The sequence below is a fragment of the Anarhichas minor genome, unplaced genomic scaffold (assembly GCF_050575085.1).
Source record: "Anarhichas minor isolate MPS153535 unplaced genomic scaffold, ASM5057508v1 ptg000062l, whole genome shotgun sequence".
NCBI lineage: Eukaryota > Metazoa > Chordata > Actinopteri > Perciformes > Anarhichadidae > Anarhichas > Anarhichas minor.
The window spans coordinates 5,437,970-5,567,979 of record NW_027466508.1 but is presented as its reverse complement, the minus strand read 5'-3'; the positions used below and the strand labels follow the sequence as shown (position 1 = coordinate 5,567,979).

Sequence of the window (130,010 nt, the reverse complement as noted above, 5' to 3'; positions counted from 1 at the left end):
AACTTACAATGTAAAAGTCTACCTTGCAAGACTGGCACAGTCCCCTCCCCCAGTTGAAGACATGCAGGTGACTGGAATCTATATTATAAAGAAAGATGTTAATATTGTATTAAGGGGGCTAAAAAACTATTTAAAACATCTGTTCTGCTCTAGCACACCTCGCTTCTTGGCTGACGTGCCTAAGCAATCCCTCCAAGTTTTAGTCCCACACCAAACATGAAGAATCTAACAAATACCACATTTTCAACAATTATCGCACAAACCTTTAATTTAATACTCTGAACTAAAAGGAATATATCGTGGTTCTACACCTTCACTATCAGAATCATGCTTTTAAACAGATTTATAAAAAGAGCCTACAAACTCAGTCACCAAACGAACGCTGGCCTCAGCTGCTCTCTCTCTCAGGTGTGTCTCAGTTCAGGAGGAAAGGCCCAGGTGAGCTTCCCACCCCCTTTTATAGACTCTCCCCCTTTGCCTGGGTCCTGATGGTAGGCTGCCTGTTACCTGCCTTCCCACACAAGGATTTACTTATTGTAATGTCGGCACTTCCGTAAGGTAAGTAAGGTTCGACTGAGCTTCAGAGTTGTAATAACAGTAATGAATGTCGAAGAAGGGCGTCAACGTTTTGCTGAAAGACTGTAAATACTAGATAAAGAACTCAAAAAATAAATAGCATAAACATAGCGTTTGTGTCAGTTTCTTGCCATCCCCTGCCATTTGCTTTTTAATAGCATGAGATTGCAAAATCACGGTTATTGCCAAAGCCCAAATTTGTAACATGTTTGGAATAAATCTCATGATTTTGAAAAGAATTTAGATGTTTATTTAGACTCGTTATTTCTTCCCATCTTTGTAATATTGTCACCGTCAGTAATTACCAATATCTGCAACAACTAGGAGGCCAACCACAGTCTGAGTAGTATTGCTCAACTAGCATGGAATAATGCATGAGCACTTAAATTGAGTTTTCCCCTGTTCCATTGTGCCAACATGTTGTGAACGCTCATGTTGTTTTTTTGTATGCTGGTGTATTAGCAACCATCTGCCTCTCCTTTTCTGATGCCATTTCCAGTTCAGGTTGGTCCCAGTCAGTGCATAAAAGCTGGTTTAACATCTCACCCACACGGTGAAGCATTATGGGCACGTTTAAGCTCCTCTAGCATTATCAGTGTTGTCATTTGTCGCAAGCTAGTCATCTTGTTACGTCTGAGTATCTGTACAATACACCCGAGGATGGCCTTGAATAGGCCGGGGGGCTATAAAGCAGCTGCCACAGCGTCCGTATGGATGAAAGAGAAAGGCAGAAAAACAGGAATGTCAGAGCATGAGCAGCTCCGTTTCAAAATGAGGATTGAAATTGAACAGCAATTTACATTTAGAGTCCCTTGCTGTGTTTTTTTTTCTGTTTTGTTTAATAAAGCTTCCTCACAGCAACACCCAGGCTCAGACGGCCTCAAAATGAGATTCGGGTAACTCTTCAGTTCATATCGCTCAGACAAGAATGACAGAGACACAGGGCAGAGGGACGGGGCTCTTAGAAAAGCTCCCCTGTGTTTTAGTATTGGAAATATTTGCTTTGGGAAGGTCTCTTTTAACGGGGAGGGAGCAGCATCAGCCTCGGGGGAACACAGCATGATGACAAACAGATGGTCTGCTGCGATTTGTGTCTCTCTGGTCGGTGTGGAGATACCACAGCTTGGTTTTAGATAGCAGGGGATGTTAGTCTGTTGTGGGTTTTATCTTGTTGCGCCTGACTTTTTAACATTCATTTTTACCAGGTTTGATTAAAGCCCCGAAAACACTTTTCACACCGGGATCCTACTTGAACACTATTTTCTGCCAACAGTTTTGGTTATTTCACATCTCATCTCGCATGTCTGAGCACCTTTGCGCGGTTTTTCCGTGGCCTACAATCAAATGCTTCCTCTGTTTTTTTTGGCCGTTTACACTGTTCCCTGCGGTCTCTTTTTTGTTTGTCTGAGATTCAAATCCGTGTTACCATTTGCTCTTGCATCAGATCTTTTTTTTAAAAGAAATCTCAAGAAATCACACCTCACACGTAATCGAAGCCGAATCACCTCCAGGAATGTCATCGTCTCCCCAAAGGTGGCACGTGGCCGCGGAGGAATCGGAGGGATGGACACATTGCACAAGCGTCCGGACACGGTTAGGATTCCTCTCAGGGAACGGGATATGAAATATTAACCTTGTTGGCTGAAGCTAATTGGCTGAAGCTTCTGAGAAGGTGAGAGGTGAGGTTGAGAAAGCACTTTGAACACGGCAAGGAGGAAAATAAGCGGGCAACATTCCTCAGAGGGTGTGCTTACGCCAGGACGCTCCGCCTGTGAATACGAGAGGTCACATTTAATGACATTTTGTTTCCGGGTTTTTTCTAGCAGTTCCCGCTCTTCATTCAGTAGGCTGCTGCAGATACGTCAGCGTCACTATACCTGTACCTCCTGTGTCTGGTAGCGGGCCTGCTAACCTACAGAAAAATACACAATAATAAGGTAAAGATACTGGATGTGAAACAGAACACGCTCACACCTGTACTTTCTCTCTGTGAACACAAACCCACACACGGCCAAAGGTTGACGGTAAACACGACGCCCACTCGCGCTCGGTTCATTAATTGAATTCCTTGCTCCGCAGCCACATTTTACTTTTTGTACTCCTCTCTTTTGGTGCGTCATCTTCATTTTGATTCTGTGGAGGTTTATCTGCCTCTCAGGGTTTTCTGTCTAACTGAGGAGTTTGAACGTCTTCACTTTTCTCTCCTAAGGTTTTTTTGTCATTTTGAAAGACAAGAAAATAAATAAATAGCTGTCTTAAAGTTTCTCTTTTAAATGTTTAGACGCCGTGTTTTTGTAACAGTATAGCAGGAAACTCTATTGCCTCACGGCAAACACCTTGACTTTAAGCCACAGTTTAATTGACATAGATGGAAGAACCTTAGGTAAATATAGGCTCAAAGCCTTACATTTAATTGAATCCTTTTTTTCTCGAGACAAAAAACCCTCGGCAGCACCATTTATTTATTCTCCTTCACCGTGAATTATTACGGGGGGGAAGAAGGGAGCCATTAATTAGACAGGGATGTAAGATGTCTCAATGCCAGCCATTTGTCTTGCAAGTGATTACTTAGAGAAAAGCTTTTTTTCTTTTGACATGTGGCTGAAAGCCACCGTATTCTCAGGTAGATGTACAGGAACGAAGATAAAGGGAGCGCGGCGCATCATTCAAAGACACAGAGACACAAGGCCGAGATTCAGCTTAGCCACAGTGGCCATTTACATTACATTTTCACTCACAAAAGCTCTGTTACAGGGAGCACATCATTGGGTCGGCATTGTGTATTGATTCAGGTGAAATGTGAACTCTTTTGAGTTGCACTTTTCTCCACATTGTTTGTAGAAGACCCACCAGGAATCCTTCTTGAAAACCACTTGTCTCCCAGACTTTTAAAATAAAAAACACTACTCGACTGTATTTGAAGTCATCACAATGCGGAAATGCAACATACATACGATAAATAATATCGTCATCTTCTAGTGCAGCATATGATCATGAAAGGACAATTATGATGAATTAGTGGCTTCATGCGTTCACAGGAGAAAAACAAGAATCTTGACTCTAAATAAGTAAATACATCTCCTGTTTTATATAATTCAACAGGAACGACTGGATTTTAAAATAGGAACGATCAGATAAAATAAAATGTTTACAAACTCACTTATTTTAGACAGTTTGGCATCCACGTCTCTTGGAAGACTGCCAGGCTGTAGTATGATTACAAAAACAAAAGAACAAAAAATAACATAATGCAATGGAGCAATCATGACCTTTTAAAAAAGAAGTTGCTAGGGAAGCAACAATACCAATATCGGATACTGGGCCGATACTGTATCGGGTATCACTGATAATGGGGCCAATCTACTCAATTAAATTCTATGTTTACCAACAAATGTTATTTCTCAGATCACGTGCATAATACCATCAACAGTGCGGCAGCACAATGACAGAGCCAGGACGTCTGGGTGTCAAAACCTAGAACCTCAACTCATGGGTGGAAGTCAGCACTTTCAGCTGGAGATGATGGTTTCATATCAAATGTTCCTGAGTCTGTGTCTCTGACTTTGTGTGTTCATGAATAAACCCCTTTGCTGGCCTGGAATTGGCTTTTCAGCAATGATTAGAGCGCGGGCATGGCTACAGAGCGGGGTCGTTCTAAACATACTAATCCATTGGGCTCTCACACACAAGCGCGATGTGTAGTACACAACAAGGCTGAGAAGCAATGCAGAGTTGGCTGCGTGATGTGCTAGATATTTAGGATTCCAGCCGAGCTGAATGCGCTCGATTCCTCTACAGTAAAATTCCTTTTTACTAATAAATCACCGATTCACTAATAGATGCCATTATTATCTCCCCTCATATGTCTATGTCGGTCTCTACCTTGGTTTTTTTGCCCTCTCTATCCTCTTTTTCACTCTGTCTGCATCTCTCTCCCTCTGGTTGCTGTATTGCTATCAGCACCAAGTCAGAAATGCTCCCGTTATTGATGCACACCAATGCACAGCCTCTGACAGGAGCAGACAGCATGAAAAGAGAAGCTGCTGAAATAAATACATATGTAATGAGGGGAAAAGGGTCCGCCAAATGGGTTGCCAATTTGTGTTTGTCAAAGGCTGAGCTGGGGTCGCATTGACTTACAGATCCATAATGGAGCCACTTCGTATGTCATTTAGAGCGGTCTACACAAGCCGTCACACGCTCCCCACTGGCGCAGTCTCTTTGGAGAGGTACTAGATTAGAGGGGCGCCCAGTTTTCTTCATTATAGAAAATTGTTTTGTCCAAACGGAGACTCGAAGTCACTCCGGCTGTCTTCGTGGGGGGAAATTGCTTGCCATCTCTGCCGACGGCTTTGCAAAGTTAAAAGATACAAGCAGGAACTGCCGAGTCGAGCGTCTCAACAGCAATTTCTGCTCCGTGCAAAAGTAGAGTAACTGCACTCACACTAAGCCATTAGTGTGTGCCATTTCCAGGTGGATTGCAGTGCATTGCAGACACAAATGTCCAGCCGTGTAGTTCTATCTTTATCTCCTAATGTCTTGGTCACAGTGTGGTTGCACCCAAGAGTGGAAAAAAAAAGTTATTTAATTAATCTTTCACACCCTCACATTAGTTAAAAGTCGTGCATCTCCACAGCGCGGTGTCAGCTCTAAAGAAAGGTCAGGCTCCAAACATTATCATCCTGGTATAGGATAATTAAAAAAACACTGGGGCTTGTTTCTTGCGTCTTTGGCGGAGCTAAGCTCAGGATACAGTGATAATGCTTTGGCTAAATAGACAGCGGAAGGAGAGGAGAATGCTGGCCAAAGTAGCCGGCCAAAGGCAGGCTGAATCACACAGTCTACAACCGAAGAGTCAGACTAGTCAAACTATCCGTTTCATTATGTCCGTGCTTGTTAGCTAATATAGCTACATCATTACAGCATTTAAATCTACCTATGCCCCATGGTCATAGGTAGACACATGGTGTCTGTGCCGCTGTGTGTGCCAACGTAAAACTATCATGTGGCGGCCGCAAAATGGGGCCGGCAGGTGTTTTGCCACACTTTTGAGTGTCGCCATTTGTAATTTTACATCCATTCTTGAGGCCAGATGACACATGTTACAACCTAGTTCAATGCTAGCACCGTTTGGGACCTGCCATAAAGCATAAATCTTGTTTTTGAGTGTAGAATGGGCTCATTGCTGCCCCTTGTAGGTATAAACACCCACTGCAACTGCGGTTCTCACCAAGCGTCAGCAGTGGGTGTTTTCTGCCCTCCAGGCCATTTGTTCAGTGTTTCCTTGTTGAGAATGTAGTATATCGCCAGCACTTACATGTAGTGTATATTCAAGGTCGTGTTAAAGTGCTTTGAGTGGTCGGAAGACTACAAAAGCGCTTTACAAGCACAAGACAATTTACCATTCATGCTGCTTTACCATTTAGCCCTGATAAAGCGCCGAAGGTTTTTTTGGCTTTACATTCCACAGACTCAGATCTGAGGGAAAAGACACGGAAAAATGCTGCGATCGTGTTTACCGCTGAGCTGCATTCAGCTGTGGAAATTGTTGCATGACTGTTTCCTCCACACTATTTCCTCACTGATTCCATTCATTCAGCGTTATCATGGAGAGGTCGTCGTCCCCTTTTGAGCCTTTACAATTACTTATTTTTTACACAGCTCAATCGGATTATTCACAAGCAACTAGTTGAGCTGAGAAAACAGAGACGTTTTTTTTTTACCGTTTCACTTGAGAATTAAGCCATGGTGCAGCCTTTGCAAAAAGACAATGTGAATACGACAATAGCTACATCTGCACATGATCAAATACTTATGTTGATGCATGGATTTATTAGAGTGGACAGTGATACACACATTGAACCTTTTGAGATTGCCCATTAGCTTCCTCGACCACAATAATCACCAGCATATTTCACAGTTGTTTCTCTTTCCCTGAATTCATTCAGCAGCGGTGAGCCAAGACGAGGAAGCAAATTACCAACACTACCAGAGGAAATTAACATAAAACTGTAAGTCTGCCTAATTTCCCTCTAAAACAAAAATAACTAACTGAAATGCAAAAATATATTGCTTTTATTATGATAAATTACCCAAAGAAAAGTGGTTTTCGGATTTGTGCTACTGTTGTAGTCAGATCACAACTGAGACAGATGTGGAACGAGAGCTTAAATTACCTGAAAGTGCTTTTCCATAACCAAAAATACAAGACAAAGTGGATCAAACTGTGTTGGTCTGCTTGTAATACAGCGTAGCTGGTAACATTAACAAAAGTATTAGCAGCCCAGCTAACTGGCTTACAGTAAGTAACTAAGTGTTGAAAGGAGTATTTCTTACTTTGTTACATTACAGGTCACAACAAGCACACCTATTGTGTAGTATTACCCCACTGTGTGTGGAAGCTGCCCCTGGATGCTACAATATCAGAGTTTAAGCTAACGTTAGCAACTCTGTTCTGCTTTTTATTCGATTTGGAAAAAGTTGCAATTCAGACAGTGTCATGTTCACCAAACATTAGTAGGCCTATCCACCCTAAAAGCCTTTCTTTTGTAAAAATTTAAAGTGAAACAAATCTAACCTGTCTTGCGTGTCTGTCAAATGTAAGTCTGGACACTTTTAAAAACAAAATAATAGTCGAGTGTTTTACTATAAGTGTTTAGAATGCAGACTTTTGGGACGTGCAGCTAGCCTCTTATCGGGCCGATACTGACTGAAATAGCTGCATCGGGTATCTGTGACAATGGGACTGATCTATTCAATTCAATTCTATGTTTAAGTCTTCCAACGCCATTTGTCAGCAGCATGCCGGTAGGCTGCATAGCTGAGGAAGCTAACAAAAAACAACTCATCTGTTTGGAAGTATTTCACTCTTGCTACACCGACAAGGTCTGCAGCTACTTGCAACATCTGCAAATCCAATGTTTCGAGGGGTGGCAGTAGCACTGCCAAATATGACACAACCAACTTAATCAAGCAGCTCCAGAGGCTTCTTGCCGAAGATTTTCAACAAATTCTGAAAATGTTTTTGCAATTCTGTTTAACAAAGTTGGGAAGGCCGTGTTTAAGTCAAGCCAATATGTTCCCTAACACATGAAAGAATGATCCCAGTCTCCTCCACACAGTGAGGCATACAGCTTTTTGATTTAACACTGGTATCGGATCGGCACTTGGTTTCGGTCGATACCCAAAGCCCAGATAACGTGACTGGGAAAATCTAAACGGAGCATAGCTAGTCTTATGCAGCCATCAAGTGCATATTCTCGTTTAAAAGCAAGTCAACTTGAATGATTAAAGCGTCGGATGGCTTTTTCCACCATCTCATCACGCTAACATTAGCCTAATTAGGTAGCTAGCTAGCGTTAAATCTGTTAAAAACTGCCCGGTAACCAGATGGCTGTCAGCTATAAATGAGAAGCTGCTTTTGTTCTCTTCTGTTGGACATCAGAGAGCTATTGCTTCAAAAGTTACTAATATAAAGTGGTAAATCTGCCACTTTTATTATTGTAACCTGCATGTTGTGTGAAAGGGCAAAGCCTGACAGGCGTTGCAATGGTAACTGCTTAGCGATGGGTCGACCGACGTCACTCGAGACAGGTTTGGGTGGTCTTCCTGTGTCGTCAGCCTGGCTATTGTGACAAGAAGGTATTAATTTATTAATTTTGCAACAGTGACCTACACATTCCCACTCAAAGCCTATTTTTGTTCAAGCTGTCAATATTCACAGCTGATGGAAAGGGCCTCTCAGAAACGCCTCTCACAGACTTGGTGCAAATGAGCCGACCGTTGAGTTGCCAGGGCAACAAGCACCATGATTCCTGATTGACGAACCACAAATCGCAACCCAAACATCAGGAAGTAGCTGGTGCTGGATGCACGCGCACTCGCCAAAGAATCCACGCACCCCCACCTATCTGCCCACGGCTGCTGCGCATCCCGAGCATCCGAATTGCGTGTTGTTTGTGGAGCAAATGGTAATTTCTCAGAGTAAATACAGTGAGCGACGGTGGGTATTTTTAGCTCGTAGATAATCAGTCAGTCAGAGATACATTATACAGTTTTATACTGCAGCACAGTCCGTCTGGAGATTTGACTGTGCTTGGTTTACAAACAGCCTGCACTTTGCTTCAGTGGAGAGCGAATCAGATCCCTGTGGACAGAGCCAAAGAAATATCACGCACACATCCAAGTTCATATTTTAGGCTGTGCAAGAGTACCTTACATGATGTCCCCCCCCCCCCCCCCCCCCCTTTCCACTAGCTGTTAGGCAAGAAAAATAGAAAACCCCCAGTAACATTTCCTGCTGACAGTATTACTACTCCCCCCTATTCTCTCCTTCTCTCTCTCTCTCTCTCTCTCTCTCTCTGGCTGTCTGTGTATCTCTCACTCTTCCTCTCTTTTCTGCCTCCCCCGTTCTCTGTCTCCTCTGACATCAGAGAAACGTTGCAGCTTCACCAGCAAGCCATGCGATAATGTACGATCTCACGCCCGTGCCCCCACCACTCGAAGAGACCTTGTCGACTCACACACACACACACACACACACACACACACACACACACGTTAGCACACACACTCCCTGAGAAGTGTACACCTGCTTCATACCGCCTCCCTTTCACCCCAGCGTTGTCATGCTATTCATCTTGTACAGGAGCACACGGAGTGCAGTAGAAGAGGGGGGTGGGGGTGCATTACAGGAGATCTGGGACCAAACTGTCTTCATTCAGCCTGGATGTAAAGCCCCGGATGCTGGTTAGAGTCCCTGCCTTCCTCTTTGCATGTCTTCCTCCTCGTCTATCTTTGTCTTCCACATCTATCTCTCCCTTTCCTGCCAAAACCGCAAAACTAATGGCAGCAGAGGCCTTTATCTGGCAGGGGAACAGGATCTCATCTACAGAGCTGCCCCAGGCTACAGAAGCCTACAACCACACACGGACATACATTAAGCCTCGCCAATACACTCAAAGAGGAAGGCAAATAGGAATTAAATTCCAAAGTAGCTTTGCAGAGAGACAACAGGGGGGGGGAGGGTTTGTTTGTTGTCCTCTCCCCCTGCCTTGTTATGCAGCACCTTGGATATCAAAATTAATAAGGAAACATGATTTGCATTACGGTGGTCAGTCAGTGCAAAACAACAAAATAAGTTTGTTGATGATGAGCAGAGACACAGCCTAGCGTCAGCATGTACAACTCGCAGCAATGTGACACAAGTTCCATTCAAATTTAGACATGCCGGGGCTAAAATGATTGGCTCTTTAATTAATTGCATTATCATCAGCAAACACAGTGATTTTCTCCCAGCCGTGAAAGCTCCTGAGAGAAGGCAGATATAATGCAGCCGAGGCCACTCCACTCAGCCACTGCAGGAGGAAATCAACAGGCGCGGGGCTGCCACATAGTCACATTGCCCCCTACTGGCCGAGACAGCGTCGACACCCTGAAAGAGCATTACCCTTGGCACCACATCCAGCAGCAAGAAGCCAAGGGCTGGGCATTTGTGCACACAGCCATGGGACACTCATAGCAGAAGGATTTTCTACCAAGTGGTTGGCAGTCCGTGCAGTGCTCATGCATACTCAATTTCAGGGTTGCATTTGATATAAAACAGCTTTGCATGACAGTGGGATGCGAATGTGTACCATTGAGATGGAAAATATTCAGGCTGCCATGTAAAGCATTAGTGGGCTGTCAGGGGAGGGCTGAGCCGCGGCGGTCCAGAGGTTTACAGTACACGGGCTGATATGGGTTTTGTAAAAGTGTTGTCCAAGACGGAATCTACAGATTTAGGTTTTCCTCGATGACTTAATTAGAACAAAATGCTCTTTTAACTTGACAAGAGCCAAATGATTGCAGTTTAGAGAACAGATTCACAGTTCAACATCAGGACCTGCATGTTATTCTCAGACATACTCTGCTGGCAGGTTTTCTGGAGACGAATGGTGAACTGATCCACAGACACTGAATAATGGAACAACCGCAAGAACACTGTGCGTTAGCAGCTGCCGGATTTCACTGGGATATCGGGACATTTTGAGACTCGTAGCTGGAAGCTACTGCCATATGAAACTTAGCTGGACTGGATGTCTCAAACTAAAAATCTGTGTCAATTACGGAATATATGTTCACCAGCTTTATGCTATGATCTCCAGAAAATAAAATGTCTACGCCTGAGGGTCATGACTGAACTGTTTGTAATCATTAGAATGGAACAATATTAATTCAGATTTAAAGTGAATTTTCCGTTTAACCTCTGCCTCATAGGCTTGGTTTCAAATATAGCGACTGTCCACATTAATGCTTCTCGAAACAGGCATGCCAGACAGACTTGTTCTGCTAAAACGAAGCAGTTTGTTGAGAAACAGCAGCGGCGGAATGGGCATATGGTGGAACTGGGCAGAGCATATGTCCATAGTATTCATGCTCGAGTCTATGTCCACAAACATGGCAGACCCAGGCCAACATCCCCGGGCGAAGAGTCTGCTCCCTGCTTCTTTCAAACAACTCCCAAGTGTTAAGAGCGTGCATTGCAATAACAGCCTTTGGAGTGAGAGTATTGTATATTAGAAATGCTAGAAACACAAAGCTAAAATGCAACGTTAACAATCATGACCACATTGTGCATAAGTTCCATGCAACATTACTCACTAGAATAGCTGCAGAAAAGCTGTTTTACTCTGCTCACAACATCCTCCTGAGATCTAAATACAAACTCGGCCAGTACGGAATATATTTTGTATCGCCGTTAAGGATACGTTAATCTCTACAGGTAAAGAGCAATTTCTGTAAAGTGTCCACTTAAGAGGGATTGGCTCATTTCACCATCTGTTCTCTACAGACAACTAGAAGCATACTGTATGTAACCCTATGAAGATAAATTAGAAAGATGTAGTTGCACTATATTTGCTACAGTGTACATTAGTGATATTAGAAAGTTGTCTTGTGTTTATTAATGTCCTCACTACTAAAGGCTGAAGGAAAGGCAAGGCCCATGGTGGACTTTGTCTTTCTGTACTGACAACTTCTGTTCACATGCAAGGTGTCTTTTATCAATTATAAGAGACCAAAAGAAAGAAAGGAAATTCTAAATCAGTAGCCAGTTTGAGAATAGTAAAACTGGTGTGACATCATTTAAGTGAGAAATCTGGCTCCACCACGTTGTTCTAAATTAAATATATGCTACTCTTTTTATTGTTTGTCTGTTTTTGAGAACACCTGAGTCAGGGTTCAGTAAACATTATGTGACGTTCAAACACAACTGATCGGATTCCACGTAACAATGACAATCTGTGTTGTGTCATGCTTGAAATGCGGCGGGTATATCAAAAGCAGTAATGGCTCAAGTGGTGAACCCTGGGGAACTCCAGAAGTCAAAGAATTTTTTGCCGAACTAGAATAACGACAGAAAAATGTTGGATTTTGAAGATCACTGATTAAAATAACACAAAATAATATACTCATTTAAAATGGAGAGTCTGACATTGTCTTGTCCATTTGGTTGCATTACTTAATCAGGTTGAGTACAATGGATATCTCATCTGTGATGCTGTGGTTGTATAATTTTATTTTTCTGAGTTAAGGATGCCTCAAAATACTAGTAAGATGCTGTAAAAACACAGATTTTCTTGTACATCAAAGGAAATATACTATATACTTCATAAAAGTATTTTTGTCTCTGTTGTAGTGAATTTGGAGTATCTTTCCGCCGAGCATACATCCTAAACATTCCTTAAAGAAGCATTACAATTTCAAATTTTTTTACTTTATGAAGGGAATAATGTCGTACCTACGGATGCACCACTACTGGGCCTCTACTGACTTAAATAGCTGGATCGGATATCGGTGACAATGGGACCGATCTATTCTATTCAGTTCTGCTTACACACTGGAATTGGAATTCCTGTTTAAGTTTTGACCAATTTATTGCTGCATTTAAAAGATTTAATTGCAATTCCTGTTAATTGTGGAGATTTTTTAACAAGTTGCTGTACAATTTATTATTTAAATAATAAATGACAGTTCAGTGATGTATTTATTTGTATTATTAGGAATTTTGTCATGTATAATGCTGCTGTGAAACCAAACCCAGCGTCAAGACCTAAGTCATTGTTACTTGTTGTTACTTATCATTATCTATTCATCATTATCATCTCACATCAGTGAGGTTTAGGGTCTCTGTGTCCTTTCAGTAACCCTGTAACAATGAGTAAAACCCAAATACTGAAATCAAAAGTGAGTAAGGCCTTAAGAAAAAGATAGCTGCTTTGCCATGTCTTTGCACATTGTACGGCACAATGGCTCTTTAAACTAGAGTCGTGTCCTGACAACAGTACTTGTTTTTGTGAAACCAACAAAGCTACCAGGATCCAACACCTCCTCCTCCCCGGCTGAAAGAGGAGCACCACTTCCCCTCTGTAGGTTCGTTCCAGTCAGCAGGTTCACATGGACACCATCCAACTTCCCTGCAGTCTGCGGGGGGGTGGGGGTGGGGGGGGGGGGGGGGGGACCAGAAGGTCTCTGCAGTAATCTGTTACCATTTCCTTTACAATCCAGCAATTAACTTCACCCGGTGACAAAACAAAGATTTTTCTCAATGTAATCTAATTAGGAAGTGATTTTCATTTTGTTAAAAAAAACACCCACAAAGGTCCCCATGGGGATTCAAATGACATGTAATTGAAGTTTAATGGGTCTCTGTGACAAGAACAAGCAGCAATGAATATTAATATTTTAATAAGACAATAGCGGCCTGTATGGGTTTAAAATCCTAAGTGTTGCTACAGTTGAACATACAAAAGGTTGAAAAATAGGCATCTGCTAGCAGCAGTGTGAGCTGCTGAGTGGGAGCAGAAGCACACCAGTTTATTCAGGCTCAGTGTCACAGTTCAGCCAAACTCAATGCAAAAGCAGATGGTGCACTTAGGAGTAGAGGCGACACAAGGAGACACAGATAAGCCACTGCGGCAGCCTTGCACTCTTTTTTAGAGCGGACTGTAATTATACAGCGAGAGTCGGCTGAGCTCCATGCTGTTTGTCAGCTTCACGTTCATACACATCCACACATTTACGCTTGTAGATGCCCAATAACAACCCTGGGCTGCTACTGTCAGCCAGAGAACAGCCTTACTGGAGAATCTGGTGATCAAATGCCTTGAGGGGACACAGAGTGTTTACTTCCCAAGGTTAAAGTTCTCCAAACTTGTGGGATTCACACCAGATAGTCGCAAAGTTCCTTCTCCAATCTCTTGATTAGTGATTCCAAAACAGGGGTACTTGTACTCCAGGGGATACTTCTGGAGTTACACGGAGTATTTAATATTGTGTAGCTAAATTAAATTGACAAAATAGAAATAAGTATTTGATTAAAAAAAAAAAAATCTCATTATGAGTCAGCTGTTACACCCAAACACCCGAAGATGCAATAGAAACTGCGCGTTGTGATTGAGAATGCTTTTTGCTTGCTGTTTAGAATTCTAACAGAAGTTGTAACTGATGGTTGAAATATAGAACTAAACGTATTGGATAAATGGTTGAAATGTCCAATTTCTGCTAAAACATTGACAAATAGCCTTGATTGTAGATAAAATAAATCAAAAAAATCTATTCAAATGAGTACATTTTGACCATAGCAGGTGGTGTTGATGAAGTGGAACTTTAGCTTATCTGACAGGGCTGTGGTGGTGCATCTGACAAAAAGGTCTGGGACCCACTGCTCTAGACTGCTTTGCTCTGCCCAGAATGTACTACTGTATATGTTAACTCAAGACCAGGCTCATTTGAATACCAAGAAGTTTCAAAAGAGCCTTTAAAAAAAAAATAAAAAATAAACATCTCATTCTATATCCCCACCACCTCCTGCCAGGCAGCAGCACTCTCACATGCACTGAACTCAATTAACATGCCGCTGACCCATTTCCCTAGCAATGAGATCAGAGAAGTATCTGACAAATGCATGGCGGGATGTGCCGGGAGGATTGTGGCTTCAAGGAACACACCAAGATCACAGCTCTGACAGGAAGCCTAGTCAGATGCAAATTTCTTACTTTGAGACGGCGAGAAGAAAAAAAAGGTCTTCGACCCTTTGTTTTTCTATGATATACTAAAGTCAAAACTACAGGCCAATCGCTACTTAAATCAATTGGTTAAATCAAACAGTCAGCATGCATACTGATTACCAAGATAATAACTTGCACCGACAGAACCTCTCCTTGTAGAGACAGAAGCAGGCTTCAAAGAGAATCTTTTAGCAGATGAAGCGGTAACGATTTTAGGACGCAAGTCCATTAAAAGCCATTTTCTTTAAAGAGCCGAAGAGAAAGCTCATGGGTCTGAGGAGTCCAGTTCGGCTCCTATCAGCGCCAGTGTGGAAAAACAAGAGCACTGAGCCACTGGGACATTCCTACGAGCATTATCAACCCTCCTTAACTATTCTAAACCAACATCAATTGCTGTGCCGGCTTGATCCCAGCGGGCCTTGTTAGCGCTATTTAATGGCAAAATGAGCCAACTTCTAAGTCCTGCTCTGGCACCGGGAGCTGGGAGTGCTGGCTGCACTGTTTTGTTAGGTAGTGAATGTAAAAAGATATCACACTAATTACTGAAGGGACACCGGTTTGGGAAGGCTAACCATTTGTACATTTGTTAGCGCATGGTGCCAGTTTGTCTTGGCAGTCATAGAAAGACATTTCCATGAAGATGCTATAGCTATTGCATTAAAACATGAGCGGCATCTGATGTCATTTGAGCATGCATCACCCATGGTTATTTCTATGGTGTGTGTCAAAAATCAGCAAGCTATAAAAGTATTCTTGCAGCTGGTAAAAAATACATCTCCCTAGATTCTCTTGAGTGTTTGTCATCGTTGTGATAGCAGCTCAAGCAGAGGACAGTCATTAAGTCAGCAAACTGCCTCAGTGATATCAGTAACACAGCAACATCCATCTACCCAAAGGTTGCCAACATTAGCCACCATAAGCTACTGGTCAGACCAAGTGGGGCTGTCATGGTAAAACCTCTGACTGGTTGTGTTTTATTACTTACACGCATTACATCTAAGAGAAACACTGAGTCATTACCTCTTTCTACAGTTAAATAGTCTTGCTTTCAACACATCTATAAATACATGACGCGATAATGCGGAGTTTTGCTACGGTTGCAAAACTTTTCAATGAATGGTTGGAGGCGATTTGTGAAGGCATAGGACCAACTACCAGGATCCTTTTGACCCAGAGCAGCGTCTGGCAACATTGTTGTATAGCCTAAGCTACTATAAGCTATATTATTATCCACGTAATATTGATGTTCTGCGTGAAAGTATTCATGAAAAAGCATCGTCTTGCAAATGTATGGCACGAGGAAAAAGAAACGCCCCCGGTGTGTAAAGGCCTTTAGGTTGTGATAAAACAGACACATTTGGTCACTCGAGTTGACAGCTACGCTCGTTACTGTAAGGAAGGGAAATAAGACCCTCACAATACATCAATACACCTGTTTAACAAGCATAAACATGATGTAAACATGTATAGCAACATTTTAATCTGCTCTGTCAGCAGTCTCTCCTTTACAGCTGCTCGTCTTACACGAGCACAGTGCGCTAGTGACTTGTTACAAAAGAGTGGAAGCTATTTTGTTAAGTTGCCTCTTAGTGAAGTCTCCGAATGACTTGAAGTTCCCTCTAGCAAGCAGTGTAACAGTGTTTGTGTCCGGGGATTGTATTGTGATGGGTGGAACGGAAAGAGTGAAGCGGTGATGTGCTGATGTTGACAAGGTTGGAGTAATAGTTGTTGCCGTCTCAGAGCGGACTAAAGGGCCTCCGCGTTATTATTTTATTACCTTCACAGAGTGCAGGCGCACCATAACCCTCGGCTACTGAACGTTATCGCACATCACAGGCTTTCCTCATATATCGTGCCGCGTGGGCCACTGGGAAAACAATGACTTTACAAACCTTTGGGCAGTGTTAGTGTGTATACTGTTGTTCCTAAGATTGCAGAACCATGATGAGTAACAAGTTAATATACAATAGTTCACAAACGTTTTCGAGACACTGAGTTCTATATAGCTGTTGCTATCCACCTCTGCTATTACGAGGGAGACAAAGGCGGAGATGGTTGAGAATATAATGAAGATTTAAGGAAGTGAACTCGTTGCTGCCCTTTCCTTTGAGAGGCTGGCTGACATTTCCTCCATTTTGCCAATCGGATCAGCACAAATGTCCTGGGGGTGGAGGCTTCTGCACTTTAGTCAGCTTTAGTTTGAAGGATGCAGCCCCCAAACAGATGCTTTTTTCTTAAATCGGGCAGTTTGTCTTCACAAAGTATGTGTGTGAACTAGGGGGCAAGGGCTATTTATCCTAAAACTCTTATAGACTTGAACTCAAATCACCGTGAACTTTCTCCTCCCTTTGCATCTGCTGTTGACGTCTTTGAGCAAGGCACCTAACCACCAGTTGCACCTGTGCAGCTTCTATAATATTGATTGTACTTGACCGCTCCAAGTTTGACTCGAAATGTAGGAAAAAATAGGGCATTGTGGAAGTGGATCGAAGCAATAATGGCTGTAAAAGAGACTTGAATACTTTTAATAATAAATACATTTAAACATATGTAAACTGTGACTGTTGTCCGTGGCTTGGTAAACTTCAACTGTAAAAATATCAGTGTAGGTTTTTTCATTCCTGCCTCCGTCCCTGGCTTCTCTGTCTGGTGAAACCTGTGGGGAGTCGAGGTGACGCAGGCAAAACGTGTGCCATCACAGCTCAATAAGCAGCGCTGAGGTCATCAGGATCATCTTTAAATAGAGATCAGCCATGAGGAAGTAAAAATCACATTCATGTTCAACACTAACCCATGTCATAACCATCCAAGGTAGACTCAACCACGAGCTATAAGATAGTGAAACGATGTGATATGCTCCTGTGGAGGCCCCAAATCTGTATATCATCAGCCTTGCTTTATGAAAAACACGTTTTATTTTGCGGTGTAATAACTGACTGGTTGAGCTCGGTTTTACCGTGGACATTTTTACAGCCAACGCCGAGTGAAGGTGGTGCTCGTACGCTCTGCTCCACGGTCTGCTCCCGCATATAAAAACGGACTAACAAGGCGGCTAGTTTGGAAACTTTCTATGTAGCTCGAGCGCAAGTTCAGTCAGGAAGACACTCACTCATAATCTCTGTCTCTCCTCTCCTTGTAATTACTCAATCAGCTGATTGGGGGCGTGCACTTTTAAGTAACCAACCAGATTCTGCACACCGGTTCCTGAAGCCAATCATATCGTTGCTGTCAAACTTTAAATAGTGTTCTCCTCTCTGCTGCTGTCAGTTGTCATTTCAGCTTTAAGCAGATGCGACCCTCCTCCACCCCAGTCGCCTCCAGTCAGCATCACAGTCGTGCTCCTGATTCATCATCAGATTGCAGCAACTCCTTTCACCACCACCACCAGTGTCTGGACTCCAGGGGGGACTAGGCCTATTGGACCTCAGTATCCCTACCCTCGGTGATAGTACTTCAGGATGGAGTCCAATCGCCAAAGACTTTGCACTTTTCATATTTGATGCATGTATAGGTAGATTTTTGTAAAATTTGTGAGCAGATATGGTCACAGAAAGATTATCCTATGAAAAGTAACCAAATCAAAGTTAATACGGATGGAAGTCTTTCCATAGCTGTGATTCGCTGAGGCCCAATACCATGACATAATGTGCATTTACAGGAGCAGGTGAGGAGAGACTGAAGTCCTATTTCCACTAGTTCTACTTGGACACATAAAGGGGTTTATAACAATTGTGGAGATTACTTTTCAATCGTTTCTGCCGCACAGAACGTTACCCACCGTACTTTGCAGACGAGCCTTGATGACACTATTTCCATGTAAATTGAACTCTTACAATTTCCGTTCTCTTCTCTCTCCACTCTCTTTTTCAAGTGGTGTTTTTCAAGTCTCCTGCCGTGGTAGGAGGAATTAGGCGGTGGAATCTGGAAAAGGCATTTGACAGGATTCAAAAAACAACATTTTTAAACAAAACTTTAGTTTTCCACTTTTTCCCTTCAAGTCAACGCAACACTTTCTGTCTCTCTGAACCTGCTGGCCCTTCCAGAATTGAAAAGACACTTTACATTAGAACGCTTTGTTGGAGTTTCCTTTTACGAAGTTTCATCAGTGCGTAGTGTGACAACTGAAGAACATCAGGCAAGTCGAACATTACAAGAGGAAGGCCCCACAAGTTTTTCAAATGGGAAGTTGTAATGTCACATTGCAATGAAAAAAATTGTCATTTGCACATTGCAAAAAGTATGAAACTGTTTGTGTTAATAATTAAATTACTGCACTGTTATTATGACTAGTATCAAAAATAAATAGCCCGCTGATGAAGGTCACATGGTTTTTCCACTGCATATCAATGCCTGTTACAGAACACCCACAGGCTGAAATCGGGGAGGGAAAGTACTTTATTACCCACCTCCCCTTGTAGTATCTTGATGTTTCTGTCTGAATGAGGACTACCAATCTACAGCCATGCTAACAGCTCATGCTCAGCATGCTAACATGCTCACAACGCTAATGCTAACATGCTCACAACGCTAATGCTAACATGCTGATATTTAGCTGGCAGAATGTTCACCATGTCAACCATCTTAGTTGAGCGTGTTAGCATGCTAACATTTGCTAATAAGCACAAAACACAAAGTGGGCTACAACGAAGGTTGACGGCAATGTCTTTACTTTTGCAGGTTTTTATTTGGTCATAAACAAACGCATCGGACAAATAGACATGATGATGGCACTAGATGGAAAAGTTAAGAGATCACCATATCATCCTGAGGGGAACATGGACGTCCGCACCAGATTTAATGGCAACCCATCCAATAGATATTATTAAGATCATTTTAGTCCGGTGTGAAGAGTATTCAAGCCTTTATTCTTGTGTTCTGGTTTGTGCGGGCAATTTGCCAGATGGGCTTCGACTACAGTGTGGTCTTTAAGTGTGGTGGTGGCTTCCTGAACACCGCGTGGACCTTCTAGGCACTGAGAAGTGTGTGTGGGTGTGTGTGTGTGTGTGTGTGTGTGTGTGTGTGTGTGTGTGTGTGTGTGTGTGTGTGTGTGAGCGTATTTGTGTGTGAATTAAGGCAGGGTCATCGAGGGGTAATAGGATTGCTCAGCCCCGCTCCCTCTCTCGACACCCTGGCAAAGACAGGCCTCCTAAATCATCCTCACATCTCTGAGCAAGATGGAGGACCTGGCATCGCCTCTCCCCGCCCTCCAACCCGCGCCGCAGCCATGACCGCCTCCCCCCACCGTGGTGCCGATACTGCTCACAGCCGTGATTTCCCTCAAACCTCCAGGAGGACTGGAATAATATCTACTTAGCATTCTGTAAATATCCACTGGGAGAATGTACTCGAGATCATTGAGGCTGTGCCACAGTTACTTTATCCGGGTCCGGCTGCTGATCCTCAACTTCTGCTCTCTGTTCTTGAACATCTTTTCATCTCATGACTCTTAAAAGGGAAGCAATGTGTGAGGCGAGGGAGAATACTCAGCTGACATTATACATGATTCATGACCTGTACTCTCTTGTTCCTATTCAGGGTCATGAAGAGGCGGAAGCTACTTACACCTGTCTAGACATGACACCCTTTTGCAGGTAAAGGTTGTACACTTTGAGAATATTGTATCTAACCAAGTTACTTTTATATTCAGCATATTAAGCTAGTCCAGTAGAATACTTCAGAGAGTTTAATACAGTAAAAACCCCTGACCTAAACTACTAATAGTAAAATATACTCGCTTGCTGCTACCAATAATAAAATAATTTCCCTTTTCTGTTCTATTTCTTTGTTTTTATGACACCTATACAGCGTGTTCAAGTTTTTATATCTGTGTGTCTGCAGTCCCAAACCAGAGCTTGGGGTACAACAGTGTGGTCACAGCCCAGAGCACCAATCCCAGGGCATAGAAATAATGGTCACGTTTTTATTTGTTCTTTTTATCGCAGACGAAAGAGAAAGGTCCCTGAACACCAAAGTTCACCAAGAACAAGATGACCATAACTTGCCATAGCAGATAAAAGGGAATATGGGGTCAGATCAGTCTCATATTAATGAATGCACACAGAAGGACTCACAAATGTATTTTGTGTTTTATCTGGAAATGACTCTTCACAAAAGATATTTTTCCATGCACACAAAAATAGCTACTAGATTAGATTCACAAATATATAACTCGGTTGGCGAAACGAGGGTCGGCCACCGTGGTTTTAGTTTTTAAAGTAATAAAATCACAAACTCCACATCCACTAGCAGCGACGGATCTAATGCAAACACTAAAGGTGGGAGAACGGGTCGTAGAAGTTATCCGTTCTCGCACTACGGGATCCAAAAACAAAAATAGGAAAGAAAAAAAACAGTCTGTTCGACCAGGGAATCTAACTCGTGACCTGATAGGATTTGATGAGGCAAGCGCTTCCTTGTAAACCTCCTTTCACTAGGACGAGTCCAGACGGAAGAGAGAGATTTGAGCTTCGCTCTCGCTTATATACCCAGGTAGTACAACCAGTGGGGGGTCCCTTCTTGGCCAATGAGGGGGGCCCCCAAGTTCTGGCTGGAGCTGGGAGGTGTGGTCATCCTTCTTGGAGCTTGGCCCTATCAGACCCCAGATCAGGCCTTTGTTGAAAGGAAGGAACATGGATGCTTCTTTGTTTGAAAAACACATGTGAGGGTCTTAGCCAGCCCTGAGACCAGTCAGATTCCAACACCTCACAGGTTTCAATGGATCGTGGTTATATCTGGACCCTGGTCCAGCCTCCTGCCGTGGTCCTGCTGACACCCGCTGCGACTATAATTTCTATTATTTGTCACATTACTATTTCTATTACCGATACCAATAACGCACATTACTGACTTCGCTTCTTCACCGGAGTCTTTGTGCTTTCTCGCCTCACAGGTTTCAATGGATCGTGGCTATATCTGGACCCTGGTCCAGCCTCCTGCCGTGGTCCTGCTGACACCTGCTGCTACTATCATTATTATTAGTAGTCGCATTACTTGCTATTGCCGATAGCAATTGTTATTCTACTATATCCACTTCTGCTGTTATTATTAGTAGTCGTAATTTTTCCATCATAATTATAATCACTACACATATGAATCATTTATGTCAAATGCATTGAATGTGTTGTAACTCTGTTATGTTGTTCATTCTGTACACGACATCTATTGCACTTCTGTCCATCTCCCTGTTAATAAATAAAATAAATTGAATTGAATTGAAAAGATATTAGGTATTACTGATACAGTGATGCAAAGACGACTAGAGTGTCACAATCAAATAAAAGTACATTAACAAAAAACAAGTACTTGACACTGCTGGCCACCAACGTTGGGAGACGCTGTAGGACCTGAGCCGAAATGCAGTGGGCAATACATTTATTACGGATTAGAAAAAGGGATTTGCCTTTAACCAAGTCAGACAACAACTTTCAGACATAACATCATGATTGTATACACCTCAGTATCAATGCTGACCGTATCCCACTCTTCAAAAGCAGCAACGTCCAGTTCTGGCCAATACTCATTTTTGTGGGGACAACAAAACATGTCCTCTTGTGGCAGATCTTGATGATTTTTGATGGAGCATAATAACTAGGGACGCACTGACTGTGAAATTATGGGCCGATACCATTACCGATTGTTTGAAATATCAATTTGGCCGATAGTCGATACTGATGTTGTTGTAAGTTTGTTTTTGTTTTTATTTATTTTTTATCTATGAAATAAATAATTAAATGTAGAAATGTTTTTTAATTAGGGTTGTGAAATTCCTGGAACATTCACAGGCGGCAGTTTTCTGAATTAACAGGGAAAATGGAAATAAAAGGGTGATTGTTCCAAGCTACCATGGAAGCGGGTGGAAAAAGAATACTACTGCTTCACTAACAATACTGATTTATTCTGTACATCTCACACATGTAGTCTGACAATTATTGAGAGTTAATGAATTAGAAAATGTCTTTGAGGGCTGAATCCTCAGGCTGAGTCGTTATCATTATTGTAATGACTGATGCTTTCATTTATGCCGAGGTGCCATTGTCCTTTCCTATTCCGCCAACAAAAGGTGTCGACCCACATGGGGTCTCAGGTAGGATCCATCAAATTAATCTATTCATTCGTTACATAATTTGTTACAACATCAGTGTCAACGGACGCTCATTTTCAGACTCTGGTTTTTCCTGCATTTAGCTGTACATTTACTTAATGTTTTGTTTTTTCTCTGGACAATCAGATCCAGCTAGGTCTATAGCCATTTAGAGGGTGCTGAGACTGGTCATCAGTCAGGCCACAGCGACCAGTCTATACCGACATAGCAACCGGTCCAGGGACAGTAAGCGTTCATCGGATGCAATTCGCTGGTGGCAAGAATGCAAATGGTATAGTGCCCGTGTTATGAGGTAGTGAATATTTTGAACCCCTGGTTTCAGGCAGCCTCATGGTTAACCGCTCAAATTTATTGTCCATCAACTGTCATCATGACCAAAATAGATCTCTCTCCACTGATTGAGCTTAACTGACTGCTGAGCACCGCAGAGGCAGGAGCTGCACGTGTTCATCCACACTGATTACATCATACTGGGCACAGAACTTGCTACAAGAACTATATCCACCATTACGAATAAAAGGATATCCATCAATAATGACATTCTACTGCCAGACCGTGGCTCACTGGCTTAAGAGGGTTGTCTGGTAACCGCAGGGTCAACGGTTCGATCCTCGACTGGGACGTGTCAAGTGTCATAGTGTCCCTGAGCAAGACACTGAACCCCCGGCTCCCCGGGCGCCTGTCATTGGCAGCCCACTGCTCCCTATATACAGGGATGGGTCAAATGCAGAAGTCAAATTTTGTGTATATGTATATGACAATAAAAAGGGTTTCTGTTCTATTCATCCGCCCATACAGAGCAGCTGGAGACAACGGAGGAGTTCGAGAGAGAGGAGCAACGCCTCACAATCAAGCAACACAATCAAGCAAACCTTTATATCCCTGCTGTGATTTGCAAGAAACTCTGGAAGTGACTGTAATTGTATGCCCTGCTTCATTTGTCCATATCATTCTGAGGTATGTTGGTGAAAATGGCTGCGGGCCAGTGTTTTTACCAACATTAAGAGGAATAATTACCTCTTTTCATTTAAAGATGTTGCAACTTGCAAGTCACAGTTTGCCAACAGACAGGATGAGAAATATATATCCTCATGCTACACCCTGTAATACCTCCAGAGAACTGCTTTGACTGCCATTTTATATTTCATAAAATATAAATAAAAAAATAAAAAATTATATTTAATTATCTCTTTTCTGTTGCTGCTGTCCGAGGTCAATCTGAAGATAAGCACATTATCGATGGGCAGATGACAAATGTAGGCGCTTCGGTGTCCTACCACCTCATGGTGTCACAGTCAACCAACATGGCCGGCATGTCAAGAAAGCAAATTGGAGGTGTGCTGCCTGCGTAGAAGCTCGACTCGGACGGTAAAGACGCTATAGATGCTGCAGGTTACCACATACCCACGATGTTTCTTAATGGTGCCATTTCTGTGTCGGGAGGCTCTTCACCAACCAGCTGATAGAAACGAAGGGAGAATTAACTATGAAGGGGAAACAACCATTAAACTATGAAGCAGTAAAATGTCGCAACATTTTTGTTCATTTAAGTCTTACACCAACTCTCACTCATATTCACTACTTCAACAATTTCTGAATTATGCAGTACATTTTCTATAAGGTCAATTTCTATAAGAAATGGTACATGTTCAATTGATTTTATTTGATGAAAGTTTAATAAGGTCGCCTGCACGTTGAATGAGAATATTTGAATCAGCGGGTTGTTCAGCAAACTGTATGATGCATTATAATGTTAATCAACCTTGGCCATTTGATATTATAATGTTCTAAAAGAGTTGAGCGTCATGGACTCTCATTCAAATCCATGGAATTATTAATACTAATTAAATGTTTCGTGGAAAAAAAATTATTCAAGCATCTTAAAAGAGGACATTTCACTGCAGTAGAACGAACAAATCAGCAGTTTCTATATAAAGTTACTGAAATTAGTAATTAGATACAATTACTTCTCTCAAAAGTAATTCAATTACTCAACCAATTGCCGCATATAAAAGTAATTAGTTACAAGGCAAAGTAACGTTTGCGTTACTTTTAAATATCTGCAAACACGTTCATGTCTCCATCTAGTGGATGAGTCGTGGCACTGCACTCATCCTTAAAGCATTAGCCGTCAATATAGAACGAGCTGGTAATAGACTGATGGGTTATGGTTTTCTTTGATTGGGAACAAGTATAGAGGTCTTGAAAATATATATTTAGATGTAATCAATACCCTAAGTGATATGCAAATGAAAAAGTTAGCTTAGAACACCTCAAATGGCACAGATGGTATCTTTGCTCTGCTTCACTTTATTAGCATCAGTCTGTGCAGAAGTAATGCTGAGGTGTTGTGATGTTTGCTAGAAGCTCTGGGCTGCAACTGCATCATTCCAAAGGGATATCTACTCTAAAAGTGTACAATGATGTGAGGAGGAAAGGAAATATTTCATGTGTGCTGGGTTTCATATTCATTTACCCTGACCCAGTAACATATACGGATGCTTACACCTCTGCAGAAATGTGAAAAGGGTATAATTATTATCGTATCAAAATTGTTCGAATATACCTTGTATTTGCAGAGTTACACTCTATTCATTTTGGGCATGTCATTTTCGAGCATTCATGAATATCATATTTGATGAGTCAGTTCATCTTAGAAACTCCCTCTCTCTGTATGTGATGTTGGTGTCTCTAAATCAGGGGGCATATGTTGCTTTTGTCTGCTATGATCAAGACAAAAGTAACGAGTCATGAGCCCAAATACATTTGAAAATTAGAATTAGTAACATGACTAGGTACCACCACAAGTAGCAGAACGCGTTACTCCCAACACTGCTGCTGAGCAATTCAATTTGTGTAGTGGCAGAGCCGTGCAGGTTCACGACTGCTATCCATTCATCCAAGGACACAGCGCCTCTCAGTCTCTCTCCGTCCTAACATACAGCGATGCCAGTGAAGTGACGACAGAGACCATCCTCATACCACCATAAGGTCACATGTATGCTGCCGTGTACCCCACCAGTTGCCATGGTTCTGTGCAGTATTGGGACTTGATATTTTGACTGGATGAATAATAATTATGATGTGTATTGAACTTCAAACCTGGATGTTTCCACATAAACAGGTGAGCACGTATATGTATGCCATGTAACTACACTGGTTGTCTTTGCATATTTAATTAAAAACATTTTTCTTGCAGCAGCAGTCATGAGAACTACAGAGGCTGCAATCAGCAGGGAGGTTAGGAGGTAGGGGGCCATTCAGAGCTGGAAAGTAACTAAGTACTTTGTACTTAGTTTTTTTTTTCCCTACATTTCAAAACTTGGCAGTTGTATTGTGTTTTATTTTTTTAAATTGTCAATTTTTTTGCTGAAAAAAATAATATTCTGTTCAGACAAAGTGTCATTTTTAAAAGATCAGATGTCAGGAATCCCCAGTCTTGGGTGCACCTGTATGACATTCTAGATAACAGGTGCATCTAGGGGAGAGTAGATATCCATTTTACAATCTTCAGTCCTGCACACTGCCGAGAATCACTTTTACTGACCACCTGTGAGCATTGACAGGATAGGACTCTGGCCTTATTTGCAACCAAAGAACAAAGTTGGTTTAAATTGAGTGCAATGGAGACTTAATGAATCTGTCCTTCGACCGGATGTAATTGACGTTGAAAGGACTTCTGAAATGACGTTGTAAAAACTTTCCCTTTGAACCTTGAGCGCACGTCACTTGGACGTCCGGATGTTAGCCGCCGCCGTCTTTCCTTATTTCGTCCCCTCCCAAAACTCAAAATCAACTTCAACATTGAGCCACTTTATAATATCCACGATCACCAACCGTACATTAGGCTGCTGTTTGCTGATGCTAGCTACCAAAATTCAATGCGCGCCACGCTTAACCCTTGACCTTTGGTCCTTAGTGTCGGAGTAACGCGCGAGATTTGACGACTCTTCCTCCATTCTCAATTACAGTATGCCCCAAAACCGTTTTTCTCTGTGTAATCTCAAATGAACTTTCTGTTATTTTTATTAGAAAATGTTGTCAGGTGGAGGGGAGTCACTTCTTACTTCCACCTCAGCTGATATTTACCACTTTATTGCGACACAGACCTCTAGATAATTCAGTTACAATTATTTGATATGTTTGACAAATCCTTTCAGTGTAAAGACAAACAGATAGATGCATTGCATTCAAACTAATTTTAATATGAATATAACACAATTACAGGGTGGGAGAATAGGCTACAGGATGTGGAACGTGACTAAGTATACATTTACTTAAGTACTGTGCTAAAGTAAAAACAATTGCACTTCTACTCTACTTGAGTATTTCTCATGTTATAGTATTTTGTATAAAGTTACTATAGTTACTCTACAGATAAAGATTTAACATAAAAATATAGTCACAGCCTGTAAAATATGATGCAAAACTTTTGCTTAAACTACCAAACAGTATATAGTTGAAATTAGCTCCAAAATAAAGTAATATAATATGATTTAACTAGAGGGGCCTCTGCTTAAAGCTGCTGTAATCAATATGTTCATATTAACAATGGATCTAATTATTAATGTGAAAGGGAGCATTTAGCGGCTAAAGAGACGTAAATGTCCCTCGGGAGTTGGTGGAGACCAAAAGCGGAGCTAATATTGTACTTACACGAACCAGGTGGCCAGAGAGACGACTCCAAATAAATGATTGTGTTGCTCCTTGTCTGCTCGATGTCTAAATATCAGCTGAAAAAGGTGATAATATGGCAGCGTTGTGTCTGCAGCTTGTTTCTGCTGCGCTCAAGTAACCAAAATCACTTAATGCAGGTGTAAGAAAACTTCAAATGCAGGACTTTTAGTGATAATTGGGTATTTCTACATTGAGGTATTTCTACTTTTCCTGAAGTGAGGGACCCAAGTTCTTCATCCACCACTGACTTCATGTCAAGGAGACAGATTTTCGCTACGATAAATCAGTGTATTAGAAATTGCATGAGGATTGTGTCAGTGTTCCCGTCCCGGCTCAATACAAAGCTGCTTTAAAGCAATCAATTAGACGGATATTTAGTCAATTATGATATGAGAATAACTAGTTCAACAATGTCAAATGTTTCTTATCTATGCCAGATAGAGAATCAATCTCAGAGTGTGTGTGAACTGATCGTCTTCAGTCATTCAAGCTGCACAGACTTATTTGCAAGTGTTTTATTCTTCTCGGACACGATGGGATTTTTAATTTGGAATAACTGTGTAGTCGTGATTTCATGCGACCCTCTCCCTCTCTCAGTCTCTCTCAGACTTCCCTTCTCGTTTTCCGACAGCAAATCCTCCCCATCCCCATCACCATGACAACCAGAAGCCGATGAGACCGTCTATCTTTCTGCCGTCGTAGCTTAATGCTGCACAACTCTGATGCGGTGGGAATAAGAGATAAGGGATAACTTTCATAGTGTTTTGCCCTGTTAAACAGAATTCAACACACCAAGCTGATGTTTTGTCTCTGGGGTTTATATGTTGAATGGGGAGATAGTATGTAGAGAGGGGCAGTGAAGAGATCACGTGGTCCGATCGTATGTTGAAGAAAAGTAGAGAACTCTTCACAGTTGAGGTTTCCAGAGGCAAAACGCCGTCTGCGGCACGGAGAGATTAAAGCAGCTGGTGCTTTATTTATCAGGAGGGAGGGACGCCGCTGTGTGCCTGCACTGCTGTCAATCCATCAAGATGGCTGTCAGCTTTTTTTTCCCTCCCTCCGGCGCTGGTGCTCAAACAGCAGTGCCACGACTAATGGAAACAGGAAATCAAACCATTAACAGGATTTAGTGATGGCCATTTTAATGGCTTCTGAAACTACAAAAAGTGGATTAATGAGCGGAATTGTTATCAAAGTGTCCAAAAGAAAACAGACACACGGAAACAAAGGTGTTTAATTGCTGCAGTCAGAACGGGATCACAGATCAGATCAGAGGAAAGAGGAGCAACACAGAATTGCACCGATCGAATGCCTCGGGGCCCTGGACCCTCAAGGGGCCAACGTAAACCTCACTGTCTGGCAGTGAGTTTGTGGTAATTGTCATGTTGAAGGTCCTGCTTTGATACCTGATCTTGAAGGGGAGGACTAGCGTTTTCGACTCTAGTTTGAAGACCTTTTCGTGCTTGTGTGGTAAAAATGTTCTTTAAAAAACCCCAGTCAATAGCGGCCGAGTCCAGATCTCAATCGGAGAGAGAATTTGTGGCAGCACTTGACTCACTGACAGAGCTGGAGTGGTTTGATAAAGAAGACTGGGATATCCAGATGTGCAAAGCTTCAAAAGAATCATTCCTGATTAGTCTGCTGATCCTTTTTTGAATCAGCCATCTGGTCTCTAAGATGTGAGGGGAAAAAAACAAGTTTCCATAAAAAAAAAAAAATAGGATGTTGCACTTCAGTGTTTCATTTCTTTTTAGCAATTTGTTCGAGACAAATGATAAAAGCAATTGAAAGACAGAAGACAGAAGATGATTTTTTTTCTTTATTATGAGAGAAATGTGACTTTACATCACCCCATGGGTGAGAATAAAACATAAATAAAACATTCTTACAAAATGTTGCAATAGATCACAAATGAAACTTCTTTTTTTTGTACATTTGATTTGTTTTATACATAAATCATATTTACATATTTGTCTTTGCCCTTTTTTACATTGTTGGGAATGAAACAAATTTGCACCACTTTTACCGTGCAAAACTCTTCCTTTGTCTCAAAGCAGAGGTATAAATGATCTCTCTCTCCTGAGAAGATGCTCGGCTCTACTCTAGTGCATTTTATCGTTTAAGATTTAAGGCTACGCAGGGTTCACCTGGTGGACACAACCGTCTCATGGACAGCCCTATCATCATCATCATCATCATCATCAGAGAGGGAGTTTCCTGACTCGTGTCTGCTGATTGTCCTTTACAGAGAGAGGTTTGTGGTTCTGCCCGGTCGCTCCCACCGACCGCTATGTCTTCGTTTTTTTTGTTTTTTCCCACAATAAAGCTGCCGCTGACTGGTTCCACCGAAAATAACCAATTACAATCTCTGACAACTTATTTGTGTCGGCAGTCAATTACAAACGCAGTGGGGAATATGTCACAGAGCGTGAGAGCCCACTCTCATCACATTATCTCTGTACGGCGATGGATGACCTGTTGAGAAAAATAGGTCCATTTCTCACAGCAGGAAGAATATGAAGAAAAAATTGAAGAAAAACAGAGTTTCATACTTTCTAGTTGTTGTTGTGTGAGGGAGGGAACACATTTAGTCACAGGTGCAGTGCTCCCTAGTGGTCAGACACGTAAAGCAACCGAGAAACAAAACAAGAAGCCCATTCCTCTCTGTTTCTTTGACAGGATTACTTCAAAAAGCCATAAACAAAAGACATGAAGCAACTAATTGGCCGGCCTCGTAAGCCTCTTAGAAGACACACTATAATAAAACCAGGCCCGGACACAAAGTCAAATCCTCGACACAGTTAACAGACGAGCACTTAAACACGAGACAAAAGAGGCAGCCGGAAAGCAGTTCAGTGGCGCTGCTCTGTAATTCACCGGAAAACGGTCCTTTTCTTTTTTTAAAACTTCTTCTGTTTTTTACTTCCTACCTGTCCAGCAGGTAGCATGTGTGTGTGTGTGTGTGTGTGTGTGTGTGTGTGTGTGTGGCCCACAATCTGGGCTTAATGGGGATAAAACACAGGCTTAAAGAAATAAGACAGGTCAGACAGGTCACCGTGGGAACACTACATAAAAGCTACCGTCCCCCGTTTCAACAAAACGCAGCGTCTTTTATGTACTTCAACACGTTATCTCGTTTTGGATCGTCGTTGCTTTTTGTGAGCATCAAATCCCTCGATTTACAAAAAGAAATACAGAATACAAAGATCTCCTTGATTGATATCTCACACTGATTAAAAAAAATAATAATTTGCATGAACATATTTGGACCAAAGTGCTTCACAACACCAATGAGTGTCGGTTAATTTGAAATGATCAGACACTGAGCCGGTTTTCCTGATTAGACGTTCAAACAGAGCGTCATTTGGTGTGTTTACTTCCTCTAACCAGCTGCTTTGTCCCTTGATTAACAGCCTCCTGTATTCTGAAAGCATCAGCCGCGTGCATTCACAGAGTCTATTATCAGAACCGCTGCACTCTCACACACAGGAGCCATTAGTATGCTACCTGCAGAGTTACACGCAATAAAAAAAAAAGAAAAGGAAAAGGAAAGCTCCACTCGTCGGCGCTGGGATGAGAGATGAGTGCCGCGTAACAGCCCATTGACAGGGAGATAAAGCAAGGATCAGGCTAATATCCATCCACGGCTCTGAAACACACTAAAGGATATGAATTGATCTATTAGACGCCGGAATATGTCTCTGTCCTTTCATCACTGTTGAGTCTGGAAAAGGAGACGCACGCATCTGAAGAGTTTCACTCCAAAATGGAGATGCTCATTCTTCAAATAAATTAACACGGAGCCAGGGAACACGATTGATGGCATAAAGTCTTTATAGAAGATTACCGAAGGTATTTCAATTCCACTTTAAGTACTAACAGGAGGCAAAATGAGTGGACCAAACCTGCCTTTCAAGCAGTGAGTAAAGGAATGTTTTCCATACAGTAGCATTTCTTTCTTTTGATTGAGACATGTTCCCAGGACACCTGGTTTCGGCAGATTTTTCTCCGTGGCTTCAGTCTTCTGATTAATTGTCAAGAATAGATGATCAGGAGTGATGAGCTTCCAGTGCCACCCGGAGCTTGTTGGCATTCATTTCTATTTCCACTTTTGGCCTTTTGGGTATCGGCTGTGTGTGTTGGTGTCCAACTCTACACCGGTGACGGACCGCTGAAAGGCCGGGCCGCAACAAACACCGGAAAAACTGGAAAAGGCAGCGGAGCCTGAGACGCACTTGGCAGAGCTTGTGAGGGCGGCCTGCTGTGAAACGCTTTCGATTTGATGCTCACAAATTCATGATTCCTCCAAATGAAGAAATGAATCACGTAACCGTGGTGTCTTTGGAAAAGGAAACCGAATACCCCAAAATGTGCAGCTATTCCACGTTGCCCGTTTTTCATGCAAGTATGCATGTCTACTCGCGCACAGAATCCCTAAAGCATTAGACTTCCAAGAGACTAAAAGCAGTGGATTTTACGATACAAAAAATAAATCTATTTTCCTGTCTTTTTGTTGCATTTAATGTTAAATTGCTCTACCTCATAATGCGGAGAATAAAAGTCTTTTCAAGGTGCCAAAAAGCCTGGTAGTACACTGCAGTATTACGCATGGAGATGAATGTATTACTACTTGGCAGTAACACATTCCTCCTGAATGGCTGTGACTGGTTGAGGAGGAGGAGGAGGAGAGCCACGTCTCTCAGCAGAAGAAGATCTCTCCATCCAGAGGAGGCTCCGGGAGGTGCGAGGGGTCTGAAAGGGGAGGAGAAGAGAGGCGTCAGCGTCACCCTCACAAGAGACCCACCTGTTGTCCCCTATTGTTCTCCAGGGAGAGTTCGTGAGTGAGCAGCATCAGCCTGCTTCGCCATCATTGACATGCAGCCATCATTGACATGCAGCCATCATTGACATGCAGCCATCTTTGACATGCAGCCATCATTGACATGCAGCCATCATTGACATGCAGCCATCATTGACATGCAGCCATCTTTGACATGCAGCCATTATTGACATGCAGCCATCTTTGACATGCAGCCATCTTTGACATGCAGCCATCATTTCCTATCTAGAAAAGGTACTTTCCCCGGGAAATGTATCAATGTGTTTCATTGTATGCATCCTCTACTGTTCATGTATTGTTGCCGTTCTATAAATACAGGGAGACGCACAGAAGAACAATAAAAAGAAGTCGGATCCAAACTAACTTTAGGGTGTTAGAGCTCCCCCCCAAATTATGACAGCCAGCTGGGTATCGTTTAACAAAACATGACGATACCGTCATCAATAACAGAACCCTTAAAGTGATACCGATACCAAGAGTGTTTCATTAGATCCCTTTTTTTCTACTTTATTTGACACCCAGCATGTGAATGCATACCAGTACCCAGCACTAACGACAGCTTCACGATAAACCTTTCTAACTAATTCAATAACGCAAAGAGAAAATCTTAACTGCATCTCAAAGTCTATGCTAAGCAGGTTTTGATGGCAATGACATTTCAAAAATTGCGGTTTGATTGACGTCTGCCTGCTCTCGTTTTGTATAGATCCAAGTACATTGTACATTAAGTACTTTGATTGAACAGCACATGATAGAGTATAGAGATGAGTACATATTGTTAGTATGCAGTACTACGTATTTGAGACGACACAATGAACTCTAGCATCGCAGGACGTAAACCCAGCTGGTGCTAGGACCCAGCAGAGACTGCATCACGCTGACCTGGGGGAAATGGTGAGAGTACGGCACAGTGGACTGTGTGTCTGCTGCACTCACTGCGAGATAAAGGAGCAGCAGAAGATAAAGAGGAAGCCTGATGCAGGCTGACACTTAAAAGCTAAATTTCTTTAAAAATGCATGACCAGACTGTACAGCCATGACAGGCTGAGCAGGCACTGCTGAGTACTTTTTATGGAATTGTTAAAGATGAGGGTCAGTTTTATTGGGTAACAAATGTCTATATATATTTCACACGCTACCACTGTGTCTCGTGGGAATTTAATGCAGACTGTTTATTGATAATGTTCTACTGATTTTATAGGTTTTGTCATTGGCAGTTATTCAGAAATATAATATAGGGAAATGTATTATTCAGTGTGTGTGCTAGGTCTTTACATTTCTACAAGTAGAATTATTGAACATATACAGTATGAGCTACTGCTCTTTAAAAGAAAATGGGATACACAGACCGTTTGTGACTTTTATAGGCAATATCTTCATAACAACAAAGTCAAATTGGAAAGCAAACATCCATTTGTTTTGGGCTGGTAATTGGAAATATTTTCACTGGGAACTCCCGTGGCCTAAAGATGCATCTCTGTCACACCTGATCCCATGTCTACAGTGGAGTAACCTTCCCAGCATGCACTGCATCATCAAGCACAAAGAGAAACCTTGAAATGTTGCGCTGAAACATGGGTTCTGTTTCTCGTACAGGAAAAAAAACAGAAGACTTGACGCGGCTATTCTTGTCGTTGACAACAGTAACGCTTAACTTCCAGCCTGCTGACCCACTGTGAGACGCTTAATAATTAAACTAAATGTAAGTCCATCCACTTCCTCATATTCACCATTCTCTACCTGCTTCCGGCGTGCTCCCCCCTTTGCCCTTCTTCTTCTTCTTCTCCTTCTCCTTCCCCTCTTTGCTCTTGTTCTTGGCCAGCTGCAGCAGGCTTTTTGACATCTGGCTGTTGGCTTCGCCGCCTTTGAGGTTGGTGGAGGACGAGGTGAAGGGATTGAGGCCTTTCCCTTTGGGCTTAGACCTCAGCAGGGAGGAGGAGGAGGAGAGCTCCGCCGGGTCCAGCTCCAGAGACTGGGAGCTGCTGGGGAACTGGGATTCATCCGACGTCGTAGAGGAAGTCCTCTGGAGGTAAAGGTACGAAAGATGCACGGCTGTTATCGACATCTGTGAGCGCATGTGTATGAAAAGTGCATGTTCAAAGCTTATCGTGAATACAAGAGGAGCATGAAAAGGGTTTAATGGTGGAGAATAACAAAGGGTAAGACTTTCTATGACGCCCATGTCTATATACATTAACATACTTTGAATGCATTGTAATTAGTTATTAATTAGTCACTTAAAAACATGCATTGCTTATAATTTTACATGGCTGTAAGCTGATTTTGATGTTATGTTTATAATGAATTACAGAAAGTGTTACCAAAAACACATTTTGGCATAAAAGCCTGGGAAAATACTAATATAATATATGTAGGATTACCATTCAGCACTGTTTACTCGTCAATACGACGCAGAGGACCGAGGTCCACGCCTCCTAATCCTTTACTCCTAATAAAGTATTCGGGCTAAAATCAGAGCTCTGTTTCTTTCAGTTGTAATGTGTAATTTGATGGCTGTGTCAGCAGCATTATGACTAACGTAGCACATCTCTGTCTACCCGTGGTAGACATCTATGGCCCGACCCTGTACCAGCCACATACTGTTGTATTGGTCAGCTTCACTGACTGCTCCTCTACCTGTTTCATATTTTTTTACTTTGTACTTTTTTAAGCTGCTGAAGCGCCATTGAACGAAACCCAGCATCCCACACAGCTCGCCGAGTGTCGGCCCGCGGCCGAGGGGCAAACGGAGAGGCACGCGTCCCGTTAGCGCTTCTAAAAGAGTCCCCGCTCACCTCAGACAGGCGGAGCTCCTCCATGTTGTCGAGCTGCCGCTGCACGGCCTCTCTGTCCCTCTCCAGCTTCCTCTGGGCGTCCCTCAGCCGCTCCAGGTCTTTCTGGTACTCCTCCTTTCTACCCTGCAGGCCCTGCTTCTCCTCCTCCAGCTCCTTTTGCCGCTTCAGGACCTCCTCCTCCTGCAGTGGTTGGAAAAGTGCGTTGACGGATTTATTGAAATGGTACAATTTAAATCGTAGAGCACACCGCATCAGACTAGTGCTGAGCTCCATTACATGAGATTGAATGAATGGGAAGTGTATCTAAAAACCCTTTATTTTAAAGTAATACATTCCTTTTCTACCTGAACTTTCTGTTTCATGTTAAATAAACTAAATAAACTGTCAGCTGATTAACTATTGATGCCCATTCAAGCTCAGGTTTAATCCTGTCTCCACCTGTTCACGTCACCAAGAAATACATTATTTTGCAATTGCTTTGCCTCAATTTGTCTTTCAATATGCTAAACTTACAACATCGTGTCTATTGAGTGAATCTGAATCACTGTTGCATTTCAAATCACTCTCAATTAATGCCGTCAACCAGTAACCAACCCGCCTAAAAACCGTCTCCCCAACATGATACAAACAGCAATCAGTCAGTGACTCAGAAAGGATGTAGAGTGAGAATGCCTTCTTCACTGGATGATCTGTGTTATTGTTATGCATCAATCAAATGTAAAAAGTCTCAAATCTGGCTTTACACAAATTTGTACAAAGCAAAATATGATTGTGATTGTATTCCCTGCATCAGTTCACTTTTTCTGTCCTGTAAAAACCACAAAGTGAGTTTATATTCAAACCGTGATGTAGTTGAAAATACAGAAAGCTCCACTGAACCACAATTGACACTACTGCAAATGTTTGATTACTGTCAACATTTTGAAAGTAATCAAAAGGAAAGAAAGCGCTTTTGTAGTGTAGCGAGTCAGTTCCGCTCTAAGCATTAAAACTGAGCCAAGGCAATTATAAAATACTGCAGGAGGCTCGTGAGAGCGGCAAACACAGTTTGCAGTTATTTATCTGTTAACAGTTGAGAAACTAAATTATGACATTTTGAGGGTGCAGCTGAGAAAGCCTCTACCTGTTGTTGTTTAGCCATTGACAAGTCTAAAACTAAGCTTGTGAGTCATCTGTAGCATGCTAGCTTTAAGCTCATCTCAAGCCATTAGGATGAACCTTTCTACCGCTGCTGCAATGTTTTGTCATCTGCCTCAGTTTGTATTTGAAAAAGACAGTTGAGGGATTTTTTCCATGGTTTTTCAGTCAAAGATGTGTTTGAAGGCAGCCTGCCATCACTGCAGGAAACCCTGCATGTCTTCCACAAACACCACATAGTAATTCATCAAGTAAACTACAGTACAAAGTGAAAACACACTACAGTATGAAACCATGCTACTGTTACAAACATGGTTACATTAAGAACCAAAGCAACCCAGAAACCTAATTAATAGAACACAGAAGCCATAGTCACCTGTACGTGCACCTGCCCCTCCCTTTCCGTCAGCTGCTGCTCCCTCGTCTCCCACTCCTTCTCCCGCTTCCTCTTCTCCTCGGCGTGAGCCGCCTGCTGCCTCTGCAGCGACGCCAGCTCCTGCCGCTGCTTCTCCAGGCTGCGCTGCTTCTCCTGCTCGATCAGCGAGCTGGGCCGCGAGGACGGCCGCGACGACGCGCAGGAGGAGGAGGAGGCGGAGGCGGAGGAGCGCTCGCTCAGGGCCTGCCGCTGGTCCTCGATGAGGCTGTCCTGCTGGACCACCACCGCCTGGGACAGCCACAACCAGAGGAAGATCAGGTCACACACACACACACAAATCACTCCTGTTTTATTGTCTTAAACATATACTTTTATGTTCACATTGCACCAGATATATTTTGTAATCACAGAAGAATGGTTGTTTTTTCGTGGAGGCCGTCTTACCTGCAGGGTGCTGAGCAGGAGATGCAGATTGGAGACACGGTGGAGGACCTGCTGGTGGAGAAGAGAAATCACTGAGCATACTCAACTCAAAACATCTATTTGATGTGGTTGTGCTTATCAGTGCACTTGTCTTTGCTTGTTAATGTGCACGGTACCAGAGCTTCTTTAATCATATTTTTCATTTGAAAATTCTTCTTAAAGCTTAATCTTATTAGACTTATTAAATAACATCTTCCTTTTACAGTTTACTTTGCCTGCCACACGTGTTTTTTTGCCATTTTTGTTTTTCTTTATTATGTATCTATGTTTCTACCAACTAATACCACTAATAATACAAACAACTACTACCACTGCTCCTATTACTACTATCTCACTTGATACATTCATTATGATAGAAACACAGAGTTTGGACGGCTCCCATGTAAGCAGCAGCTCTAATGAAGTTGGAGACAGGAAGTCGGTGTTACCTCACTGTTCCTCTTCAGCAGCAGGTTGGCGTTTCCTCCCTGCACAGAAGCACAAACATACACTTAAGTACTGTGCTGCCAGAGCACAGCGATGCACTCACATACAAACACACACACACACACACACACACACATTATCTAGTGCATCCCACAGTGTGTGTACATTACGTGAACAGTGCATACTGTTCAGCGTATAGGACTGAATGTGATTACAGCTGCACATGTGGGTGTGCTGTAAAAATCGAGTTGTATCAGGGTATGATAATGCACGACACGGCAGTCTTACACTTACTGCGTTTTCAATAGGGAGGGCTTAAACAGCTCGAAGAATTTATTATGTAATTTTCAAAGAAACCCAGGAACTACTGTGAATATAATCGAAAGCGGAATGCTTAGATGAACTCTGCATTGTCTTTAATGATCATTGAGACTTCTGCAAACACTCCCTTCTTTTACTGCTGAGCCCCCTCTGAAGTTTGGCTCTATGCCCAGGACAAAATGTAAATAAGAATCAAGCCCTGCTCTTTTGTTCGGACAGCAGAATGAACAGGGAATGGAAGTACAGTAGCCTGGCTCCACTAAAACATTAAAGACACAATCATGTGCAGTCCAGCTGCTGGATATCTGCAGGATAAACGACTACAGAGGCTAGCATCCAGGGAAGAACAGCAACAGCTGCACCCAAAGGCCGCCCATTCGTTTTCATCCACTATTGAATTCTCATGCAACTGATGGTCGTCATTAGCAATGGGCCCTTTGCAGGAAGAGTCAAGAGGCTAATTCACTGGAGGGAGAGAACTGGCTAAATTCGACTTAATGGCGTTGTTAATGTTGGAGGACAAATGCACCCCCACACACGGCCTGCAGGATTCTCATTGAGGCGCGGGGGCGTAGCGTCTTTCGGAGTCAAGAGTAATTGGCAGCTGAGATGCCGACCTTCTTTAAAACGCTGTCGGACTCCGTCCTGCGCAGATCTCCCGCCGTATCCTCGCTCTCATCACCGTCTCCACCTGGCAGAAAGGGAAACGACAGGAGAGAAGATGAACCAGGCGGCAGATTGATCCACGTTCAGATCTACTGAAGCACAACAATATTATATAATATATATTATACAACAAAATGTATACTCTTTTAACTAAAAAATAATAATTTAGTGCTGATTTTGTTGATAAAAAATATAAAAATCTCATGTTTTTGTGTTCATTTATTAATCATTTTTCTAATACTTGCTCTGTTTGTCATTTCCTGTCTCCTCTACTCAAACAAATCCCTTCATCAAATTTGTAACCAAATTTAAACTACATCTAGTATGTGGTTGAGCTGACGCCACACATCTCTAGCATTAGTTTATATAACGTATCGATTGTTTGACATAATGTTAATATTTTTGTCCATGTCTGGTTTCTAAATAGAGGGTAAAATACGTTTTAAAAGCATCACACTGATGAAAACGTTCTGTAGTTCTGCAGGTGCTGCTACTGATACTGCTACTGAGTCTGGAGCTAGAATGGCTCGATATCTGCCACAGTGCCAGTAGAGTCCCACTCTGAGCCCTCAAGCCACCAGTTCAGAGGGATCGCCCCAGGCACCGGCACTGCTGCCCAAGTCCCCGTCTAAAACTGCACTGAACAGGGGCATTGTGGGAAAAGTGCTGGGTGTGGTGCCCTGCTGCGATAAAATTCAGCGGCGCACTCGTCTGCAGAATCTCAACCAAATAACAAGCACGCAGCGGCGGACTCACTTCTGCTGCTGTGCATCTGGTGGCTGTCGAAGCCTCCGAAGGTCTCGGCCCGACGGGGCAAACACACCGCCCCCGCTACCCCTCCCTCCTGGACGCTGGCTATCGCCCCGCCCAGGCTGCCGTTCACCAGCCCCTGCAGCGTCTCCACTGTCACACACACACACAGAGAGAGAGAGAGAGAGAGAGGGGGGCAAACATCAATGTCAGTAAGTCAATTATCCCGGCTAACTGTGTTACAGCTCTGCACTGATGAATCCTACGAGGCACTTCTGCTTTCAACCTGCTACTGGCTCCTGTTGCTTAGCAACTATTGACAAGCTGTTTGAACCACAGAGCTCTTTTACTGAAAGTTAAAACATCTTAACCATCTGAAATTATTATTATTATTAATCTCTGGCAAGACAGTGTATATGTATAAAGACCAGGCAGCTCTGTGACCTCTGCAGGGGAAATACGGAGAAAGACACGTTGCTGGTGGATGAGAACGTGCAGTAAAACACGACAACCTCAGAAGAAATGACATCACTGCTGCCAATTCACATATCAAACAAGGACAACTACTGCCCCAGGCGTTAGAGGGAGGTGTAGCTAAACCTGCACGGCTAGTTTCAAAAGTGGAGACCATTATAGAAGTTCTCCTATATACATCATACTTCCGTGCATTAGAGCTGCAAACATCCCTTAGTTACACATTTGCCGTAGTTGACAGAGCCTCATGCGCTCATGCGTCTTATGACTGCAAGGACGTTTTCAGCTCTAATCAATTCCCATGAATACACGGGTGGAAAATGGGATGAGGTCTGCATTTTTATTCAGTATAATCATTCTGCGTTATTGTTCAGAACACAGATCAGTACATACATTATACACACGGTCTTACCTTCCTGCAGGGCGTCCGACATGATGGACGCCCCCCTGGGTGGCTCCAGGCTGCAGGCCGACCTGAAGAAAGGCTGGACCTGCCGGTAGACCTCCTCGCCTGGGTTCAGAGGCTCCCACATCCCCCTGAAGAGCTGCACCTTCTCCTCCAGCAGAGACATGATCTCTGTGTCCTTCTGCCTCAACAGATCTGACCAGCAGAGTCAGACGGGAAGGAAAGATAAAGAGAATGATGTTGAAGAGAAATTTTTTGTGGTAATTGTAGCAAAAGTTTCCTCTTTTTCTTTTCCACGAACGCTGTAAACGTGTTTCCCTCACCTCGCATCTCCTTGGCCTTCGTCTCCAGTTGTCTCTTGTCATCTTCCGTCTCACTGGGAATCCCTTCGTCTTCATCCTTCTCCCTGTCCAACCAAGGAAGAGAAAAATATTAGAAATCTGGTAAATAATCATCTACATCTTTCTAAATCACTTACAATATCTATGTATGAATCTACAAGCAGGGATAAAAAACATTTAAGTCAGAAATGAATGACGAAAATTCAGCTATTTCTTTATTTTCTGACGATTTACAGACTAACCAGTTCTTTTAGGAAGGATTACTGGAATAGTCATTCACTTCAGCACTTCAGTGTATATAACACCGACATGACCAACATTGAGAGACTCAAAAATTTGATGTATATGATGTTTATTGGTTGAAAAGAACTGTTTGTTTTTATCTCCTCCATTCCTGCCAGTAGCCTGATCTCGATTTTGTATTTTGACAGAAGTCAGACTGGGAGAGGAAAATAGAGAGAGAGAGACAGAGAGGTAAATCTCTCTCCTTCCCGCTGGCTGCAGTGGAATAATCCTCTGCTTATAGTGAGCTGCCCTTGAAGCCAATCCAGCATTAGACTGTCCCTGAGTACATCCCATCCCCAGGTAGAGTGGCGCTAATCCTCCTGACAGCAAAGTGCTCTGTCGCAGCTTACCGTTTATTACTGGAGAACTGGGCTGGGTCTAACTCCTGGGTTACAACACAGATATGCCGTGGATGAACCCTAAGAGGCCAATAGTGAGTGTGAAGCACGATTTGTGCAGTTGAGGTAATGGGTTGAAGTAAATGGGGCCAGTGTATTCTGAGGTAAAACTCGGAGTACAAAAAGCATTCATTGAAGTATAAGCGAAATGCCCTGAATGTTGTTGTAAGTAAAAACACCTAAGCACATAAATAAATCCCACTTACATGGACTGCATGGCCTCCTGGATGAGCTGCATCCAGGTGTTGCGTTCGTCCTTGGAGCTGGCCAGGACCTCCATCATCTCCGGCTTCTCGATGCCCGCCGTGATGAGGAAGAGGCCGCGCTCTTCGTTGGCCACCTCCCTCACGATCAGCTTCTGGAGGGAGATGACCGTGGAGCGCTGGTCCTACGGGGAGGGAAGGGTCAGAAAACAAGGGGAGGGGATTGATGGAGGCAAGGAGGGAGGAGGAGAATGAAAAAAAAAAAAAGAGAAAAGATGACAGTGGGAGGGTCGACGAGGAGGGACGACAAATGTCGAGGGTGGGGAAGGCAGGAAGAAGAGTGGGTTGAAGCAGGAGGGAGTGAAAAGGAGGGGGAGAGAGGGTAATTATGGGAGGAGGATGATGGGAAAAGGAAATCAGGGGAATAAAAGCATGCCAAAAACAAGTGCAGTGAAGATGGAGGGATAGAAAGATTCAAAATAAAAAGTAGGATTGCAGGGGGAAAGGGGAGGGAAGAAGAGAAAATGAGATTCTGGTTAATGTTGCATCCTTAAGGCTGCAAAACAGAGAAAGCACAGTTAAATAAGCTAACACCACAACCCGCTGTTTCATTTCTACTCTATCCAGTAAAACTCCAACGTTGTAAACCACATCCCAAAGTTTTACCAGTAAAACTTTAAAAGAAGATGGCTTCTTTATACTGTAACTGTGCTGTGGAATAATGGGAACAAAATCCACAGCTCTCGCTCTGTGCAGAGATGAATTTAAAGTTTAAAACAAGGGAAATCGAGCGCGCATCTTTAGTCAGGAGTCTTTTTTTGTACAAACTCCCATCTTTGTTTTACTAACCGTCAACTGCACCTCAACAAAGGAAAGAATTCATACTAAGAAGACCATCTCTGGATGAAACCCACTTGATTCGTCTAACTCCGACTCCCGGAGTCTCACATCAGTTTCACAGAAATACGTTCTATCTTCTGTCCAGGTGACCTTTGACCTGGTTGTTACAAGCGGCTTTGTACGGTTGGTGATCCTCAGAACTGAAGCTTGTGAACCTGGTTCACATGGCCGCCCTCCATTCAAAACCACATGTTGCTCCTCTTTTCAATGTCGACGGCCTCAACTCAAACATTCCAAGCTTTTTTATAATGATGGGTGTGATTGTTATGCCACAGGCCTGCCTCTGTTTTCATTACCCCTACTTTGTGTGTGTGTGTGTGTGTGTGTGTGTGTGTGTGCCATTAAGCTGTGAGTCCTGCAAACATGGAAAAAAACGACTCCAACCTATATGATTCATCACAGTTGGGTTAGATGGCGTGATCCAGAGCAGCTTTATTAGGTGCGGATAGCTCGCTAGCCAGAGGCAGGAAATATTACACAATGGGTACGCTAAGCGGGCCAGCTAATGCTAACAGCAACAACAGTGGGATAGGAAAATATGAAACCAACATCTTTGGCCTTTGGCGGTGATCTTTATTACCGGAGAGATGGAGGGAAAAAGGAGGGAACAGCGGAAGGAAGGAGAGCGAGAAGAGGAAGGCATAAAGAGAGATATGACAGCGGGGATCTTACCAGCATGGCGAAGACATATTTCTGGTCTTTCTCTTGGAGGAAGACGAAGACGTCCGACAGCAGCAGAGCGTGTACATCTGGAGAACAGCCAGGAGAATAGTGGTTGGATAAGTGAAAAGTTAGAAAACATGTTTACAGAGAGAATTTGCGGTCCCCTCACCCTTCAGTCTCCCCTGGTTGTTCTTCAGCTGCAGCACTCCATCGTGGATCAGCCTCCTCCTCAGCAGATCCTCTCTGGCAAAGATCTGGCCACTCTTCGTCATCATGATGGACTTGATGTCCATGCGGCCATGGAAGTCCTTCAAGCGGTGTCTCTTCTCGTGCTCGTTCACCTTGCTATCGACCGCGGCAATCACCTCCTTCACCAGCCGGACAGCGTCCGTCAGGTCCTCGTGGTCTTTCTCGCCTTCTGCGTTCGACACGAGACGAGAGAGAGAGGTCAGACAGGCGACTTGAACAAATGTCTCGGGTTAGATTAGACCCGACACCTGATAACCAGTGGGGCAGCAACCAAAGCCCACTCTTGATACGTTTCATTGTTTTAATGCGAGGAGTTACTTTTTTAAAAGAAGTTGTATTTTCTTGCTGGTGCAAAACCAGTAGAAGCACAAAATGCAGGCAAAAGCCATTACTGTTGGGCAAGTCCATTTTGTAATTTCATGGCTCCGAACTAACACACTTGAACCAGATGTGTGGAGTGGCTAAACTGAGGAGGTGTTTATGCACAGCAGACGGTGCAGTGAAATAATTGTACTGAACCGTGCCTGCATTTCTACTTTCTGAGAAACCTCTTATTGCAGATGCCACTGCAGAGAAAAACAAAAACCTTTGTATTGTTCGAGATGGTTGAGTTGGACGCATAAAGTCCCCATAACTTATTAAGCTATTCAGAATGAGCTGTTCCAAGATTTGTATTGCCACATCCACCTCCGACAACACCTCCTCGCATGCTTGTTGCCTCTAGCGTGATAACTGTACCTCAAATTAAGGCTATACACTGTTCTGCCCATTTTTCTGCCACGTCATTTGTACGCAACATTGGCTACACCGTCTCACCGGACAGTTAAGTTTAATTACAGCAGCCATTCTGAATATATCTTTTCCACAATTGTTCAAAAATTACTTTTCCGCTTTTTTTTTTTTCTTTCTGAAAGGGTCCATTCAACATACCTTAATGGGTTTTTAGGATGTAGAGAGTAGATTTCAGTTTCTGGCGTTTTCCCCTTGATTGCCCCGAGTGCAGCTAATCTGCTTCATCAGGCTGTTTGGGTGTGGTTTGAGCAGTATTGATGGACACCACTGGCAAACAAATGTTGCTTAACTGTGATTGGTGCACAGAAATACATCGCATTTGTCAAACCGAGCCCCGTCTACTTCCAATAAGCGGGAAAACTGCACAGACGGCAACTCTCTCATGTGAAATAATCAAAACTGTTAAACCTGCATGCTTCATTTATGTAGGACCCCATTGTTAAGCGTAAGAAGCTGCTTGAGAAAATACGTTTTCAGAGTCTTTTGGAGAAATTGACCAACATTTTGTGTTTGCTTGTGTGTTTTTCTGTCTTGCCGAGAAGATTGATGCCACTCCTGTAGCCGGTACACCTAAGCTAACACTAGCAGGCAGTTAGCTTAGCTTAGCTCAAAGACTGGAAATGGGGGAAACAGCTATATAGTTATATCTTGTTTGTTTAATGCATGCAAAAAAACTAAAGTATATAAACGAGCTGTTTCCCCCGTTTCCAGTCTTTGTGCTAAGCTAAGCTAAGCTAACCAACTGCTGGCTGTAACTTCAAATTTAGATGAGAAGATCAATGCCACTCTCATGTTTAACTCTCAGCAAGAAAGCAAATAAGTGTGTTTTCATTACGAAATCTCGCAAGGTCACGTTGTTGTTGTACAGAGAGCAAATCTGTTATCTAAAAGATTTTCAATGTTCAATGTGGCTGGATATTTAGATGATTTGGACAACGTTGACATGGTCTTTGAATTCGATGGCCGCCCATGTTTTATTTGAGGCAGAGTATACGGATGAAGAGCTCCTAGAGACGGAGACGGAGAGAGGGAGAGAGAGGGAGAGGGAGCAACTGGCAGAGAAGGGTGAACCAGCATCTGCAAGGCCACGGAGTTCGGGAGACTGGTGGTGTTCTTGTGGGTACTGCGATATTCAGATTTCACAAGGAGACTTCTCCTTGAGCGAGACTTGGACACTGTAATAAACAAGACCGGATCAAGCGAAAGGCTAAGAAAAGCATTTTATTTCTCTGTAGGTGTTTCCATAATGTCATCAGGCACTTAAATAACAAACTGAACCTGTCAGTGGCAAAAACAAGCTCTTTTAGTGAACGCAACGTTACATTGACGCTGCCCAATCGCCCTCACAGCTAGTTTTGCGGCTTATCTCGCTTAATACTGGACCAATTTCAAAGATAAGATAAGAAAAATACCGAAGTTTCCCTTTACTCAAAATAAACATACCGTGATTGTTTTCCACAATTAAGCGAGAGTAATAAAAAGGAGGTCAGAGTCAGGTACACATCAGTAACCTTGGAGTTTTCACAGAGGAACTACTTTTTACATGAATTCATTTAGGATTAAAATCACCAGTGGTCTGTAGCTCTGCACTCTGACAAAAGCCCAAGAGTCAATACTTCTCTGATACACACGTCTTGTTTATATTGTGCACTTGGGTTCCAGACATGACTATGTAACATTATTTCCCTCCTGTGGTTGTTAGCACCTCAGTGCTCCTGAGCACCAAAATACTATCAGTAAATGTGAGTGTGCCGTGTTATTTCCACTCAGTATATATCAGCGTTGGCAGGAGAGAGTCCTCTTAAAGCACCTTGGGGATTAAGGCAGAGCTGCCCCGTCCCACATAGAACTATAAACAGGCTTTTGGGAGGGATTAGAGTGAATGTACACAGAGGGAGGCCAGCCGACGAGAGACACTTTAAATCAGATATAAATAGCGTGTGAAATATATCAGCTCCTCAAAGTATATGTTTGATCTATTATCCTAAAAAACACCCATCCAACATAGGTCTCATTTTTCTCAAAAAATATTTGTGTGAGAAATTCAAATTTTCAGGAGCTTTCCTAGAACAAGTGACACGTTGGCGTGGGTTGTTTCCCAGTACTACGACTGAAGTAGGCTGAACTGTATGGGAAGAAGTGAAATTAAAAATGTTTAGCTCAATGCGTCTGTTCTCAGGATCAACATGATGTGGCAAATATGAAATACCTTCTTCAGAATCGTGTGGATGTTGAAACTGTATTTGATTTTGCTTCATGCAATGTATTTTTATATTTATTATATAAATCATTAATACACCAAGTGATTTAAGTCAAGACAATGCTTTCCATTAGCTTGGCCTTTACACTTTTTTATGGATTCCACAGACACATATTCTGGGCTGTGCAAAAATGTGCTTCTCAACAAGTCTTGAGACTTCACTTCCTTAAAAGAGAACCATCCTGCCTAAATGCTTAGATGTGGTTTGATTTGGTTCTCTGATGATCTATGAGCCAGCAACATTGTTCTTGGTACTCATGCTGTGATTGGCCTTATTCTGTCCGGCTTTCTGCCACTTGTTCATGGGGAAATCCTTCAGATCCAAGTATAATTAACACAACTCCTTTACCGCTTTCAAATCCCTCTTTTGCTTTAGATGGAGGGTTAGAATCTTGATGTAGTATCACAATACATTTTACCCATCTACTGACCTAACTGCTTTGTTAGCCAGGTATTATAGTCTGTGTAGTCGCCAGCGTCGTCCCAATTAAAACCAACTTCCTCCTTCCACTTTCCCCAATCCACATCGTCATGTAAACAGTAAAGGCCGGCAGGAAGCTAACCTTTAGTGTGCTGCAGCATTCTCTGAATTAGCACCGGGTACTTTGTTATCCTCTGGGTCACCAGCAAGATGCATTCTGGGATACCAAGCCTCCGCACAATGCTGCTACTCATCTTTTTCTGGAAAAACAAACAAGTGCTTTAGTGAAACAAGCCCACGCAACAGGTGGCTCTAAACAATCAACATAAACTTAGAACTAATTTGCTGTAGAACAATACAGTAATATTACTGAAGAAGGTGTTTGCTGTGATTATGGATATGACAGTTACACAACCATAGAAGACAATGGAAGAACTAACGCCTCTGAAAAACACAAAACGGTCTCAACGGTTTCGTGGCTTTAATACAAATGGTTACGGTTACGGCACTGATTGAAATGCAAAAGACTAAAAAACAAAAGAAAAGTGAGACAGAACATAAGTGTCACTCTATAGAACAGAGTGTTTCTGAGACATCTATTCAGCAAAAAACAATTATGTCTGGAAAACCAGACTTCTACTCCAACAAATAAAGGCAACTTCTCCGAAAAGTAACACTTTTGTAGGATATATTTGCGATGAACATATGGCTGAAAGAGTCTTACTTTGATAAAGGCCTTGAAGCGTTTGTCTTTGGTCAGGAGGTCCTTGTAGAAGTTCACGGCTTCGTTGTGGCGGCTGCAGAATCTTCCGTAAACCCTCTTCATGCTTTCGCCGTTGCACCCTGAGAACTGGAGCAGAATTTCACAGCCATGAATACACGAAACGAATAATGGTAGAGCAGAGCAAAAAAAAAAGGCTAAGCCAGAAAGCTAACTGTAAGTAGTAGGGCTCTAACTTCTATTCCAAGTTGTTAAGTTTCAAAACTTTAAAGGTAAGCTGGGAGAACAATATTTAAAGAACGTGTAACTTTACATTAGAGGTGTATGTATGCATGCTGCATACTAAAACATGGGCATTAGCTAAGGATTCAACCCATTGATATTATTTTTCCCAGAGCTAAGGACTGCTACCCTTTTCAACGGTGCTGAAACCTGGAAACAGGAGTGTACAGCCAAGCTGTGCGAGGCTGGATGTAGGAACAGAGGTGCTTTGAGCTGAATGGCCAAAATGATCATGCACAGCTGAGGCTGATGGGAATGTTATTTGTTTTGCAGGTATTTGGTCATAAACCAAAATATTGGAAAAACTGAAATGTTGACCGGAAGCAAAAGTTAAGGGATCAAAGTCCAGAGGATTCATCCTCTGGGGACCATGATTGTCTGTACAAAATGTCACGGCAATCCATCCAATAGTAGTTCAGATATTAAAATAAGTAAATTCATGATGCGGTATTACAATTTGGGGACCTGAACCCTCGTCACACCAGCCCCTCCCTCCTCTAACCTGGCTGACCAGGATGTCCCCTATCCTGTCAATGATGAAGCCTCCCTCCGAGCTCCCCCCCTCCAGCTGGCTCTCCCTCTTCCTCTCCAGGAGCCGGAGGAGGTGCTGCGTATGGAGGTCCAGCAGCTCGTCCAGAGCGGGGAACAGCTTCTCCACCGTCTGCAGCTCCAGCTGCACCTCCTTCTGCAGGCCTTTGCTGTAGACCTCGGACATGATGCGCAACGTCCGGATGTGGTGCATCTCCGTCTGCATCAGCTCTGAAGAACACAGAGGGAAAGAATTACCTAAGCAGCACTCTTTATACCATTCCACATATCTGTGCCTCTACATGATTCTACTTCGGAGGTCTTCAGGCAGTTTCGTGGCATGAATGTGTGTGTCACTGAATACCTTGTGTACATATAGAAATATGCTTTTCAGAATCCTCAAATAGATTCTAATCAAAAGCTCGAGACATCTCAAACAGTAAGTAAATCAATGAATATTTTAAACTCTGTAGTCTCAATAGACCACTGAGACTTGTAGATGCAACTAGCTGTAGACTGTATATGCTCAAGCTATTCCTACACTTAGTTAACTAGTTAAGTAATGCCATATACAGATGTTTCAAGTCATTTCCATTCTTTTTGATTAAAAATAGCAGCAGTAGAGACTAAATTGCAGAAACACTTAACAGCTGCACTTTTTTAACTTCCTTATTAACATGTTCCTTTATTTCCCATGAATTTCTTAAGATCTAATTAAAAAGTGTATTCTGGTAAATCAAATGTACCATAGATGACGTCCTGTCTCTTCACCAGCTCTTTGTCCAGCTGCTGCCGGTACTGCTGCTCCGCACATAAACTCCAGGAGTCAGCTTCCAGCTCCTTGGCCTCTGCCTCAAACTCCCCCATCAGCTGGCCGTCCATCATCTCCGTCCCTGCGCCAACAACACAACTTAACTCACAGCTCAAGTAATATTTTCTGTAACATTTTATGAATTTTTGAAATATTTCTTGAAAATTATAACTATGTTCTTTTTTTTTTTTTTTTTTTTTTTTTACATCGCTCTAGTTCCTGTTTAAATTATTTCTTGACAGAATTTGGTAAGTAAAGCTACTTCGTGAACATTTGCTATATCCCGTTCCTATGTGGACTGCATTTATTTTCTTTTATTTATTTTTACTATTCACTCACGCTGACAATACTGTTACTGTAGTATGAAAATTCATTATCTTTAATAATCAGATTTTGTTTGAACTTTGTTAGTTATTCACTCAGTTAATAAAGACTCTTCGATCCCAAGTGACCGGCAGCTGTGTTGGGTAGTCAGATCAATGGTGTGTGTGTGTGTGTGTGTGTGTGTGTGTATTAACCTTCATCAGTGAGTGATTCCATGGACTCTGTGACCTGGTTGGTTCTGTTGAGGGAGTCAGTAGACTGGGAGAGATACCGCAGGCCTTTCATGGGCATTTCGTCGAACACCGGACTGAATATAGAGATAATAATAATGAAAAAACAAACACAAAATTACAACCAAAAACACCCAACGAGCTGATTAAACACATGTGGTGCACTTCAGATGCAGTGGTCAAATAAAATGTCAACAAATCCAAAAAGGCCACAAAGTGGCTAACAGAAAGGTTTTGTTTCATTTAAATAGAAATGTGATTATCCGAGAGCCCTCGCATCATTGCATCCACTGACAAACACACACAGCAGCTCACCCAGCGATGTTGCTTATGGAGAGACTCTTGGAGAGGTTGTTGCCATGGAAAGCCATGATGCTGGTGTGTCTCCGTGATGGGTTCATCAGGGAAGAATGGTCTTCGGGGGACAAGATGGCAGACCAGGGGCGCTCCCTTGTCCCACCAGCTGGACCAGAGACAGATACATTACAGGAGATTAATACTGTACTCATCACTGTGCACTATACCGGGCGACAATGAACGTTAAGTCTATGCACAAGTGCCTTAAACCTGCATTATCTCTAATGGCCAGCAGGGGGCGACTCCTCTGTTTGCAAAAATAACTCAGATTGTTTGGAAGTCTTTGAGGAAATGAGCTCTAGTTAGCCTTCAGAGAATTGGTTTGGGCCTTTGAGGATCCTGTAATTATTTAACTGATCTAAAACAAGAAGACATATACTAAATCTGGAGGTACTGGTGGTGTTGCATAACAGTGGCAATGTTTCTAGATATATCTCCTGTTCACTTTGAAAAAACTAGTGATTTTGACTGATTCCCTTGATGTTACAACAGCCCTTAAACTTGTTGTGAGTGAACAAGAAATAGAAATGGAGTGCAGAAACTTGGTTTAGTTAAGTTATCTGCAAATGATTGCCAAAAAAACACGTAATGTAAAAACATCTTTAATCAATTTTGGGATCAAATCTGCAGATGAGAACTGGAAATGAAGACATGAAAGAGTTTGGCTTGACACTCACATTTGTTCCTCATCGTGACTGCAGGAAAAGTGCTTGAATCTGGTACTGCAAACTGCTGTTTGGGCAACTGATTAGAAAAAAAACAGAGCAAAAGCACAAGCAAGGAGTTCAAATCAATATTGGCTGCAGGACAGCAGAATACTACGGAATCTGTGGTGGAGTTACTCTCGGGGAACTTTTACCTTCATCTTCACCTTGGCACAAACAGGCAGGCTGTCCCTGCAGCTCTTGTGGACGGAGGCATTACAGTCTGGAAAGAAAAAAAGCATCAGAACGCTCAGTGAGTGCTATGAGCACGGTGGTGGGGGTGTCGAGGGTGCGTGGAAAAGGTGGGGGCTAGAAATTCTGACTGGTTTTTCATAGCCGGCCAGGAAACTCCACCAGCCCACTAATGAAAGCCAGACTGGAGCAGAGCATGTGATGCAATCGAGGGGTAATACTGCTCATGGCCGAAGGAGAGAGAAAAAAAAAAAGGAGGGAGAGATCGGCTGAGGAATGACACACACACACACACACACACACACACACACACACACACACATTAACATTGCATGGGAAAATTTCAATTATATAAACATTCCCAAATCACCATTTAGAAACAAAGGTCATCACTTCAGATCGCTAAAATAAGATCTTCTCTGTAATTTGATCCCCTTGAGTCAATGAAAGACTTTAATTCCCCAGTACCATACTTTTTTTTTTAATTCCATACTTTGAAAGCATATCTTACAAGCTCATTTGGAAACAGAGATCGATCAAGAACAGAGGGAGGAACTACCACCTCTGGTTGTGTCAAAATCTAGCTTCAAAACTAGTTTCCACTAACTTTCATGTGTTCCTGTTTCCAACAGATGAAAGTGGTTTAACCTTCATCCTGCCAACATGTTTAACACTAGAGGACAACCGACTGAATGAACTACTGTAAGAAACAACCATCACAGCAAAAAATATGAACATATTTCTTCTTAAACATTAATAGTCATGCGGCTAATGTCATCTAAAGAAAAAAAAAAAAAAAAACAGATAATTGTTACTTTAGCAAAGTAAGAGTTCATTTACATATTGTACAAAACAAAAATAGACTGAAGACTTGAGGAAATGTGTGTCGGCTGCAACTGTGTCTGTCTGAATCAAAATGACTGACAGCGTGCTCCTACCCCCCCCCCCCCCCCCTTGATAGTGTGTGATATTTGATCTATTAGAACAGCAGAGGCTGCAATTTAGGTGCTAAATCAACAAGAAAAGAAAGTAAGCAACCCTTTCAGGTTTACTTCCACCTATCACCTGAGAAGTGTTTACACTTGTGTTCCTGCAAAAGACATGTGTCTAAAAGTATCCGCCTAGTAGATTATGTGATAAATATCTAATTATGACCCGCACGGTAAAACCAGCTTAAATTCCTGCTGTGTGTTTCTCCTCTTAAATACTTTCATTGGGTATTTTACTGCTTTTTGTGGACGTCTTAACCAATTCCAGCTAATCTCAGACAAAGGATAACTGTCTGTTGAATGGACACCAGCCAGACATCTGCGAATACAAAACCTCCCGAAAACACCCTCAGAACCGTCTGTGGCTCCAACAATCCGAACCAGACCAACTGAATACAACAAGAGCTGTGTTTGCCCGTCTGAGGTATCTGAGGCAGATTGTGACCATCGAGAGGATCCGCTGTGATCCATCGCAGAGCGGGTTTCTCCTTTTTAGGCTTTTTCTGTTGTTTAAGGGTTGCGCTAAAGGCTTGTGCAATAAACTACATCCTCTTTAGGGCTGCTGCTGCTGTTTCAGTGGAAAACAATGTCTGTACTGAAAGCCAGACTGGGTGACATTAGAAGTAGCCCTCTAGAGAGGTTCACTTCTTCAAACAAATCATGAAGCTGGCTCAGCCAAGTTAGAGTGATTCAGACTTTCAGTTTTGCTGTATTTGTGTTTTCAGATCCAGCAGATTCAACAATGTTGGTACATTGACCTTTACACTTCATTCATTCATTGTCTGCGGCCATTACTTATGTTGTTATCATCTGCATACAGTTTACATTGACACGTACATTTTGTTTTTGCTCTAACTTAGTGACTAAACTTGGCTTTTACTGACGGTAACACTGACTGGTGTTAACTATCGTGTAGGTAACATATTGTGTATATCGTGTCTTTGTATTGTGTATGTCTCGGGTTTTTTTCGGGGAGCAATAAAGTTCATCCTATACTATCCTAAAAGTGTTTTGCCCATTTAAACTCTTCAATGACATTATGTGGATATATCTATAAATGATATGATACTGACTAAGTTTTTACAGTAAATTGATGTGACCTGCCGCGTAGCACGATTCATGCCCGATGATGTATGTGCAGGGTGCACTGCACAAGGAGCTTTTTTTCCTATATATATTCAGTGTTGTGTGTTCTCAGCAGTGCAGAGAGCTTAGTTACGACATTTCCAAATTCAAAAATGAATCTACAACCAGATAAATCTTTCTAATTATGGATCATAACACTTTAAGGGCTTTAATTAGACTTAACGCAGCAGGAGTCCTGATCCGTCGCAGACGATGAAAGAACACAAACTGGGATGATAGAAAAAAAAAAAAAAAAAAAAAAGAAACACACAGACAAAGGGACTCACGCGTGCACTGGAACGCCTCCTTGCCGTTGAAAGCCTTATTGCACTGGAAGCACTGGGCTGCCTGGCCCGAGCTGACTGGTGTGAATAGATGGCCGTTGATCGCCTTCTTGTCCTTCTCCTTGACCTCCTTGTCCTTCTCCCTTTTATCGCGGTCTTTTTCCTGCACAGGTGGAAGCGTCAGGGTTTAGAAGACAACCACACCAGGAGAGCACGGTAATTACTTTACCTTTTATTCCAGCCGATTAGATGTTGAAAAAACAACAACAACAACAAAGACTGTGCTGAGTTACCTGTAGAGTGACAAACGACACTGACAGAATGTCTCAAGTTTGGCCAGTTGCTCGTGTTAAATTCCAATCTGAATCCAGCAGAGCAACATTATTACCCTGATGTACGACACAGCAGGGGGGCTTTGCATATTAAGTGATGCATTATTTATGCTGACAACAAATTGTCTCATTAGGAGACTATTTTAAATGCAGTGCGTCTTTGTTTCAGAGAGTCTTTGCTTTTTTTTAAATGAAAACAATTGTATGTTAAAACCCATAATTTGATGCGTTTTTCAGAAGGATTACTAGTAGGGGTTTATAACACGGGAGATGATGCTAAGCAGTACATAGCGACTGTGATAAACAGTTACCAACTACAGACATGTTTTTAATATAATAATATTCCATATTGTGTTGTTTACTCAGCTACTGTGAAGCTCTTATTCAAACCAGCAGGGAGGACTTTAGTGTGCTGAAATTCTGCGAGATGCTTGACTGCTGACGGAGACACGCTGTCTGGGAATCAAATCTTTGACCTTTCCATAACAGGGCGGTCTCTCTGCTGCCTCCGCGCTAATGGACGAGGTCATCCTCAGCTTTTGGTCATCTCTGTACACTGAGCTGAATCACAATCCCCATAAAGCGATGGCGAGACGAACAGAGCTCTTATTCTCTTGGACTTGCATCACAGAGCCTCCACCCAAACCCAAAGGAAATGGGGAAAAAAAAAAAAAAATGGAGTTTCCAGCTCGTTTTAATGGCCGGGCCCTGGGCCTCTCGGTTCGAGGGGACCACAAAGCTCCGACACACTGGAGCTCTTTTTTTTTCTTTTTTCAGCCGCTTCAATACGCCGTATGGCTGACTGGAACACACACATGCCTGCATGTTGTATTACAACACTGCGTTCATTGTCACTTCCTGCAACAGCTGTCTAACCGCAGTGAAACACTTCGACAAACTTCTGAAGAACATTACGCACCACAGTAACTTTTCTAAGAATCTCTTTTTTAAAAGACACTTGATGGTATCTTTAAAAAAATAAAAAACAATGCAAAAACAGTTCAACTTATTGGAAAAACACAGCTAAGTTAAAGTTTTAAGCAAAGTTCTTTTGGTTGCAAGCGTTCACAATAAGGGGAAGTGATCACGTCTAAACCACAGATTCAAACAAAAAGACGTGTGAGAGAAACATACTGTAACAGGCAATGACTTCACTGGAAAAAGACATCAGCCCCAGAAGGGATCACCGGGCACTTTTTTTTCACATGACACTGTGACAGCCTCTTTCACTACAATTTAAAAAAAAAAAAAAAAAAAAGAAAAAAAAAAAAAAAAAGAGCCCTCTCTTAGCTTACCTCCAGCCAACCTTTCCATCTCCTTGAGAAGCCATGGCTCCCCGTGAATCTCCTGCATAACATCACTGGCTGCGGCTGAAGCTACTCGCAGCACTGAGGCTTCATCAGGGAAAGCTGCAATGAGGAAGTGACCGGCTCGCTACAGGAGGTGCTATTTCTGCAACGACCCGTGCATCTGGTACAGACGCTATGTCAAAACGCCACTAACTACATCCTCCTTGCAGAACATTCAGACGTTGGTTGTTGTACAGGAACTGTGTGATTGTAACACCTACCTAAATAATTTGGATATTCAGATATTTTTAAAGTAGTAATTTATTAACGGACAATTTATTTTTGAATCTCTAACTTAAAAAGCCTCATCCAGTTGAATTCAATGAAGACATCTTTGAATTCAATGAAGACATCTTTAATGTGGTGTGCAACTGGTCCCAGGTTGCTGAGGTTGCAGTTTTTCGGTTGTCACCAACAATAAACATACAGCATTTCACGGACGCAATCCAATGACCGGGTGCCAATTTGAGCATCAAAGCTTCGCTAATAGTCTTGGAGTCTCCAAAAACCACGGCCAAGAATTTTAACCGTTGACAGGCTCTGGCGATGATCTCCTTCAGAGTCCTGTCCCTTTAAAAGCAAAGCGGGGACTGAGGTTAGAGATGAGATTATAAAACCACAGCCAACCCCGTCTTCCTGTTTTACTTCCTGTTCACCCCTTTGTGTCTCTCTGCAAGGGCTGCACAATGACAGACTGCAAGCAAAAGCTGAAGTTACTCTAAATAGTTGTTATTTCCCCAAATGGGACTAATTATCAGTGTAATTTTAAACTTGAAATATTGACTATTCTATTTGCAAACTGGATTAGTGGATGTCAAAATACAGTATGTCACACCTGCGATTTTGTGTGACTTTGAGTTTCATGATTTCTGAGTTGCACGACTATGACTTCCAAGTCATGTAGAGAGGGGGAGGTGTTCTGTCTCTAAAAGTATTTTACCTATTTTGCATCAGGATTTTCATTGCTCAAAATGAAATAAGAAATGTTCTCACTGGAAAAATATCTTTGGCCGTTAAATAACTTGCTCAGTGCAGGAAAAAAGAGATGACTTTGACCACATCTTTTACACCAGAGTTTCACATCTGGGACGAAGAAAATGTTGCGGGCTGAGATACAAAATGTTCTGGGGGGGAATATGAAAAGAGACACCGACTTGCCCTGAAGCAAGACACGAAAAAAAAAAACTGTTGGACTGGAACTGTTCACAGACCAGCAGAAGGAGATGAACAGCTCCCAGTGTGAGTGTGTGCAAACGTATAAACGCTGAGCGGCGTGAGGCTGAAAAGCAGCGTGCTGCTCAGTCATCCTCGCTTGAAGGAATACACGTTTAAAGAAGGAGGAGAAGCCTGTGAAGGGAGGCCGAATGGGGGAACGCGCCGCACGAATGACAAACAGTAGAGTTGAATACCCATGTTCCCTCACCCTGGTCTTTTTGTACATCTTGTTCTTGAGGTAGCTGAATGTTCGGCTGACTTTCGTCACGTTCTTTCCCTCGGTGTCGCTCCGCAGAGGGCCCGGCTCCTCCTCTGATATACTGTTACACACACACACACACACACACATTTTATCCTCAAAGAGCTGCATTCACAAGGCTTACCTGTTAACACATTCCAAACATGGTTCTTCAAAGCATTGTAAAGCTTTAAAAGCCTTAGGAACTATTTTCTGGTAATGTGTATGTGCAGAGTTGGACTCACCTGTACGCTAGTGACCCAGAGGCGCTAGACAACGACCTCATTCCTAGAAGAAAAAACAGAGCGGAAGTCAGTGGTAGGACAAAGAATCAGGAGGGTTTTTTTGTTTGCTGGATTCGTCTCACCGGTGAATAAACTCACTGACCTCACGGTATGACTCCCAAACCAATACGTCTACCGATATGTTGTTATTCTCTCAGCCTGGCTCAACCAGAGACGTTCACGTCTATTATCTTCTTCTGTTCTGTTTTCAACACGTGACTTCAGGGATTGTGTATTGGGCTCTAAGTGTTGACAAAACGCGCGTGACCCACAACTCATTACTGTTCCTGAACGCATCCTGTGACACACACACACACAGAGCACTGAGGCTGCTGCTGCACTGTTAACCTGCTGCTCACATCACGCCAGAGGGTTGTTAGTTCCAGTCCTGGCAGCAAGGATTGGGCAGAGATGTATTGAATAATCCACCCCCCCCCCCCCCCCCCCCAGTCCATCAGTAGCTACCTTTAATGTCCTTGAGCAAGGTATTTGAAATGTAAGCTACTTCGTTGGAAGCTGTGGAGAAAGCCAGAAAACAAATGAACTCTGGCACGGATGAAGGGAGCCAGCGCTGAGGCCTGAAGCTGAAGTGCTGCCTTTTGATCCAGGGCCATTAATGGCTGCTAGATACTGGCTCCAAATACCCCAAAAAAAACCTGAACTCTCACAATACAAAGTCTTTTTCTTTTCCCGCAAGAAATGATGGCCCCAATATCTGATCAAATTGAGTTTTGTCTGTGCCTTACATCACACAAAGCCATGATGGTTGTAGCTAGCTTGTTTTACCCAAACACCACCCAGGCTCCTCTATCTGTCAAACTTGGATTTCCGGACTGATTTCTTATCTGATAGCACGTAGAATTACCGCACATTAATTACTGACACATCGTCACGAAAATCGACCACAGTAAATAATAATCACCACAGAGTCTCTACTTATCTGCTGCGAGTTAAACGTAGGCGTGCATCTTCTAGGGGACCAACATTGCTTCCTTCCTGACAAATCATTTCTCCCCCAATATTCTGAAGAGCATGCAAGTATGCAAAGCATTGCTTGCCTGCTCTGCATCAGAAAAGTCAAACCTAAAGCAGGATAATGAGGGCAAAGCTTTGTCCTGAAGGAGACAGAGAACACTAATGGGAAAACCTCACAGATAAGAAAAAGGGAAGGCTCAGTGTCTTTTAACTAAAGTTGACAGGCACACATTTATCTGGAGGGCACTTCACCTGCAGTGTTTGTGATTACTACTTGTCCTCTTTCTCTGGTGATTGCGTTTCGTTTTTTGCAAAGAGACAAAACAAGGACTAATATAAGTAAAGGTCAGCTAACTCCTGGGCCGAGGAGGGGATAGGAGAAGCCCGGGTTTCATTCAATGTGGTCAACAGGTATTATTATTTTGATTGTAATTGCATATTCACACTGCAAACGGCCTAATGTGAACAGTAAGTAGTAGGTTCCTCCAAAAAAGTGTGTTGCAGCTGAACTTTGGGGCCCTTTTAGTTGTGCTGAGGGTTAAGTGCATTTATTTGAAACTGCATTTTGTAATTAAGTATCATAAATCAGTTTTTTTGTGTGATCAGACACAACTTTTTGTTGTAATGGCACTCTTGACTCTGGATTAGAGTCCTTTAAGGGAGATCCAGGGCTCTAACAACAACAACAACTACTGTTTCTGACGTCACAGCTACTTTCTAGTGCACTTTACAGCGCATTACTTACTCAAGTTATCCTCATCATCGCTAGATGAGGAGTCCCCATAAAGGTACTGAGACTTAGATTTGGTGAGGATGGGGGAAAGGCTGAAAGAGAAGGAAATTCGCCTCTTACGTCTTAGGTGTCCCACTGCTGGGGGGGAGGGCAGGAAGGAAAGAACCACAGCAGGAACTTATTAACATTTTATGAATTAGAACTCCATAATAACAGAGAGGATGGGGGATAGGAATGTCAAGATAAAGATAAACTGCAGGAATGAGTCAGCATCTTTGCACATCATGTTCCCTCGTCTTTAAGTCAATGGGGGTTTTGAATGGGTTTTTGGTTAGCTGCCAGAAATAAGGTCTGTGGTTAACACAGAAAAATAGATTTTAACGTTATATTCTATGACATAAAATACGCTTTTAGAATTTTGAAGCTCTTACGTGTCTTAAAAAAAAGGATCGCTAACAAGTGGCTAAATGAGACTACAAAACGTCATCACGTCAACAGTTAGCTTAGCGGTGGTGACGAGAAGTTATGCGACAGTGGTGTGGTTTGTTTATAGCTTATTGTTAGCTTTCTACTGCTGGTGACTGCATTTGCGCTTCAAATATCATAAAAGTGCTGTTCATTCGTGGAGATTATCTTGCTGATACTATTGTTAGAATCATAATCTCTGTTGCAGAGTTTATCTTCTCTAATAATCCAAAATCCAATGCAAAAATGTCAAGGGAACCAGTGCGATGCTAACTTGAGTTGAACAACAAAAATACGTCATCCCTGCAGCGCCCACAGAGGTGCTTCCACTTAGTCTGACTAATTAGACCTTGGCTCAGTTTGAAGGTGGGAAGAGCTGTGCTACAGCTGCATCACCAATGATAAAGGTGCAACCTCTCCCACCCTAACAGGTGCAACAAAAGCTGCATAGGTTTTAATAATTGAGACAATGGCTCTGTTTTTAACTATCCAGCAAACTCCTGAACTTCCTCTCCTCGCCTACCTTGATGATTTCCATCTACACATCTAGCTTTTTCTCCGTCATTGACTCAAGAATGAAAACATGATGAAATCTACATTTTGTGTTATTTTTCATTACATTTCTCAGTACACCATAAAAAAAAGCTGTGCTCCTTCTGCACGCTGGGCCTTCTGCACTTAGAAATACAAGCATATGGGGTTCACTTTGAAATCCAGACTCTTAGATATTCACCACTTTATTGACTCATTTAGCATTCCCACTTTTAATATATCATGAGTTAATGCAGTATAATGGAAAGGGGATTTCTTGATGAAGAGGTCGAAGTACTGGCCGTTATCTGGATCTGTAATCGTGATGTGATCGCTGAGGGTAAAAGACAGATAAGCAGCCTCACGACTTGTCACTCACCATCAATGTCTCTCTGGCTGATGGCGAGCATGGATACGGACTTGGTGAGGGGCAGGGTCATGGGAGGACAGCTGTTTCGCAGAGGCCGATACCGCCTTGATTTCTGGGGCGAGAGACACAAGCTTGAGTGAAACACAGTGCATGACGATGTAAAAGAGAAATAATAATAATAAAGGACACTAAACCAGGCAGAGATAACGTGGAACAAAACATTACCAGTCACTGAACTGGAAACAGGAAGGATAAGCTAAAAGGGGGAACTACACAAATGGTTTGCAAAGTTGTGTTCACAATTTGTTTTAAATTCAGCAATGAGAGCGAGGAGACGGCCCCTGAGGAAAGCAATGTTCATTAATTCTTGCTAATCCCCAAACTGCCAAAGTTTCCCAGACTGTTTATTTGCAAGCTTTCTGCAAATCCATTTTTCCTCTCATGTGTCTCAGGCTGAGGATGTTTTTTTGATGATCCCTTTGGGGCCGACTGTGTGACAGTATGAAGATATGACATCTAAAGGACAAATGTGATGAAGTGTGTGTGTGTGTGTGTGTGTGTGTGTGTGTGTGTGTGTGTGTGTGTGTGTGTGTGTGTGTGTGTGTTAGCTGACCAGGTCATGCAGTCTGCCATGCTGCCCCAGCTCCTCCCGCTCCTCTGTCAGAGACACCAGGGAGCCCCTGTCATCGCTGTAATGCCGGGGCATCCTTGAAGGCTCCAGGATTCGGGGCCCCTGAGCGGTGGGGCTCCTCAGCTCTTCCTGGGCTCCGCTGAGCCCCTCCAGGCTGTAGCTGTATGGACAAAAGAGAAAGCAGAGGTGACCTCAGAGAAGGAGGGACGACTGTACCGTACACACGCACATTTCACTCGTCTCGCTTTTCTGGTTACGCTCAGCTACTGCCGCAACAAACACACACGGACGTGCACACACGCACCGCCTGTTGACAGACACACGCGGAGCCGGTCCTGCACAGTGTTTAGCCCGCTGAGTTATCACCGGGCTCCGGAGAAGATTTACAGCCGAAGCGGCGGGAAAATGTCTCCCGACATCGGCGTCGACATAGAGAGCTCTGCAGCTGGGATTTACAAACCCAATTACATCGATCTACGAGTGGAAATAAGAGGCCTTGAAAAGAATCCAATACAATGATTATGGAGAGGAAAACTACAGCTACATTTCAGGTTGAGCTATATGCGACTGTACGCGGCTCTATCTGCTTCAGGACTGACTCTGTGATGGTTAAGGCTCCAGCGGTAAATCTCTCTTATCTCTTGGGTCTGTGAGGCACTCCATTATCCAGCAAATCATCAGTCCAACACATTCAGACATCTCTAACCTAAACTGGACCAAAATAATCATGACTCGGTGATTATCGGTGATCAGCGTAGAGCGGCACTCACCTAATCTTCAGGGCTGTGAATGTAAATGACTATATTATACTACATATCCTGCCAGTATCATCACACACTAACCTACAGAGCCGCAAGGTCCTCGGTACTGGAACATGAATAACAGCAGCCGCTGTTGCAGCTCTCCGATGTAGGAAGCTACTGACTGGGCAGGGCATTTAAACACTCACAAAACCACATGCACACATGCCCACAAAAACGGCAAATGCAAATAGAGCAGCATGTAAACACACCCTATTCAAAGAAGGGCATGTGGGGTAAAAAATAAAATTTAAAAAAAGGTAACACACGCACACAAACACACTGTACCTGAGGGAACTAACTACTGCCACGCCGTGGCTGTGGGGGGCATCAGGAGGGCACCGGCTGAGGTGTGAGTGTGAGGTGGAGGGGTTAGTTAGGATAATCAAGAGGAGTGATGGGAAGCAAGTATGGCAGATACCGACGTGAACTACTGCTCCAAGTATGACTTCACATTGGCAAGTATAAACACTGTAAAAAAAGGGATCAAGTTCATTTCCCGTGGCAGTGTTGTGGTAACATCTTTAGCAGACAGGAAATAAACTTGAACCTAAGCCGTTTCCCAGAACTGCAATGCTGTCAGCTATTAACGCTACTGAAACCACTGCAGTGTCAGCCACTGCTTTCTCCGGTGTGGAAGATGTGGACCGACGGTTAAAGCAGTGGTCTCTGACCATAAGAGCCATGTCTAAATTACAGCCTTACAGATACAGAGGTGGCGCGCCGACATTATTGGCTATTATTAACTAATCAAAGATATAGCTGTATCTGCATATATACAAGACGATACAGAATGTTTTAGGCCATTTCGAAACCGTCTCTCCACCACAGAGCACTGACAATAATATTACAGGAATGACGTAATGGCCTTAATGTCCATCTACTGCTCTACTCCCTCCCATTGGCTCATTATACAACCACTGGCATAAATTACAGTGAAAACATCAATGTCGTTTATACAATAATACTCATACTGGTCTCGAACTTCTCCAGGACTTTACTGAAGTCATGCCGGAAACTCCTGAAACCTATTGAGCTTTTTTTCCTCCCCATCATTATTCAAGAGCGATGTCTTTCAATTTGAGAGCATTTCAATTTGTATCATTTCATTGGTCGAAACTTCCCCCCGGCATTCTATTGGTTGTGGAATCGTGACGGGGGTTATAGCACGAATAATCCATGCGCAGAGGAGAAATCTAAGTGCAGACGTTTCAGGAGCAGTGCGAGAACAGGGTTTTGAGGGGAAGCATTACATAATCTGAAGGTGAAATCAATGAGTCATGCTCTCAAATTGAAGGACCACCCTCCTGAATATAGACAGGAAGGAAAAAAAAAAGCTCCACAGAAACATGAAAGTCACATGTAGTTTAGGTCCCATCCCAACGGTCTGCATTACACTTGTGGCCGCTATCATCAACCCTAACTGAAGAGGATGAGGGTTTGTCTACACTCAGGAACTTCTCAATCCCTCACCAGTACAGTCCTCTGAGCCTCCAGACCTAAACTCCCCTCTTTCTGTGTAGCTGCGTGTTACTACCACTGCAATACAAAACACCGGTCAGTCTCAACCTCCTATTTGCTACAGCATTTCTTTCTCATTCCAACGAGTGAAAAGAGCACAACATTTTTAAGCTCAGTTGCCTGCGGCGATGGAGCACAATGCAGCAGTAGTTCAGCCAGCATTCATAAAAAAAAAATGGGGGCGATCCTCCATAAATTAGTCAATGCGTGTCACCTAGAAACAAGTCAATCTTAAAATCACATGAGCTGATGAATGGGATTTATTAGTACCTTCTCCTGTGAAAGGTCGGCTTCCTCTCACCAGGGCTACGGACGGAGCTGGAGGTGATGGATGAGAAAGAGAGACGGGGGGGGGGGGTGCATGATGGGTGAGATGGCGGGATGGCAGGTCAAAAAGAACATAATGAATGGATGAATGAACTACTTGCTGATGGAACCATCATCTTTTTAGTAGGTTGGATATCTATGGGCGCTAGCGTGTGTGTATAAAGGTCTGAGGCAAAGGCCGCCGTGTTGGAGGAGTGATGTCAATGGCATTTCTTCAGAATAAATGACCTTAAAGGAATACTAATAATATCTGTCTGTGAAATATGACCAGGAGAGGGTTAGCTTAGCTTAGCACAAAAACTGGAAACACAAAGGGGAAACAGCGAGCCTGGCTCTGTCCTTAAGCCACAAAAATCGACCCACCAGCACATCTAAAGGTCGCTCATAAAAAGAAATAAAGAAAAAGTTTAAAACTGACACATAGCTGTTTTACGGGGGGGTTTATGTGCCAAATTATTCCTTGGCCGGGAGCAAGCGGCCAAGAAACATAACCCCATTAAAAACCCCAGTAAAAAAACACAAAAATAAAAGAATTGTCATTTTTACACTTTTTGTACAAGTTCACGAGAAACAACAAGGTATAACATATTTTCCAGTGAGCTTTTGAGGTGCTAGTAGGTCGATTTCTTTTTATCTTTACATACCCCAGATAGCTGTTTCCCTGTGCTTCCACTCTTAATGCTAACGTAAGCTGTTAGCTGTTGCTTGATATTTATCATCAGCAAGTATTTCCAAAATGTCAAACTATTCCTTTATAATGTGACTAAAAGAGTAGAAGTGGGAAAATCAAGCAGGAAGTGGTTCTAACATGTGTTACTTTAACTAATTGCTGAGTTGTTGCAGTGTTTTTTCTCTCACTTAGACAAGATATTTTTAGAGTCACAGAAATGTCAGTACAGACCGTGTGCTTAACGCAGCATGCACGTTTAGCCGCAGTGAGAGCCTTTCTCTAGCAGTTAACATGCTTCTCATGTGCTCCAGGTACCCCGTGGTTATCTATAAAGGGCACCTGCGGTCTAAAAAAATATGGTTCTTTCTGTCATTAGTTACACCATAAAGAAAGAATACAGAACGCTTGGTGGTAGCGGCTGCTTGTGCCCAGCCTGGGTATTATAAAAATAGCAACTGATAAAATTCTAAAGCAGTTTTCACTCCAACATTGCAGCACAGGCCTTTTAAAGCCTGGTGACTACTCTGTCTGTAGACAGCCCATGACAGGCTGCCGCTCTAGCACCGAAGACAGAAAGGTCCCGATGTTAATGATTTCTCAATAAGTGTTCTTCGAGTGTGAAGTCGTATGTGTCAAGGGTTTACGTCTGTGCATGTTGCTGCGAGTGTGTGTGTCTCTGAGTCTTTGTGTGTATGCATCTTGCGTGCGTACAACACCAGACAAATGGCAACACAGCTGCTCGCAGCAGGAGGAGGAAACACTCAACATGGCACAGAGGGAGTGACACCGACCAGCTCTAATGACACTGACATGTGCACACATCAGGTCTACTGACATCTACTGGTTAACACCAGGCTAACACCGGCAGACCGTGTTCGAGGTCAAGGGAGTAACATTCCTGTCTCTCCATCAGTTCAACTCCAGTTGAAGAATCAAATATAATCAGACCCGCTTTCCCCATCTCACCTTCTCTGGTTCATGTCTGCGTCTCCTCCGTTGTTCTTTCCGGGACCCCAGCTGTGGCGGCGAAGGGGCGACAGGGAGCGGATGCTGTTCCGGAGGATACTGGAGCGCCGCGGCACCTCCGTCACTCTGTCTTTGGCTTCTTCTTCAGCTTCCCCAGCTCCTCCAAGACCACCACCACCACTGTCTAGTCCTGCAGCGATCGGAGCCCCCGCCTCCTCTGGGCTCCAGCTGCATTCCAGGCCCTGGCTGCCCTCGGGACTGGAGCTGGACGGGCCAACGCTGGCGGCGTCGTCTGTGGAGGAACAGGAGACGGAGACCTCGCTGGCGCTGTCTCCTCCTGTCACTGGTTCATCGTTCTGCAGGCATTCAAGAAATATCAATATACATATTATTATCATTGAAAAGCTTAATTGCCCAGCATCATGTGCTCATGGGGAACTGCCAAAGTAAAAGAAGCCACAGGAATTAATTCATCAAATTAAAAAATGAGCGAACTAAATGAAATGTTGATTGATTTATTATTTCAGGAAGCGGACGCGTGTAAAAGTAGCTGCTTTCACTTCACTTCCACATTTAAGAGCACTACGATCGGCAGCGCTCAGAGCCACACAGGAAGTGGAACCCTTAACCCTGAGACACAGGGACTTAACTTTTTTTTGTCATCTAGCTACAGTAACTGGGGAACAAAATAAAAGACATGAGCTGATTTCACTATTTTACCAGCCGCATAGATGAAGAACATAATGTGGACAGAACCAAACAGAATAGAATGCTTTATAATGGCATGCATAGAACAGAAAATAGTAGAGCAGAACAGAACAAACAAGACAGAATGAAATGGGATGGAATGCACATAACTGACTAGAATAGAACACAATAGAAGTGAAAAGAATAGAATAGAAAATAATTTAAAAGAAATAGGATAGAATGAAACAGAACAGAAAGGGATGAAATATAACAAAATAGAATGCAGTTGAACAGAACAGAATAAAACAGATCTGAACAGAATGGAATAGAGTAGAATAGAACAGAATACAATAGAACAGAACTGAATCAAATATAGCAGAATAGAACAGAGTGGAACAGAATAGAGCAGCATAAAATACGGTAGGATAGAACAGAACAGATGTCCTTCAAATTATTGCAATTAGCTAGCAGATCACTTTGTATATTTATCAGCATTTCTTCACTGAAGCATGTGATACACTGAGAACATGCTAGAGAGCTAATTACTCCACAGGAATAGAGTGTAATGAGGACCAAATGGCAAAGCTTAGAGATAATGAGCCAGAGCCACTTTATAGCAACACTGACATTAAAACAAACACCAATAAATGACGGCAACCTTGTGAAAACATACCTTCCACAGGGAGAATAAATATATAAATATATATATTTACTTATTTATTTTTCTTCTTAGGTAAGACAATTAACGATGTGACTGTAATATAAGCCATAAAAAAATGGCGTGAAAACAAATGGTATACTCTTATAACTCTTCAGCCTGAGTCTGATGGGAAAGAGCTCCTGCGTGAAAAAACACACACACACACACACACACACACAGACACACACACACACACACACACACACACACACACACACACACACACACACACACACACAGGTATGGGATGGTTCATTTAAGAGCTAATTTGTAGGTGTGAGCTTTAACTGGGCCTATTGTGCTGCCAGCTGCAGCGAGCGAGCCGAGCATAGAGCCCCTTCTGTTGGAGAGCTGGGAATGAAAGATCTGCTTCATGCTGGGGACACGACTTCCTGTGGGAGCGAGAGTGTGTGTGTGACTGTGTGTACATTCAGGGGCATGTGACTGCAGCGTATATTTGTGAGTCACAGGACTCACAGCTCTAGAGTTTAAAAAAAAAAGATTCAGCTGGGTTTTAAACTTTATTTCATGTTTTAGGCTCGTAGATGATGCTCGTATCCTTACAGTTAGTGAACATGGAAAAGATACGCTGTCTTGCTCAAGGGCACGTGACGGTTGCTCAGCTGACGTGTTACCGGGATCGATAGAGATCCTTAGGGTTATGAAACAGGCATTGTGTCTTGCAAAAGTAAGAGAATTTCCCTTCAGAGTGCAGAGAGGACATTAATCCTCTCTCACTGAAGCTGGGTTAAGCTGCTGAGGTCCTAACCCTCAGCATCAAACTACCAGGCAGCCGATGTTCTCTGAGCTGATTCTCCCCCCCCCCCCCCCCCATTGTTGTCTACAACAAAAGGGACATTCAGAATAACTGAGAGACACAAGTATTTCAACGTGAACCAAAAGGCCGCCTGGCTTCAAACAGACCGAGTGACAGCAGGGACCACGGCTTGCACTTCCCCAGCAGCGGTGTAGAGCTGCCGGCTTATGAAAAAAAGATGCGGAGTAGATGTTTGGCATCTCAGCCTCGGGGCGCTGATGGATGAAAAGCCAAGCGCAGACGGACAAAATAACTACATATAATCCCCATAGAGCAAAAAAACAAACTACGTGCTTGCTGTTCAGTGTGGGCGAACTCGAGGATTTGATAAAAGTTATTGAACCCTGTATTCACGGGCCGGCTAAATCTAAGTTCATCGACTCTTATTTTAACATGTATTTATTGATTGTTTTGCGGGGTTGGTTTTGTGACTAGCCGGTTAACACTCATACAGAAACACAAATAAGAGTGGTGTTTAAAAAAAAAAAAAAAAAGTATATTTATTTGATGTTTTTTGTCGATTTCTTTTGTTCTAGCTCATTTATGCAACCCAAAAATTTGCACCTGAAACAGGGATTTGAACAACCACTCAACAAACATTGTTATAACTTCATTGCATTGTGGATTAAGGGATTTTCGCCGCTGATATACGCGATAGAACCAGCAAACCTCCAGTAGTGGGTCCAGTTTGTCCGTCCTGGAGGTGAAGCTTTCCTACCATACCCCCCCAGATACAAAAAGAAAAACGGCGAGTCTGACCTTTCTGAAGATGCTGTCATATCCTGGCTCTGCGTTCAGGAGGCTGTCTATGTCGCTGCCAGAGTCTCTGTTAGCTGTGGAGGGACAGCTGGTGGCACTGCTGGTTCTGCTGGGCAAACTGGGGAACGCTGGAGGCCGTGAGGATCCTGGAAGACACAACAACGGTGCGTGAACACTGAAATACAGCAAACAGTAATTTTAAAACAGTTTAACTGATGGACACATGAAGGTACCAGGAGAAATCTTGACGTTTTAAAATCTGGAAATTCTCTCAACGAGAGCGTTTCAGCTGTGAAATAATGTGTTTTCATTCCCTCCTCTGAGACATAAGCAGGTCTGTTAGACATCAGTGAAAAGACTTCTGGGAATCTGAGAAGGTGTGAAAAGGCCTGGCGGATCAATGGCCGACTGTCCCGACTACAGCCGCTGTTTGTGCGTTTAAAAAGGTCTGGGAGCAGAGCTGAAGTCAAAATCTCATTCAAGAGAAAATGACAACTGGAAAATGCTATTGATGCGCCGCAAAAAAAAAACAGCTTTCATGGCAGAGCATTAGTCCCCCGGGGCCCAACTGGACACTGATATTTACAAAGACCTTCTGCAGCATTCTGCATAAGCCTTAAAGTTAGAAGTCACTTCAGGTACCAGGTGTTTGTTCAGAGATCAGCACGCAGACAGATTCAAGCCCAGTGTGTGCAAACTGATGTGTGTGTGCTCGAGTAAGTCCCCACTCCCCCACCTGAATCAAACACATTCAATATCTTCCACAAAAAACAACCATTGCACTCACTGTAAACCCATGGCCTAAGATCCCAGTGCTTCTCTGAAAGTCCCAGTGCTCCTTAACCATAAATTGCAACCCACCACGAGCCATTTTGGGGTTTGAACACACTATTAAAACACACATATGTCTTCTTTTTTTTTCAAGCCCCCTCTTTGAATAACAAGCAATCCACCCAGAAGTCTGCACACCGTACCACGTTCATACGCAGCGGCACTGGTCTTTTTGTGCATGTAAGGACATGTACTGATAATGTCCCAGGCCAAGCTAAAAGAGGAAGATCGCACACAGCTACAGATGTAGCTTATTTTAGCCAGATGCCAAGAACAACTGGATGAAATCATTGGCCGAGTTTGTTATTTTGGCGTCATTCCTGATGTCTATTTTCTGCAAGAGAAAAGCGGAAGTTATTCTTTGTCCCTCAGGAACATTTTTGCTCGTATGAGAGCAAATGAGTATATGAGAAAGAGGAAGTTCCCAGTGTGAGTTGCAGAATAAAGGTCTGCACCAACGGCTGCAGCAGGCAGTATAGGAATCCCGAGGCCGAGCACTCGGCTGCTCGGAGGACGGTGTCGTCGGGGGGTCGGGAGATGGGACGAAGGATCGCGCTGGGAGTGGCCCTTCATTTTAGCAAGAATCTGTTCCACTGCAATAACAAACAAGCGACTGGGGGCACAGCCACAGCCTGCTGACCACAAAAGACATACAAACGTAGGTGGGCCGATCCAGCCGGGTCCTCCTAATATGAGGCCTACTCACTGAATCAAGGACCGCTGAGCCCTAAGAGTCAGGAAGGATCGAGGTAATCAGGATCTCAGTATCGGCCACTACGGGAGCACGGCACTCACACTAAAGTTACACAAAAACACACGATAACATTATTTCAATCAGCAGCTCTCAAGTCTCTGTGAGTTCTGTCAATTTCCACACATTTGCTCAGATGTTGAGCATTTGATTTCACTCATTAGCACACTCTTAACCTGGGAGGATGAACTAATCAGCAATCATTTGATTAAAAATGAAAATATGCTTTTTTTTTTTCAAAGTGTTTCACAGATCCTAGAACTGGCGTTATAAAATATCAATCGTTTTTAATTACGGGGCTTGAAAGAGCTGCGGAACTGACTATTATTCATGTCTGAATCTGAATGTCTGAATCAGAGGCGTCAGCGGTTTAGAGCTTATTCAGGGAATTAATGTCTGTTAATGTTTGCATCAGACGCTGTCGGGCTCTTTGAGTTCAGCGGCAGAGGGAGCTGGCACGGGGTTATACCTGTTTTCCTCTTTATTTCTGTGGAATAACGACAGTCGCACCCGTCAAAAATCCCAGAGCAAATCCCTGAACAGCAGCTGCGCACGGGGCCTGGTACAGGGCGATGTCGTACGTACGGCCGCTTCATGACCTCATCAAAAGCGTGTGTCCGCTAGAACAAAGTGGACATGACAACAATCCAAACGTAAAAACTACACTGACCTTCGACCCTGTGCTGCGGCAGAGCTCAGCCTTGACAGAGGCGGTTTCGGGAGTTGATGCAAAGCATTTTACCCTTTGTTCTTCATATTTTCTAACGCCACAAGCCCACCATGAACCGGAGAATTCCAAGATGTAATGCGAAATGGTAAGTGGCAGCGACAGAAGTGGATGATGGGAGTTTTTTCTCGGACTCCACCCCCTCGCACCTGTTCACAAGAACTAGCAGGGGACTGTGAGCTTTGACAGCTGTCTTCCTCCCACTGTTTCGAACAGACACACACACACGGAAGAGAGGCCCAGAGAACAGGTGTAAGGCCCTCTGATGAGTCAGTGGGTGGTTGAGGTTGTTGGTTGAATGCGAATCAGATCAGCCTGTGGATTACTCTATGCAACATATCTAATATATGAAACATATTTTCTTCAAATCAAGAAATCAAATATTGCTCACAATCCAAACAGCTGCTTTTGTTGGGGTTTTCAATGCAGTAAAAAAAAAAAAGACAACAAAAAGAAAGCCAGGCTGAAAAATGTGTGTTGTTAGATAGATGCGGTAGAAGAAAAAAAAACGCAGAGGGAGATATGATCCAAACAAATCATCCAGTCTGGAAGTAATGAATGCGGTAAGAAAAAAACCGACAAGATAAAATATCCATCAGGCCTCCCTGCCTCAAAAACACTCTTCTCCGCACATTTCTGTACTATTAGTGGAGATAAGTCGCCACTGAGGCTACCTTAAGTGTTTCCCAAAGTGCAAAAGATTTTATCAGGACCTTATTTATTTTTTTCCTTATCCCCTTATACTTCCTAGTTCTGTATTTTCTAAGGACATGACTTGTTTAATGTGTGCAACTGGGAGGACTTTTTGCACATAGAGGGTGTTTTTCTTTATTCTCCAAAGCTGAGAAACGACTGGGGGGGCCGACCACACTGGACGCACTTTGACGTCTGAGCAGTGTTGGAGCCAGAAGTAGAAGTAGAGCAGCCTGATTGGTTATTTGTTGTAATTAGGTCAAAATCAATCCGCTCATAATCAGCCATCAACCATCTGCCATTCTGGTTTGAGCAACACACATTCACAGAATTGAACTATTCTATTACAACCAATAATATAGATTATTGTAGTGACTGATTCCTGTAACTAGCCACTCGGCTGGGTGCGGGAGAAGATCGTGTTCTCGTACTCGCTTCGACATAAAGATTCCAGGCTTTTCGTGTCTTTGGGTGAGGTTCCCATTTAATTAGAGTAAACAATTGACATTACAACTTGATATCACTTAGCTTCCTGGTCTCCCTCTGGTGTGTCTGGTTTTGCGGTAAAAACCGTGCGATCTCCCCGTCACCCATTCCTCATTACCTGTCAGTTGCACCTGTGCCCCATATATTAATTACCTGCCGCAATACTCCACACTGCCACCCGTGGTCAACCTGAGATAGGCTCCTGATTCAAAGATATAATACACAGACATAACTAATGGCTCCTACAATTATTCTATACTATTCTTAAAAAAAAACTTTTTTTCATTGAATCCGTCCTCTGCTACCTTCCTTGCACACGTTTTACTGAGAACACTACTAAACCAAACTGTAATTAAAGCCTTCACTGTGATTCACTCAAACCTACCATTTGCTCCCATACCTTTGTTGTCTCTTTTCAATGTATTATTTCTGCCTTGAATCAGAAGGCACACCCAGCACGTCTCCTCTTATATAAATGAGGGTTACCGAGTCGAGCTAAACAGGACACGGCTTCGCCCATGATAAGTGTAATATCACGCAGCATTACAAACAACACTTTAAAGCAGCAGCAACAGAGGCCAGCGAACCACAGGCGGCAGGGCGCACTGCCAAACTGTTAACCATCGGCCTTCCAAAAACACATTAACCAGCTATATTATGGGATGCAGATCCAGCTCCATCACACACCACAGACAGTACCCAGCATGCTCTGAGGCCGAGACTTTGCATAAGCTTGTAAATGAAGTGCTCCCGGGTCCCCTCTATGCTGCCTCTGCTGCTGTGTCAAAGCTTTGTAAAGGCAAAACTTTGTACAATATATCACTTAATATTCTATGCAGACGATTACACATTTTATATTAACATCAAGAGAAAACATGCAAGAAGGAATTGACCACCCAATATGGTTAAACACTCTGAAGCAGAGCAGAATGTCACCGAGGTCTCAACCCTGACAGTACAATATACTACTCCTGACCTTGACCTGGAGTCTACAGCCATGCTAGCAGCTCTGCGAGGCTGTCCTTAGACACCGCAGTGTTTGAGCTAAATGCTAATGGCAGCAGATCTGGAGATCATGAATATCTTTCCAAAATTTCAAAGGGAAACCATCCAACAGTCGTTGAGATATTTCCGTCTGGATGAAAGTGGTCGACTGATAGACTGCCTGGTCGACCGCCACTGCCAATCCTAGAGGCTAAAAACCTAACAGGGTACTCAAATGTGACAATGTGACCACAATTTTCTCTCTGTTGTGGGCATTATCTATTGTATTTTATACATGCTGATATGAGTGAATGGCGGATTAGACATTTAACAGCCAGTCAATCAGTTTCAGACCTGGTGTTGCTTACCTGACTAAATATAGCAAAGAGAGAGACGGAGGCTGAAGGAGTTGGATCACTTTAGAGATTTTTCCACCCAAAGGGAAGTGATGTCAACTTCTCCCAGCTGCTGCAGAGGAAATCCCACCCTCACCCACCCTTCTATTTTATTTCCGTTTGACACTCCTGTTTTGTTTCTTTCTTTGTCATTCTCTTTCCATCTTTGTGTTTCCTGTCTTTTCCTCTAGATCTCTTCCCGTCATCCATTTTTCTCTCTCTTCCTCCATCTGCCTTTTATCTGCTTTCCACCACAGATAAAAGGCAGTTTGTTGCCATCGATCTGTTGGTCGTGTTTTATTGAGACTGGTCTCACCGCAGACAGACTCATTCAACAGCGCTCACGGGATCCTGTGTTCCTATCTTTCTGCGGCTGTTGCCCATACATATGTAAATGTCAACCTCTTATTTACTCACATTTCTTTCGGTCATTCCCCATATACTGACTGAAAAATATTCACAGCTGCAACAATCATCCATTTGCTGCAGTGACGAGCGAGCTAATGCTGTTTTTAGCCACACTAGCAGCGTGGCTCTAGGGATGGCACAGAGGGTTGATGTCATTTATTAATATTTAGGGATTTAAAAAAGGACAGCAGATGTATTTAAAAAAATAAACATCTGTGCAGGCTTAGTCAGACCTAGATGTTAGCACGTAAAGGCGTATACAATTTTAAATGTATATAAATATAACCTGCATGTTAACATTGTCATTGTAATCATGTTAGCATGCTAACATTAGCATTTAGCACCACTTTACAACCTTTTTTAAGGCCTTTACATGCCGGGTGCGTGACAAATAAACAACAAGAAAATGCAAAAATACTCACCTGCAAATATTTTGCATCAAAACTATTTATACCGGCAGAGATGCAAATTTGCGACAGTTGCAGCACTTTTCCAATAACAGGTAAGAACAGATTTGTGCAGGCAGAGGACCAACTACCAGCATCCTATTGACCCAGAGCAGCATCTGGTAGTCTGTCTGAGGTCAACTGTATTATAGCCTAAACTACGGTAAGCTGTTTTATTAAGTTTCCTTATAGTGAAATGCTCTGAGTGGAATTGTAGTTCCCTCTGGTAAACAATTAAGCAGCATATATGTCTAGGGCTTTTATTGTGAAAAGAAAGAAAGGACGGAGTGGATCTGGCATGTGCGGCCTAGGTCAGGGTTGAAAGGTAATCAATAAGTTTGCGTCTTGGATCAGACCAGGGAGTCCCCGTGTTGTTCTACACTATAGTGTACGTTTTGATATCAGCTTTATGCACAACATGAAAGTAGACGCCTGCAAATCTAGCTTGTTCTGTTCGGCCCGAAAGATTAAAAAAACGGTTAGAAAGCAATTCCATGAAAGCCCCTGGTGTGTAAAGGCCGTTAAAGAGCTGCTAGCTTGATTGAAGAGTCTTAGCCTTGTTAAACAGAAAAATACATTTCTAAAAAAAAAAAAAAGACAAAAACAAATCATAATGAAGTGAAACTTAAACTTAAACTGGGGAAGTGAAACTTAAACTTAAACTGGGATGAAGACAGATTGCTTGTAAGGCCTACATAAAAAGATAATGTCTCAACACGATGAACCACGATGAGTAACCTCCTGTTACTAACATCACATCTCTGACCACCAGGTTCCTGCAGTCCATCCTGCGGTTTCTCTGACACACCGCTGGCACTAACATTAATTAGCTCTGTCACAAGTGCTGGGTCACTTCCAAAGACGCTATGAGGTCAACTGGAATACAATACGGGTCAACAGGAGTAACTGTTACCACCCTGCGGAGTTGGCAGAGACACGTAACACATCATCTTGTGGCGTGCGTCCACGTCCTTGTGTACATGCTGTTTGAGTATGAGATACAAAACCTGGGTCTCGCTCATCAGAACCCTGCTCTACAGGTCCAGTAAAGGCCAAACAACCCCCACACAGAACCTTTTAGTCATTTACTCATACAGTTCCCTTGTCCTGTGGATGTTCTTTTTAAAGAGGAAGTACCTTTTATTTTTTTTTAAAGAGCCTCTCCAAGGTTTACGATCACAACACTCGGGCTGTCGAGTCATGTATTTATAATATCCACACAAAAAATCAGAGACTGTGAGGCTTCACAATAAAACCAGTATGCGGCTGCAAATCGCTCAAAGTCTTGACTTGCCGTTTCATACCAACTGAATTTCCTCTTTTGAATAGAACAAAAATGGCAGGACACAGCATCTTCCAGCTAAAACATAAAGACACAAATGACCCACTTCAACACATTTGTCACTGGTAAGAAAGCCAACCTTGCACTGTAACTTACAGCAATATGGAAAAAAAAATAAAGCACAGAAATATGCACAAAATGCAACCCTTTACCTGAGTGCTGAGTGTTGCAGGGCTGATGGAACGACGCCTCTCTGTCTCGGTGGATCTACAGAGAAACAGGAAGACACTGAATCAGCCTCAGCAACATGTGACCGTCACCCTTGCAAAGAAATAATGATGCAGACCAGCGTGGCGGTAAGGAAGTGTTGCTCGCCGAGCACAGGATGGGAGGCGACGATAAGACGCTCTTTAGAACAGCGGACTTCAGAGTATTCATCGGATTTTAGTAGCTGCGCCCGGAGGAACAGTTTTGGGGAAGATCTGAATCCGGTCTGTTTTCATGCCTACGGAGCTTACAGTTACACTGACAGTAACTTAAAACACACACACACACACACACACGCACCGCCTGTCAGAGATGTGCGGTTGTCTGTAAACACCCACCGCTGGGGATCTGCTTCCTCTGTGGTCTGAGTGTCTATACAACAGCTGTGTGTGTGTGTGTGTGTGTGTGTGTGTGTGGCAGCTCAGGATGTGAAGCTAACCGAGGCTCAGAGAAAGCTCGCTGTGTCTTAACGAACTCCGTCAACGACACGTAGATTAAGTTGACGAGCTTTGATTTCGAATGTGTGTGATAAGAGAGACATCCGCAGTCCGAGACAAGTCGCACAAGCAGAGGGAAGTCAAAGCAGATGCATGATCCATTAACAAGACGGATTTCCGAGACCTAAGCTCTTCAGCAGAGACCCTGAAAACATGTCACTTTTTAGGGGGGGGTCAAGTGATTTCTGAACTGAGCTGCCGCTACTGCAATGGAGTAGAGATGGTGCCTCATCAAAGATGTTTATGGCCTGTCGATGTCAATGGTTTGTTCCTTCCTTTCCTCCTACTGTAGCTTGTTTCCTCCCCTCCTTAATTCTTCCCATTTAACTCCCAACCCCAGTTAACCCAGGTTAAGCCTGGCTCAGATCAACAGGCTTTAGCATGGCCCTTTAAACTTGGCTGTGTAGGACTTGTACGAAGGAACCTCCAGACGCAGTGTAAACAGGCCACAATCTAAAGGCCACAATCTTCAATCTGAAAGAGGAGCAAAACAAAGATGCCGTTCCAACGTGACCCACTAAGTCACCTCTGGAGTTTCAGTTCCACCACCAGGCTGATGCTGGATGTTCTCCTTGCGGTCCCTGTACGGATCTTTTAGCTTTTACTGGATCGGTTAGAATGAAAAGTCTGACTAAGAAATGAATCCATGTTTAGCGTTTAGACTGGGAAGCAGCGAGCCTGGCTCTGTCCAAAGGTAGCATACTTATGAGCGCCTTTAATTGTTTTTTAAATGACAGATTATTACCTGTATGAGTTATATGAGGAGGTAGTAAGTTCCAAGCAGTAATTGCACGAAAAATAACTGTATGTTTGAGGACGTTCGTTCTTGGGGTTGGAGGTATCAAGTGACCTGAGCTAGCATTCCTTGTGTGATGGTTATGTCTGTGTTGTAACTGATTGAAGAAATATTCAGGAGACTGCTACAAATAAACAGAAAACTGGAGCACATACACTGCAGTCATTGAGGGAAATGGGGAACAGAGACAGAAACAGGGGGGGGGGGGGGGGCGGAGCTCAATTTCTAAACAACTAACCCTCAACTGTCCCAGAGCACACTATTGAGAAGCCTGCTGGGACCAACAGAAACACTGAGCTCTGTTGTCCAGGCCTGGGAGTGGCGAGTGTGTGTGTGTGTGTGTGTGTGTGTGTGTGTGTGTGTCTCAAAGTACCCACTGTGACCATTACGCTTTTGCATTCCAACAAACACAGTGACAGGCACTTCCATATCAACTGGCATTGTCTACATGCACCTCCATCAGCCAATAGTGGTGCTTGCATGGACACTTATTACAAACACTCAGACTACTTGTTTCAGTCGTCAAGTCTCACACGCACACGATGAAATCACACACACAGACAGATGCACGGACAAACAGCACACTTGGGCTGTTTCTTTTCTCACAGCTGTGTTCAAATATCAAACAGAGCCCGCTGAGAGAGAACAAACACACTGACGAGGAAAGATTAGCTGGTTACAGAGGGCGCCAGCACACACACACACACACACACACACACACACACACACACACACACACACACACACACACACACACACACACACACACACACACACACACACACACACACACACACACACACACACACACACACACACACACACACACACACACACACACACACACACACCGCTCAGATGTGAAGTGATTGCGACAAATTACAAAAGGCTACATGGCTTGACCTCACAGCAGAGCAGTGGCAGCAGAACTTCAAGTCAAAACAAAGGGTCCTGAATAAAAACAGAGATTAAAGCCAAAGTAAAGGAAACAGCAGCTTTAAGTGTTTTAATAGACTGTTTACGAACAGTGAGCCAGCAGAACTGCTTCAGTGTGCTTTGGCACTGATTATAGAAAGAACTGAACTCTGAGGCAACGATGGGATATGAAGTGGATGCTTCTCCGAGAGAGTGGACGTGCTCCTAATGCAAGCTACATATTTAATCGACATGTGTTTCCTTTATTTTGAAAGGGTGTTGCAGCTCATATTAGTTGGTAAAAAGGTCAGAATCTACTATGTTCTTGAAGGCAGCACTGTGGATGAGGACCTGGGGTTGGACATCAGTAGAGGTGAGGACGAAAGCGCGTTTTAGTCCAGTGCGAACCAAGAGGCCCAAGGTGACGGCGAGTCGGGCTAGTCAGCCATTTAACTAGTCAGCCAACCGCACATTCACCAAACAAGTGTTCCAGCCAGCTAGCAGGCCTGCAAACCAGGCAGGGTGAAGAACCGACCCCGGTCCGGAGTCTCGCATATTTGTAGCGTCGGGGGATTCGAAACTGAACCCAGTGAAAACACATCTGGTTTAAAAATATGAGGAAAAAAAAAAGGCGGACTGGTCTATGTATGCCGGGGCGGGCAGGACTTGGACCGCTGCCTTGTTTCTAAACAGGCAGGCGGCCAGAGAGGTTCCGCAGCACTGAAGGATGCCACGGCTGACTGAGTGACTGTTTCCAGCCCGCTTATGTACGCACAGTTTGATCCCCCGGGGACGGTCCGGCTCGGCAAGGCTCTTCTCTGTTGCACCTTGGGACTGCACGGAATTCAACTCAAACACTTAAAAGAGGAGAAAAGCAAAGCCACCACCTTCAGATAATAAACCCATCTGCTACACAGGATTTGCTTCGGGGGTTTTAAATGAATATTCTAAGACCAATTGAAATCCTATTGTCTAACCTCCCTTCATAGAGAGGTCAGAGGTCAGGGTCGGCTACAGGATAGTGCACAAGTGGAGCTGATGGGGACGGGGTTTTCAGCATGGTGGAGGACTTTTCAACACTCGATGATTTCCTTTGAAATCAACAGGAGAATAATCTTCACATAGTGGCTCACCAATAATACAAGCAAACGGGTCGGGAGCAACTATTCCTGCTCTCATGACATCATCTAGAATGCTAGAAATGTTGTATGTACCATGTTAGTTCGTATAAAGGCCTATTCACAGTTACTACAGCACCGATGATGTGTTTCTGTGACTCCGGGCCAGCAGAGATGCTGCGATGTGAAACGCTGGTTGGAATGAAGTCATTTGGCCAGATGCCTGTTTCCATCTGAGGCCAGAGGAAACCGTTAGCCTGCCACTGCCTTTTTTCCCACCATCGTATCGCTCACACACACACACACACACACACACACACACACACACACACACACACACACACACACACACACACACACACACACACACACACACACTTGCCGTTTCGCCCCTCCGGTGAAAAGAAGAGCTGACATCAGGTACAAGTTTAGAACGTGACAATGGACTAAAGAGGGGTGTTACACACACCAGAGCAATCCACTTCAGAGATATTTTCCTCTCAGTGCCTCCCGCTCTAATCTGCTCTGCTTGTGGAAGTCACAACCAGCAGACAGCATGGCGGTCCATGTGACGTACTGTAGGACGTGTCCAGTGGTTATTAGTTTAATACTCATCAAGCAATAGGAAGTGGCTCCGTTTTGAGTCGTTTGAATCTGATTAAAAGGGAAGGAGTCTCTGTCTGTTCTTTTGATTTTCTCAACCACCGTTCGTCCGATCTACTTCACACTTAGTGGGTGTGATGCTGACGACCCAAGGAAGTGCAGTGTCGAGTGCAAGCTCTTGAGATCTACGGGAAATATCTTTTAGTAGTGCGTTATCAACACACTGTGTTGCGTATTGAGAGGGGACCCCTACTGACTGCTGGGTACACATCACTCTCCATCGATGTTTGTCTGAGCTTTTGCAGCCAAATGACTCGCACGTACTCTAGCACTGCTCGAGTACGCAGCTATGTCACGACAGGTGTATTGCTGTGTGTATCGTTGGACCCAAGGAAGGGTAGTGGGGAGCGTGAAGTTATTTGGATGAGCGGTTTCCCGAGAAAGCAGCAAGCAGCAAACACCGGAGGCCAAGCAGTCGACGGCCCGTTCAGAACAAACACGTTTTGGATCGAATGTGGACCCGAGAGGAAGTCAAGGAGCTTCAGAGTGTCACCAAGAGGATAGTTCATATGAATCCCACTGCTTTTCTTGGCAAGTCCCACCCTGTGTGGCATTCAAGGATCGGCCAGGCATCCAGGCTCGCTGAGGTACCGGTAACCTGATTTGATTGGGTCCTATACCCTGACCAATGGGCTGTCCTGAGCCTGAATACTCGCGGTCAGAACCAGCGTGGAATAGGCCTACACTCTGGTTCATGGGAAAAACACCAGACTTCTTAGGCTTGGTAAGCAACCTGGAGCTCCTAACTGAAAGGGCCCTTAACAGCTATAGATTTTTTCAGATGTTTAGATATGAAACATGTTTTTATGTTACTATTCTAACTCGTTACACCTTGAAGTAACATACAAAAGGCCCCAAAACAGCTACAAATATGTAACACATCTGTATAGCCTACTTCTCACTTTGTACTTCTACTTCAGGGGAAAAAACTGGAGCACTACATTTACCTGACAGACTGGTTATAATGCAGATTCAGATTTGACTGACAAAATAAAACTGTTAAAGTATGTTGCATTATTATTCATTAAACGTTCCAGCATCATAGAACTGAAAGCTGCACGAGACGTTAACTCTACCCTTCAGGCAACGTTAGCGCAACGTTCCCAGAACCGAAAACTGTTGCAATAAAACGGTTTGCAGAGCGTGCTGTGAACGTTAGAAAAACAACAGTAAAGCCTCTCTTTCACTCTTCAGTTGAAGTAAAAAGAAAAAAAACAATGCAGGACTTTCACTGTGCGGTATCAATAGTTTTACTGCTAACAGTTAATATTTTTATTTTAACATTTTAATTGCCAAACATCGTATTCATCCCACAATTCAAACATGATCAAAAACGGATTTGTCTCTTGTTGTTGACTATCATACATATTTTTTTCTGAAATAAGTTCCCATGGGGGACACCGGAAGGGGGGGGGAGAGACTTCGTCTCTCTATTGAAAGGGAACTTCGTATGATGAAAACCACAAACCCGTTAACCAACAACCAACAGGACCGACTGCTGCCCAACTTCCAAAAAAGACACCACGGTGGACAAAACGTCAAAATGAAGGGCTCTATACGTGTAGAGCCATTTAGGCTTTAAATAGCACTGATAGGTGTCCTAAATATCCTACTTCCAAAGATTTCAAAGAACATCCAGTTCAACTGGTTTGACACACAACCTCTGTGGTACAGTAATAGGACCTTTGAGAGAGAGAGAGAGAGAGAGAGAGAGAGAGAGAGAAATGTCCCAACTCTGCAGTGTGACAGGACATCAGTGGGCTTTCTGTTCTGCATTAGCTTTATAGTTTTTCTGCACTAGTCCGTCAAGTACCCACTATCCTGACCAAGTACCCCGCGGAAAGAGACCTTAAACTGTCCGAGCCTCATTGAGTTTCATACAGTGATTCCACAGAGACGGACAGAGCGCAGGCATCTGTCTTGGTTCTTACAGCGTATACCCACGCGCCGCACATCCACAGAACCGCACTCCACCCCGAAATAATCAGCACTCTGTGTCTGGAGGGCCGCTATCAACAACCATGTAATCATCTCCCAGGGTGCAACACAGCCGAACGCCGTCACAACATCTCTGGCAGACGAGTACAGGTTCGCAAAAAAAAAAAAAACATGTTGGGGCACTCTGTGACAGATGTGATCGCGTTTTATTTCAGAGAAGACTTTTTTTTCTCTGGGCGGCTTTTAAGAATAATTGAGATCAGGAATTTAAACACAGTCTCAAAAACAGTCTTGAGGAGCTTGATCTGCTGAACCGTTTCATGGATCTCTCTTTAACGGACTTAATTTCATGCAACAGTGTCGTTAATTACCGCTGACCTCTCTTTTTATGAGTTACTTTTACGGTTTCAGTCCTGCTTTTATTGGTTCCCCATCAGCATTTTTATCTGTTTCAAGCACTTAACAACTGTGTTTTTCAAAGTCTCCGCTCAAGTGGCTGTTATTACTGTAGCAGTTAGCGGTATTATCGTACCGAGCAACTTTTTGGAAGTGCGGATAGGTGGCCTACCTTTATCAAAACCACGTCTACGGCTCTCTCCCCTTTGGCACGGAGGCTGTACCTCCGCTTGTGTCGCTCGTACATTTTTCCCTGAAATATCCAGAGCAGACTGAACCGAACAGCAGAAGAAAAAAATATCCAGCAGCAGCTCTGTGTCGAGGAGAGCCGAAGCAGTCTGCTGTGAAGCTTCACATCTGGCCACAGTAGCAGCCCTCCACCAAACTCCAGCTCTACTCCACTCCCTCCTTCTCCTCCTCCTCCCTCCCTCCCTTTTCATTCCCTCTGTCGCCTCTCAACTTCTCTCCTGACTCATGCCTTCTCTCTCTCTCTCTCTCTCGCCCATCATGTAAACCAGCCAGCCGAAGCAGTACATTGTTAGGAGTTTGACAGATGACAATGGGGCATTATTAGTTATCACTTAACGCGATCAGATTTCATGCTGTTGAGATTAGACCCCCCCCTGCGCTGGAGGTGGACATGCATGAGGCCACCCCCATGAGGCACCCCTCTGGGTGTGATTTGCACGTCTCTCACATGATAGATATGGCATTGCTTGCATATTCCTACACAAGGGGGCAGAGCCAGAATGGGTCAGTTACTCACCAGCTCAGATTGCACTTCAGTTTATTTTTTCCCACCACCACATGTTGTGTTGTGTTGTTCTGCAATCATCCGTACAGGTGGGTGTAAGGCTGATGTATTCAAATACGGAGAGAGGGGGGGTGGGGACGGCAGACACGCACATGTTTCTGTATATACAGCTGTACACAATTTTTTTTAAAGTTATACTTTTCTTCCCTTGTCATTGTGATTAATTATGACAAAAATAACATATAGGATATTTTCCAAAAAGAATAACAAATGTGCGCCCCCACCACCTCCAAAATCAATTATTTAGAGACCGTGGTTGAGGACCCCGTGGGTGATATTATGACCCATGTCAACCTTGCACAGAAGAGGTGAATCCCGGCAGCCGCAAACAAATCAAACTCGACCCCTGAAGCAAACTCTCGACCTCCACGGAGCACCAGGTGTCTGGGAGTTCATCAGGGAGACGCCGCAATCTACCCGTTGGACCAAATGAACCACAGCGTTTGCACAGGAAATATCGACTTTGAATACAAACCGACGCTAGGTTGATTTGAAAACATTATGAAGAGGGGGAAACGGCATACAATAATACATTCATGCTCAAGATATTGAGCTATATCACTATATATGAAGGTATTAGAACACTGTAAAAGAAAACAATACTTTTTTTCACATTCTTCTCCTTTCCACAACAAACATGGGGTCAATTTTCAACCGCAGTAATCAATAAGACAGGCGGGGGGGGGGGGGGGGGGGGTCACATCTGTAACTGATGCTGCTTTGAAACGACTCCTGACCAGGACTATTCACAAAATGTTTCGCCATCAATTCTCCACATTTGCATCCCATCTATCTTCACTGAGAGGAGCAAAGGAACTGAGGGGAGCAAGTGAGGAAAGCAAGCACACAAATCTTATTGAGGTCGGGGTGTTTGGGTTTTAAAAAATTGAGCAAATGTCTTTCCGACAGATTCGTCCTTTATGGCGAGTAATACGGAAGAAATACGGAGGTGCTCCATGTTGCGGTTCATCTGTTGCTTTCGTCTCTTACAGCAGGTGTTGCTGTGACTTCCCTGGGTACATACACCTATATCAACCACTCTACCAATCAAATTCATCTTGTGCTTTTTGTCTTGAAGACAGGACTCCCAGCTGCTGACGGAGGCCGTGCTATGAGAGCACCGTGAACGTCGAGTGGTGCTACGCCGGCTTGCTAACTACAGGTACCTGCGGTTCTAAAATATGAAATGCAGAACATGTCACACAGGCTGAATTAAACAGCGTTAAATGATCCGCCGTCTAAACAGCTCACGACTTGTCAAAAACGCTTGACACACTCTTTGCGATTTGAATCACTTCATTACCCTTACATCTCCTTTTGTGTTGTTGTCGCTGTCATTTTAGATTGTGTTATCCAGTCCCTTGTCCTCTCTACTGTTGTTTTAGAATCCTCTCTCTCTATATACACTTATATATATACATGATATATGTTCTGAGGATACATCTCAAGTGACTGAACTGGCCACTTCACCGTAACTGCAGTTGGTTCAACACCAGCCAGACTCCAAACTGCCTGCTCATCATAGAAACGACAGAGAGATTTCAACAGGAATCAAATGGCAGGTCGTTAAACTGTCTCCCTGCTGAAGAGGGGAAAGAAAAAAAACTCCCAACGACCCCATTGAGGCTACATCGCCCTCTGCTGGCGACCCCCGCGTCCTGCAGACTGGCTGTCTCTATCCTCCTGCAGTCAAACATCTGGCATTCAAAACAAGCCACTGACCCAGACCGCAGCCCAGGAATAAGCAGAGCCACTCCAGTCTATGGCTGCTGAGGAATCCGGCAGTCAGCAACATTTCGGAGTAAAGCCTCGTGCACTGAACATCGCATCCGTGCGCTCAGTGGCTGGGCAGAGGCGCTAAGCGAGCTGCATAACATGGGAATGAGGTCGGGAGGTCCTGTTGAGGTCGAGCTTAAGGACACTGGAACAGGTGATATATTTCTGGTTGAATGACGGCACGAACCAAAAATACAGGCTGTAAGTCTGACATTTTTCACTCAGCAGGGAAACATGTTCCAGACAGCTTCATTACTGAACTCTCAGCTGATCTCTTGCTGGCACATCGAGCGGCTCGTAAGCAAGTTCCGCCTTTCCCTCTCCCCCCCCAAAATTGTTTGCGTGCTTTTGGAGATATGACGCAGTTCCTGGCTATTCCTGCCAAATATTTATAAAAAGAGTTCATTCTTTAAAGTAATGCTTCATGTTACTGTTCAGGCAAACAGAAAAACGTTGCAATTGTTCTGCAACAATGACCTGAGCACACTGTAGAGAGGAATGTATGGATGTTCATTTTCTTGCATATATGTCATTTGATTCTACAGATGAAAAGTGCAAGTTGGACTTTGCCTTAAATCTACAGAGGCATGTTCAGACTCTTACTATGAACTTACTATGTAACAAGCTCAACACGTTTACTCACTGCATGCACGTTAATATTACCTACAACAGAATTGAATCATTTTCAATGGATCTATGGTTCATTTACTATCACTGTATCATCTTATTTGTATTATTTCTTTTAAGTATGGACGTATAGAAAAAAAATATGGTATATATATATACACACACACACACACACACACACACACACACTACCCCTGGTCACGTATTAACTTTGGCACGAGGATGTTGTGAACAAACAGGTAACCGAGCTGAGTTCCAAAGGTTACTTAGGGTGTTTCAAAGAGTTCGGCAAACAATGACTCATCTTAATCAAACCTACGTCCAAGCAGAAAGTGGCAAAGCAAAGATATCAGACAACAACAGTAGAGACTTACCATGGAGACGTCTGTTTCCTCTGGGGGGTCATTTTCTTCCTCCGCTGCACCAATTACTGTTTCTGCAGACATGATGACTTCCACCTCTGGAGAAATGCACACGACACAATGCAATCAGTCCAACGGCAAAGCCTCCAAACACAGGAATCAATAGCAAGTGTTCAGAGTGAAAGGAAGTGAGACATCCTCACTGCAGATACACTGAGGAGTTGTCTATAGGTTTTATGCACGATTTAAACTTGTATTATTATGTATTTAGCACTTATTATTATTGTTATTTTATTTATTTAATGTATCTATTTAAGGTATTGTATTTAGGTGTGTGGAAGGGAATATGTGTTTGTAAAAGGAGAAACTATAAATAAAGTTATTTTTGTTATTTCCAGAGAGTAACTTTTGCCAAAGGGGACGATAACCATTCCCATGTAAATGAATTCATCATTCTTTGATTATAAAAACAAAAACCGACTAGCCCATTGATGGTACTGTATAAATACCTGTGACGGATTAAAGGAATCTATTTGGAAGGCTTGTGGAAGCCAACATGACTTGATGAATGTGAGAGGAAGCAGAGGAAAAGCCTCAGCAAACAACTCTCCTTTCTTGTGTTTTTAAGCATCCACTGGAATCCGGATTGAACATTCACGTCTTTATTCCCAAACAATGACACAGCAGAAAGCTCGCCTGGAATGGCCTATGCTGTGACCTGATGCTAGGCCGCTGTCGGGCTGTAAACATATCCCCCCGTTCATAATGACACCCCCCGGTGTCTGCGTGACGCACGGCAACAACCTTGCCCTTGACCTCCCTTTATTGGACTTTGTTGGACTCCGGCACAATTATCCCTGATGAGGGAAAATTGCCGACGGAGGGGTGATGGAAGTTCACTTAGAGAAGGGAGAGAAACTCTCGCCGGCCTCACTTCCTGCTCCACACACTCACATCAGCCGGTTTGTTTTAAAGAGAAGCCGGCCTGCTGGCTGTGCGTCCGAGACTCGGTAATGTGACTGTGTTTACTGACATACTGTGTGTGCTGTAGCCAGAGTGTGCCTGTGTGCATGAGACGAAAACTAACAGGGAACATATGAAAATAAAGGGAAATGTCGTGGCATGAGGTATCAAAGATATAAACCGGCTTCCTGTCACGTAACATGTCATCATTTATCCCAACATTATTGTGCTGAAGTCGCATTTTTAGTGTTTTTTTTTAATAACCTCTTTTCTTTAATTATAAAGTGAAATCCTAAAGTATTACTCAGCTAAATCCTCATTAGAAAGACAATCAGCGGCAAAACTGCAGAAAGCCTCAGCAAAGCATGCGTTCACAACAGCAATATATCACAACAGGATGTCAAACAAAAAGCTCTATTATGGTGAGCTACATTTAGCTTCGCAGAGCAATCGCCATTAATCACCAGAGGAGGACTGGATTTGATTTAGCGTATTTGTTTAGGAATAGGACTTTGACAAACATATTAGCCGCGTGATGAATGCGTGTAGGTGCGACTAGAATGAAATAAATCAGTGGTCGCTCACCTTGAACTGCACCGTTGCGGCCTCGCGATGCTCCGTCCACAGCGTCGGGAGTCTTTGGGTTTTCAGTCATCTCGTTCTCAGGGCGAGGAGAAGCTGGCTCTCCTTCCAAGGCGGTGGCACCTTGCGATGATGACGCAATGGTCCCATCCTCATCGAGTGACCTCACATCCGCTGTCATCTCAGAATTATCCTGCTCGGGTTGCGTTTCTCCACTCTTTTCAGCTGAGGCCACTGCAGATTCGCCACAGGTCTCTGTTGACTGATGGCCTCCTTCACTTCCTCCTGCGACAGACTGACCGGGTTCAGATAAAACCCTACTGGTGACCTCTGACTCCGAACGCTCAGTCCCTGTGTTCAGCTTAGAGTCGCCGACGTCCCCGCTCTCTGACAACGCCGGACCTAGCGACAGATCCCCTTTGGGAAGTTCTGGGGAGAGTTTCTCTCCCGTCCCCTCAAGATTCAAAGCCTCCATTGTGTTGAGGCCCGGAGACAGTTGTGACTCAGGCTCAGTGCCGGCCTGGCTGCGGTCCGTCACTGTCGGTGCACTGGCAGTGGGGAGCCCTGCGTCCACGCTCATTCGTGTGCATTCGCCGCTTTCCCTCTGGTTTGAATCGTTTGGTTCCTCCATGGTGAATCCTGTCGACGACAGATCTGCCGTCGTGGTTTGAAGCACGTCCTGATCCTCCATACTAGCGTTGTCCAGAGTAGGGTGGAATATATCTGTCGTGGAGCTTCCGACTGACTGGAAACTGACATCGTCGTCGCTGGAGAGGCCGCGGGTCATCCCTGAATCGTGATCGGCGGGGCTATCGCCGGAGCCGGGCGTCATTCCAGGTGACGGCTCCTCCGTGGAGTTACCAGCAGTCCGGCTATCGGCTGAAGTGTCAGGTTCCTCCATGGGCAAACAGGTGCTTTCGATAACGTATCCGGGTCCAGGTTCGGCTGCGTCTTCACCCGCTAGCTCTTCATCGCTCGCTGTTCCAGTGCAGTTCCCAGTTTCTGGAGCCGAGCCCCCCGGCTGCTCTGTGGCGTAATCCCTGCCAGCTGTTTCCTGGTTTTGTTCCAGGCTGTTTATGTCTGGCGGAGGTTCCCCCTCATGGAGGCCTTCTATCAGAAGACGTGGAACAGCGGATTCAGGCTCCCTAATTACATCACCGCAGTCTATCGGAGGAGGGTTGGGGAGGCCCTCTGGGTTTGACACAGGGTCTGTTAACCCCTCACGCTCTGCCTTCTCCTCCTGGGAAGAGAGTCCGACGCAGGGCTCCTGGCTAAGTCTCCCACTAGTCCCGCCTTCCTGAGAGCACTCCTTCATTTCAGAATCGGAGGTGTCGGATACCCCTGAGCCCTCTGATGATGGCGACTGGCCCATGACCGACGTCTTTGTGTCTCCGCAGTGCTTTACTAGATCTGTTGACTCCGAGTTGGTCGCCTCCTCTCTCCTTGTAGCTGTGCTGTCCTCTGCTTCCTGCTCTGATTTGTCCTCTCTCTTCGTGGCCTCTTGTCCTTCCCAGATCACGGCCTCTCCTCTATCAGTTTCCTCTGCCCGCTTATCACCGCTCGCCGGCGGTGGGATTCCCACGGTGAGGCTCGCCCCTTCTTCCCCGCTCTGCGCTCCTTCACTCCTGTCACACGAACTCAAACTCTGTGTGTAAACCACGGGCTGCTCCCTTCCCTGCTGCTCCGTCTGGTAGCAATCTCTCCCAGTGTTTGAGCCGAGACACACCCAGTCCGCTGGGGGGCTGAGGCCATGCTCCCGGGGCCGCACTTCTGACGCTGGAGCGCTCACGGACAAACTCCAGTCTCTCTCCGTCTTGCCAGTCCCACCATGTCCACAATCAACACCGCTGTGGCTTTCCACGGAGCAGTTCTCCACCCAGCTCCCTCCTCTTGTTGTGTCCAGGCACTCTGACGCCGTGGCGAGCAGCTGTAGTCGCTCCAGACAGGTTATCTCGGTTTCTGCGCCATCACAACATTCGGCAGCTGTGTGCAGGGACTCAAACTTCAGCTCCAGTGCAGAGACTCCCTGCGGAATACAGAAAAAGGAAGAGGAGGATAAACGTTAGCTTTTCCCCTCAGAGAAACCAACAGAGCTGCTCTATAGTTTCTTATCAATCGCCAACTCTGTGATTGCACAAGGTGTTCCACCGGTTATACAAACCAAGCTTGAAGGTTAGAAAAAAATTAGGGCAGTGAAAAGACAAACAATCCGACAGTGTTCAGCAGCTCAGCGCGGCGTGACTCACCTTGGCATGGAGACGGCGTATCAAGTGCAGCAGCTGCTCCACGCTCCTCCGGAGGGTCGGGGGGTCGTGGCCGGGGCGGTTGCTCAGCGTCAGAGTGTGCGTGTTCAGCCCGGGGAGGTGGCAGACGACCCGGGCGTCCGTGGACACCAGCTGGACAGTCTCGGCCCCTTTGTCCGTCTCGGCCCTGCCACGAAATAAACACTTAGATCATCCCGAGTGATGTCAACCTCCCCGTTCTCTTTGGATAATCCACGGGCAGTCAAACGCCGTGGTTGTTGTGTTAAGTCTACTCTAGCAGGTGATCAATCAAACTATAGAAACTGGTACAAGTTAAAAAGGTTCCAGGTTACTCTGAGGCCAGTCAACCAAAACTGTTACTCTCCTTCCCCTGTAGTAAAATACGCCCTGCAACACCCGACGTGTAGACCACTCCTACTCCATAAACCCCACTCCCCCTGCTGCATTTGCATTTTTTCATAAAGACCGTGTTGTAAAGGGGAGACACTTCCCAGTCAGGCAGATCCGTTTGCGTAATCCTGGGTGGATTGCTTTAGCTGCGAGGCCCCAGCGGCTGAGGTCACCAGCCGGGCTGCCGGTGACTTCACTTCTCATGAGGGGAAATGTAATCACCGACACATAAAGAGGGAACTGCGCGCTGTAAAGCAACTCCAATGCACGCCCGGGCACAATGAGCAGAGTTCGCTAAGTGGTAGACGTCTTTCAGCTTGTGGCGTCTTCGTTCTGAGTTAAGTGAAAACTATTTTGCAGCAGATAAGTAGAGTGCTTTAAAGACTTATTTTAAAAAAGGGATCCATTTCCACTTTAAGCCGTGTCTCAGTCCATTTACCATGAAGCTGTTTTTTTTTTTCCCCCAGCAGTTTAATGTTTCACTAGAAAGGGATGAGAGGAATCTGACCTCACAAGTCGCACAAAAAAAAGGCATGATTGGGGATAACACCTGGCAACTGCAAACAAAACACATCCTCTCACACTGCAGTGTGTGTGTGTGGATTAAAGCAAAGCTACAAAGAGTGTGATGCTGTGGAGAGGTGCTACCATCAATGCTTTTGCGTTGCAGAATAGTTTCTAGGGCTGCCGCCTTGTTTTGCTCTTAGTCGAGTAAGATTTCTTTCTGTAAGTGTTGCTTGTGTGTGATCTCTTGATTAATAAACAACTAATCGATTAGTCGATAGAATTTCGAGCCAAATACTTTCCAATCCCTCTCTATTCTCCTGGAACGATACTGGCAGCCCACAACTTTTCAGTTTTGCCCTCAACTATTGTGGCTGCAGCTGAGAGTGCTAAGCTGGGCTGCAGTGGGCGTGGTGGTGATGCTCTTTGGACACTTTTTTTTCTCTGTGATGCAACAGACAAACATGGTTCCTCTAAAGGTCCTGGAGGAACATCGCCATCTTCCCTGTGATATATTAACATGAGACAGTTTGTACAGGGAGACTAAGATCTAGTATGACAGTGTTCTCCTCCACTTTTACTATCTTTGAATGCTGACACTGGAAAGCACTATTTACCTTTCGCCTTCGACTGCCATAAAACAAAGAGTGCTTACTGCGCGAGGAGCTCGTGCAGACGTTCGTGTCCTCGCAGGGCTGCGACGGCGGAGGGGGTGTGGCCTTGTCTGTTGGCCAATCGCAGTGCTTCCCCTGCTCCGGCCTGCTGCAGCAAGAAGCGCGTCACCCGAAGGAGACCTCGACGCGCTGAGAAGTGCAGCAGAGTCTCCTGAGGATTCAGGTCTGAGGGAAGAGACGGAGGACGAGAAATGAATAAATAGAAAAGTTCGGAGGTAATCAAACAAGCAAACAAAAGAGAAGGAAACAGAAGAGGGCGGCAGTCCAGGCAGAAAATTTGTGGCGCAGTCGCTGACATACCAGCACTCGCTGCAGCTTGGCAACACCTCATGGTCGTCTAATTAAACCAGTACAGGGTCCACGGTGACCCAGCAAACAACAGACTTTTACACATTGACAGACTGAGACGGAAAGGGACGGGCTCTGGTTTTATCAAACAGTAGATCAACATGCAGATTTGGAAGCCGACACTGCAATTTCTGGATTATAGCCAACGGGCCAATTGACCTTTGATCTTTTGTGCTTCCGTAATAAGGCACTTGTACCGTAGTCAGTGTGGGAAAAGCCTCCGAAGCGGCATCTAATATGTGATAATAAAATGATCACAGCAGCCAAAACAATAATTATGCATGTGACTAAATCAAAGCAGTTCACGCCGGCAGAGGTGAGCAACACTAAGTGCATCACGCTCCCATTTTTAATCCAAGTCCATTAATGGGCCCATGTATCAATTTAACTCTTAATAATGCCATCAAACACTGAGACCCTTTCCCTTTACATCACATCAAATAATGGATAGTTATGAAGACACACACACACACACACAGACCTCCATCTTTCTGCCAAAGCAACAGGAACTCAGACAGGCTCCCTTTAGCGTTACAGCCAGAATGAGTGGCTGCTGGTTGTACCAGAGAACCATCTCAAATTTAATCTGTGTAATTAAATCTCTCTCTGCGTTTACTGGGAGAGATTATTAAAACATTTCTTGGTCTTCAGGAGTTTCCCAATCTTTTACTGCCCGACCCACTCGCAAATTTACTGTCAATTTAAAAAGGCATCCTGAGATAAAGGGGGTAAGCTTGTTTAAAAGAGTGGGGAAAGTGAGTCCTGGAGTTCAATAAAGGTAGGACTTCACAATGTGGAACACGCTGATCATTGGTGAGAAACAAAAACCTTCACGCGTTAAAACTGGTAAGTTAGGAGACTGGAAGACTCAAAATGGTGTGAAAAATCTCCATCTCAGTGCCCAGATGTCTTGTATTGCAGAGTCAGTACACCGCAAACAGAACGCAGCTGGTCTGTAGTTATTTATAACAGCAGAACGAGCAGGAATGAGAAAGATAAAACATCCACAGTGCGTACCGTTGCCGAGTCCAGATTTCTTCTCTGTTATGAGAAAGACTGCGTTCTACTCTTTATCTTTCATTTGTCACTGCATTGCACTGAGGGTTTTCTTCCTCCAGAGTCTATACACAAAAAAACTGATATATATTCAAGCCAACAGGGGCAATTTGTGTTGTTCTTCCGTTGGACACAGACAAGCAGTTCTATATTTCAAGTCCTAGTGCGATTTCTTCTAGAACTTTTTTAACTGTGCCTTGTGCAGATTTTAACAGTATGATAAAATAAGATGGAAAAAAGTTAGAAATTGTTTTGTTTTTTTAAACAGCTGGGAACTCGGTTCTGTTATCAGCACCATTAGGTAACATTTAGAATGCTGGTTGTGTCTACTGATGAGAGGTTTCTCTCCATTTAACGCAGGCCTGTCTGAACCAGCCTTTTCCCTGATGAATCTCAAGCTTAGAACTTAATAAACTCTGTTATATTTTAAAGAGCAGCTGTCTGTGATTACTTTGTGCATGTATTGTGATAATAGCTGGATATGTGGTCTGTTGCTCGAACCTAAACCTTCACTTTCACTCTGAATGTGTGATAGTACTCCGACTATTGGCATTGTGAGTGAACAGTAATTATGAGACATATTGTTTGGTTATTGGTCTCTGTTCGCAGGTTGGTGCCCTGTTATTATTAATAATCATTAATAATTTTACTGACATTAATAATTCTATTGATTCAACTAAGTCGTTTACTGGAATGGTATTGATTGATAAACCGCAAGCTACAGATGGTTTGACACTGAACGTTGCCAGTAAAATTAGCTGGGCGTTATCCACCGTTTTCATGGAACAGTTCTTTCCTGGTAAAGTGATTTTTCCCCCCCAAGAGGACAATCAACGGCTGGCTACGGAGAGATCAGTGACTGCCACGGCGTGAAGAACGACGGAGATAAACCACCGTCACCTCCACCTGTAGTCCGCTGCTATCCATCACCTGACAGGTCGGATAAATGGAGAGCTAGACTCCTCTCACCACTACCCGCAGTTCACCGCGGCCGAGCGGCTCGTATTCAAGCGGTGACACATTGCGAAGCGGTGCCCATTAGAGCGCACATCACTCACCGCAGCAGGCAGCCGCCTTCCACATCAACAACATGGCAACTGACTTCAATGCAAAGAGCACCAGCGTGTGTGCATGTGTGTGTGCGTGTGTGTGTGCGTGTGTGCGTGTGTGTGTCCATCTCTCACAACAGCAACAAGCAGATCTTACCGAATTGGTGGGGAGGTTATTACTGAAGATTCGATTTGATGATTTTTCTTTTTCAGGCCCCAAACAAACAATGAATAAAACGTTTTTTTAAGAGAGTGCAGGCTTTTAATCTCCACTACACACTTACTGAGTCGCCATCTTTTCTTTGTCAGAAATCCTGCTGGTTCTGCTGGTTTCGATCCAAGTCCAAGTTTAAAACCACGAGCTATTATCTTAACAAAAGTCTTGTTGATGTTGCTTCACAGAGAGCCATTACCTCGCAGAGTTTATCATCCGCATCAGCCCGGCTTCCGTTAACTGACTGAAGTCGTTGGAGTCAATGACTGTTTGAAAATTGCCACTTTAATTTGAATAAAAATGCACGTTTGTTTGCACCGGCATAGCCGTTTCACAGATGCCCGGCGCCGTTTGATCACACTAATACCGGAGTCAGTTGACAGTCCATCAAGAGACGTGCTTTCATGTTCATGTCTGTCTGTTAATATAAGCTGCCAGCTAACACCACATTGACACAGCAGCCATCTATTTGGGATTGGAAGAGAGATGTGTTTGCCCTCCGTTAGAGTGTCAAGCAGTGCTTCATAAAAGATTACAAGAGAATATTTATCACTCATTTATCAGGTAAAAAAAGACCAAGATATGCTGGTTACAGCTTCACAGACGTTATGTGAGAGGTTTGCTTTCTGGCTACTGCTCCGACTAAAGCTAGGTTTTGATTCATAAATCTGTCTCGGACATAAAGATCACAATATATTCGCCAATTATAATTGCACTGTTTTCTGGGCTGGGCTGTTATCAGCTGCTCCAACAACAAACTGAGACTTTAAGCCCCCAAAATCAATATATCTTTCATAAATTTTCAACAAATCCTCATGTTTCCATTGCATTTTAAGCAGCTTGCGAACAGAGCACCAACCAGGAACCGCCAAAAAAACAATCTGTGTGCACGGGCCCAATGGTGAGCCCCTCCCACTGCATCTCTTGCTAACTTGGTACTACGTTAGCTGACGTTTGCTATCAAGTGATGCATTTCTGCAGATTACAACGCAGGAAATCGTGGAGTTTAAGGATTTAAATCCTAAACTAGCAGGCAATTCCTGCTGGGTTTCCGTTGGCTAGCCTTCTCCACACAACACTTTCACTTCCAGCACTGTGGAGGTCTGACAGAAGCGGTGCCTTACCGTCAGCGTAAAATGTGTTCACCTGCTTGAGAGCACGTCACATAAATCAGCTGCCAGATTAGTCTATAAAAGGTAGAAGCTAAACAGGAGGCACTTATAATTAGCAGCGGGACACACGGACACACACACACACACACACACACACACACACACAAGAACAGCAAACTGTATGTTGCCAAGTAGCACTGATTTGAAAAATGCAGCAATATAATGCAGAGTGATCAATCTGCCGTGTTTCATTGGTACCTGGTCAGCACTGAGAACACACACACACACACAAACAGAGGTGCTATGTGTGTCATTATGTGCTGTACGGCTATAATTTGCCAGCATGTTTGTGCATCAGTGCAGAGACACGCTGTCTGACGTTTTATTTGTGAGGAAATGACATGTTCCACACCCTTTCGGCCTCACCAGTGCTGTTGGTTCGCTTGTTCCCCAGTAAGCTCCATCCGGGAGGCAGCGCGAGGTGGTGGAGGGCCAGCGCCAGGCTCTCGTCCAGACGCTCGCACTCCTGCACGGGAATCTGACACTCGTCCAGCAGCAGCGCCCCATCCAGGCCGTCGGCCCGGCCCGCCGTGCTCACCTGCGTGGAGGGCGATTATAGAGATGAGTCAAGATTTTTTACAGAGGAGGAGGCTTAGTCCACTGGCTGCACTCGCTTTAAGACGCTCAGCCTAAGAGCATTAATCCACATGCCTAAAAATGTAGGATGCAAATGCAGGAAGACACGTACATGTGCATTTATCAGTGCTGCGCTCAATTTGGGGCTGAGCTGTGCAGACAAAAACAAACCAGATTCAGATTAAACAAAAAGGACATTTTGAGTGCGCGAGACAGTTACATTATCTCGTCCTCCTCCTTGGCAAAGCAAATTGTGTATTATTCTTCTATGAGGTGATAAATTGCGCTGAAAAGAATTCATTAATTGAATGGCAAGGACTGTGGGACATCAAGCACTGTCAGGGAAGAAACAATAACGTGGCAGTCTTTTGTCTTACTGTCACTTTGCCCACATTGCTGTATCACTCGTCGCCAATGGAGACTACTTTCCTCTCGCTCCGTGACAAGCCTCAGTCTGCGTGCTTATGTTACTGCTCACTTGGAAATGCTCACCAGGAACTGGGCCATGTCAAAAGCCAAATCCTGGACAAAGCTGAATCGATGCTCGGCCAATGGAGCCACGCGACCCAGACAGGGCTTTAGGTCCTCGGGGGACTCGGGGACGCCTCGGCTGGCTGAACACAAGGTGACCGACACCACCTCGCAACAGTCATGAGCTACAAGACAACACAAGGGGGGAAGCAGAGGGGCAGGATGAGAAGACAGGAGAAAGAGGAGGAGGTGACAGAGGACAGAGAATAAGTGGAATAATCTCTAGCTTTTAAAACATTCTTTAAAATAAATTGGTTATATTCTATACTATCAGTCTCATGTGTATATGGCTAAATACCCCGTGTGTTTAAAATGTGCCTTTTACAAAGTTGAGTATGTTTTAGACGGAAGCAATTTGCTTTGTCTGTGTGTCGTATGAGCATTAGCCGATGTTATGCTGCCTTCCATTTGAGCTGGGAGGTCGGGATTTAGAAGTTCCCGGTCGGGAGTCTCAACTGGAGTGCCGCCTGAAGTCGGATTTCCAACTTGCAAAGTCGGACAAACCCCATTAACCCCAACCACAGTATTGTCCAATCTTAAGACGTAATGCGTTATCAACTGTTGCTAACAATGGCTAAAAAAGGCCACATTGGCTGGAGCAAAACCCCATTAAGTTTTGGCTTGAACGCAGCTTTAGCTAGTTGCGGCAAGCTAGGTGACTTTAGCGGCAAAGCTAAAGTATAACAACAATATTAAATGTGTGCAACATCAAATTCAGTGTAATTGTACAGTTAAGTAGCCATATGTTGTAAATGCTACTTGTATCAAACGGTGGTTGATGTCCTCCCCTACAGGAAAACTTTCCCACTCTGCATTAAACACCTCCGCAAGTAAAACTAGATTGTCTGTAGAAATTGATATGTGAGTAATTTGCTGCTAACTATCATGAATGAAAAGTGAGATGTTCCGTTCTGTTCAAAGACCGAACTTGTTTGCATGAATCTATTTCAGCCAGGTTTATCAGGCAGAGGCAGTACTAATGTTTTAGTCATTTGACATCGCAAAATTGTATAATAAGAATCGCTCATTAACAACAATCAGCGACAATACAGTGCAGCTTTGCACCGCTGCCTTCAATCATCTATTCATACTCTAATTAATACCAATAAATCTGAATATTATTTACCTAATGAAATGTGTTTCAATTTACCACACTAATATGTATTCAGCAGTCACAAATCAAACTCCAACGACCAACACAACATGTTATCAGTTAAATGAAAATGAATGCAAATGAGTTTTCAGTTGTCATCACAAACAGAATGAACAAAGAGGACTGTAGTCCACATACGGGTGTCAAAACACAACTAACGGGGAATAAAGGCTCTGATTGATGCCTTACATGCAGCGCTGACATCCCTGCCTCTAATTTACGCAGAGCACGGCCTTCTGCATCAATTTACTTCCTCCACAAATGCCAAGTCATATGCAGTGGATGCAGGACTTCTTGTCATTCTTCTCTCTAAAGACAAATTAACATGAGCTAACCCCTCGATCCATCCTCAGTATCTAGACCTACCATTTAAGACCCATATATCCAACACAGCACCGTCTTTCGTTATCTCCGCCAGGAGATCATGTGCTCGGCCGTATGTGTGTGCGTTTTTGTGGTTGCGCATCTCTATGGCTGTCTGTCCACAGCTCATTTCACATACTGCTGGACCAATCAGCTTATTATTTTTTGTGCTCATTTATTACTGTATGCTCAATGATCTCTCGTGGTTGCAGTGATTCACAATTTGAGAGGACATATTTTATTGGCAACATATTTTACTGACTACTTTATACCGTATTTGACTGCCGACTCGTCACTAGTCTACTCTAAAAATGTAATGTTTTAGAAACTAATATCTCCTTCCAACCTCTCCGGATAATGAGTATCACTATTACACAACATTTCACCATTAGTAGCTCCAAACCCACAAAATCAGCCTGAAAATGAAGACGATTGCATGAGAGTCTGTGGAGCAGAGCCAGAGCCTGGCGGAGATCTGCACTCTACTGAGCACATTTTTCTAGTTTACTCTGTCAACGTTATTCGTCGCTACAAACATTGTTGGTCACTTGGCAGCGCCACTTGAACATTAAGGTTCAAATGCCTTGCTCAGGGACACCTCGATCCAAGCCAAAGCAGCGATTCAGTGTATCTGCAGCTATTTTCCCAGGCCACTTGGGAATTCGATCCCACGACCTAATGCTTGGTCACAGGACGGGTCCTTCGGAGCTCTGTGTGTACTGATGGAGGGAGCAGTGATGCAGCGCTAATCTCTCAGTAGAGAGTAACACCTCCTCCTGCCCCTTCAGATGGCTCCAATTCAGCCGAGCACTATACATGGATAATGCAGTTTATCGTGTTCTGCCTTCTTTCTTTTTTTCTTCCTGTCTTGAACGCAGACACTTGAGGAAAACAACAAGTTCCACCATATGTTTCATATTTGTCCCTTGGGCTCAACATTCACGTCCATTACCCATTTTCTGTGTACGGTGACCTTTGACCCTTGATTTACGTGACCCCCCTGTCGTTGCTCATCCGCCTCACAGGAAGTTATCCCTGACTACAGCTTCGCTAAATACGTTTAATTCTGCAAGTGGAGTAAATGGAATGTGCTCCAGGAGGAGTGATGAATGAGGCAGGCTCTAGGAAAAGTCAAATGAGGTGATTTCTCCCTCTCCAACACGCAGCATTAGTTTAAAAACGAGGACGGTTGGGGTGGATGATTAATCATTTATTACTTCGACTATCTTCCACAGCTATAATAACTCCTGACTGCCCTATGCTTTCTGTGTGTGAGATGTGAGGGGAGAATAATACCATCCCCTTCTTAGATATAGTTTTGTTACCAAACATTTTGGCACGCTTTAGCACCCCTTTATGTTCTTTTGGGCTGCAGCACATGATGGCTGCAGAGACTAGACAGAGATCTGATTGTTTTTACTTATGGTGATTATGATAATATTTGTATTCTTTTTGAGGACTTTGACTCTATGTTAGTGGCCTGAAACAAATAAGTTGGCCATGACCCGACTTTCACAGAACCTTCCCTTCAATTTGTTGTTATTTGTTATTTAAGGTCCTATGCTATCAGTTTACTCAGACAATAGAGTTAACATGTATCAAATACTGTAGGTGGAGCTGCCTCTCCGCACGGGTCCATCAGAGGGAACAAGGACGCCTCGTGGGGCGGGGTGGCTTACCGGGACACAGCGCCTGCAAGGTGTCATGACTGGTCCTTAGGGTGCTGGTCAGGTGCCTCTGTGTGCTGCCAGCAAACAGCAGGAAGTAGTCGACTCCCTCCTCCTCCTCCTCCTCCGCAGCAGCAGCCAGCTCTTCATCAGCGAGCTGCACCGTGAGTACGCACCGCCCCTGCAGAGAGGGAGAGGGAGGGAGAGACGGGGGGAGGATAGAAGAGAAAAGAGGAACAAGTCTAAGTAAGTCTGCAGGAATTTTATCATTAAAAAAAATGGAGGACAATTTCTATCTTTTCATCTATTGATTTGCTATTATGCAGTACTTTTTTGACTTTTTCTTCTGACTATAAGTTGAACCTCTATGTAAAAGAAGCTAATGATCCCATCGATAAAAAAGCAAAAGTGATTTAGATGCATAGGAGACAAATGCCGATGCCGGATGTGAACCGCAATCCTTCACCACAGTTACAGGTCAGATGTCTGGATGCCAAATCTTCACAGGGCGGCGTAAAAACTCTTGTTTACAACAATTACACAAATGCCTCAAAAGCTAATATGGTAATGATTTATTGATTTAAGGCGCTACTCATCACATCATTAACAAAACGGGGAGTCGGCAGACGGCGCTGGAACAAGGAGGAGCAGCTTGACTTTCTGCCGACTCGGTGAGTGAGCACTGTCGGGTTCAGACTGCAGAGGAGGAGGAGGATGAAACTGTTTTACAAATGGAGGAGGCGTCATGATTTACAGCTTCTGTATTAGCGCTGTTTATCAACTCATCCAGCTTTTTCACCCTTGTGCATTCTTGGCACATAAATCAAGGTCAGCGCTCTTTTCCAGAGCCCTACTTCACACTGGGAGTGAAGAGATATGTTCACTGGCAACTCGACAGCTGTTATTGAGTCTAGCAGTTCACTTTCCACAGCTGTGTGGTCCGGGTTTGGTACGAAGGCCCAAACCAGAGCACGAGAGAGAGAGCCACATAGAGATTGGAAGACTTGTTTGTTTTTATTTTGGCAACATGAAAAACACTGAAAAAATAAATGGATTTAAACACTGCGTTTGATGGATTAGGTAAATTATATTCATGTGATGTCCGATGTCTCTCAGACACACACGTGCCTCCCGCCTCCGAAGATAATGGATGAAGAAGTGCTTTTTTTCTTATTTAAGTAACACCAGCGATTGTTCGACAGATGAGAGCATGTCGACCGATCGACCAGAAGGTGTCAAAAGAAATGACAGTCTTTTAACATGCATTCCATCAAATTGTATATTTAGGATCCCTTTTAAAAACATGAGTCTGCCAGTTTTCATGTCAGCCAGTAAAAATCAATGGTCGCCTGCAAGAATTTAGAGTGGTAAATTTGTCACCTTAATCTTTGTAAACAAGAAACCTGTCAGGTATAGCAACTAAGGGGGCGGGGCTTTGCAAAAAAGTAAGGAAATACGACTTAAAATCAACACCTTATCTCAGCTGTATTGTGTCTACTAGATAGTGTGTCTGCTAGATAATATTATGTGTCTAAAGTGCAGTCTGCCACAACAAGCCAACTGTCCAAAGTGACAACTGGCTTGTTGTGGCTCGATTGTTGTGGGCCGAGGAGGAGGAGGACGAGAAGGAGCAACAATAAAAATAGGCATATTGTTCAGAATGAGCGGTTTTTCCACTGGGGGACTGCAGCTTGTTGACACAGAGGAGAGACAATGGTACAGTTCTTCCCACTTAATCCGACCAGTGTTTCAATCTTTGTCTTTTCACCAGCCCGGTCCAACGCGAGCAGAACGGTGTCAAGGAGAGTTAAGCATGCTTCCTCCTTCTCTTGTGAAGAGGTGGCCTCGGGGCCTTGTTCCATACGGGGGGGGTGGGGGGACCAGCAGCCTTGGGATTGGCAAGTCTCTGTTTGGCAAGCCGCCGCTGCTGTTGAGCAATGTGAGGGGGGGTAGAAATGTGTTCAATAGGCAGAGGCCACAGGAGGAGAAACCGCCTGCAGTGACCTTTGGAGAGCTGGGACTAAATACATTGACTTGCAGCAGTAGGGATGCAGAGAGCCTGGGCTTTAACAAGCAGAGCAGGGGGCCGCTGGCATAAGTGAGTTGTAGATGGGCGGGAAGCCATCAGGCGTGACACTCTCTCCATTAAAACCTCATCCTTTATCCCCGGCCCAGATCGGGAAAATAGGGAGCGGAGCGGCACCTCGGTGGATTTGTGAGTTTGCGCCGCGCGTGTCAATGAAACCGTTTTCGATGCGAAAGGAAGTCCAGCGTCCTCACTATACGGACATAAGAAAAGCAAAGGGAGAATTTGAAAAAGCAAACCAGCACCTTTAAAGCCGGGTGACGTGCACCAAGGGATGCCACTCAGCCGCACCGTGTGACTGTGCTCTCTGCTGGTAATAGGTACTTAACAAAGTGACCTGCTGGGGTATTGACCTGCCAATCACGGCGCTTCAGCTGGGGAACAGGCCACTATTAAGCAACATCAAAAGAACAGCTGGAGGCTCTGAACCCCCCCCCCCCCCAACCCCCACACTTCTTAAAGATGCACGTGTGAGTCCTGCAACTGTATGCTGGCATCAACTCTCCAGGTAAAAGCAGCTTTGGATTTTAAGGCCTCCACGTATGAATTCTCACCAAAGCTGCTTTTAATGATTCATTTTTAAAAGAAGTCATTATGCAGTCTAAATTCATGTTCATCCCGCTGGCTGGATTTCTGACTAATGAGCAGCACAATTTGGAAGTTTTGCTCCACTTCAGCACTCAAACTAATTGTGAAGACGTCCCACGGCACCTCGAAGATTTCCTCTCGTCATGAATTACTGTACATACAACAGACCTACCTTTCTAGCTTTTAGTCAGTCCCGTTGCGTGGAAACTGCTGTAATAACAATTTAAAAAATAATGTATATAAATGGACAACACTACACATTTGATGTTCTGTAAAGAGCTGCCGTGATTTAAAACAGCCTGTTAACCCATCAAAAAGTGGCTGCTGCTGCTGCTGGAAAACTTAGGAGACAATTTATGGAAATCTTACTCGCTGGTCGGCAAGTTTCATGAGACGGACGCGCATTAAATCAGGTCCAGAGCATTTATCAAGCTACACACACATCTACAGCACCCTTCCACTGCAGCTATGGACCAACAGGCAGCGGAGAGGACACAGGTTCCATCAGCACCACGGCTTCCACAGCCACGCGTCCTGTGTTTAGAGACCTGACCCGCTCATCTACTTGTAAAAGCCACTCAGGAAAACACACTGTCCAAATGCCAACAATGTAAATGATGTGTTTGCTCGCAGCCAGAGCAGCAGGTAGGACTCGCTCTCCGTTACTGACAGAAAACCCATCCTCGGGCCGCCCAACACATCATTTAACCCTCTCTACTTCCTCGCGTTGCTCTTGAAAAAAAACTCATTACTTTGCCAAACACTTCTTCGTTAAAAGCAATTTTTTTTTGGTCAAAGTAATATCGCAAGAGCACCTCTTGACTAGCGGTTGTTTCTATCTACAAACTGGCGCTGTCGTTATTAGTCGCTCTGGATGGTGTTTTTTTAAAGAGCTGCAATTACAGAGCGACTACTTAACCCCTATGAGTTATCTTACTGGGAACGGCGGTGATAAGTGTCGAAGACCTGATGTCTAATGAGGCCCGGCCGCCCGCCCAGTTCCACCGAACGCTCTGGGTGTAAATCACAGATACGGTTGTCCGGGTGGTTAATGTGTGTGAGCCACTCTTGCCTGTAGAGAGACGCAGGCGCGCACACACACACACACACACACACACACACACACACACACACACACACACACACACACACACACACACACACACACACACACACACACACACACACACACACACACACACACACACACACACCCCCCCCCCCCCCCCCCTCTGGCTTATCTCATTTCCTGTGAGCCTTCCTCACCTGTTAGTGGGAGCAAAATGTCTCCCTCTTACACACACACACACACACTACGGGTGCGCAGATTTTTTACTGTGGGACTATTTAAGCAGCAAAGCTAATTGCAGTTATAAACTTGACGGAGGAAAACGAACTTTGCGCCTCGGTTGCTCGGCTCTGCTCTCTGCTGTGTTTACATTGTAGAGACTGTAATTGTTATTTTCACTCATGAATGATGCATTATTTCACCCACCGGCAACACATTTGCTATTAATCAGGGTGTTCAATTCGTATGACCCCGACCCGCCTGATCTACAGATTAACCGCAGCGCCCCGCGGATGTAACTGCAATCAGTGCATGTCCGATACGCACAAATGACTTATAAACAGTCATCATAAGGAAAAGGACTGTTGCACCCTATAATGGTATATTTCCTGCAAATGTAATTAAATTTGCACCAACCTGATCCCAGCCCAACCTATAATAATGTAAATGTCCTGACTGATATTAACATTTATTAACCTATACCCATGCTGATTGGTCACTGTGCAACAAGTGGACCGTACTTGACCCACCAAAACATCACTGGTGGTGATTAAACATATGTTCATGGGAGCATTGTCGAGTGTGCAGATTATTTCACTTCACTTAAACGCTGCAGGAGATGGCTGACTCTACTCCAGCGAGCGATGAAGGCAAAACAGTTGATTCAACAGCCATTGCATGTTCTTTTTCATCTGGTGATTCCTATTAGATAAAGTGTCTCTTTTGCCTCGTCTGATCTTATGGAATTTCTGCAATTACAAATGACTTGAAAGGAAGAAAAAAGTACTTTAGTAAGCATTAAACATTTGCATTACGTTTATGATTTTGAAAAACAAATGACGCGCCTGATCGAGGACATTTTATGACATTATTGGTCGAGTTATTACATTATTGGGTTACATTTTGGATCAGGTTAAGAGCAAATTTGATTTAAAAAATATTCAGGACATTATTACATTATTGGGTGCTACAAGGAAAACAAGAAATTGCCCGAGGCCTTGGTCTATTACTGGAAATAAAACAAGTAGCTTGTTCTGTCCAACTGAACAGGAAATGAGGCATCTTGGGGATTTATTCACAATTTAGGGACAGAGGTATCATGAGATTGACCGCTTGTTGGGGGCAGCGGGTATTAATATTTCAGTTTATCAGTTGACCCTCACCTAGAGTAACAAGACGGGGAAACTCAATCTGCTAAAACATGCTTTCATCCCAGATCCAGGTAAGTGCTGGACTGACAAACGCTAGATGGTAAATCAAAAAAGGTTAGAAACAGAACAAAAAGAACTTTCGCATGACCTTTCACGTCTTTGGAGGACATGCCAAAGACTCTGGTTCCTGGACAAAAGAAACTTCAGAGTACAACATGTTCTTTTACCCTCACAGAGAGAGTCTGCATAATCAGAACATTTAAATTCTCAATTAACAAGAACATCCAGCAATCAAGAGGTCACGCGTCCCCTTTGGCGGAAAGCTCTTAGCTGTAATTACCTGCTCACCTATTGATTTGGACAAATGGCACATGTCCAGCTTAACTAGGCCTCAATTTGTCCTTTTCAGAGTAATTATTTAAGGGATAAGTTCCTGTTCTTAGATCGAAACTGTGATGACTGCTATATTTAATCCAACATCTGAGCCGCGTCAAACGCTGGCGTAGCTTTAGTTTGGTGGGTAAGAAAATCACATGAATGGGTGGTGCAACACACTGACACTTTGAGAGTTGGAAAAATAGAGAACTGGAACCACCAAAAAAAAAAAAAGTGCTTTGGATAAAAAGATCAGCAGTCTTGTTTTTAGTCACTTCCTAATACATTATCTTGTTCTATTTTTGTAATGTCAACAGTCGACCAAGTGGCTCCCATTTCATTCAACTGATAACATGTAAAAGATGATGACACATCACACAACAGTCAGCAAACAATACATTTAATAGCCAGTTGATTTGCATGCAGTCTGATGCCGTGTTCTCCGTTATCTGGCCCTTGTTTTCAGTTATTCCAGTTAGTTAGACCTGTTCTCGGGTAGGCGGAGCTAATCCAGGAATTACACGAGGTCATCTACCTCCGTAATAAAGCACTAATAAGGATGATAAAGGCGTAACTCGTAGCGCCCCAACAGGTGCTATAAACGAACCTTGAGGAGCACACCTACAGCACACGGTCCTGAGAAGAGGTCCGGTGGAGCTGTGTGGAAACAGCTGTGTGGAAACAGCTGTATGAGCGGACTGACGGTGTGTTGAGGCATTCAGAGACAAAAAGAAATGGCTTCTACGTCAGTTATAGTGGGAATAGTAGAGATGAACCGATCTATCGGCTGCCGATCGAAACCAGGTCAGTCTCATATTTCCGTGTTTGGTGCGAAAGTGAAGAGGACATAAACCTCGCAAAGTCTAAAATAAACCATGGAGGAAAAACCTTAAAACATTTGGAACAACCAACTTATTCACTTTTTCTATTATGATTCATTCCCATGCATGCTGATCAGAGTAATCGCAGGGATCTAGCTACTCGTCTGCATGGAGCAGCTAAACAGCTAACGTTAACGGAGGCTGCACTGATTATGATGCGTTCAAGCTCCACTCAGCAAAAATGAGTATTGAGCAATGGTGGGTTATAATGCTATCATGATGTGTTCAAACGTAATCTTGGAAAAGTTTAAAGGTTTTTGGTGAGAAAGCAATATATAATTGATAGTAAATAGGGAATTATGACATGCCTAACACTAGCTATTAGCAGCTTATACAATATAATTAAAACTATTAATGCCAAATTCTTTTTTTTTATCAAAGCAAATGTTTAAATATAAAAAATATAAATGTATTTCCTAAACATTTGAATCATGTGTTTTTATGCAAACAACAAAGTAAAAGGATAACATTTTGAATTTTAGAGTTTTTTTTACACTCAATAAAAAGTTAATCTGGAGCCTTGGTGTCAATTATAGTACTTTGAAAAAAATCGGAATCTGCGAGACGACGGAATCGGCCGTGAAAATTGTAATGGGTGCATCTCTAATGAACAGAGATACTTACATAGAGTGGAGCTTGCTGTGGGTTGAGTTTCATGTCCCTGGACACTGTAAAGACAAGAAGAAATCACAGGTTACAGCTTTGCTAATATACTGTACACACAAACAAGGTGACGTGTTGGGGAATTGCAACAAGCTGTCATATAAAAATGTAATAAAGCTGATGAGTGTGAGATGCTCATGTAGCAGCAGACATGGAGCAACATTCATTTGGAGTCGTGTTTCGGGCATCCTAACTCCGGGTCCAATACTCTCTCCTTCTTGCTGCGCCATATGTGAAATATATGAGCCAGTATTGTGTTTAGCTGGAATAAAAACCCTGCAAACAAATTGCCCTAGATAACACACAATGTATATCAGCATGTATATCAGCTCTAGCAGCGTCAGAACTTTGTTGCCGACAAGGAGACGGTTAAGCTCGACTCTGGCAGTCCTCCCAACACTCAGTAGGAAGTTAATAGTGCATGAGTACTGAAAGGACACACACTGAATCACACGTGGGAACAAACACACACACACACACACACACACACACACACACACACACACACACACACACACTCATCATCCAACCAAAACTGCCAAGTCTCTATTTGTGCTTGTTTATTCAAACACAGGCTGCTGCAATGGTGACAAACTGTTTGTGCGCTCCTGCCTCCTCTGATCACCCGTAAGTTATTACGCAAGCAAACAAAAAAAAAAAAAAAAAAAAGGAGGTTTCGGGCACGAAAACACACTACTCTACCTCCTCTACATGGGTTCATGCCGGGGAAGATCAGTTAGCGGGATTTACCGGCTGACGTTCACGTTTGATTCCCTACTTCCCGTCTGGGACGCAGGCCTCAAAGCCGTTTTCTGGGCACAAGGTCAGAAGCAGTGGGTGTGTAATTATATCCCAAAAAAACAACATATTACAGCTATTGACTTGAGAACAAATGGTTTGGAAACCTCTCTCGAAGAGACATCGGCCTGCTTGCATTCATCAAACGGGTCGAGGGACCGGTTCGGCTTTTCGAGAGAACCGCGTTCTCCTCAGTTATTCGGAGAGACAATTCTCTTTTGTCCACCGTTTCTTGGCAGTAAATCGAGTCCTTGCTGCCGGCCTCAGTGGTCAGCAGCAGTGCATTAATCACACGAACCCCGCTGCGGGGGGAGTCGCTGACAAAAGGCCAGGACCTAATGAGTTCAGCAGGAGAAAAATAAAAACACAGCGCTGAGGAGCGGCGAGGCCAATTCACTTTTCCCTGCCACCCGATCCAAAACGTTTTTCTCTTCCTTTCTGGTAAATAAACAGGCTCGCGCTGGAATTAGGCGCATCAGGTAAGGGGATAATCAGCGGCTCTAATAATACTCTGGAGTCTAATCCTCTTGCCTTAAGTGCAGTGGGCCAGGGAATAGCTTATTCACCACATGCATGACTTCGACTGACTCTCGCATTATGTCCCCAACGGGCTCACCGGCTCTTTTGTATTTGCATATTTTTGGACATCTGTCGGCGCTCTCTTTTTTTGAACCACTCCACAGGTCTTACACGAGGGTGCTTCCACTGTTAGCAGACATTTTCATTTTACGTGACATCTTATTACACAATAAGGAACATATTTGCGAGGAAGTAGGCGTGTTGCGTCACACTGCTGAGGACAGAGTTGATAACTTCTATTGATCCAGGGGAAGGTTTTCCCCCGTCACCTCGTTCAGCTCAGTCTGCCACCGCACCGTTGTTGTTTTGTTTACGTATATCTATTAGAAATGATCACATTTACAGTTTCAGCTTCATCGATCACACAATAAAAAAAATTATCCACCCAAAGGAAGCTATGCTGCATCATCACAGGGTGTAAATTGCTCCACTGCTTGCTTTGGATTCACGGAGGGGCCTGTGAGCAACATTACCACATACATCCGAAACGTCCCCTATAGTGTAGCTGTCAAGCTAAGCTAGTTAGCCGGTATGAAGTAGCAGGCTCTGGGTAATCAAGCTAACATATGGTTGGAAGGGTCCCGTTGTGTTTTTAGTTAAGTTCTGCGGGGAAATACTAACGCTTAGTGGACAATTCACTAAATACTTTATCTAAACAGACAACTATTTGTGAATACATTACATTTTCTCACCACTAGGAGGCAGAGAGACTCTCAGAAACACAGCCCGTGCCATGCTAATGTGGCTAATATGCTAGTTAAGGCTAATGTGTTAGCAATTGACCGCTTTGTAGGGAGTTTCTGGCCAACCTCACAAACGTTTTTTCAATATTTAGTTAACTTTAAGTACTACTTTTTATTAGAACTACAAGTTCTTTTAAGCTATATGTTTTTGACTCGCTGTTTCGCTGTTTTGTGCTACACAGCTAGCGTGCTTTTGGCTCTTCTGAGCTTGTTTCAACCGTCCGCCAACTTTGAAACAATGAATTAAAGAAAAGCTACAAGTTGCATATATGGTCATTCTTTAGTGTCCTTTGCAACAAGAGACTCCTTCACAAGATGAGGAGTCATTTGATACAATGATAACATCAAAAATATGCCTCAGTGCAGGTGTGATATCCGTTCACCAGGCTGCCTTGAATCAGTTGTCTGTGGTTGACCCCACGTGGTACAGTTTGGTGGGTGTAATCTGGTCAAACAGTTCCTCTCTTTGGGCAGCAGCAGTCATTCAGAAAGGACACGGCGGGGGGATTTCTAAAATAGAAGTAATTTCTGACTGAAACTCCTGGAAAGAACAGAAATGACACTGATTTCTGTGTCACAATTTCTGTGCTGCATGCGGATAATAGCTGGATTTATAGGTGAAGTTACAGTAAACACGTCAGGTAATGCACGGTTCAATGGTAAAACTGGAGAAGACATTGGAAACCAACCTTTCTACCTGTTTTTAAAACCACAAAATCCTACAAATATAGTCCTTCACAAAGCCAAAGTTGAATGAAACTAAACAGGCGTTTTTATTATCCTCAGACAATAATTGACTCAAAGTCTGGACCAAATCGTCAGACATTCTTCTTATCTGCAATCTGTTTTATTCAAACGAGATGGGTAAGTAAAAAAACCTGCGCGCCGGCCATGTAATACAGCAAAAAGAACACGTATTCCTTCTCTGGTAACAGAAGAACCTTGAGAAATGACATCCCCCTAAGCTCACCCTACGGCCACCCGACACCTGCTTATAGAGATTACACAACCCATTAACTCCACCTAAAACATTGGGGGCAGCCAGCCTTCGGCTCAGCTCCTTAACAGTCTCCATTATGGCCCAAACTGCCTTTGAACCGCCGTTAAAACCGAATCCTCTTCTTTTACGGCAGGAAGGCCACAAGAGAGGCAGCCGCGTTCAAGTGCGCGGCCGTCACAAATGAACCAATAAATCAAGAGACAAACAGCCCCTGAGTGCTGGAATAGGAGCGCTGATGCTCCGAGTCAGGCTCGTGAATGGGCCTCGTTACGGCTTCCACGGGTGCCCCGGCTATCAAAATAAGCCGTGATAGCCATGTGACTGCAGCGTGAATGAGGGGGGATGAACAGGATTAGCTTCACAACTCATTAATCTGGACTACGCCCCTCCCCAATCAACAGCTGACGATTCCCCCGACACAATGCACATGCACGCGGGGCAGACCACCACCGCGGCATATGAGCGAATAGTCAGCACTCTTCATCAGTGACAAGGAGGTCTCTCTCTTGGGCAGTTCTCTTCTTTCCCGTCTTCGCTGGCACATTGCTGCATATCTTTGTGTGTTACTGCCAAATGTATTTCAGTGGTAAAATGTCAAACAAGTGTATGACATGTGTATTGCATCACACACACAAAACAAACAGCTAAACAAACAGGGACATACTCAAAAATAAATGGCACTACGATAGGTGAAAACGTCCCCGGGTAACCTTTAAGATGGTGATTTTCAGCTTTGAAAATGTAAATTACATCAAAGTGTCCATTGTTCGAGTGAACTAAAGCTTTAAACAGACACACACATTGATACATTCATGCTTGGAATCCAAAAGAAATCCAAATTCATGTGTAATCAGGTGGTTTTCTTTGCCATGCCTGTACTTCTACTACGTGCTGCCCTTCTCTTTAGCGTCATCCTGTAAAGGCATGTAATCTTCTTGAACTTTTTCTAAATCCTCCAGATCAAAGAGACTCTACTATAGACGACATTAGAACATGCAAGCGAGCAGTGCATTGACGGTAAGAAGGGTAAACAGTGGGTAGGTCAGAGGTGGCTAGAGGCCCGTGACGGCGTCAACATAATCTTTTTCTCGTCAGCGCCGCTCCCTCAGAGGCGTCCTCTGTGAACATCCCAGTCCTCTTGTCCAAAGGCCACATCTCTTTAATGCACTAAAACAAACGCACGTGCTAGGTGCAGGTCGGGGTTCTTTCGTTGCCATGAAGACCATTGGGTGTTTTCAAAAACACTTCGGGAAATAAAAGCCACGTGGTTTAAAAAGGTGCCAACCTAACTCCACCCTGCAACCACGATCTACGTGCCCACTTGCAGCATAGCGTTGCCCTTTAAGTCATTTACAGGGTCATTATCGCACCTGTGGCGGACTAATCTAATCAACAAAATGCAATCAATATTGGGAAATAAAGTTCATAAAGGCAACGTCCAACAATGCGTCTCATTGTACTTGTTGCACTTGCCTTGACAATGAAATTAATAATAATGCTTTTCCTCAACAGCTGGCATTGAGCCATGCATATAATGGGGATTTACAGACCAACTCCTAGTTTTAAATCTTAACATCAGCCAAAAATTAAAAAAATGGAAGCCAGTAGCTCAGAATCCAGTGCAGTTACTTGAAATAGAAGAGGTCACATGGATCGTTTGAACTCGATGCACAGATCAGTGTTTTATCGCCTCAAAGCTTCACGCTGCAGTCTTTCGGGGTCAAAAACCTCCCATTGGCCACTAATTAACTTGAACAATGTCAATGTAGATAACGGATGCTAATTAATAAAAACTTCTGACCGACAGCGGACCCTCGTGCCTCACAAGCTGCCCAGCTGCAGCAAGAACCGCTGCACAAAAACGGGTTAAATCCATTATTTATCTGCAGCTGTAGGGTATGCATATATATTTTTAAAATCAGTGAATAAATGCCAGACCTCCTCAAGACCCGAGCCAGGTTCTTGTGTCTGGCTTATCACCTGATTAAATTGAAGGGGGTTAGCCCCAAAGCCTTTTGTGACCTTTAAGGTGAACATGCTACTCTCCTTCAAGGGAAAAGCCGTTCAGCTCAGCGTTTTTAATATTTATTTTTAAATGATTAGCATTAAACTGCCAAAGTTCTTATATTGTTGGTTAATGGTTCATTATTAATACCCTTAATTGCCCCCTCTAGTCTGAGGACAACCGGCCTGGATACTTTATCTTTTCTGCCTGTTTTTGTGTGTGTTTTTCCACAGATACACGTGGATATCACCTACAAGGCATCTTTGTCTAGACATAAAATCCACATGGAATAGTTTTTTTCAATTGTGAGCAACAACACTGGGCGGGTTCGACAAGCGCTGCCAGGTTTAGGGGTTCAAGGACCCGCTTGGGCGTCTTGCTCTAGCTGTAAAGGTACAGTAAGGAGCTTTGGCTATAAAAGCCTCCACCAAATGGCAGATGAAGAGTGCCAGGGAGAGCTTCCGTGCTGATTTAAGCCTGGGGAGAGTTCATTCCTAACGCCTCTTAACATCCCTTTATTCTCGTATTATCCATGTCGTACACTTTGTATTAGATCTGGAAGGGCTGGAGCAAATATATTTAAAAAAAATAGATTTGCTGAAGGACTGTCCGGATAAAAGTCTCAGCGCAAACATGAGCCACGTCTGACTCGCAACTCCAAGACTTCTAAAACTCTTGACGACCATGTCACTCAAATTAATGAGGAATTACCTGGTACATTTTTTTTAGTAAAAGTAAATAGTTTGGAATTGAAGCCTTTCAAGGGGGGATTACGGCTCTGCGTGGCTCAGTTGGGTTTGATGTTTAACTCAGACGTTTGTTTAACCTCTCATGCCTTCTCCCCCGGGTTAACCACTAGGTACTGGCCTACCACTGCGACCAAAGTGCGTCCGCCTCTGTGTTGAACATCTTTGTGTGTTTCTTTCTATTCTTCTTTTTTTTTTTTTACAGTTAACTATCAGCCCCTGCTCTTCTGGGGCACGGCTAAATTAGTCAGCCCTAAGTCACCTCATCAACAAGCACGCCACGGTAACTCGGACGCACGATGTTGACTGCCATTTAGATAGTCACGGCTGTTTGATTTTAATCAAACCTCGCTATTGTCCCCGCGGACAGATATGAGGCCGTCGTGGTGATGTGACCTCGCCCCGCCGCACAAAAGCTGCTCTGTGCGCGGGACTGCACACAAGCGCTGGCCGACAACACGAGGCCGGGGGATGAAAGGTCTCCTCAGTGTTTGGTGACAGTTATTACCCTCTCCACTGAAACCAAATACCTGTGGGCCCAGATAGCATTATCTAATTGTGAGGCGCATCAGGGCCCGGGCCTTGATCGGCCCTCCTTCCCAGGTTGGATGCCCCCCTCCCCCCTCGGTTTCCACAGCCATCAGGCGCTCTGTAGACATCTTTTAAAAGGGTATAGTTAGACATTTTGGGAAATTTGCTTGTTCACTTTTTTTTTTGATACCTTTGTCACATCTGAATGGTATGTTTGAAGCTACCGGCCGGCTAGCTTAGCTTAGCATAAAGACTGGGAATAGATAGCCTGGCTTTCTCCAGAGCACCTCTAAAGCTCACTTAAATGTTGGAAGTGTAAAAATGACAATTTGTAGTTTTATGGAGGATTATATGCCAAACTATTTCCTGGCCAGGACCAGTTACCAAGCAACCTGAGACTCCAGGAAGTTAGTTGTCCAGCCAAGAAAAACTTTGTTACATTACCAACCACACAACAGGGAAATGTTGTTTTTACACTTTAGGGTTTTGTAAACAAACGAGATTTAGAGCGTTAGCATGGCTAGCTGTTTCCCCCTATTTTCAGGATTTATGCTAAGCTAGCTAGCTGGCTGTTGGCGGTGGCTTCATACAAACAAGCGAGTAATATCAATCTTCTTGTCAAACTCCCAGCAAGAAAGCAAATAAACCAATTGTCCAAAATGTCCAACATTTCCTTTAAGCAAATAACAGTGCTGCTGCTATATTTTAGGCTAACGTTTAAAGGGACGTCTGAAGGGTGTTGTGGTTTTCTGATGAAATGTTTGCGCTGGTAAATTCAATAAAGGACCTGAAACCTGCAGAAGGACAAAAATGCTGTTCAACTTTGCAAGTTCGGTAAATGTTCAACACATTACGCAATCAAGAGGGCAATTTCTGTTACTTAAATTCAGCTGCACTTGGCAATCCAATTTCTCACAGGATCGTGACGGCCGACAGCTGGGTAAGCGATGTGGATTTCAACGTATTTACAGGAGCAGACACTGGTGCAAAAATCTCTCAAAATGATCAATATGACATTTCAACGGCAACCTTCTGAACTTACTCATTTCAACCGCGGCGCGTGGAAAGACAAACTGATGTTGAAAAGACGACGAAGTGGGGGCAAAGAAAACACAGAAAGACGGGGAGAGAAAAGGAAAGTGGATGCTAGTCTCGTTGGAGACTAAATAAGAGGTTTAGCCTGGAGAATCCCGAGCAAAGCAAACCTCAGCCTCACAGCAGGCCCGATCAGATTAACATCAACCCCACTGCAATAATACTGCAGTAATAGTTGCTACATCACTGCAATTAACAAACCAGTCAACAAAGTATGTACGACCCCTAAGCTTTGCCTCATAATGGCCTTTCAGTTAGTGCTGTTTTCTCACTCAAAGAAGATTCTGGGCTTAATTCTCAGCTCCAAGTTTGGTCAATCACAAACTTAAAATTGCCCACAAATATGTGTGTGTGTGTGTGTGTGTGTGTGTTTACCCCTGCGATACACTGGTGACCTTTCCAGGGTCTTTCCGACATGCTACACTCCAACCAGATGACACATTTCAACCCACTCTCTGGTTCTTTAGAAACTGTTCGAAAACAGCCAGAGAAGTGTGAAACTAAAACTGCCGCAGTGGTTTTGGGAACTGGATTGTACACAGAGTTGCTCACTTCCCCCCACTGGTTCCCTGTCGACGTAACAGGCGGCATCTCAGCCCACAGGAACGCTCGGTTTCTCAAACAGGAAACTAATAAAAAGTATGGACTTCTAACTTCTCACTGATTGTTCAAGAACATCAACTTAAGTATTGTATGAAACCGCAAAAACGTTGGATAGAAGATCCTGTCTTATTACTTAAGCACTACTGACACGTGCTTCATGTATTTTTTAAAGGGGCACTCCACTGATTCTACACGTGTAGATTGGTTTACTCGTCATTTTACATTTTGACAAAATTTGACAATTTTTAAAAAGGCCAACATTCAGTTTCTAAATTCAGGTCCATTCATTTTACACAAAGCAAACCTGTTACATACGACCAATCACGGCCTTTGAATGCACCATGTGACCACAAATTAAGTTAAGGTGGAGAAGCAAACAAAGCAAAAAAACAGAGGCTCACATCTTTTGTGTTAAACTGAATGAAAACACAATATTTTTGTTATTGAAATGATTTCAACTTTATATGAGTGAAGCCTCCATATTCCATCCTTACAGAAAACCATCAGGGATTTTATAATAACATACAATTCGTGCTGAATTCATAGTTTTAGCAAACGAGGAAATGTGTGCGCAGAAATAAAAATGTCCCATGAGCAGAGGCCCTATCACAACTGAATGTAACGGCGGTCACACATGTCTTTACCAAAACCATTAAGCGTTATCACGAGGCAGACGTTTCTAGGCCCTGTGGGTGAATCACAGTCAAACTTTGCCCTGGGGAGTATATCGATGCGTCACTTCCTCTATTATAATGCTTTTGTTTAAATGACCACACACACCTACAACACACCGCCTGCTGAACTGTCACCTCAAACTACAGAGTAACTTTTTTTTTTTAAGTGAAACCTTACCCTCGGCCTGTTTGATGACGACGTCTGCGAGCAGACTCCTTCAGGTGCACATTAAATTCATGGGAAGTCCACCGGGGAGAGCAGGTGTGTTTATACTATGCAGGCATCCCTGAGTAGCGGACATGCGAGCTCTCGCCGGACTGATTACACCGAGCTAAATATGGCTTTGTGCTAACACAGACAGTAGGCAGATCAAAGCGCTGATGTCAGACGGGAGAGGCGGAGCCTGCGGGCCACAGGTCAGGTGGCACTGGTGGGACTACAGCTATCCTGCCTCTGCTTTCTGCACATTAAAGTGTTGTGGTTCTCTCCGCTCTCTTTATCTATCAAACAGACAAAATAATCCGCTGTAATGAGAGCCAGGAAAACACACAGAGAGGAGGTCTCGTGGATGACGACGGTGTCCATGAAACAGCCGCTCAACTTCAACCATTTATTTATAGGGAGATGTGTTAAATATAGTTTTTTTCTGAAATAGCGCCAGAGCACTTGTTACTGTTTTCTAATGTTTTACAGACTATCAATCTATGAATTAATTGAGAAAATAACATGTAGATTCATTGATTTCCATAAATAATCATTAGTTGCATAGTTTCATGTTGCAACTGGTCGAGCAGGTGGAGCTAATTTGAACAGCTTTTGTTTAAAGTTGGTATCTTAATCTGTCACATCGGATCATATTCTATAAAATGATTATACATCTTGCATGTGTGATCTCAATCTGCAAAGTAACTAATAACGATAGCTGCTGTATGAATCTGGCAGAGTGAAAACATACCTCAGAAATCTAGCGGAGTAGTATTAAAGTATATAGAAGTATAAAGTAGTATGAAATGAAAACACTTAAGTTAAGTACAAGTGCCTCACAACTGTACTTAACTCCTGTATGCATACTGAAATCTGACTGCAGTGCGTACACAGGAGAAGACTTTCTTCCAGATATCTTTGAGCCAAACAGTGAATACACCAGCTGGTTTAGACTCCATCCAACCTGACAATCTGTTGTTGTTTTTTTGCAAGTATTTTATTGCATCACTGCATTGTCATGTCTTCCTTTTGTTTTTTGTTTGCTTCCTGGTGGATCGGCACACTTATGGTCTATTTCTGTCCACATGGAGACTTCTAGCATCCACACATTGTCATTAATGCAAGTCTGACCACTTCTGGAGGACTTCTTTTTTTCCCCATTATCAGACCTGAGTGAGATGACACTTTCTGCATATTTACAAGACCCAATCTGATCAACCAGAACGCAGATGTAAACAATAATGTGTAAAGGTGAATGTACAGCACAGCAGTGCTATGATCCACTGCCGTATGATTGGTAACAGGACGGTCTCTCAAACCACCGTCCTGCCTTCCCTGCTGCACATTTTCATACAAGAGACACGCTTTATTTTAAGACAAACTTCTGGCCGGCAAAGTTGACAAATGCTTTTAGTTCTTAGAAAGATGTGGAACCACCAGAGGCACAGTAGCAATTAACAACAAAGTCTGCCTGATAAGTTCACCCCGGGGGCACAAACTGTGTACGAGCTGCAGAGGTGGCTCCTGTTTGGGAACAACGAGTGAGGCTGCCGTTCGGCGTGCTGAGATGATTCCAGCGATCCCAGTCTTAACAACAACAAAAAAGGCGAGTCAAGGCCTCATTGTGGATCTCAGCGGGGGAATTCAGCCCGCCTCGCCACCTCGTACCTGTAAGACTTCCTTCTAATGCTTCCATTCTATAGTAAATACGGTGTAATTACAAGGCTGACACCGTGCATATCCTCCATCATCATTAAATTAGGGGCTTTGTGAGGATGAGAAATTGGCTGGGTTCAGCTTGGAGCCGGCAGAATCCTCCTGGTAATTTACGGTGCTCTCAATGGGAAGGCCAACTCCTCTTTCATGCGTCTGTTGTGCTGGAGCTGAATACTTACCCCTGACTGGAAACAGCCTCAGAACTGAGCCTAAAAAAGTTTGCTGTCAGCGACACGTAAGAGGCTAAACTAATACGTTTCTTTGTTTAGCAGGAACCGTTGTGTAGTCTTCCGCTGATAGCCTTGTGAGGAAAAATGCAAACTCAACTGTAGCCTCGTCTGCTGCTTCCTGATGCTTGCAATCAGTGGAATGTGTCGATATCTCATTATGGGGTTTACATTCTTCCTTTTGTATTTCTTTGCATATAAAGATCGTCATTACTGTCTTACATTTCCACTGATTAAAAACAGCACGGCGGTCCTGATATTCAGGACATTTAAGACTATGTGGATTGCTTTAAGAAGACAGCAGCATTTGCTATAACTTCATATTCAGCATCTTAAAATGAAAACCCTCCACACGTCCCTTTAAATCATTGTACTGCAAAAAAAACACATGAGCTAATAATGTTGAGACTTTTGTTCATTTGAACAGCTGAGAAACCTACATGCACTTGATAAATGCCGTAACACACGCCCAGATTACACAAACACACATATTAGAATGGTTGTAAAAGAGCTGAGTCAAATGTGGTAAAAGGAAGGTTTAAAATCCAAGCACTCACTGGATGCTCTTCCCTCTACAACGTGCTAATGAGCAAGGCACAAAAAAAGCCAACAATCTCCCAGCGGAGCCACCGGTAGAACACTGGTAACGCCGATACCCAGTGTGTCACTGTAATGCTGGAGCAAATTCCCTTTAATGCATAAAAGTTACAAAATGAGCAAAGTGACTACTTGGTGACTACTTGGCCAACATTCAAAGGGCAGACGCTCCCATTTACAGGTCAGTCCCACCATGGAAAGCCTCCAAATGGAGACACAAGAAGAGGCAGATGACTCGATCGCCCGCTTGACTACAGAGGGAGCGATAAAATACGTCAACACTGAGTGTAAAGTGCCTCCGCAATGGCAGCAAGAGGAACAGATTCTCAAAATATCCGAGAGGTCAAAACCAGCGACGACGAGGGTCAATGCTGGAGGAGGGACCGACAACTGTGTCCGGCCATTGTGATTCATGCTCTCGGGCAGAAAGTGAAGGCACATTTTAGTGAGGTGGTTCGCTATAGCTGGAGTGGGATAACAAGGTCCAAGTACATCCAGGAAGTGAAGAAGATGTGTTTCCCCCAATGGGTGTGTTACCACATGGGAGACCAGAGGGGCGGCCATGTTTGCGCGCCCAGTCCTGTTGAATGCTTTGAAGTGGGTGAGGTCAAGCAAGTGCAAATTAATTTTTCTTCTTTACGTGAGTGCAGACCCTTCCCACTAGAGTAAAACACAGGGCTTGTGCAACTGACCTTTCTCGAGGAGTAAAATAGTCCCAGATGAGGCGTGTCTGTGCTGTCACACTGTGACTTTATGATGATCTTATTGTGCTCGATGGAATGTTTATTGCAGATGTGATCATTACAATGTGGGCAGTTAAAGCTGGGCATTTTAGTCAGTATTTATCATTTGTCCAGTTATATAAAGCGATGTTATGTCATTCTGGAGCTGTGTCATTTGGTACTGATTAATCATGCAAAGCAAGGCAAATTTCGCTAATTTGTCCCAGTTACGTTTCCAGTTTGACTTCATCGCCAAACAGAGTGACTCAACGTCACGTGTGACTTTTCCAAACATAATATGAATATTTGGTCTTTAATTCGTACTTCAATTCGTTTTCCATATATTCACACTATTTCTTTTCATATCGTATTTCATCATGCTATGTGCTTTTTTATAGACATCTTAAATATTCCTTAATAGCCTTAACGTCTTTGGTGCTAACGAGGGGAGTTTGTAGTAACGTTAGCTTACTTCACTTTTAACTGCTGTAGTTTGAATATTTCGAAGCCGTTAGTATCATTTTACACTTCTGTGGGACAGCCGGGTTCGTCCTCGTTGTCGCCGAGTTCACAGAAACGTGAGAAGTTCCCCCATTGAACCCCTCCGGGGCTCTGAATGACGATGTCATGGCTACCAAGCAACACGTTTAAAAAAACAAACAGCAGCCATTAAACCACTTCGCCGAAGAAAGATACAAAGTAACGCCAGAGTCACATTCACATCAGTCACACAGTTACCGACAGGCTCCTCTGTGACTCCTCTTACCTCGAGCAGATGAGGCTCAGCGTGAAGAAGAAGCCGAAGAAGCGGCTTTCGGACGCATAATATTCCTCCTGGACGGACTCGCGGTGTTTGGAGCTGGGCCCAATTTATCCTGTTAAAAAGTGTTGTACCGTGGGTTGAAATGGATGAGCGGCGGTGCGGGTCTCCCACCAAAGTGTCCCCGTCCAGAAACAGGAGGCTTGAGTGCACTTTCTAACAGTTGTTAGTGTTTCCCAGGACAACTCGGTGGGAGGAGTCTGCACGAGGGGCTGTTATAAGCCCTATTTGCATTGGGTTTCTTCGAGGAGTTCAGACTACAGGAAGTACATTTTCAGCCGCGAGGGAGGCCAAATGTATGGAAGCCCATTTCTACAGGCAAAAAAAAAAAAAAGATAGCAAGTCGAAATTGTGAGATAAAGTCATAGTTATGAGATAAAAAGTCATAATTATGAGATAGAAAGTCAAAATTATGAGCTAAAAAGTTATATTTATGAGATAGAAAGTCGAAATTATGAGATGGAGAGTCAGAATTATGAAATAGAAAGTCATAATTATGAAATAGAAAGTCATAATTATGAGATAGAAAGTCAGAATTATGAAATAGAAAGTCATAATTATGAAATAGAAAGTCATAATTATGAGATATAAAGTAGAAATTATAATATACTTAAACACAACAGTCATAGAAGCAGCTCTTTGGAATAGGTTACCCTACATTTGACATAGAATTGGATTGTGAGTATATTTAAGACTACTTTAAACGTGGCTTTACAACAGATGAAATACTTCAATTGCTTGCTATTTCACATGGGATTGTACTAACGCACCCTTGAAAGGATTTCAAGCAAGAAGCAGCTCTGGTGTAGAAAGAATAAAACCGATGTGGCTGAGGTGGCAACCTTCATTGAACAGCAACTGGAAACATCTGGTCAGTGTCATGGTTACAGATGGATGCACCAAAAGTGTTGGTTACACTGAATTGTGCCTGACAGAGAAACAGTTTGAATATTACTGCAGTTATTGGACGGTGAAGGTGTTGATCTGAGGTCAAGAAGCAGACTGAGAAGGCGTGTTTACCACAGATGTGGTCCAAACTATGTCTAACTATGTGTAACCTTTGGTCCAAGCACTGGAAACCAGCGGATTGAGCGATGGTGGCTGATCATGCAAAGTGAGTATGTCCAGTTTTAGATGGACCTATTTGACAAACAGAGACGATGGCTACTTCTCAGACAACTTCTTTGACAAGTCCTTGATCCAGTTTTTCTTTCTTCAAACAATACAGATAATTGACACATACACATACAGGTGATTGCACAATATTATTCTTAAGAGCCACAAATGAACATGTGTAAGACAGTCATTGCCTATGTTTTGTGCAGAAAATTGTGTAATAAATGGCATGACATAATGATGTAAAATACTTTTTTCATTTTTCGGTTCTTCAAAGACATTTTGATAGCTGTGAAATATTATTGCAACATATGTTGCACAGCAGCAAATTATCATTATAATTATAATATTACTGTATTGTGCCATCCCACCATACAACCAGGAGACAAATCCAGAATAAAACAAACCATTTTTGTAAATATAGCCAGTGCAGGGAATGTAGTCACATTGGGGCCCATAGGGTAGGGGAAGCCCATAGAAAGAGCAGGTCCTACAACAACATATGGGCTGGGGTACACAGTGCTCTTCCAAGTGATACAGAGAACCACCTCTTAATTTACCTATGTTCAAAGAAGATTTTTTTTTTAAAGTACCTATGGTAGCATCTGCTATTATATTCCTTGGAAAAGGCACACCTGTCTCTGTCATGGCATTTTTGTCATATACTGATATGCAATGATGATTGCTGAGTTTTATGTATGTGTAGTGACCCCATTGCTTATCAAAAAAAGGCCACCATGGTTGCTTATTGCTTGTTTAGACGCGTGCCCTAAATAACGAAGTCCAGTTTCCAACAGGCATTTTATTTCTCACATAAACAAAGGACAACCACTTTCTCTGTCATAATCCATTTCCTCAACATCAAGACATCTTAACATTTACATTCATTAAATATCGCACGGTCAAAAACTGTTTGCTCTTGTCTACTCCGCAACACCTCTATCAAGTGACCCTCCTGATTATATTAACCTGTGGCCTAATTGACAGCGGCACTACGCCCCCAAGTGGTGGGAGGTTGTACAAAACAAAACAATGACAAAATGGCTCTTACAGCAGTGGTGGGCCGTCACCTCATGGACGATCACCTCATGGACGTCCCTCCATATTGGATGCAGTCCCTCAACTGTACAGAGGCAGAGATTGTTTGCACCACGTGGACCTGGAGAAGGTTCATGTCTGCCTTGAAGAGTGTGTGTTCAAGGACTTCCCATGCGATGAAGATGTGTTCCATATCTGTGTGGAGCTAATGTCAGAGTATAATCTGAAATTAACAAAAGATGTGTTTGAAACAGTGAACCTGTATATTGAACTCAGACATCTGATAAACAATAAACTAGATCGAGATTAATAACTTTTCTGGGCCTGTGTCACATTCATATTTCCGAAATCTTTTATTTTGTTTCCTGTTTCATTCCAAGACAAAAATGCAAACTTGCCTTCTGATTCCAATAGCCTGTAATGGATGCAAATAGAATTGTTGCTAATACACACAAAGTCAGCGGTGGGCCGTCAGGGCCAGCAAGGCCTTCTCTGCTGGCCTAGACAGAATCACAAAGTTATAGCTATTTTATAATTTAATAATTGTTCTTAAATACACTACATGTATTATATTTTTTTTTCCCCCATCAGCTTATTTTCTCATTGCACAGCTCCTGTCTTCCTCAGTTGCTCTGCTTCCAGTGCAGCTTGTTTTAAGTAGAGCTTTTATCCAATCTGATTTCACCTCTGTGTCTCTAGGTAAGAACAGAGGCAGAGGCCTGCAGACTCTCAAGTGCATCCCTTTGCAGTTTAAGTGAATGGGGACGATATTGTTGATTGTCATAGTGTTCAACCAATCAGATCTTTAGTTTGACATGTTGGGCGTATTCTTTGACGTGCCAGAGCCTGCTAGCTGGCCTACAAGTACGTCAGCATTAACGCAGCTGGCTCAGCATTAACGTGCGCCGTGATTGGTCAGTGGGCTAGCCTGACTGTTTTGAAGCTGAAGCAGCTTGCAGAAGTTAGTATTAGTAGTAACAGTTCAGTTGAAAGATATGTAAGAAGATATGACATTAACATGACATTTTTAGTGTTTTGCTTGGTGTAGATTCTTTTTTTTTTACCTAGCTGTGTTTTTTTTAACACTCAATGGCTTAAGGAGGAGAAACGGATCTCTGGAGAAGGACATTTCAGGAAAAGCTAGACAGGGTCGGTCAACCCCACAGCTAGCAGCCCTGAACCAGCATGGAAAAGGATTTGTACGAACGGTATTGCAGCATCGGTGAAGCGTTGCACATTTTATGGCTGGGAATGCGTTTTATTTGCAACTGAACATCTTGGTGTTTGGAGCTGTTTGGAGCTACGCTACGCTAACCAAGGCAGCAAAACGACACCATAGCACGACAGGACACTCACAAACTACAGTGCTTTTGAAAACTTTTGGAGAGACCCGAGTGGGTCTATAACTCAACGAACACGTTCGCATGAGGACCTCTGACTGGAACTGAACTGAACCAGTGTTCTGTACAACCGCGGTATTAAACTCTTCATTAACAAAAAAAGGAGGATGGACTTCGTCTTTAAGTGAACTGCTTTTGTGTTTTTACCTCTGCAGTAGCATTACTGTGTTCATTTGTCTATCGTGTCGTTTTTATGATACGGTTGATGTTGTTCCCTCTGATGTGAATCATATTTGAATGGCTCGTGCTCTGTAGTGTGCGGTGGAATACGTGTTTTAGTGTTGCAGAGTTGCTGGATTGATGTGTCATGCTTTGTTGTCATATAAATATTTGTGACTGGTTCTTGTGAGTTTGTTCTTGTCATTGTGTTAATTACATTGATTCTGACTATATGCATCATTGTCCGTTAATTACGAAGCATCCCGTCATCGCGGGGTTAGGGTCGGACATTTGCTTCTTTGTTTGGGTTTTTGATTTCTTTAACAAAGCAAGAATGATGGTCTGGAGAAATGGCGATTGTGTGGCGATTGCGTTAGCCCTGTTTGAATCAGTAGGGAACAGCTAAACGCTGCGGGGAGAGTGTAGCTTGTGTGCTGCTGTTGTTTTCCACTAAGCTAGTTTAGAGTCGCGTGTAGAATGTTTTTCTTCCGGGGTCGGAGTGTCAGACACTTGTCTGTTACGTCATGTGGGTTGCCAGTTTGAGCAAAGTTCACAGAAAACATATTTCCCACAATTTAAGCTTCTGCATTTTCCAAACGCACTAGTATTATTCAAACGTATTGTTCGGTTCGTAAGCCTCGTACCGAATGGTTTAATACGAATACGTGTAGTTACACCCCTAGAAACAAATAATAACCGTAGCTGTGGCGTAATAATGAGATTATTAGGAGAAATATTTTCATAATCTGCACGAGCTCTTTGCCTAATTCAGGGGTCGGCAACCTGCGGCTCTTCGGCCCCTCTGTTGCTGCTCCTTGAGTCTACATCAGGTGTCCCCAACTGGCGGACCGGATCCGAACACCGGACCTAAATCCGATTGATAATTCGGAATTATACATATTAGGCACTAAGTTTATACTTTAACCGGCGCCTCTTATTCAGCCGTTACTGCACTTGTTCGGCGGTGCAGGAAACACACCGACCAATGCATTGTAAATCACATCAGGTGATGCAGCTCAGCCAATCAAATATGGGTATTCTGACAAGTTTCCTGACTCGAGCGAGGTTTACACACACCGTGACACACGGGGGAGAGACAAGGAAATAGAAAGAAGAGCAGGGAAATTGCGCTGATCGAAGAAGATATCTCGCATGACGTTCTCCAAAAAGAGAAACATGTTCAGAGAGAATATAATTTATAAGCAAGAATGAACAGAATCTTATATGTTAATTATTCCCACACGTTTTCCCCCCGGCTAATCATGATTTTCAGACCCCCACCCTCTGTAAACTATCAATGGATAAATCCAAAAAAAGAAAAGTCACGGAGGAAAATTGAGAGTTTAACTCTGTGTGGACGTATTAATTTGCTTTCACTGCCAACGATGCTGACTTACCTGTATGCTTCCAGAACAAGCACACAGCATGTGCTGAAAAGTGTCACGCTGGAGATGAGCGAAAAAGAGCGATTCCTCAACTGCTGCAGCAAACTGAGCTCTTCATAAGAGTTTGATATTGTTATATCAGGTAAAATTGCAGTAAAATGTGAAGAATTGTCTTTATTCTTGTTCTATATTTTCATAAATACAACAAACTAGTTTTTGTATATATAATATAGTTATACATAACACTTTACAAGCTGTGATATCAAATAGCTTTTGCGGCTCCAGACAAATTTTATTTGGTGGAAAATAGGACAAAATGGCTCTTTGGATAGTAAAGGTTGCCGACCCCTGGCCTAATTAAACATTTGTGCGGAATTCCAAAAAAAATATGAATTGAACAGCGTGCAACTACTACTACTAAAACTACTACAACTAATACTACTACAAATGCTACTACTACTACTACTTCTACCACTACTGTTATTTCAACTACTACTACGACCACTACTACAGCTATTACTACGACTATGACTACTGTCACAACCTGGCTCAAAGGCTGCAACATAAGGGAGACAAGACGAGTTAAAAGTAATAAATAGACATGTATTTAAAGTACAAATAAACAAATAACCAAACAATCAAAACAAAGCAGCAGCCGTGTCAGCCAAGAAGAGGCAGCAAAGAAGAGGAGACCAGCCAAAGAAGAGGAGGAACCTTTACAGCTGGGATCAAACCGGCTCAGGTGTCGCTCATCAGTGGCCGATTAACATCCTGAAAGACAAACAGACAGCAAACAGGACACAGACCACAAGTGGAAGGGAGGGGTCATCACACTACTACTACTGCTACTACTGCTGCTACTACCAATATTACTACTACAACTTCTACTTCTTCTAATGCTACTAATACTTTTACTACTAATAATATTTATAGTACCACTTCTACTACTACAACTGCTGTTACTACTACTATTACTGCTAAAACTACAACAACTACAACTACTACTACTACAAATGCTATTACTACTACTACTACTGCTAAAACTACTACTACTACTACAAATGCTATTACTACTACTCCAAAAACTACTACTACTACAAATGCTATTACTACTACTACTACTACTACTACTACTGCTATTTCAACTAGTTTCACTTGTCAAATGTTGTCGTGTTATGTGAATATGCGTTTTTTACACGAAAAAAATAACCCGTAGCTGTGGCGTCATAATGACGTTATAAGGAGGTAGTTCAACTGTAGTACGACAGCACTGAAGGCCCAGGTATAAAATATATGGCCCGCCACTAGAGAGACAAAACGTTTATAACAGCCTCTGACAAACAGGAGGTGTTTGGATTGAAAGATATATTAATTTCCCAGGTACACAGGGTATAGCACAAAGATTATGTCGCGTTGCATTATGGGAAAGGTCAAACCGGTCTCCTAGCTACTAGCATGACTCTAGATTATTTGTATAGCTATGTTCAGGCGCTCACAGCAGTAAGTTAAGGAGAAAGATTGTGGTCTTGGTTTAACACTTCCTCCGTGGCTTGAAGCATGTAATATGACTGGTAATTAACTTTAAACAGGAACATCCATCTTTTTCTACCTTTAAGTTCTTTTGTTACCTAAATCTACACATGTGTAAGCGTGAGTCAAGGGTGTCCTTATGGCAGCCGTGTGGTACAAAGATGTCAAACCTTCTGCACTGGAAAAACAGCTGTCTGTCTGTCTGTCTGTCTGTCTGTCTGTCTGTCTGTCTGTCTGTCTCTCTCTCTCTCTCTCTCTCTCTCTCTCTCTCTCTCTCTCTCTCTCTCTCTCTCAAAGTGTAATATTCAAACACTGGAGTACCCCTTTTGGTACAATAACTCAACTATATATCTTTATGCAAGGTTCTTATGATCAAACTGTTTTGTGAAAACATACAGTACAAATAGTAATGGGGTCACTGACTCAAAAGCAAAGAAGGAAAAACACACAAACGCACGTCCCTCACATGCAATCCTCCGGATAGACCTGTCTAAGGTTGATCATGCTCAGGCCGGAGTGACGTGTGTTGCAGACATATATCACATGCATGTTATGAGTGGGGCTCTCTGAGGAGCATCTGAGGATCATATGATAGCAGCAGCACAGCTGCTGATTGAACTCCTTCTGGAAGTTGTCGCTCAGGAGGTAAAGGGCAAACGGGTTGAGGCAGGCGTTGGTGGAGGCCAGGATATGAGCGACGACGCTGCACACAAAGTGAACCATGGAAGTGTCCACCTGGTCGTAGAGAGGTAGGGTGGAGGGTTGGGAAACATTGGTTTGAATGATGAAGAGACATAGAGGTGTGCATGAACAAGGGATGTAACCAAATGTAAATAGATCCTTTGGATATGAATGTGCTCTGGACAAATACAACCAGAATCAGAATTTGTGCAGTAACATTTGTCTAAATGAGCTAGTATGGCCTGTTTTGTCAGTAGCTTTGTGATTTTTAGGAGCTAAAATATGATACATTCATATTAGTACATGGTTAAAATAGTATATTACAAATTACAAGTTAAACTTATATGAAACTTAAATGGCAGTAAAATAAATGATAAAGACGATGATCCAGTAGACAGAGATCAGAATAAAGACACAAATACAAATCTTTTTGTCAAATAAACAGATACAGATAATAACTGTGTTACACACCGAGTGGATAGAAACATATAGAATAAACATGTGTTTTTTTGTGCAGCCTACCTGGGAGTAGTGATAGGAGCGGTATAAGTAGATGACATGACAGGGAAGCCAGCACACTGCAAAGAGACCAACAAACACCAGCACTGTCCTGGCTAAGCGCTTTCTTGATTCGACCTGTTGGGTGTAGAAAAAACCCTGTCAAAACCAAAGAACAATGCTGGCATATGATATACATTAGTGTTTTAACATTTAAGTGTATTTTTGCCATAGGTGGAGGAGGTGTTTAGATCTTTTTACGTAGTCCTGCATTCAAAATTCTACTTAGTATCAACAGCAAAATGTACTTTGTACTCAATGTACTCAAATGTAAAAGGGCACAGTGTGAAGCAGAATTACCTCTTTCAGTATCAGTTTTTTATATACTGGATTATTTGTGTGATAGAAAGAATAACGTATCATAGTAGAGATATTGATTATGTAAGTATTAAATATGAGGTCATGAATAGCAGAACCGTGGATCACATGTGTACAGACTGGTTCTATCTGGTGAGTAGAGACACACTGGGTCTATTCAGATGATATCTCATATAATATATTATATAAGGGTATAGGATAAAATAGGGACATATTAAGGTTTTTCTTTAAAGTCTTTGGTGGAGACTGTACCCATGTGTGCTCTCTGTACTGAAGGCTTCTCTGATTTATGGACTGTAATAAAACGTATACGCAACTCAGGTCAACTTGGCCTGAACAAGTTTTATTCTTTTATTCGTACAAGAAGAACACGTTTTCTTCATCAATTGTTATTATCATTACTGATGTATTACTGTGTAAGCTGCATTTTCATGTTGTAGCTGGTGGAGGTTAAGTTACTAGTAAATACTTTATGTACCGTTGGGTTGCTTAATATGTACCATATTTATAAATATATTGCCTGTTCTGAAAAATTAATTTGAATACTCAACTAAAGTACCTCAAAATTGTACAGTATTTCAGTTAATGGACAAAGTTACTTACCATCACTTATTTATGCATTATAATTATAAGTTTGTATTATCTTTATTCAAGAATGTGCTTTCAATTTGAGAGCATGACTCATTTCACTTCAGATTTTGATTCGAAACCCTGTCCACAAACTCAAACAGCCGCTGCTTGCGCTTGGATTTCTGCTAAAACTGTGTGCTGCACTCAGATGTATCAGAGATTACAGATTTTCTGCGGGCTCCAGCTTCGACCCTTCTCCTCACACGTGGGCTGTGTGCTCATGAAACGTCTGCTCTTGGATTGAATAGTTTTTGTGCAACAACCCCGTCAAAATTCCCCAGGCGTAGTGTTGACCAATGAAATGATCTTGCCTTGCTGTTAGTTTGTAGACTATTTCATTAGTTAAGTTAAATCCACAAGGCTAATTCATGCAGTGTAAAATGGCACTCAGTGCCCTGTCCTAGAGCTGCTGTGTGTAAACCTTATTTTTTGTAGATAACAGCAGACTGTGATGCACTGCAGAATGATTTACGTTTTGTTTTTGTTATGTGTATGAACTGCCTCACAGAGATTGTATTGAAACGATGCAGCTTTTTATGTCATAGACTGTTATAGTCTGATTTTTGAAAGCCCTTTGTAAATAAAATGTGAGTTCAGATTTGTCTGAGTGCTTGTATTAATTGATGAAAAAGTATTCATGTGCAGTAATGGTGATCGGATTGAATCATGGGGCCAGTGAAGATTCACACTTCTAATAATACACAGTGCACCTTTAAAAAAATAAAATAAATCAAACATCTAATGACCAGGGCTCTAGCTTCCATTAAGGTCACTGAGGTTATGCCATTTGGTATTATTTCTGGGTATTTGGGGGATATAACCGTAGTGAATTCCATGCCAAGTTTTATAAAACAATCAACACATCATGGTTAGGTTTCAGTAGATTAAAATGGTATTTTGTCTTTTTTCTCATGACCTCAGTACATTAAAGATCGAGCTACGTCACTAGGGATGGTAGTTTGAACACTGGCCTGCACAGTCAGGTTTGAGGCGCTCCTCATCAGGCTCCGGGCGATGAATGTGTAGTACACATATATGACCAGCAGGGGAATGATGTAGAAAATGAGGAAGGAGGCCATGGAGTGGATCTTGGGGTGCAGTTCCCTTGCATGGGCGCAGGTGACGAAGCTCTCATTAGTGGAGGTGACGTTGATAGTGTGGAGGTCAGAGAAGACGGCCTCGGGGATAGCCAGGACCAGGGAGAGGAGCCAGACCAGTGCCACACGCAGGACAATGCAGGTGGTGGTGCTTAATGTTCGCATGTCCAGGGGCTTCACGATGGCCTTGTACCTGATGGATGTGGAGATATAAGTTGGATAGATAGATAAAGGTGTTAGCACAACGTGTTGGTGTTCATTTTGATACCACGCCGATGAGAGCAGTGACACAATTCTTTTAGCAATCGGTCAACCCAAACGTTTTTCTGAATGATGTCTGGAAACTCAATTTAAGAATAATGTGTAAGACCTGTGCTCAAATGATATCATTACCTTAAAACAACCTGATTAAGATCTGACCTGAGCAGCCTGGATTTAGACACGTTTCCAAGAACTGAACTGCACAACACGACAATGTCAGCTTTTAAAATGTCTCTGGCTGAACATTGTAGCCTATACCTCCCAGCCCTGGATGTTTAGAATATATATATATATATATATATATATATATATATATAAAATGAGCAAACAGACTAACGGGCAAGTTAATGGTAATTTTTTTTAAGTCTGACACTTATTTTGGGTCGTCTGCGTTAATCATGTTCATGTTTTGGGACTATAATTCCCAATGTGCTTTGGGGGATGTCAACAGAAAGTGGCTTATTGTAACTCATTCGGTAGGTTACAACTTGAGACAGTTTTTTAAAAGATTGTAATTGTTAACATTCGGGCAAATTAGCACAATTGAAAGTGTAACCAGAATAATAATTTAATCTGGATCATAATTATTATATTTTGGAACTATGTTACTGTCCCCTTAAGTGAGGTTGACAAGTGGTCACATAGCCGTTTTTTCCTCTGTACACAGAAAAGTGCTAGGAGAGTCAATCTTGTCCTTAATAGACGATCTTTGTGACTCCATGCACAGAGATCGATAGAAGTGATAATCTGTCTCTTAATAGAGGATCTTTGTTTTTTCCGTCGTCTGTGTTTGAGTATGGTTGGAGTTGTGAGGAGAAAAGAAGATTAGTTCGATTCCGATAGAATAAAGTTAACAACTTTATATTGAATGTGGAACGACGAGTCATTGAAGAGCTGCAGTTTCGCCTGGAGATTCTTAGAATTTTGAACATTTGATATCCCGGCTGTTTTTTTTTATATAGCATCTTCGTTGGAACCAGAGGTGTCGTCCATCCACCGTCCTGCCTGCCACCACTCACCCCATCTCCATTCAGCTTACCGTCTACCTTCACCTGAGAGGAATCTTCATCTCAATCGGACATCACAGTTCACTTGGACTCCATTTCGCTGGACATTGTTTGTGCACAGGGGGGGCGGTAGGACATTTGAGAACTAAGCTCTTTCTTTTATCATTTTTTCAATTTAATTTATTCCTGAGATCTCAGAGGTGTTTTTGATTTTCATATTACATGCTTGGACACTTTTTGATGTTTGGAAATGTGAAATTGTTGGCGAATGGATCATCATATTGTGTACTAATTAAACCTGTTGGTTGCGTAATTCGGGGTGGATATTTCTTGTCTGTGCAGCAGTCAGACGAGTGACCTATTAACCAATCTCCTCATCAAAGCTAGATTAGATTTGATAATTCCCCTATTTTCTGTTATTCTGCACTGTCTCTAAAGCGACAGCTGCAGGGGGGTTACAACAGTATGCCAAAAAAGTTATATGCAGTTCATGTTTCCAATGTACCCATGGATGTACAGATATACATCACTGAACTACTTAAATACTGAAGAAA

General features: G+C 43.4%; 2 protein-coding genes across 2 annotated transcripts in view; both read right to left on the bottom strand.

Moving 5' to 3' along the window:
- Window positions 1-29,208: 29,208 nt before the first annotated feature.
- akap13 (A-kinase anchoring protein 13) lies at window positions 29,209-95,038 on the bottom strand. Its single transcript, XM_076077710.1, has 36 exons — window positions 94,962-95,038; window positions 94,260-94,431; window positions 90,036-90,219; window positions 88,469-88,652; window positions 86,226-88,248; window positions 84,690-84,775; window positions 74,721-74,775; window positions 67,506-67,651; window positions 64,543-64,898; window positions 62,850-62,897; window positions 60,241-60,418; window positions 59,637-59,739; window positions 56,515-56,557; window positions 56,240-56,351; window positions 53,139-53,298; window positions 50,701-50,768; window positions 50,519-50,585; window positions 49,800-49,947; window positions 49,449-49,561; window positions 48,866-49,012; window positions 48,094-48,350; window positions 47,313-47,438; window positions 46,731-46,848; window positions 43,036-43,284; window positions 42,876-42,952; window positions 41,307-41,488; window positions 40,400-40,482; window positions 40,083-40,271; window positions 39,203-39,349; window positions 38,398-38,471; window positions 37,462-37,500; window positions 36,995-37,045; window positions 36,551-36,838; window positions 35,038-35,217; window positions 33,983-34,265; window positions 29,209-32,154 (listed from the first exon to the last, which is right to left on the bottom strand). The coding sequence occupies exons 1-36, from the start codon at window positions 94,974-94,976 to the stop codon at window positions 32,102-32,104; spliced, it is 6,804 nt and encodes a 2,267-aa protein (XP_075933825.1). The 5' UTR covers window positions 94,977-95,038; the 3' UTR covers window positions 29,209-32,101.
- A 30,328-nt stretch (window positions 95,039-125,366) lies between these two features.
- Window positions 125,367-130,010, bottom strand: part of LOC142933741 (gastrin-releasing peptide receptor-like) — a 6,674-nt gene continuing 2,030 nt past the window's right edge. The window contains exons 2-4 of the mRNA XM_076077957.1: window positions 128,063-128,381; window positions 126,108-126,242; window positions 125,367-125,639 (exon numbers count right to left, since the gene is read on the bottom strand). Coding sequence (XP_075934072.1) covers window positions 125,367-125,639; window positions 126,108-126,242; window positions 128,063-128,381 — 727 coding nt within the window. The remainder of the gene's footprint in view (window positions 125,640-126,107; window positions 126,243-128,062; window positions 128,382-130,010) is intronic.

What these genes read in the sequence shown, in the direction of transcription:
- akap13 (XM_076077710.1), bottom strand. An exon ending in CTGCAACACTCAGCACTCAG is followed by an intron (nt 67,652 to 74,720) that starts GTAAAGGGTTGC and finishes TGTGTCTTCCAG; the next exon opens with GATCCTCACGGCCTCCAGCG. An exon ending in AGATGTACAAAAAGACCAGG is followed by an intron (nt 53,299 to 56,239) that starts GTGAGGGAACAT and finishes CCACCTGTGCAG; the next exon opens with GAAAAAGACCGCGATAAAAG.